This window comes from Micropterus salmoides, unplaced genomic scaffold (assembly GCF_014851395.1).
Source record: "Micropterus salmoides isolate LMB-PRFRI ecotype aquatic unplaced genomic scaffold, ASM1485139v1 Ms_hic_scaffold_3, whole genome shotgun sequence".
NCBI classification, from domain to species: domain Eukaryota; kingdom Metazoa; phylum Chordata; class Actinopteri; order Centrarchiformes; family Centrarchidae; genus Micropterus; species Micropterus salmoides.
This window is the reverse complement of record NW_024042261.1, coordinates 34414776-34536671: the sequence shown is the minus strand read 5'-3', so window position 1 is coordinate 34536671 and position 121896 is coordinate 34414776. Positions and strand designations below refer to the sequence as shown.

The 121896-nt window shown below is 39.4% G+C and overlaps 3 protein-coding genes across 4 annotated transcripts; 1 reads left to right on the top strand and 2 right to left on the bottom strand.

Annotated features, from left to right (window-relative positions):
* Window positions 1-9041: 9041 nt before the first annotated feature.
* gpr4 (G protein-coupled receptor 4) lies at window positions 9042-60018 on the bottom strand. Its single transcript, XM_038693087.1, has 5 exons — window positions 59900-60018; window positions 59381-59556; window positions 16452-17202; window positions 13772-14036; window positions 9042-12671 (listed from the first exon to the last, which is right to left on the bottom strand). Exons 3-5 carry the CDS (start codon window positions 16578-16580, stop codon window positions 11950-11952), a joined length of 1116 nt encoding a protein of 371 aa, XP_038549015.1. The 5' UTR covers window positions 16581-17202; window positions 59381-59556; window positions 59900-60018; the 3' UTR covers window positions 9042-11949.
* Window positions 60019-75817: 15799 nt separating this feature from the next.
* Window positions 75818-103321, bottom strand: eml2 (EMAP like 2). Of its 2 annotated transcripts, XM_038693085.1 has the most exons (22): window positions 103300-103321; window positions 95879-96109; window positions 95016-95133; window positions 94488-94586; window positions 86960-86988; window positions 86110-86239; window positions 85466-85615; window positions 84212-84281; window positions 83884-83994; window positions 83656-83751; window positions 83338-83472; window positions 83077-83176; window positions 82537-82691; window positions 81312-81437; window positions 81041-81172; window positions 80803-80870; window positions 80436-80524; window positions 80197-80294; window positions 79736-79823; window positions 79478-79573; window positions 78608-78738; window positions 75818-77595 (listed from the first exon to the last, which is right to left on the bottom strand). In XM_038693085.1, the coding sequence occupies exons 1-22, from the start codon at window positions 103304-103306 to the stop codon at window positions 77470-77472; spliced, it is 2385 nt and encodes a 794-aa protein (XP_038549013.1). In that variant the 5' UTR covers window positions 103307-103321; the 3' UTR covers window positions 75818-77469. The 2 variants fall into 2 exon arrangements, with proteins under 2 accessions (XP_038549013.1, XP_038549014.1); XM_038693086.1 differs by lacking the exons at window positions 94488-94586; window positions 95016-95133; window positions 95879-96109; window positions 103300-103321 and adding an exon at window positions 92319-92452.
* Window positions 103322-113111: 9790 nt separating this feature from the next.
* On the top strand, window positions 113112-119316 carry rhbdd1 (rhomboid domain containing 1). The gene is made up of 8 exons (XM_038693084.1): window positions 113112-113358; window positions 114468-114632; window positions 115132-115411; window positions 115766-115898; window positions 117056-117144; window positions 117523-117579; window positions 118161-118304; window positions 118454-119316. Exons 2-8 carry the CDS (start codon window positions 114480-114482, stop codon window positions 118558-118560), a joined length of 963 nt encoding a protein of 320 aa, XP_038549012.1. The 5' UTR covers window positions 113112-113358; window positions 114468-114479; the 3' UTR covers window positions 118561-119316.
* Window positions 119317-121896: the final 2580 nt, after the last annotated feature.

Sequence of the window (121896 nt, the reverse complement as noted above, 5' to 3'; positions counted from 1 at the left end):
GCCTTACTATATGCTCTAGTTTTAGCTCTGTTTCTGAACTGCACTCGGGCCAGGAATAAATCTTAATATCCCATGAAAAAAACAGCACAATCATCCTGTATGTCCCAAAGGTGTTTCTGTATTCTTACCTGGTGATAAATCACTCTCTAATAATCAGGTGAGCTGTTCGTAATGACAGCATGGCCTCTGGTTAGCTGCTATATATAGTCCTATAGCAGAGGTGACCAGTGAAGCATAGAGGGCGAGAGACAATATTCCCTCAGAGACAGCGAGTTATGTCCTTCCTCTCCTTTCAAGAACATAAAGGCATGTGGGAACACTCCCTTTTCGCCCTCTTTTTCTTTCACACACATAGTGAAACACATGTACAGGTATATACAAAAATTCAGTGTACAGTATACCTAAACATAGGCTTTAAGTTACACAAATAAATGATTTTTCTTTCTAGCTTTGTTCTTTCCCCCTTTTCTCTCGCACACACCTACATACACACAGTCCTGTCTTGCATAACACAGTGGGAATGTGTCCACCCCCATGAGAAAAGGTTGAAATATAAGCTTCCCTCTAATAATATGTCCTTCATGTCATTCATTAGGAGTCAAAGGACAAAAAAAAGTGAAGAGTGAAGAAGGTGACTTTGTGTTGGCAGCATCCCAGACCTGCTTTCTCTGCTGTTGCAGGAATATGCCGTTTTTGGTCTAAAGTTTGTGATTTGTAGCACTTAGTGCACCTGAACACAGCCTGCATTTCTCAAGCTTTTTGGGATGACTTGCAGACTTCCAGTTAGAATAATACATGAGAGTTTTCTGATCTGCCACCTCAGTGAAATAGGTTTTGCTATGTTTAAATATCTCAGTGTGTTTTGAACTGTCGTGTAACATGTCATCCAACCCATGTAAAGACTCAGATATACTTGCTTTTAGTACTTGCTTTTTTACTTGTTCGCGTATGCAAAATGGCTGTCACGCATATCCTGCATTCCTTTGGAGAATAGTTTCTTCAGAAATTAAAGGTAGCGTAGGTAAATTTGAGAGACCAGCAAGAAACTGCAGGATTTTAAAAGTCTCTAAAAAAGAAACTCACATCCCCTTCCATCAAGGATCCTTCCAAAGCCATACCCCCAAGTGAACACGCGTTGCCAACTCACCGGTCAGCTGGAGCACGAGCAGAGTGTGAAGGCGAGGAGAACAGTGCTGTGGCTCACATCATGTCTGAATCACGGGTAAGAGAACAACTAACTTTATCATTATGACAATAAACAACATTTACATTGTTTTGTACGTTAGCGCTTTTACGGTGACAACATTCTCTCTGATGAGGACCAGAGCCAAGCAGAGACCCGGGACCGGCCCAGGGTTGAGGCCAAGCAGAGGAGGGCGGGCAACCAGGGTCCGAGGAAGTAGAGTCATAGAGTTGTGATACTGAATTGCTGTGTCTGGAAGAAATGTGACCGTTCTTCTGATCCACTAGGAGAATACAGAGGTTTAATCTCAGTAGGGTGTAAGATATAATGTCACTAACAGATATACAAATAATTTCATCCACTGTGTGGATAAATACCTGTACATAGTTATTGTTTTATTCCCAGGAGAGTAGAGAAAACCCAACTACATTTTCCCTGTTGTGTATAATATTTTCATTCTTTTTTAAATAAAAAAATTTAAATGATGAAAGCTTTTTCGTTACACTAGCAGCTTAAACAATCAAGCAACTACATTTGTGTTTTATGTCTCAAATAATGACAACAAAATGTGGTATAACACTTGTTTATAGTTTTTTATTATACTACTAATACTACAACGTATAAACAAATAGATCAATTATAAACATCATCAATATTAAAAATAAGTATATACAGGAAGAAAGACAAGGTGTGTCCAGAGGTATCTTAACTGTTTATGAAGACAGGTCAGACTTTACGTGTAACATTGTATCGCTGCTGTAGAGATTCAGTTAATCACAATCACCACTCTGACACGATTACCACATTTCAAAACCAACCATATTACTTTTTGTTGTACACTTTGCTAACACTTGGGGCAGGGACACAGAACCCCATGTTAACAGGGATCATCAGGTCTCCTGATTCTGTTTCTAGGCATCTCCTCAGCAGTAGACAACTGTCAGATATCACTCTGGAGGTCTGTGATGTACTGATGTGCGATACCACTAAATTCCTATACAATCCATACCAAGTAATACCCAGGCTGGTATTGCCGATACCGATTCCGATACCAATACTTTTTATAGTTCTCTTACACAGTAGTTAGCATTTCCACATATAATGCAATCAAAACAATAAATAAGAACCATTAAGAATCAGAACCATCTGTATTCCTCATACTTTTTTACTATTTTTCACTTAAATGTATTAAGGAAAATACACGAGAGTACTAAAAATGCAACATCTGAACTGTGTCATCAGCTTTTCTCCTGGCTGGTCTGTGGACACAGTGGCTGTAATCCAGGACAGCCAGCATGGTCTAATCAGCGTATCCTGGTGAGAAGTACAGGGTGTTGGAGGACTCAAAATCTGCAGTTGACCTGAGGGCACAGTAGAAATAAAACACATAGTAGTTTTCCCTTATGGTACTATAATTCATGGCTTAGCAGTACCATTTACAGCATTATAGTGTTTTCACATTTGGCCTTCACATTAGCTGTGTGCTAAGTAGTAGTAGTAGCTATATTGGCTAGCGATACATACTTAACGAAAGTAACAAATTAACATCAGAATGAAAAAAGCCAGATTACCTGTCAGTAGAAATAAAGCATGGTGTCACTTTTCAGACCCTTGGGGTCCCTCAGTTGTTGGTGTGGTGTATAACATATGTGCATTTGACTCTAGCAGCTGGACAGAGGGTCAGTATCCTATATAAGCTATGTTTGATGTACAGAGAGACAGAGTGGTCATCGGGCTGGGTCACTCTCCAAGCTGCTGCAGAGCTTGTAATTGATGCTGAACTCCTTGATGTAATAAACTTTTATGATCAAGAACAGTGTCAAGTGGATTTCTTCTCAACACATCATCGCAGCATTATTGTTCAGACACCACATTGGCATTGTTGAAAAGCCATGCCGATATCAGCTCCGATCTAACCTGGCATTGTCTTGTTCATCAGGTCTGAGTGACCGTGTGCGTCCGTAGGCGTGGTTCTGTAACACCATGGCTGGTAGCCATGGTAGCGAGGTTGAGTGACAGTCACTTCTATTCGGTCCGAACGGAAGGAGTGTCTGAGTTTATTGCAGCCCTGTGAGGAGCACATAACTTTTTAATATGTATTTGTGAATAAAGATAGTTTCAACAAATATGGATAAAACTGTTTTAGAAGCAAATTGCCTACCCTGCCTTTAAAGCCACGCATCCACAAGATGCAATTCAGCACGTTAATATGCCACTCCACAGCGACAAGTACGCTTGTCAATATAGCTGGCAAGAGACAGCGACGTGGAAACCTGCAAAAATAAGTGCAAACAGGGCGGAGACTGTTATGTTTGAGCAGAGATGAAAATGCTGGAAAACAGATTTGGGATGGTGCCGAAGGCATGTTTTGTCTGGCAATCATCTGGGTTGGCTAAAGTATTTTATTAATCACCGGCCAGCTGACACCGATTTTCCCAAAAATAATACATTAAGAGTTCTACATGTAGCATCAATTCAACAAAATACAGGCTTTTATCTATCTAATGGTTGCCTAGGCCCTATGTTAACGTCGGCAAGAAACAGTTAATTACATCATTTTGTGTTTAGGAATTAATATATAACTACTAGACTAGAAAATGCTTCAAATATACATGTATCAGATATCAGAATTCACATTGCGTGCCATGATGCTGTGGTTGTAGATGCCAAATGAGGAGGACATCTGTTCCCTGTTCTTCTGCTTCACTGAGCCTGTGTACGTTCTGTGTCCTTCACCAGACCCATCTAAGTCATCTGAGCCCTCTACCTCAACATGCAGAACACCTAGAGTGCAAAGGGAGGGGAAGCGAACCCTGGAGATGGATGCCGTTAACACTGCCTTCCTCCAGAGGCTGACAAATATCAGTGAGGCAAGACGTGCAAGCCAGAACATATACAGTAGCTTTGGGAATTTCATCACCATATTCCTTCAGCCTGATGCCAAGAGACTGATGAAGAAGGTTTGTGTCTCCCTCCACCACTTGCCACCATTCTCCAGGGACATCCCCTTTGTCCACCAAGGTGCTTTATAAAGTACCTTGCCCTTTCTGGCTGGACTTGGTCAGTGCCATAAAGGTAATTGTGCAGAGCCACCCAAGCCTTTGTTATGTCTTCGACTGTCTCAATAGATGGCCTTTCCAAAGACTCCACTGTGCAGCTAAAATGTACAACAAACATTTTCAACAACAACAGCCTTGCTCTGGAGTGGTGATAGTTGTACACCAGCTGTTCAGCAGTGAGATTGCTCTCTGTTAAAGAGATAATGAACAGTGATGCGATTAACTTCTTTCATATTAAACCTAATAAAATGAATAATGGTAATGCTTTAACAGTAGATTCTACCATGATCTTAGCCTCACTAAAATCATAACCTCCTTTAGTGTCGCCATGTTTGTGTTTGTTGTGCAAATTGTCAAAGAAGATATTCCAGTGTCAGCCAGGGATGATTTGGCCCTGATTTGACCACTAGTGGATATATGTTTAATCCTCCAGGTACACTCAAAGTACAGATGCAAGTATGTGAAAAATGCTGTTACGTCGCTGCCAAAGATGAAGGTAGAGGAAGACAGCATACAGAATATGATGATGGTTCGTATAGTGTGGCAGCCTGTTGCATTAGCTCTCGCTCACTGGTGAGCTTTGTCTTTCCTGTTTTAATTCTTATTTAACTTTTTAACTTTGCAAAGTTTTCCACCACTGGCTCACTTTTATCCCGCCGTCTTACGTTTTCCATTGTAGATAGTACCCTCTCAATGTAGCTGGTCGTCATAGCAACTGCTGCGACATAATGTTCAACGAGACACACACCCGTGACCCACACCCACTAGCAGATGATTTAAGTTAAAATGTTACTCAGCATGTAAAGACAGAATAGTGGTCCGAAAATCTTGCTGTGTTTTCCTCTGCCATTGTTGCAGGAGTTTTGTGGGGTCTGAAAAATGTTTAAGCACATTTTCGATCCGCCATCAATTTTTGTATTCGAAATCTACACAGTTGACTTATCATCTCAAAACTTTTAGTGATGAAATAGCGTACAAAAAATAAAAAAATAAAATACATTCTGTGGCTGGCCCCCGTCTGGTGCGCACAATGATGATGCAGTGAATCAGTGGTCTGCTGTGTTTTTACATCATCTTTTTGGTATCACCTCAGCTCGCTCGAACCTTGACAGAGGTGATTTGGGAAAAAAGTACCAGGTAGCAGGTACAGAGACAACTCTTCCCTAATTGGAAAACCAAAAAAGGGAAGAAGAGTCGAACAGGTACCAGTGGAAAAGGGGCATAAGAGTACTTTTTTTCTACATGCACGATTTCTGCCCCCCCCGAGAACACTAAATTCACCGGTCTAGCTCTGCTTGTGCTAGTTTCTTCTCTGTTTACCAGTGTTTGCAGACCATGTGCCCTGCCAAGGTCCCATTGTCTACACTAATAGCCCTCTGCAACACACAATAGAACAACATTCTTTTATATCTCCCTTGTGCTAGCAAGAATTCTGTTTTTTCTTTAAAAATTTAATCCGGTACAATTACGAATTACCAGGGTTGACCCCTAATTCATAGTTTTCACGTGACGTCAGATTCCAAGGAAAACGCTCCCTTGGAGGGCAAAAAATATGTTATTTTCAGCTACCTGCCAACCAAAAAGCAAGTGATACACTGCTACTTTGAGTTGCTGGAAATGCTGGATGGTTGTTGTGCTTTCGGATGCACTAATCGAGGAAAAGACAAGCCTGGGCTGTGTTAGGTGAGGGATTCCCCACAAGGTAAATATAAACATTACCCCAGTCTAGCGACAGCAGGGATCTGGCGGTTTTTAACGGTAGAAATGTGGTAGCAGATGCACAACACTTGCAGTTTGTGTTCACATCTTTGTGAACTGCTATGTTGGTCTGTTGTTTTTCCCTCCAGGTCACCGCGCATGTCACATGACTGAAAACTATAAATAGTTGAAGATTCGATGCTGCGATGGACGGAACCTGATTTGACTGTCAATCTCATACTCAAAGCTTCGCAGCAAAATGAGGATCATGCCATTTTGGCGATATGGGGGTGCTCAAAGTCTGATTTTACATAGAACTACCAGTTTTATCCCAATAAGTTAATATACAGCCTATATACAATATACATTATGTACAATATACATTTCAATATATAATGCTGTAAATAAAAAAATGAGAAAAGAGAAAAAGTTTTAATAAATGTTTTTAAAGTGCGTGAATAAATCCAGAATTGTAACCCTAACCCTCAAGGTAGGGGGCATCAGTGCACATGTGTAGGTGTAGCATGTATGTGTGTGTGAGTGTGTAGAGATAGAAGAGGAACTTGCTGTAGAGACGGAGCCTTAACAACTTGTGCCGAGTTGTCCGCGGACCATTGATAAACCACACAAAGAATATTACATCAAATAGTACTTGAAATAACTGCATGGTGAATGGCATGCGATCAGAGAGAGAGGGGTCAACAATAAGACTCAGTTTTGCTGGAAATGTACAGTGTAAGTTACAGTGACTAATGAATAGAGATTAAAACGGAGCTACCATGCTGCAAGTGGTTCTATTAGCTTACTCAGCCCTGAGGTGCCAAGGGCTAAACCCGGCAAGAAAACCACCTTGGTACTGTATTCGCAATAGTCAAACTAGCCTCTGTCCTGGTCCAGCTGGCGTGTTCACTCGTTGTGTTCACTGGTAGTGATAGCTGGAAGCAGTCTGGTCACAGGGTGGGGGCGTAACGTTAATACACACTCTGGCGAATGTAAACAGCATTAATATCACACGACACTTCCCTTTCTAAATGCAGTCTATGGCCCATCGTGCATATACCTAGGCTGTATATAAAAAAAACAAATGAAGGCAAATAGGACTGCATTTTCTGTTTCATGGAAACTTTATGATTAAAGTAATCATAGGTCTCCATCCCCCACTTTCCACATTCACCCAGTATGTCACATGCTACACCAGAGACAATAAAACATAGGATTTATTCTTTGCCAACACCAAGAAGGCATATGATTCATCTCCTCTCCCTCCCCTGAAAGGTTAGATCACAACCTGGTCCATCTCCTGCCTGTGTACAAACTTGGCCGGCAGGCAGCCATCTGTCCCACGAACAGTAAAGAGATGGTCTGAAAAAAGACTGCTTTGATCACAACTATGTGGGATGTACTCTGTGATGCGCATGGGGAGGACATTGACTGTCTCACATATTGTATAATAGACCACATTAATTTCTGTGTTTAAAATATAGTACCGACCTGTACTTAAGAAAACACAGAGGGAACTGAGAGGAAAGATCAGGGAGGGGGAAAAATGCTTTAAAAAGTAGATGGAGGATCAGTTGCAGCACAACAATATAAGTAAGGTCTGGAGAAAGCCTCAAAGCCATCTCAGGCAACAAGGAACTGAAACCTCAGACTGTGTGGGACACAAAGTGAGTGATCTAAATCTTTTCTTTAACAGATTTGATGGTTTATTTTGCCACTCACCCCATCCAGTCCTCCCTGCTGCAGCTGACACCATTGTCTACACCTGCCCACCCTTGGACCCACTTCAGTTTGCCTATCAACCTGGCATTCGGGTGGACATGGCCATTTTGTACCTCCTCCACAGATCTATCTCCCACCTGGAACAGGCTGGTAGCCCTGTGAGAGTCATGTTCTATGCTCTGAAGTGCTTTCAACACCATCCCACCAATGCTACTGAGGGACTAGTTGGAGAGGTTGGAGGTGGCCCGCCACCTCACTGCAAGGATACTGGACTACCTCAACACCCGACCTCAGTTTGTGAGGACACAGGGCTGTGTGTCAGACATTGTTGTCTGCAGCACAGGGGCCCCACTGGGAACAGTTTTGGCCCCGGTCCTGTTCAGCCTGTACACAGCAGACTTCACGTACAACTCACAAACTCACTCACTGCCACCTACAAAAGTTCTCTGATGACTCTGCAGTCGTTGGCCTCATCACAGATGGGGATGACAGGGAGTACAGAGAACTGATCCAGGATTTTCTGGACTGGTGCCAACGGAACCGCCTCCGGATCAATGCTGGGAAAACCAAGGAGCTGGAGGTGGATTTCTGCAGGAGCAAATACTCTCCTCCTCTAATGGTGAACATCCTGGGTAAGGACATTGACATGGTAACATCTTACAAGTACCTGGGTGATCACCTGAACAATAAATTGGACTGGACTGACAACACAACAGCACTCTACAAAAAGGGCCAGAGCAGCATTTTCTACAGAGTGGTCTGCTAGGGCAGTGGCATTGTGGTGGCAGATTGGAGGAGACTTGACAGGGTCATTAGGAAAACTAGCTCTGTTCCTGGATGCCCCCTTGACACCATGGAGGTGGTGGAAAATTGGAGGATAGTGGCTGATTTATTTTATGATGGAGAACTCATCCCACCCCATGCAGGATGTTCTGAGGTCACTGAGCGGCTCCTTCAGTGACAGGCTGCTGCGTCAAGGAGAGATACCGCAGGTCTTTCCTTCCTGCTGCTGTCAGACTTTACAATCAGTCCTGCTCCCAGTAGACTACATGGACAAAACACACACACACACACACACACACACACACACACACCAAGACTGATAATCTGTGCAATTCTGTAGATACAGCTATTTACTATTTATTCTCTTTACTTTTATTCATTGTTTGTTAATTTTTAGAGTCTGTGTCTTTTATACTTTTTGCACTATGCCCTGCTGCTTCTGTAACATTGGGGACATTGTTGTGGGGTTAATAATGGATTTTTGAATTAAATTGAATTGAAACAGTCCCCCTTCAGTTAATTTCCATTCAAAAAGGCACCGTCATCCATGCTACTTACTTGCAGCCTTTTCAGCTTGCCAAATAAACAAACACAGATGCAAAGTTTTGTATGCATAATTTATTTTTCACTGACAATGTTGATAAACAAATACACATTACGAAGCCTGGTACCTCCTCTCTGGAAATGACAGACAGATGCACAATAAAAGCAATGGTACACAGAGCAGCATTTAGGGCAACACTGACAAGCTGAAAGTGTCCAAAAAAACCTGCCATCATTGCACTGAACAGAGGAATGCTTTCATGCCAAGACAACATAAAACATTGGTGTTGCTGTGATCACTTAGACACTTTCCAAATTTCCAAACTTTCCAAAACTTTCCATTTCTTGTCCAACACTGAATCGTTGCCCAGTGGAACTGCAACATGGACACTCGTTGTCTCATCGTGAAATCATTGTCGGAAAGTTATTTGAGCATTGAGCATAATACTCCACACAAGGGACATATGTATGTCATTGTTATATATCTGAACATACAGCAGAACATTCTCTATGGAAACATACAATTTTCTGAAATGTTATTTCCACTGATTCACAAAAAAAGTTTAAAGGTTTGATTGCACATAAAGCAAACTGAGAGAAAGTTTAAAGATCAAGCTGACAGCTACAAACTTAATTTTAGAAGTTGAAGATGCCTCTGCTCCGACAGTCGTGTCCAGTCTGCATTTTTATGTACAGTATTCAAAGTTCTGTTGTAGAAGCTGCCATTACATTATAGGATCCCAGCTGCTGTGAATGCTAAAAAAGCCATGTTTGGACACTTTGTGTTGGATTTCCTGTAAAAAGCTGGAAGGACAATCAGTGTAACGTCAAATAAGGAAAATATGCAAAGCACAGGACCTTTTCTTCTGTTTTTCCCAGGCCCTGACAGCTCTCACTTGACATAATAACCTCAGAAAGTAATCAACATATGGCAAAACATGGCAGCTAATCCAGCGTTGTTGGATTAAAATGGTCAGTTATATTTACATTATAAAGAACAATTAGTTTCACTATAAAAAATATGACATGCTTGCTTTAAATTTTTAATCATTGATTTTGAAATAAATCATTAAAAACAATCAATGTCACATTGCTGTTTTGAATGCTGCCACGTACATTCATGGCAGCTGGCACATTTTTTATGACCACTGGAGGTTTTATATGGATATGCAGTAAAATATTTCTCAATCTCCTCATCACACTTTTGACATTACAGAGAAATGTTTCTAAATGTGTTTCCTAATTTGACAAACAATGTTAGCAGTGTCACTTACATGAAGAAGGGAAGTAAATATGTTGTTATGGAAAACAAAAAGTTTTCTTTTGATGTGTGTGATGAGAAACAATTTTATGAAAAAGACTATACTGTATATCATTTAGGAAATTCAGGACAGTATTGTTAGATGGCATCTGTCTGAAACAGGAATAAAAATAGTATCATGTCATCTGCGGGCAACCTTTACTAAAGCATGTAGTTAGGTTTCGTGAAGTGTGAGAGATGTTTGGCAACACAGTTTCAATAAAGGTAAAACTGTTTCACGGTTTCATCTGTTTCTGCTCTACATTGCTCTCAACATAATGTAGAATGTATGTAAATTTGACTTTCAAACTGAGCTTAATGCAGTAAAATTCTTTGGTTTAGGATTTTCTCTGCCATCTCAGTGGACGGAGTCCTGATTATTTAGCTGTCTATAGTTAAAGAGAGAGTTCTACTCTAAGCCTTTTTGCTGTCACAGTTTATGAGCTGAGGTACGTCATAAGGCTTTTTTCCTTCAAAAAACAAACAAAACGGTAAACACATTTCCAATAGCCCTGCGATGGACTGGCGACCTGTCCGGGTTGTACCCTGCCTTTCGCCCGATTTAAGCTGGGATTGGCTCCGGCCCCCCACGACCCTGCATGCAGGATAAGCGGTTGACGATGGATGGATGGATGGACACATTTCCAATAAGTTAAAAATGTTTTTTATTACCCTTCTGCTGTTTTTCCATATTTCAGTGTGGTGCATTCGGGTGTCAAACCCCAATTTCCTACAGTCAGTCTGAATGCAAAGGTGTCTTCTTTCAGACCATTAACAATACTCAGTCATGCAGAGTTTAAATAATTCCACTTAAATATTCAAGAAGGTCTTCCTACTGACTGGCAATTGTCCAAATATCTAAGTTGCCCTTATTAGCCACACCAGTGATATGATTGTAGAGATGTCAATCTGTTGGTTCAACACTTGACTGAAATATCTCAGCAGCTAATGGATGGATGGGCATGGATTGGTAGACATTCATGGTCAATTAAGGCTGAATCCTGAGGACTTTGGGGTAGTCCCCCAACCTTTTATATAGCGCCACCAGCAGGTCAAAATGTCCTTATAAGCTAACAACTGAATCCATATCTGCCACAGCTGTACTCTGGGATAAATAATAAGATAGCATATTGACATGCCAACATAAACATGCAGTGCAGCTGTGCAAACGCTGATAAACTACAGCTTTAAGTAATTAAAGTTGAACCAACTCAGCATCAAAGAACTGAGCCTGAAAAGCGGTCAGTCAGAGATGTCCTAAAATGGCCACTGTACAAAGGATAAACCCTTTTGATTGATAACAAGGCCTGTTCTCAGGGGCCACCGTTTACATTTGTTGCTCCACTAGAGGTAAGGATCAAACAATAGCAAAGTTGTCTCTCTTAATTTACCCAACAATTTTGTTTTCCAGCATGCAAGCATTTCAGTCTTACAGGTGCTTCTACTGTGGCTATTCATCGTGGTTATTTCATCAATCTTATCCCCATTCTGGCTTGTTAATTGCTAGTGGAAACTTTTACCCCAAGAATCTACATCTTCATAAATGCATCTGATTTCCACCTGTCAGGCCAGAAGACATCAGACCCTGTCAGTGTTAGGAGTTTCCTCCATCCACTGAGCTGATAAGTTTGGACCTCTTACAGTATGCTTCCAGGTAGAGGTTACTTCCTAACACTGAGTATGGTCATCTGTAGGCACTCCTCCTTCAGAGCCACCAGTTCTGTTTTGTAGCTGCTTGTCTTGCCCACATCAGTGTACACACAAGGTTGCTTCTTTGCTGACAGCGGTGTATCCATAGTCACTGAACCAGCATTGAGTATGTCCGCATGCGATGGTGAGGAAGAGGAGCCCCTGTGGCAAGCTGCAGACAGTAAAGCTGAGAGAGCTCGGCCCACGTCGTGTCTAGCCCCCTCGTTGACAAAACAGTACAAAATGGGGTCGGCAACGCAGTTAAGGCTGGTCAGCGCCAAAGATACATGGTACGCTGCAAACAAGCTCTCCTCTGAGCCGCAGTCACAAGGCTTCCTTAGAAACATGACACTCCGCACCAGGAGGAGGATGTGGTATGGCCCAAAGCAGAGCAAAACGATCAGGATCAGACTCAATGCTAGCCGCTTAATTTTGGCCTTTTCCTGACGCTCTGTTGAGACGTTGCAGCGCACTGCTGCCAGGATCCCTCGGTAGGCGACAAGCATGGCTGTCCATGGAGCGAGGAAGCCCAGAAATGTCCTGTAAAGGTTCATCCCCGCCACCCAGTCCTGCATGGGATACTTCTCAAAGCAGAAGGTGTGGTTGAACCGATCCTGGAAGAGCTCATCGTGGAAGAGAGGAGCAGAATTGGCTACGATCTCAATGGTCCACACCATGATGCTGACCAGGACAGCTGCGGGGAGTTCAGGAGAGGAGAGCATTATTTTGGAATTATAGACAAATAAACACAGCTGACAGAGAGTTCCCAACTTTCTGTTGATTGAATGACACCGTGTGGCCTGAATACCATCTGTTTTGGACAAAAATGTTATCCATGAGGATACAGTACTTTATGAAATGACATATAAACCTCACTACCACCCATTTACAAAGCCAGGGAAACCAGGGTTTGAACCCATGATCTTCTTGCTGTGAGGTGACAGGGCTAACCACTGCACCACCACACCTCCCGAAAATGTTCTTCCAATTTCGGGAAAAAGATATTTCCTGAATTTCCTTTTGTATTTCTAGAAAAGCTAGTCTGGGGCCTTGTTTATGAACTGGGCTTAAGGTAGGTATCATTACGTTTGATTAAAAGTAATGACTTTAGCAGACATCCTCATTTTAATTAGCTATTTATTAAAACTTCTTTTGACATGGAAGTGATCTTATCTCTACACAAACTGAATTTCCTGTTATGTCAGGCAATGTCAGATTTGAAGACGCACATCCTCTCCAAGCTCAGCAGCAGGACGGTTTGGGGAACTAATAATCAAATACAATATCTTTATCCTGCAAAAACAGGATGTGATGCAGTGTGTTGTATATCAGATTTGAAAGTACTCTTGTATTATTGGGAAGTTACTTCCAAAACATTTTTTGAATCAGAAGTGCTAATGACACAATTGCATGTTTTTAACCAAACTTATATGGTGTTTGTTTTTTCTATGGAGCAACCACAAAATGCTGTGAGCAATGATGAATATGATTACATTTAAGTAAACATTCCAGAACAATTTTAGAAATTAGGTGCCTAAATTTAGTTTTTAAAGGCTCATGTTCACCTTCAGATTCTTGAACACAGGTAGGAGGTAATATCCATCGGCAAGAGAAGAGAGATAGAACGTTTCAGTCCTTAGACCTTCATCAGGTATAGGTCTAAGAAGAGTGTGCTGCAGTTCTTTCTTCTCTTCTAATCTAATCTTTAAAAGCACCATCATTTGGTTTAATGTAAATTTGTTTTAGTGCAGATGTGTTATTTCAGAAGGAAAGCCCATCCTTAACCCTACATACCTGTTTTGATTCGTCGGACCTTGGCAAAGCGCAGAGGATATGCCACGGCCAGGTACCTGTCCAGTGATATACAGCAGAGGAAGGCGATGCTGACGTAGATATTAGTGTAGAAGATGAAGCCAAACAGCTTGCAGCTCTCCTGACCATGGATCCAGTCATCATGCTGTAGGAAGTAGTCGATCCACAGGGGAAGAGTGGTGATGTAGAGGAGGTCGGCCACTGACAGGTTGATCAGGTAGATGCCAAGTTCATTTCGTTGGCGTACCTGGAGGGATGAACGCAATGAAGGGAAGAAAAGAGTGGAGAGGAAAGAAAAGATAGGGAAGAAGGGGTGTGAGATGGGTGAGGGATGGAGATTAAAAGTTAAAAGAGAAAATGAATAAAGACAGACAGAAACATTGCAATGATAGAGGGAGTAAGAGTGTCATTGTTTGTTCAACCTCTGTGGTTTTTGTATACATAAAGTCAAACAGCCTGTAAAAAGTCTGTGTTTCCGTTTTAGGCAAACTTGAGATAAAATAAAATGCAAACAATGTGTGTATTACCATCAGCTGCAAATCATTTGGCTTCCTGAATGTCAAAACACGACAAATGCAAAGTCTCTGAAGGACTTATTAGGTCTGAATGTATTATTGTTGTTTTGTGTATGCTCCAAAAAAGAACTGGACTTGATAAAATACTGCAACTCAAGGATGCACAACCACAATAAAGGGTGAGGCAACAACAAGAGAGAGGGGTGGACAAATATTTCAGAGCAGCAGCTCTGCATGTCCACTTTACTGATTCTTTTAATCTTTTGATTTGTCATTACTTGGACTGAAATCCAGCTACAAGGACACAGCTCTGTTTCCCATGCAGTACTGATATTACAATGTTAATATATAGGCAGAACCTCCCCTGGTAAATAAACAGCATGCAAAGTACGTTCAAGTTTTAGATTCAGTGCAGGTGTTGTCATTAATGAAACTGGTGGCTCTCAGCAGAGCAGTTAATGCTGGCAAGCACGGAAGGGGACTAAAATAACCATAACACCTATGAGACAGCGCACCTGTGCTCCTTTGTGTCATGGGATATATCTCGAGTGTGTTATTTGATATTTCCAGGCTCCTTGCCTGAACCCGTAACCGGATCCTGGTTCTTGCAGGACGTCTCAAAGCTCTTATTTGTGCTCCGAGGAGCAAGAAGGATTTCCTGAGGAGCCATGAGCGAGGACACACAACAACAGTCTTCACGGTAGTCTTTAAATGGCTGACAACGCCCCCCATTGGATAGATTGATAGATTATAGATTGATTGGACGCTGCAGCTGTTCGGATTGATCTGATAGGCTACATCACAACATCACTGGAGTTTCATACCGGAGTGAAGACAGATAACAGATTAAACTCGTGTATCGCCCCCAAGTTTTTTGATTGACCATCAAGTTCAACCATCCACAGTAATCTGTGTTAATTGTTGGTCTGAACAACAGAAGAACCACAAACAACTTTCTTCAGTGATTTAAAAGATTTGATGAGTCACATAATTTAAATGTTCCCTAAAACATTTAATAAATAATAAATACTGTTCAAAAGACACCATGATCATATTTTTTCAATAATGACTTCACAACCAGAATATCAACAAATATGGTTGTATAGTAATGAATAAATAACACATTCTTCTAGTAGATGTGATTCCTGTGCAGTTCACGTGACGCTTCCGAGGAAAGGACATCTAATTTCTCTAAAAACATATTTCCTTGTTTGGTCTCTCCTCCCATGGTTTCCTTGGATCTCTCCATGCATCCCCAGTGGGAGAGACTAAGATGCAAGGACTAGTCGAAAGAGAGGGAAACGTGGATCCAATTAAGAGACTTGGGATGTACCCACTTTATGTCTGTGCCAGGGTTCAAACTGAACGTAAAAAGTTGGAGAAGTGGCCTTGATGTTGAGATGGTAGCAAAACTATAATCTAATGTTGAAATGCCTCACTTTTAATGATGTTTGTGGTTGAAAAAATACGAGTTAGAGAACTCTCTTGAATTAAAAGTCAATAAGAATTCTTCCTGCTGCTGCCAAAGCAAACTGACAGTTTGTGGGAAGCACTGGAAATGGTTGACGCTGTATGGGAAAATCTCTCTAGTGCGCTGTTGACTATATGTAGCAAGCAGTGTCAGACATGATACTCGGGAAATAATGCCATGACATTATGGCACTATAGTGTACCATTGCAGCGTGAGGACAGTGGGGTATCTACCTTTCATTCCTTTGAGTACAAATAAACCTCTTTAAGAAAATGTCTTTTTGAATCTTAATAGGTCTACCTGCTTACTGAATTCAAACCTTTTTGCAACCCGTACTGAATCTATTTAGGCTTAGCGTTTTAACAAAAATCTAACATAATCTCAGAAATAAAACTCATTGACTTACTTGAATGCTATTTATCTAAATGCCTATAAAGACTTTTTTGACACTGGGGAGAAGCTTTGTTGAGAGATTCATTAGATTCTAAACACTATAAATCAGGGTCTTTTTACCAACTTGGATCAAACCACAGCCCAACTAGGTTTGAAACCACTTTATTAGAGTAACATGTTACTGGCCAACACAGGTGGCAGGCTGCATATGGTTATCTGTGTATGTGTATGGGGGTGTGTGTGTGTATGTGTGCTTTTGTGTGTGTGTACTAGTGGACCTTACCTGCATGTAGGCAGCCCATAGGGCCATGCAGTTAGTGGGCAGCCCCAGAACAATGACTATGATGTAGAGCGTGGGCTGGAAATACTGGTCCACCTTACTGTCCACATCACAGAACGAGATGTTGCACATTGTCCTGTGTGGAACGCTCTGGTTGTGTGTGGGTATGTGCAGGTGTATGATGTGTGTTCAGCTAATCTCAGCTCTGAGTGTCCCTCTGTAGTTTCACCATATTCCAGCTCCAGCAGTTTGACAGTGACATGCCGACTCTGGCGTCCTGCTCGGCTACCACACGGCTGTCCAACATGGAGCAACAGAAGAAAACAGAACTGTCATTTCCAGGGCATTTCATGATTCCTGCTTAGACTGCTGTCCTTCTCGCCCAGGGGCAAGGGTTTGTCATGATCCTCTCTCAAGTTTCAAAATCAGCCCCCGCTTCTGTCAGCGTGGAGCAAAAGAGGAGAAGAAAGAAAAGAGCGAGGAATACAATGTAGTGAAATGAAAGCTGCCTTATCGAAGCTGTGCCAGACCTCCTGCGCCTGGACAGGGCCTCATCAATCTTTTAGAGATTAGAGGCCTGCCAGGTCCGCTGCGAGAAGGAGAAGGTTGAACATCATTGTGTCCAGGGGGAGGGGGGTGTGTCTCAAGGTCCTGACTCCTCTGGGATGTTCACAATAAAACACAGGAATGACTTTACAGAGCTTCACCACTCTGGAGCGGACAGGCCGTCCATTAACTCTGCAGTCCTGAACATCTGCAAGAGAGAGAGAGAGTTACGTTGCTTTAAAAAAATACAATAAATACAGAACAGTTGTTTTTGTGTTGTTTGTATCACCTACCTAAGATAATAAAACAAATAAAACAGTAATGTAAGGTAAGGTAAAGCGGGCCGATTAAAACAAAAAATGGAACAACAGTATTGTCAATGTCTTGTATTGCTTTTATACACGTCACTGACATTTTGGAATATTTGGAAACTAGAATTTAACACAAAAGTTCTTTAAGTTTGAACAATGTCTGCACAGCATGATTATGTGATGTTAAAACTTTAACTAAGCATGATGCTTTTTGTGCAGTAATTTACATTCCCCAATACTTTCAGGAATGTAAAAACAGAAACAACAATGTCTCTAGACTGCAGAATTCATTTTGCCCGCTTGCCTTGTCAGATGTCAAGCTCTCCATTAAACCGTGTCTTTCAGGCTTATTTCGATTTGTTTGCATATACTTTAAATGCACTACAGTTTTTTGTTACAAGACTCAGACTTGCAGACTTGCAGATTTTAGGCATTTGGTTTTGCCATTTGACATTAGGAGGATGACACTAGTACAGAGACTTTCTACCATCTGGTATAATACAGAACATGCTGACACATCGAACAGGCACAAAAAGACCTTGCATAGAGTGTAAGCCTTCTAGTAAACATGACCTGAATATACATGTAAAATAGAGAGAGCAGAATAGGAGCTCAGTTTCTGTTTCACTCCTCGACTTCTCACGTTCTCCACTCTGAGCTCAGCTTCTGTTTATAGATCTTGGACCTGTTTGATGATGCGTGTGGCTGATATGAGTTAACCTATGCTTCCAATTACTTTACTTAAATATGTTCTTAAGTACTGTGAACTGCCTTCCTCCAGAGTTTATGTATGTTTCAGCTCATTTTCATTTCTGTTAGATCAATAGAAAAGGTTTTTCAGTCTGAAAAGCCAACTGGATGCTGCAGCTTTTACACATTTCCGTAAAATATTTATCACAGAAATGTCCTGCTAGCACCCACCAGAGGCTGTGTTTTTCCTCATCTTAAGCGATACACAATAGTTCATGGAATCAGAATTCCTCTTCTGGGGGTAAAGTTTGGTATAAAATTCAACAAGATCACCAAGAGTTCATACTTTGTGGAACATGAAAATCCACAGCGAATTTCATGGTAATGTGGCCAGTAGATGTCTTGCGTATAGTTTGACCTAAATGTGACACTAATGAAAGGTCATGTTATAACTGAAATTGACAGAGTTTATTGTAATAAGTCCATTACCATTTTGTACCATGTACATCACAAATGTCATGGCAATCTAGCCATATGATTGACTGAGTACAAATCTTAGTGTTTTCACATTCATTTAGTATTTTCCCATTTTCATAAATTCATGTTATATCATTGTTCATGGTTATAATGCTTATTGCCTTTTGAGGCAGTACAGTACTTTTTTTCTTTTCTTATGTTTTATTTTTCTAACACCAGCAGCAGGAAGGACGGTTCCCAAGGTGTCGGGAAGGTGGGTAGTTCGAGAATGGAGTCAGAGGACGACGTGGAGAGCCAAGCTAGAAAGGGAGATGACATGAAAGGATTTGTAAATAAGAAGCGATGCAAGTGAGACGAAAAGGACAGATGAGACATGTTGTGTTGGGTTGATAGCTGTGACACAAACAGACGGTCTTCAGAGATTCACACAAGGTCCAAAAGTTTGTCAGAGAAGAACTTGGAGATGTGCGGTATGCGTCACGATAACAAGAAGTGGGTTTATTATTGAGTGTGTGTCAAAGCAGCAGCAAGATGAACTTCTGAGAATTAAAGAGTATGAAGATCATAGCAGTTTGAATTGCTTCCTACTGTGGTCAGAAATAAAAAAGAAGGGAGTGACAAGTGGTGTACCGCTGTTAGTAGAGGACGAGTCATTTCAGAGTACTGAAGATGTTTGTGAGGCAAGAAAACTGACAATATTCCAACAAACGGAGAAGGAGGAAAGTAATTTGGTGTGTCTGACCTTTGTCGGGGAATTGCCAGAAAAGATCTATTTGGATTATATATGTTACAGGGTAAGGCTGTGTGAGACAGCTCCACTAACATGTTGCTGCAGTATGTGGAGGAGTCAGAAGATGTGGGTGGTGTGGGAAGAACAACTGTGAAAAGGAGGAGCGCATAGAAGAGCAGGAGCAAGTAAAGCATTTACACTGTGCGGGACATCGCCATAAGGGGTCAGCACAATGTCCAAAAAGGAAATCGAACTCAGTAAGATCAGAGTAGAAGAGGGCTTAAAACAATAAAAAAGAAGAAAAAGAACACCAGCTCAGGACTCAGTAACATGTTACTGTTATATTATTACTTTTCCCAGTAACTAGCAGTGCAAGAGATTACTATTTCTAAAACAGTAATAATATTCCAATTACTAATCCAAGTAACGCTGTCTTACTATAAGATAAGATAAGATATACTTTATTGTCCCCGAAGCAATATTTGTTTTGGACTCTTGGTCTGTTCTGCAGCTTTACAAAGACAACACAAAATACAGAAATAAACATCTCTCAACACACATGCTCTCATATACATTAGACAGGTACCTATATAGTAAGCACATTAACTTCTTCCAGTGGCAGTTTTTGATTGAAAAACCCTGTCGGCTGCATTCCCCACAAATGAAGCCCAACCCTTACACAATGGGATATTGCACATTACTAGAATGCAACATCCTTGATGTGAATGTGCAACTGCACAGCAGGTCAGCGGCAGTTCAAGTCTAGCTGGCCTTATGTTGTTCAAGCCAGCTGTTAGCAAAAAAGCTAAAGCAAGAAGTGTAGAAGAGGTGTACTTTCAAAAGCCTTAAGTATTGCCATTATTGTGTCACAGTCTAAAATGCAAAGAACATTGTTGTCTATTGTGAACTTTGTGTGACCAGCAAAAAGCTTTTAACTGCGAACAATTCTACATCTAATTTATTGAAGATCTGCTAAAGCAACACAGCATTTGAAACCTATGGAAAGACACTCTGGCCACTACTGCCAGTGATGCATGCACTCGTCGGGAGAGAGTGGCATTAATGTTTTATGTTTTGTAAAAACACTGACTTGCCTAACGTTACTGCTCTTATGAATGCATGTGCAGAAACAGTAGTTCAAAAGTCTGGATTGACTTGCTTAATTAATTAATTAATTTCAGCCACTGCATCCTCCTTGCTGCTGTTAGGAATATACAATTAGTTCTAAAGTCGGGAGACACTTGATATGTTTTCTATTTTGTTAAATACTGTATATGCATGGCATATACTGTAGTAGGGCATCATCTGGTTTAAGAGGCTTAATTAGGCTTAAGTGGATTCATTTCTAATTTAAGCAGCCAAACAGGATGTAAAAAATTAAGCTGCCAAACAGGATGTCGAAAGTATTGTAGTAACGTAATGACTAACATAACTAGTTACTTTTAATACCAAGTAAGAAGTAAAAAGTCACTTATTACAATTTCTGAGTAATTGTAGTTGTAATGCTGGAACTTACAGTAATTACCTGAGTACCTACGAGTAAGCTAGCCACATTAGCCTTTAGCAATGGTAACAACAATGTCGTATATGAAAGAATGGCACTTGAACACCACACACTAAAATGTTTGCATTATTGAACAAGAGTACTCTTAGAAGAGTAATTGTGAATTTCAATATGTCATCAGCACACAAGTATATTAATTTTTAGTGTCTATTGTGTATTGCTATATTTGTTTATCTTGTAATTAAAAGCTGGAAACCCTTCTGCAGATAATAGTGCTGGCTAGACATGTTAGATTGATGGTCGATGTACATTTTCCATAGTAATACTCCAGCAGCCTACAGATGCTTGTTTTATTTCAGCTCTGCAGATATGCAACAGAAGATTGTACACTGTACATTGTACTCCATTCACAACAGACTTACACATTTTGTTGAAATATTTTTTCTGTCTACAGTGTATACTAGTAAAATATCTTTTACCTTTTAAAAAAATCTAAAAAGTTAAAATTGCCAAGCGTCCTCAGTTTCAAGGGTTAGTCGCTTCCATACATAAGGTGACAGAAATCATTAAAAGCAGGCGGAGGGGCTGACGATCTACAGTGCTGAGTGACTGTAGCTGCTCTGTCTTTAATATTGCTTTGATTTACCCATTTCCTTTTTACTAAATGTAATTGTTTCACAGTAAGTTGACAGTGTGAAGGTGTGTTCCCTGTGTCACAGATGACATTTTCTAAAATTAGGAAGTCATATTTAGACATTTTACAAAATAAATAGCCCAGTTTTTGAAATATTGACTTTATAGCCTTTCTACTTTCTTTCCATCATTTCTTTCCATCACTCTCCCTGTGCAGTCTTTCATGTATTAAAGAGCTTACTTGCCAAAATGTTCTGGATTTCTGTGGGGAAAAAAATGTGAAAATGGTTTGTATTACATAAAGTACAGTTCTCTCAAGGATGTACTCTAACTGAAGGTTTGAGGTCACAGTTCACAGCTGGAAAGCAGTTCAAGAGGTTTATTAGTAATTAAGAATTAGGAATGTGTGTGCATGTACAATGGAGGCCTATATCAACGTGTTCTGTGCTGTCCGGTTCAACACAGTCGTGTCTGATCTGTTGCCAGAGGAGATTAGGTCAAGGCAGCCATGCAGACGTCATGCTGGCTGTCAGCGCACACACATATTTTCTCTCTAACATACCATACACACAGCTATGTTTTATATACACACATAAAACCTTTACAGGACACAATTCCATACACACACATGCTCTCCATACATCTCTCTCCGCCCTTCACTCACAATGGACTTTTCTTCCTGCTACACTGCCTCCATTGTGCAGACTTTTGGCCCCCTTGGTGTTAATGCAGGTAACCCAACCCTAAAACTCAGACTAAAACTCCCAGAGCAATGTAGAACAATAACTAACATAATTTGAGATATGACACGCAAGCCAAGATAAAGATTTTCTTTAATACGTCAGAGCAGCGTCACAAATGTACGGTAAAGTCAAAGTCATTCAGTTTGTTGTTTGATAAAGTTGAGTTGAAGTAATGTGACTCATTACAAGTCATATCAAGAGTGAGTGTAAATTATCACCATATAATAATGTACTGTAAACTGATTAAAATAATATAAAAACATGCCTCAGATTAACAAAATGTTTTGTTATGTTGTTATTTTATTTTCGTGACTATGCTGTCAATTTTGGATTATTTCTAGTTTCTTATTTAATATTTCCTCAATCCTCGACCCTTGCATTAACGGGAAGTTGTTCTGGGCCGCCATTATACAGGCCATCCCAAAGCTCTCATTTGTGCTTCAAGGATTGAGGAGCGAGGAGGGATCTCTGAGGAACCATGAGCGAGGATACACCAGAGCAGCGTTTCATCAAACATCACAACATTGCAGGAGTTTCATAACTGAGTGAACTGACAGATAATAGATTAAACTCAAGTGTATCACTCCCAAATTTTACAATTGGTTTGCTTTCTGATTCACCATTAAGTTAAAAAAATCTGTGCTCATTGTAGGTCTGAACAACAAAAGTACCACAAACAACTTAGAAATATTTTTTCACAATCTGTTATTTCCCCCATTCTCTTTTTTTTTATCATGGACAAAAATCAGGTCAGAGAGTGGTTTTACATAATTTATCGTTATTTCCATGCAGTCACACGTGAGGCTGATAATTCCTGACCATAATCTTATTCTGGGTTATTCACTGATAAATTCACAATTTGAATATCAATATATACAGATGCAAATAATGAATAAATAATATAAAGGCATTCTGCCAGTAGAAATGTGCCTCTGACCTGGACACTCTTCACAGTATAAATACACAATGCAAGTTGTTATTCATGTGCAGTGTGTTAAACAGGTAACAGACACAGAGAGAAAACTTGCTGCTCTGGCAGTGAAAACTTTCTACCTTTTATTAGTATTAGTACAGTGCAGTGTGTACAGACACAACCGACAGCTCCAGCTGTGCAGCTGTGATCAGTTTCACGTGACGCTCCAGAGGAAAGGACGTCTTATTTCTCTAAAAACATATTTTTCATGTATAATTGTGTGTGTAGGCGTGGTCTCTGCTCCTGGCTCAGCTCCTCCTGCATACTTGTCTGCTATCAGCTCATCACCTCAGCAGCACATCAGCCATGCTCAACTCCCACTTGTCACCAGATCATTGCTTCAACTCAGTGGATCATCACGCATCTCATTGCATGCCTGCCTCCCTGCTTGTTGCCTGCCTGCCTTGGCTTCCTGCCTGCCTGCTAATCAATGCTTTGTAGGCTACTGCTGCTGCCTTGCCATTCTCCATTCCTGCTCTACCATAACCAGCCATCCTGTCTCCTCAGCCCATCTCCAACTACCGTAATTATTCAATAAATCTGTTAAACTTCACCTGCTTCTAAGTCTGTTTTCTGCACTTTGGTCCCCTGTTGAACTAACTGCACCAGAAGGAGATTTATGCTGTGACAACTACTTTTCTAAAACATTTAAAATGGTGATTTCAGAATAAGCATCTCTGCTATTGAAACACCTCAATAACTGAAAGGTTTCAACATTTGACAAAACATTTTAAAGTATCTGTAAATTCCTTTCACTGCCAGTTCTCTTGGTAATTCTCACTTGGATGTCTAATTGATAGACTTTATTTTAAAACATTGGACAGAGTTGAGAGAACTGTAGGTGTTTTTGTTTTGTTTGTTTAGTTATTTTCAGTTTTGTGGGGTTAGCAAATACATTTGGTAACACAACCTTTGGACATTTGAGGGTGGAAGGGTCAACGTCTAAAAAGTTATGCAATACAGTATATCCAAGTTTTAATATGTATGAGCTGATAGGTTACCGGCTTTGTTATTTGGTATAATGTTCCCATTTTTGCTGTTGAGGGTTAACAGTTAATCCCAACTAGGGTGTAATTTTCATCGTTGTGGCCATCATTTCTATCAGTTACAATAATATTTCTGTCACCAAAGTAATCACAAAGATCTGGAAACTAGTCAGTGAGAAAACAAAGAGCACTAGTGCAACATCAACAAACGTATGTGTGCATACCTGAAACTGAATTAATTATTCCTCTTTGAGAAGGAAATCTGTGTGTAAACAATTACACTAAGTCTAAGTAGGAAGTCTGTGTAAACTGTGATGGATATTTTAGGTCAGAATCAACAGTTTAATTTTCTCTTCCAGGTTATAGGTTATCTAGCCTGGGTGTTTGTTTAAAACCATTTGGTTGCTTGTGTTCCTTCTTCTAGTCCGACTTATTTTCAGTCATGACGCCACATTTCAAGATCTCAGTTGTTAACTTGTGGATCATAATGTTCCCTTTACCAAGAAAAACAACAAGGAAAATAAGGAACTTTTATTTATGTTTTGGTTACAGAGGTTAAAGTTAAAATTAGGTAAAGGTTGGGGGCAAAATGTCAATGAGAGTTTCCCAAAAGTACAGATGCAGCAACATGTGTGTGTGGGCAGTAACTGTGTGGCTGTTGGCCAAACATTCTTGTTGCCTGTCAACAGGAATGTTTGGCAAACAGTGGAAGCAATGGGACACTATCAAACATGTCAACACACTTACAACTTGGTGACGTCTAGGACACACGCACACATGTCTCAAATCTCAAAACTGCTGAAACTTGATCAATACCTAAACAATGATACTCTTCGGTGGACACGGGCAGATTTATGTTTAAATGTTTAGGACACGCACAGCCGACACTGGTGACACAGGGGAGTTCGAAGGACTGTTTCACTCATTAAAAGGCAGCACATCTGTTTTCCCATTAAAAGTGCTGTCATTATTAATGACCCTGAAGAGTTCAGTTCAGGGTGTCTTTGATATTTGAAAGCTGGTGGCCAAACGGCTGACGTTGTTTTTTTAGCCTTGTGACCAAGTCGTCATTAACAGCGTCTGTGACATCTGAGGGTCGACCCCCGAGGGTGTCATCACACTCACGTTGCATTTTCTTTGGAACAAACTGCAACTTTCTGAGCAGAAGACTCACCACAGTTTGCGGTGTTCTCATCTGAAAAACTAAACAAATGAAAGAAGTAAACAATAAAGAGTGCTGACTGAGTGCTTTTTACTCCCTGCATCACCTTGAGAGTACGCACCTGTACAACTCCACTATTTCTCCAGTTGGTGATATGTAATTGTCCACAAACAATGAGATAATGGTTTTGAGTGCTCTGCTAATAGACCTGAGATTAATGTACTTTAATCCAGTGAGCACCTAATAAAACTGTTCTGGGGACTCATTCAACATTCATTCGTAGTTATTTAGTTCATCAGATTTCAAGAAAATTCACTTAACTGAATTAAATGAACCACCACTGACCCAGACACCGACTAGTAAAACTTATACTGTACACCAGAGACCCAGGTGCAGCTACATGCCCACCTATGCTAGGATGCAGATTTCTGTCCATCATCACGACAACCAAGCTTCCCTCTTCCACTTGTACAGTACACAGAAATGTGTGAAATGTTTTGGTAAAATAACTTGTGTCTTTCTGAATTAAAGTTAAAGCCGAAGGTTAAATTAAGTTGAAGGTCTAGAGTCAAAACTGTCAGACCCAAGAGGCACTGCGCAGATATGAAGGAGACTTGTTTCTTATCCTTTGAATCTTATTTGTTTAACTTTTCGATTGAAAATGTAATTTAAATTCTCAATTTAAGTATTTCCATTTAACCTTTGTAATACCAATCCAAGACAAATTGAAGTATTGACCATTTTTAATGATTCATGCAACCCTTTGGACTCAGAGTGACTCAAATGATGATGTGGCACTAAATATGTGGAAGAAAGTCATCTCATCACAATGTACTGTTCAGACCTCAGTGACAACATGTAACTGTGACAAGATAATGCTGACCCTGAGCCAGATACAGAATACAGATACTGTATTTATCATATCCACCAACATCATGTACATAAGATCACCTGCACAAAAATATTTATTCTAGCATCTCTTTGCACTATGCCTCACTACATTATTGTCTTGCAGTTTTGTTGTCTACAAATGTTTTGTTTATGGTGTATATGTGTACTGTCTCCTTTTTTTGCTGAGCTCTTTTTGTTTATGCTTGTTCTGTGTATGTACCATCAGAGCAATGTAAGACCGAAGTTAAATTCCTCGTATGTGTACACATATCTGGCCATTAAAACTAAGACGTCTTTACTCATTTGAGTGTTCATGTACTCTGATGTATGTGAGTCGCTGTGAGTCTGCGTGCAGATGGTTGAATAATCCTACAGAGAGAGTATTTGCTTCAAGATGTTCCCACCGAAGCTTTTCCATTTTAAAATTTCAGGTTTTTGTATTTCACTTACTTTCAAATTGCCATTTCATTTCCAAGATTTATTTTGTGCAATAAATTCTTCCACCCGCAGAAAACAGTACTGGTGTATTTTTATATATAAAGCCATGCTAGGTAAACTTCCAGCTTACCTCTGTACCCTTCTCTGTCTCAATTCTGCTAGTTACCAGCTACGCTCCTCCAAGTGGTTGCTTTTTAATGTACCCAGGGTTTTGACAGATCTGGGGAAAACTGCATTTTCATACTATGCACCCTGCGCATAGAATAATTTGCAAAAAGATCTTAAACTAGAAACGTGTATATCAGTTGATAAATTTAAGAGCATCATAAAGAATGTGGTGAAGGAGACATGCGATTGTTTTTCTTGAAAGGCCATTGTGTTTGAATAGATGTGTTTTTTGTGTTGTTTTTTTGTTTGTTTCTGTGAATTTTGTCATGATTGTACGAAGCATTTTAATATGTTTTGTTTATGTATGGCTGCTACCTTGGCCAGGTCTGTCTTGTAAAAGAGATTTTTTAACTCATTGACACTTCCTGGTAAAATAAAATAAAATGTAGATGTCAATTTTCACCCATTGTCATAGCGCCACCTGCTGGCAACAGGAAAGTGACCTTTAACAAAGCAGCCCCCGCCGCACATTTCACATAAACCCAACAGGAAATCAGCCATTTTGAATATTATGGTAATTTTTGGATGATTTACACACTCCGTACTTTAACGAACTCCTCCTAGGCATTTAGTCCGACTGATTTCAGATTTGTGCTGTGCTGTTTAAACCAATTGACGATTAAACGTTGGACAAACGGTTATAACCAGTCGACCAGTTAAACCCATTGTGAGTTTTTGTGGAACGGCGTGCCGGTGGCGTGGCGTCGAAAATTGATGATTCGCCATGAAACAGAGAGTTGTAATAACTTTACTGTACATGCTCACATCTGCACTAAATTTTATATGTATAATAAGAGTCCGCCCTGAATACATTCACATGCCAACATTCACTCAAAGCCATAGCGCCACCTGCTGGCAACAGGAAGTGACCTTTAATGATGCAGCTCCCCTGGCACGTTTCACCTACATATACGAAATGTCTGTGGTACTGTGGTATGTTCAGACGTACCAAAAAGCCTCTAGGAGCGATGGCCTAACCCCAACAGGAAGTCAGACATTTTGACTTGTATGGTAATTTTTGGATGATTTACAGGCTTCGTACCTTAATGAACTCCTTGAGAATTAGTCTGACCGACTTCAAATTTTCACTGGCTGAGCCAAAGCTGCTTGCAGCTTTAATTATTCATGTTCCTTTTTATTTGTATTTCTGTTTAAAATGATCATCCACTCAACAAAGTTAGGTACCTTGAATGTTAATATGTCAGGGTTCAAGGTTACTTGTATTGCCTCCTTAAAGAGAAAACTGTATTGGATTAAACAAATATATATAATTCCACACATTTCAGTATGGTCTGGATGTCACACATGATATTTACATATCAGTAGTGGGCTTGAAAATGCAAATCTAAATGGGAAAAATCTGCGGTTTAATTTGTTTGGCATATAAAAATAATGAAATATGTTTCACACAGTTAAATTCATATTATGTTTTTGATCTTGTCTATTAAAATAATTCAGTGCTGTGGTGTATATACCCAGCTGGACCTGGTGCTTTCCTCCCAGGAATATATTCAAACTGTTTGTCTGTGATTGCAGTACTCCTAAGAGGGCAGTAAAAACATCGTCTGTAATTGAAAATGTCAGTTAAGTGGTCGTTGTTAAAGATCAGAGAGGAGGGTGATTTCAGCAACTCCTCTGAGGACTCAGATTGGTATACCTCTGGTCACAAGACTGCGTCCCCTGGGATCAGGCTGCTGCATTTTCAAAAAAGAACAAAATCTACTGCAGGAATATTTAAGGAGGAATTTGAATGTCTGCGGGGAAATGAAGATTATTAGGAGAAAGTTTTAAACAGACCCCAAGATGAGGGCAGCTCCCAAAGCATCATATTTTAGCCAGAAACCTTTAGTCTGACAGTCAGAATTATTGTTACACAATGATGGCTGTGTTGACTAAAACTGCCAAAGCGATATCCAAGTACAGGTCTCACACATGATACAAACACAATGTAGTTTTGTAGCGAGAGTGTTCTGTTCAGTCAAAAATGTGGAATTCCAGGCTGGGAGCTGCAGTTTGCCATATTCATCTGGCTGGGAGTTACTAATTATTACTTTTTATGTAGTCCTGGGTCCATATTTCACTTCTTGGTCAGAACTTGCATACAGAGTAGAAACATTTTTCCATTTATTTGGCATATTAAGTGGCGTACACTGACATTGACGGTAAATACAGTCCAGCCTTTCACCCACATCTATCATAGGCTCAGTCAATGACATCATTGAAGGGAAAAAGTGCAGATTTGTATATTTTTTAACTAAACATAAATCACTTAAAGCTATAGGTGAAATATCAAAAGATCTTAAACCTTTAGGAGCAAGTGGTAAATGTTGTCTGTGTCTTGTAATTCAGTTAAATGTTAAATAGTATGTTTTTTACATGAGCAACCTGTGTTGGAGGAATGGTTGAAGAAATGCTTGAGAGCCATTTACCAATAAAGTTGTTCTTAATACTAGTGAGTTCTTTAATGGTAGAAGTCTTGTCATGTGGGCAGTACTAAATACAGGTACATTATGGTACCCTTTTGTGCAGGTACATTTTTGTACTCTTACCATTTGTACCATCAAGTAAAACAAATGTTCCCTGGCCAAAATGTGACTATATGCAAATGATTAAAACTGGATTTTCATGTTATCAAGGCTGAATTTAACAGTGTTCCTGAAAGCAGTGGCACATAGGCTTGCCTGCTCCAGACCAGACTAACAGCCAGGCTTGTGCCTTTTCTTTTCAGTCAGCAGTCACTCTGATCAGAAGTCACTCTGATGTTTTTTTTATAGTTATTCCATGTATGTATTTTGCCTTATTTGTGTTAGCCTGCATTAAAATACCACATGTAGCCTACATAATGGCAACATCTATAGGCTACCTGTGCTATTTATTTAATCTATTTCTTAGTAAAGTCACTGAGCAAAGCCAGTATTTGCCACTCCATTAGAAATATATAACTGGCATTCAGAGGCCACAGAATAGTGCGCTACATAAGGTGTTGATGGCGCATAGACGAGATGCTCGCCTTTGGTGTGGGAGACCTGGGTTTGATTCCCACTGTGAGACATTATATCCTTGAGCAAGACACTTAACCCCTAGTTGCTCCAGAGGCATGTGACCTCTGAGCAAGTTGCTTTGGATAAAGGCGTCAGCTAAATGAATAAATTTAAATGTACATAACTAAATTGCTGGTAACATGAATTACAAAAACAATTTCTTTTTGTGTCCTCAGGTGAATTCTCTGGCATTTCTAGAGTGACCTTGGAAATGGACAATGCTGCAATATTTCCTGCTACTATCAGTGCCAGACTGGTCAGAGACCAATATGTTGTTAATTATTTCAGTGGATTTATTGCTTTTTGGTGTGATCTTTAAAAACAATGGATCATGTGATACTCTTCCATTTGTATGTATGTATTTTATTTGGCATTGGTAGCACACAGGTGGTGGTTATCAGGTTTCAGAAAAGATAACAATGAATAATATATTGCTTAACCGTCATGCTTACGGTGTTTATTGAAATGATGACTTCTCTTCTTAGTTTCTGTATTTCCAAGTCCAATTTTTTTTCCATAGGTCCAAGTTGTGAATTCGGCAAAACATCTATCAGTTAGCTCAGCAGCAACTGTGCATGGTGTGGATGTCCTTCAGTTAATACTCCCTATGTTGACTTGCCAGACTGGCTCTCAGGCTATACAGCATCAGGGTCCTGTTACAGATATGATAATGTGCAGTAATATTATTAGGCTACTCAAGCATTTAGTCTTTTTTCTCGCTGTTTTATTACAGTGGCCGTGTTTCATTGTTTACAGATTTAATTCACAAATGAATTAGGACTACATTTTTGTATTAAGTTATTTATTTTGTTTAGGAAAAGGGACTGAAAAAAGATTTATTAATCATATTTTTGGAGAAAAAAAATTGATCATCATTGTTTTAATTGTAAATTTGTGAAGTGATCCACTGTTTGTCAAGTGTTTGTCACGTTCTGAATATAAAGAAAAGTTTTACCACACAAATAACAATCTGGTTTCTTCAATTTTCACTAAGGAGCAAAAATATGCCTTTAAACTTGAAAGAAATAATGATTTGACATTTATCGTGATAATTATTATTATATGAAATTTTTTTATCTTGATAACATTTTTGGCCTAATCGCCCAACCCTATGATCACCCTCATGGTCTCTTGAAGTAAGCTGTGGACGTGCATATATCCAAATGACTTACACCTGTCCTCAACTAGTCGCACCTCCTCAACCTGGCTTGGCCAACGTGACAAGTCAAGCCTTGCTTTTTCTGTTATCCTGGATTTATGAATTCTGCTTTTGTGAAACAGCCCCCTGATCCCTCGCTGACTTCCCACACGTGTACACTATAACATAAATGGTGCATCTTTCAATAATGTGTTCTTCTGGACAACAATTTATTCCCCTACACTTGTATTTTTGAGTGTGCACTAACGTACATTTGAACATACAGGGTTTAACTGTCATCAGGTTCTGGCAGTTTTGTAATTGAATAGAGCAGTTTGACTCAGAGAAGAAAACTGATATCGTGTAGAAGTTGCAGAACAGCTAGAATGGCACAGCGATGATATTAAATTAGTTTCTGAGAGGATAACGTGTTGTTCTGTTCATCATGGTACAGATACGTTCACAGAAACAGGGACAGTTTGGCTTATGAAGGAAGGGGGTGGATGTAGATGTTTGCTTTAGCAGCCAGACACTGACAGCTACAGAAAGATGCAGCCACCTCCACAGTTCTCACTGAAGGCATGGAGGGTTTGAAGGGTAGGTTTTCTTTCATGTTTTTTCTTTTTTTATCATGCCTCAAGCTGAATAATCATTTCCACAACAGCCACATGTACTGCATACGTAGAATGAAACATATTGGATAAATTAGTGTTAGTGGGCCGATAAGTATTTTTACCAATATAGTTCAGCCTTTGAATAGGATCAGTTGTCTTATTCCATTTTTGTGGATAAAGCACATGAGCATCAGAAGTAACATGCTGTCTGCACTGGAGGCTTTTCAACCACAAATAACATACAAAGACAAAACAGCTTCACATTTAATCATGTTCTACTTTTGCTTTACACATGTAATTGTAGCCTCTTTTTAGATGATAAAGAGGTTTTTAAATGTCCTACATGTAACTAACACATAACTTCATTGATTTTGTATTGGGATGTATGAATGTACAACGCGCTTGGGTGCTGTTGTGTAGCTTTCGCTACACAGACATCGCTTGTGTCCCTGTAGAGTTTGTCCTTTCCATATCTAATGTGATATTTGCATATCTTACCAACTGTGACAATGTGGCCAATGAAATTTGAGCAGTCTGTCACCAGTAACTATTGTTGCTCAGTTTTACCTGCTGCTATTTTTACCGCAGTACTTAACCTCAATTAAATAAAGAATGACTGTTGAAGTTTCAGCTTACATCTAGATTTGCTTACACTCTTCCTATGCTCTCTCTAGCTCTCTCTCTTTTCCTTAACAAAAATGTTGTTTACACAATTGCATCAGTCAGTATTCATGCCATTTTCCCCTTGTTTGGTACAGCTGCAGTCAAGTTTGGTCCTAAATTTCCATCACAGTCAGAATTTCTTTGGCTGTTAAGAGCCCTAAATCAGCTGTTTGTGGACCACCATTGCGGATGAATGACCTAAGATTTCACCACTATTGTCACAATGAAGTTTCGCTTGGGACTGCACAAACTGTCCAAAGTGTATAGGGACCATGACTCATCATCCAGTGTGCCCACTATTCCTGTTTCAAGAATAAAATTGGGAAATTGTATATTTCTTCTTAAGAAACATCTTACATTGAGTCTTTGAAAAAACTAAAAGCAAGTCAGAAAACTACAAAACCAGTGCAGAAGAGAAAAAAAACTCTGTTAGAAAGCAGCTTTGCCAGGAGAGATCCCTGCCGTCCCCTGTGCATTATCATGGAAACAAGGCCCAGATATTCCATAGTAAACAAGTTCTCCATCAGGTAGATCTGTTCTTAAAACCCAGTGGTTGAATATTTAACCATTACTTCCACACAGTCAGTTGTGACCTCCCAGACATCCCTGATGGCGCCAGACTTGTTTGCATTGAGATCTGTGTAACAAATGCAAAGCAGAAAACCAGCAGAACACGGCTAGTGGAGTTAATGGGAAATATTTGGATGGTTATATAGTACAGGTTTTAACCAACCACTTCAGTAATGGTATGTTTAAAATGCAGCTCCTCTCTCATACTGTTATACAGCACTGAAAAAGTCTAAATTTGATATGCAAATGGATGATACGCCCTCAGTAGCCAGTTTATCAGGTCCACCAAGCTTACCCTATGCTTTCTAACACAACAGTCCAGCAGTAAAATTTTATTTTATTCTTAATGTCCATATCCTTATTTTGGAGGCTGCAGTTTGTGGTGCAGTGGAATTGTATTGTGTTACACTGAGAGGTGTTTATAATATTTTGTCCACCTCATTTATATAATTGAGGACTTTGCACTTGTTCCTCCTTTCACCAAAACAGCAAAGATGTGTTGGTTAGTTTCATGAAATTAGAGAGGTTATGATGTAAAACAGCCATGACTGCCAACAACGTCAGAGGCGGCAGTTGGCCCACGTCTCCGGCGCTCATGGATCCAACTTTAAGACAGGCATCCCAGGGGACCCTGACTGACAAACAGGAGGGAGGATGGCTTAGTGTCAGCTACCATAAGTGTGGTGGGAAAGCCCCGGCATCATCCTGTCAAACCCCGCAAAAATAAACACAGCGAGGAGGGAGGGAGAATGTGCAGACACGGTGACTTGGTCACTTTGAACTAAGCATTTGCCCTGTGTGCGTTTATGTGCACTCTTGTACTTGTATATCTTTGTGAGGACTAATTTGAAACCTTAAGACCTTCAGAGAGAGGACCTATTTGGAAAGTGAGGATATTTTGTCCAGTTGGGGCTGTTGGAGGGTTAAGTCTCTGTTTTAGGATTAAAGGATTAGTTTGACATTTTGGAAAATACACTAATTTGCTTACTTGCCAAGATTAGAAAATTAATACCAATCTTAAAGTATGGCCATTTTAGGAAGGAATCTCTTCACAGCAAGTATGGAGCATAGGAATCATTACTACCATTAAAAACCATCTATTAAGACCTGCAGTTTTAAGACAAAGGCAGTATGGAGAACTGTATGAAATATGACTACTAAACTGGAGAAGTATGAATTTAAAAAGAATTTAAACTAAACTGAATAAATGATGAAAAGTGAATGCGGGTTGCAGGAAATGGTGATAAGAGGGAGGAGAGAAGAACTGACAAGTGAAGGATAGGAAAAAAGCAGACAAACGGGAAGCCATTGCTTAAAAAAGAGAATGTCTGTCTTCATTAATCAGGGCAATGTCAATATGAAGAAATGTAAATAGAGGATGAGGACCTGAAAAAGCAGGGGAGAGAAAAGGATGAGTGATGATAGAAAAATTTGAATTGGTTGGATTACACCTCAGTAGGCGAAACTGTTTATTTATGCACAGCAGCCTCCAGATGGCTGATGCTGGTTGTTTGTATTTTATTTTCCTTTTGCTTTACCTCCAGTTCTTACTGTAATTCCCCTGAGAACTGTTAATGCAAAAAGGAAAGAGACGCACCAGTTAACACCCACAGCTGAGCTCCCTTCTCCTTACGATAATACTATCCATATGTTGAACTGTATTTTTTGTCACATAGTATGAAAGAAAGTGTGCTGAAAAGGTCACATGGGCTGCAAGAGTTTGCTGAAAAAAAGATAACAATTTCTCACTCGAACACATCATCAGCGCCAAACTGCACCGTCTGGCCCCTCTGCACAAACAAGATTTCATGCACAGTTCCCAAAGCCATCAGCAGTGGGTTTATGTGGCTGCTAGTTGTTTTTTGTCAGTTGCTCTGGAAGCTCACTTGAGTCCTGAAAAAAGAGATACTCCTGTGATAGTCACAGCGTTAGCCCATTTGGTTTGCTAGCATAAACACAACATCTGTGGCAAGCTCAGACATATATGCTGTCACATGGAAGCAGGCCAGAGGCTGTAACACCATCACTCATGTTATACAGAGACAAAAAAGACTGGATGCGGCAGAACTGCAGCTACAGAGGGTCACTGACGATGCCACCAGCTACAGTCTTAAACCAGCTGCAAAACATTTCACATATCTGATTTAGACATATCAGGCTTCTAATGAAATTACCATTGTGTCAGTTATGTTATAGGAAAGTTACAGCTGTACAGAGAACTGTACGGGCACAAGATATAGTAAAATACAATATGATGCTACTGCTGCCACTACTAACACTGGTCCAAGCAAAGCTTTAAACACTGCCTTCATTAATGCTCTATAACACTGTAATATGAACAATATGAACTTCTTTTTTACTTCACAGAATATGAAAAACACAAAAGACTCTTGCTGCAGTTGTGTCACAATGATCCACCTGTCCCTGGTCCTGGAAACTTCATATATAGCCTTAATTCTGACTTTGAACATTTTTACTTTTAGAAAACCAAAGAGTAAATTGATTTCTAATTGTTATTATATTAAAATAATATAACAGCTGCAAACCTTTCCCACAGCAGATATTGTGACAGATATTGCCATAGCAGGAAAAGTAACTATTAACAATGATGCCTCTGCTCCAAGTGGTGTACAAGGTGTATGAGATGTGTCGCAGTTTTCCTCTCAGTCCATTCTAGCAGCCAAACACTCTCTTCTCCAGATCTCTGCATTACTCTCCCTATCTGTCCCTGTCTCCACCCACTGCCTTCTTCTGTAGAAGACTCCCCAGACATGTCATCCTCAAGCTGTCCACCAGATGACCTTGAATTTTCCCTCCTTCCCCCATCGCCTCACTGCCCCATCCTTCTACACAACTGTTCCCACTTCTCTCATCAGCCCTGCGGTTACCTGTGCTACTCCACCTACCCACTCACCATATCTACCAGTTATGGTAGATATGGTGAGTGGCCATAGTGGCCTGAGTCAGCCTGCCTGTCAGCTTTTGAACCAGTTCTAAAACCTTCCAGTCTTACCTGCCTGTAAGCTCATTCATGTACAATAAATTATTGAAAGTCACCAGTCTGCCTCTTCTGTCTAATCCCCCGTTCACTCGTGAAGAGAACGTTTCTGTAAGCCATACAGTATCAGTAACAGTGCATAAACAGCACCAAGGCCCTGGGACAGACACACCTAAATGCTATTTCACTTGTGATAAAGTCACTCATTAGTGTTTTTCAGACATTTCACGTGTGAAAAAAAATCCCAAATTAAACGCGAGTGGTTTCTGGACAACAAAACAAATTTCTCCTGTGCTGTTTTTTTTTTTTTTTTTTTTACACATTGTTACACATTTTTAACACTTCATATGTGAGGAGGGTCTGTAGCAATCATGATAATAGCACTATTAATAAATAATCAGTTGTATTTCTGAAGCATCTTCTTGATTTACCTAAATCTGAGAGGCCTGAAATATATAAAAGTAAACAACAATAAACAAAAGTGTAATGCCATTGTATATAACATTTTCTCTCATTAAACATCAGGGTGCTACGTTAGCTTTACCGTCCGAGGATGATAGGAATCTTTTCCTTAGTTTAGAGGTATTCTATTATGAACCAAGATCTTGTTAGTGCTAGATTAAAAGTCAAAGGGGTCATGAAAGTCACGAGGATTCATCATTTGGGGACCAGATGGGCAAATTCTCAAATTCTTTTATTTCTCCTCCATCCTAGTGTGACTTTTGAATCCATCAGGTTTGTTGATCATAATGTTGCACTACTTTACACACACACACACACACACTATTAAACTATTGAAATTACTGTTTTCAGCTGTAAACTTGCCAACAGGTGGAACTTTTTGAATATGGCCCTAATGACCATAAGTGTAAGATGTGATCTATTGATACCTTTCGATAAGACGTTAAACCCAGGTCCTGACGCACTGTGGTCATTAAAGATCCCATGGCACTTACACACAGAGTAGGGGGTTCCCCAGTGTCCTGGCAAAATTCCCGACTTGGCTTTCTCCATCTGGCCATCTAATCATCCCCCAGAGTAACTGGCTCTATGTTTTCCTCCCTCTCCACCTCAAGTTTATGTGTGGTCAGCATTCTGACACAAATGTCTGCTGTGCATCATTCAGGTGGGTGCTACACATTAGTGGTGGTTGAGCGTAGTTTCCCCCATTCACTCTGCGGTCTGAGTGTCTAAGAAAAAGCGCTATGTAAATGTAATCCATTATAATTATTATTATTACATGTTGGAAATCATGTAAGTTTTAGAAGTTTGTGAATGTTCTGCATGGTGCTAGTGTACCATGTGCAGAACTGCTCCAATTTCATTTATATTTTGTTTCAGTATGAAAGTGGTAGTGAGAATTTATGAATCTAAAATTGAAGTCACAAGTTTGAGAACCCCGGCTGTAATTCTTCCAAAAGTTCCAAACTGTGAGCTTCAATTTATTTCACAGTTTGCTAACCATGCTGATGATATAATTTGCTACAGTTTCCCTGATCTGTCCAGTCCCTTGTTTAAATTGTTACTCTTTTGTGCTGAAAGACAGTTTTCACCAGCAGTGTGGCTGCTGCCCAGGGTCACAGTTATTACAACGATCCATCAAGGGCCCTATCCTTTTACAGGTGAGTCACAACAGACAGTGACTTCAGATTAGATTACAGTGAAGATGATTGGGTCTATCTGGACCAAACAACCAGACTGTATTATTAGAAAGGCTCAGTCTCCAGCGAGGTAATCAGTTTTTGTAATATCTTTGGAGTGAAATGCGCTACTATGGCATCTGACTACAATGTCCCTGCAGAGTGTGAGTCAGCACAGTGCAGCAGTCGTATGTCCTCAGCTGAGACCAGAACACGTCTGTCATACAGTCTCACTTGTGTCATATTTGTAAAGCTCAGCAGGAAATTGTTGCGCACAGTGTGTCATGTTGATCCGCACTGGTCCCAGCAAGGTGATGGGAACATGTCACAGGCTCCGGTTAAAATATGGTCCTATGTTACATTTTGGCTCTTTCTCCCAATCTTTCATGTTTGTCCTATGCACTTTGATGAGACCTATTTGTTGTCTGTGCTATTAAGCAATCCATGCCCCTTTAATGTGGATGCCGTGTGTACACACGTTGGACCAAATTACCCACTAAGGGAATGAGTGTTGTGTGTATTCCACCAAATGGGAGAGCCACTAGAGCAGCTAGTCATATTACAGACAGACTATACCAGCATCTACGTAATACACCTGTTGGACCTATGGTGACCCTGGGTGATATAAATATGGATGCCTACAAAGACAGCGCTAAGCCTCCTGTTGGTTGCTGTGATCACAATGTCATCCAGCTGCTCCTCACCTGTTTATGTCCAGTAAAACAGTAATTAGGTCTGTTAATGTGTGGTCTAGCAACCATACAAAGGAGCTGTGAGGATGCTTTCTCTGCACAGACTGGGACATTTTTTCCAGATATTGACATGGTCACAGAATCAGTTACTACTATATCTCTTTCTGTGGTAACTTAATCATCAGAAAACTGGTAAGAGATATCTAAATAATAAACCCTGCATCACAACACTGTGGTTTAAAGCTTGTTTCCCACTTATCGGAAGATCTGCGGTTCTTGGTTGGGCAAGATACAAAACCCCGAATTGCCCCCAATGGCTGTTCCATCAGTGTATGAATGTGTGTGAATGGATAAATGCAATGTATAGTAAAAAACACTTTGAGTGGTTGCGAAGACTAGAAAGGCGCTATACAAATACAGAGTGTGTTAATAGAAAGAAAATAGACACTACAGAACCGAAGGCTGGATAAAAGGACCGGAATCAGCTATTGAGAGCTGCATGGAAACACCACAAGGAACAGGCAGGACAAAGACACTGTATGATTTAATTTATAGAAATGACCGACATGGATTCCAAGAGGAAATCCATGTTTGCCCAAAATTAAACTGCAAAGGCACATTAAATGAAATATTTTAATATTAAGTCTGGTTCAGATGGCAGGGACAATTATGGGAACGCCCTTACCCCGCAAGACATTTTTGAGCAGTCTACTAAGTCTACTCCAGGGCAGCAGGATTTTTTCCGACAGCTCTCATGTATTGAAATCTGAGTATGTGCTAATAAATTCTGGAAGGGGGTACAGGGTCACCTTGTGTAAACACAACTATTAGTCTCAGGAAACTGCAGGTTTTTCACACTTTATCAGAGTCAGAAAGTGATACATGCCTTAGGACAGACCTTTTTTTAATGTATTTGGTGCAGTGTGACGTTATGTCAAACAGCAATATTAGTCTATCTTGCCTCAAATTTTGATTATCTATGGGATGAAAAATACTGGGATCAAATAATATAATGATGGTTTCCAGGAATTGAGCAAAACTAAGCAAGAAAACTAAGAGGGGTGAGAGGCTGCCTTTTCCCAAGTTTTGTCTGAGGGGAGGCCCACAATCTCAGACTTTGAAAACCCCTGCCATAGAAGATTTCCAAAAGAGCCTTGTGGACTAAATTGCTTGGTTATTTAATTTCAGGCTAGAGTTTGCATGTGTGTCCTTTTTTAAAGTGTTTAATTGTGATGTTTGCAGCAATTTCCTTAATCTGAATCACTTTTTTCTTTTGTGTCATATAAGAAAAAAGTGATTCAGATCGAGAGGCGATCTATGTCAAATTCGACAGATGCTTGATGCCAAACTTGTAGAGGAACTAATGACAACCGTACACATAAGCACTCGTTGATAATAATCTGTGATGAAAACAAAAGAAACACTTTTAGTGTGTCAGTTTTTCCACAACAGGTCACCAATGAGAAAGTGGCTGACAGCGTGTAAGCAAACATGTAACACAACACAATATCAGAGAAAATAATGATCAGGACAGGATGTGTTGCTATTATGGCACTGTCCAAACACAGTATCTGTCACCACAATACATGTTAGACAAGATGACGCCGCTGCTGAGAGCAGCAGAGAACAGCTAGAGAGAGTGAACGAATGATAACCGCTTCCAGCCTATCATCAGCTGCTGAGCTGTGTCATGAGACTGAAGCCAGAGGATCCACGCTGTCATCATGTGGCTGTCTCACCTGTGTGTGTGTTTGTGTGTGAGGAAAGGACAGTGATTTCTGTCTATTCATTAATTAAACAAACCATTACATTACATTTATTCATCTAGCTGACGCTTTTATCCAAAGCGACTTACAATTGCTATACATGTCAGAGGCCGCACGCCTCTGAAGCAACTAGGGGTTAAGTGTCTCAGGGACACAATGGTGGATGGGTCACAGTGGGGGGGTCTCTCACACCAAAGGCATAGTCTTACCCATTGCGCCACTGCCACACCTGCCACTGTAGGATAACAGCCAAAAATTGTAAAATCTGATAAAATTACCATACCATTGGAATTACCTGGATTTCTGCATAAATTGGTCATAAAAGGTGGTCTGCTCTTCATATAACTCACAACAATAGACAAACACAGTCTGCTTAAACTTATATCAGACAAACAATTAAATGTTTCTATGTTTTTATTGAACACACCTTTCACAGTGGAGGGTGGGGAAAGTATGTGAACCCCTAGGCTTATGACTACTCCAAAAGCTAATTGGAGTCAGGAGTTAGATAACCTGGAGTCCAATCAATGAGATGAGATTGGAGTTGTTGGTTAGAGCTGCCCTGCCCTATATAAAACTAATAAATTTTGCTATTCTCATGAAGCATTGCCTGATGTGAATGAAAAATAGCTCTCAGAAGACCTAATATAGTTCAAAATATAGATATAAATAAGAGAAACAAAGTCCAGTATATTTATCTCTTCCTGAATATTAACAGCATTGAATAGCTGAGACATAAAACAATAATTTTGTCAGAGATGTCGTTGAGATGAGACATTCTCCTGAACCAAAAGTCATTCACAGACTGTCCAGCATATGTAATATTCATATAATAATATTTTAAATATTGTAAACACCTTCATGTAACAACATCTCACTGCCAGAGTTTTCACAGTATTAACACATGGAAAATATGTCACTCTCTATCCCTTCCTTTTTTTGTGACTTTCACAAGCTTCTTCAGCAGCTCCCTCTGGCAGGGGTCAGGTTATATTTCCCCATGTGCCTGCTCCCTCTGTGTCTGTGTCTAAGGTGATTTCTGCATTCTTCATCCTTGTGTTTGCAGGCTTCTCAAAACTCCCATGCACATACATCCTTTTATCCCATCATCCCCACCTTGCTCTACCCTTTGCATACAGCAATACAGCTTCTGCTCCTCCTAGTAGCTGCTCCTAGTACACAGTAGCCTAGTACAAGAGCCCGCTCCAGCTTTCTTCCTTATTTCTTCCTGGTCTTGTTGTTGGATATTAGTTTTATGCAGAAATCGAGGTTTGACGATTTGCTATCGCAATTCATTAGTAATTCATTCACTCGTCTCTCGTTCAAAATTCAGACACTTGGCCCAAGAATCGTATTTTCATTCCATATCCGTCTCACCGTTTTCAGCCATATCATTCAACCAGCTCCACAGCTGACAAACCTCTCTAAGGTTTCCCAACAAACCACCACGACAGCCTCATCCCAAGCATTCTCTCAGCATACCTAACAAGCTGGAATCGCTTCAAGGCATCACGTCACCTTTCAGCTGTCATTCCCCTCTTAGGACCTTATGTCATTATGAAGCGATGAGGATAAACCAAGACAACACTGTGACAGAAAGATCTGTTGTGAGGTTGAACATTTGAGAAAAACAACATTTAGAATTGTCTTAATATAAAGCAGATTTTAGAGACAGGATAGAAAGTAAATGGAGAGATGCCAGTGAAAACAAGCACAGATTAGCTCTAGGACATTTAAGCAAAGACTTTCCTCCAACATTGCTCATTCCGAAGCTGTCTGACTTGAACGTACAGAGGCGACAGAAAAAAAGAAGAGAAACTGGAGAAAAAGAACAGAACTGATATCAGGCAGCAGCTGTGCTTCCACACACACACACACACACACACACACACGTTTGTTTCTCTGTCTCCGTGGGGACATCTCATTGACTTTTCATTTCCTAGCTCCTTACCCTAACCATCACAACTACATGTCTAACCATCCATCCATCCATCCATCGTCAACCGCTTATCCTGCGTACAGGGTCGCGTGGGGGCTGGAGCCTATCCCAGCTGACATTGGGCGCAAGGCGGGGTACACCCTGGACAGGTCACCAGTCCATCGCAGGGCTGTCTTTAACCAATTGTAGCAAATTAATGCAAAGCAGCTGACTTTGAATTTTCAGACTATTCAACCATCACAATAAGGAAGACTGAAAAAACAACTTCAGTTTCTCACTTAACTTTCTTTCTAGAGCATAGGCATCGCTAGACCCTTTTTACTGGGGCACGTGCCCCGTATCCATATGCTGTGTCCCCGTAAAGGCTTGTGCAGACTACACGACTTTTGTCTTCCGTCGTTGAGTAGTTTACACATAAGGACTGGTGGCCGCCGATCAACCGCTGATTTACTCCCGATCACAGCCAAGCTCACCAAGCGGCAAATCAGGCTAAAAATCGTGTAGTGTCAACTAGGCTTAAGAGTATCGAGACCCCTTGCCATCGTTTTGGACGTGTAGGGCTTCGAGTTAGCAACAATTGGCAACATCTGCAACGTCCGGTTAAACTTTCAAAATAAAACTACTGGTTAATGAGAAAAGGCATGTTGTTACGATATGAAACATCGCAAAAAAACTAGTCAGTGTTGAAAGCGAGTGTTTACAACATTGATGAGAGGACAAAGAGGGACTATCCTCCTGGGCACAAGAAGAGAAAATAACTGACTTTTGGGAACAGCAGTCAGGTAAACTTGTATTCTGTTCTCTGAAAGTCTGATGTGAGCAGGTTCATGTGTTGCCTAGCCGCAGTGAGTCAGCCTCTGTCCTGCTAACCAAGCTAGGTCTGTTTTTGTCTTGGTTGCTTGCCAGACTGTGACTGAACAATATTAGAGTGAAATACAACTATTTATTAACTTTTGATAAACGGGCAACAATCTTTGTAAACTGCAGCATACGTCCCGTGTGAACATGCGCTCAAACACGCATGCACAAAATGAAACTTGCGCAGCCGGCTGAGCAGTGCTACAATCTGCAGCCAAACATTATTGTAATCCAGCAGCAACATTAGTGGGACCAGTCCACACAGCACACAGATAGGTAGGTAGGTAGGTTTATGTAGATGTAGATGTGATGGCACTCCACATAGGCACACATCATTTTAAAACAAGACAGTGATTATCTGTCTCTCAGTGAAGGTTTAGTTACAACTCTGGAATAATGCACGGTGGAAAGCATTGGATTCACATTGACTATTAAAATGTTGATTAGTGGGGCAGACTGGGCAATATGGATGCACATCTTTCAGTAAATAATAAACATCACTTATTCAGTCAAGTCATTGTATAAATTAGGGCTGTACAATAAAACAATAGCCTAACAATAATTATCACAGTACAATTTTCCATTTTTCATGATTTGACATTTAACCTTTTTGCCGTACCACACAGCCCTTGTTTAAATAGTATTTTAGTTAACCTGGGGAGCCAGTTTGTATGTGCCTGATGTAGCTGTATTGATTTTTTTTATTTAAAGGGGCTATGCTTAAATTTGTCAGTAGAGTAGATGATGGATCATAAGCCAGTACGAGCACAGACCCAGTCCAGACATCTTTAGCCGGTCACACAGCCCCCGGTGAAATACAGGCAGCCTCAGCCAGTACCAGCACAGCCAGAGATGCACAGTCAGCAGCAGTCTTAACAGACTTTATGACGGTTTTTCTATAAGAGGTTTCCATACAGGTTTATAACAGAGACAAAGGTCGTAGTTAGAGCAATGCAGCGTCAGGTGTGACTGTGCAGCAGTGGCAAATTGTTTACATGGCTCACAGGTAACATAGCATTCATAAAATAGGTAGGCCTATGTGTGCTTATGCTACGGTAAAATCCCTTTCTGACATGACCAATAAAAATGGGCTAAGCAAAGGAAGCTGGTAAGGCACATACTAACACATTTCATACACTTCAATCAAAAATAAATCAAAGATTTACATGAAGGATGTGGGGGCCTGTGCCCCAGTAGAGCTTTATGTCCCTGTTCTAAAGCTAACTTTAGTATTTCTGCTTGAATTTCCCAAACCTTTCTATGGCTTTTCAGATTAAGCCTGCCTTTGTTCAGAATCTAAATATGTTCTTCCTTCCTGCTTTGTCACATGAATCACTGAGGAATATTTCAGGAATTCAAAGAGCCGTGCCAGACTGGGTAACTTACTGCAGACTTCATATCACTCTCAATTGCATAGTACACACTAGCCCCGTAGCCCCTCTTCCATGTGTCTCAATTCCTGTTTCTAAATCAGGCTCCAGGAAGCTAAACTCAATCAACCAGCTTGTTTTACATCCATAGCCCCTCTGCTGATCAGTACCCTGTTTACAATAACAGAGAGCCATTAAATTAAACAAAGAGAGCCTGATAAGTAATAGGATTTTCATACAAGGTGTACCGGACATAATAACAGCAGCTTTGATCCTTTGAACACATACACTTTTACAATGCAAATACAGAATTGTAACACTTAAAAGTACTAACATAACAAACACATGCATCATCATGAATAAGAGGTAATCTGATGCAAATGTTGGTGGATCACAAATGCAAAACTGTTTTAGTGTGTCCGGAGGATTTTTCCAAGGAGGAAATCATTTTCATATACAAACACACATAGACACTGTCAGCCTGACCTGTAACCATAGCAACATTACAATAAGTTAGAGACTTACAGGAGTTGGAGACAAAAGGTCTCAATGTTTCTCAAGAAATGTGTTAGTCACATTAAAATTACTGTTAAGTGCATCTAGGATCAGTAGAGATTGATGCTTTGCTGCATTAAAACACACATGTTGCGCAGACATTTCCTTTCCACCACAACACCATTACATAGCCCTACATGGTGCATGATTCCCACCAATCAGATTCTGTCCTGCCTGCATGACATTTCAAAATCTACCCACGTGATTCTGTTGTTAGTAATGCAGAGTTGGTTAGTTAGCTAGTTAGTTGTTAGACAATTTGATGCTGTTTGGTTTGCTCAGAATCCCCAGAGCCATTTTTTTAGCTAGCAAGCTAAGCTAGCTATTTGTTATACAAAATTTAGCTTTTTTATTTTGTCTTTAAAAATGCAGCCACCTCTTTATTTTCAATACCTTTCAGGTTGGAAGGGATCCAGTGCTGCCTTGTATATTTATTCCAAAAAACATTGGTGCAGGCAATGACATTGCTTTTGGTGGAAGATGTCTGCACACTGCACAGACATGTCAACATGTCTGTGCAGTGTGGGACACTCTGGGGATTCTAACCAAATTATACTTTTTTCACACTGACATCCACTGAAAAATATGTTGTAGAAGAAAAGAAGTGAGTCGAAGAAAACATAAAAACTGAACAGGAAAGACATGTGTAGGCCTTGTCCAGGGCCTGAGGAAAAGAGACGGAGGGAAAGTCGAAGGCTGCACATAGTTATTCCTAGCTGTTCATTTCATGCTCGGGTGGTCGTGCAGCCGTCCATGTTTCAAAGCCCTTGTAGGCTCAACCTGACTCCCTGCAGGGAAAATTAATGACTTCAATAAAAGTGCCACATTTTCCTGTGACGTTTCCCGCATCGAGCTTTATTGGACGAAGGTTAATTTGGCTCTGATCAAATCACCAGAGCTTGTTACTGTACGTCTGGAAAGAAATGAATGAGGCACTTTGTGTGTTTATGTGTGTGTGTGTGTGCAGATGACTAACTTCTTTCCTTTCTGCTGCAGCCAATAAATAGGACATGATGTATGATACTTGTCTTTTTAGCTGAGCACCTGTGTTGTTGTAGTCTACCTGAAAGGGTGGTGTATGAAAGTTTTGCTGTTGTTTTTTCCAGAAGTTCATTTTTGTCCACTTGATCAGATTTTTTGTGTCAGCATTTGGGACTTCTAGTCCCTTTTTTGCCTGACCTATAAAGTAAAGCATTTGCCTTGCATATGCAAACTCAGTTTGTACCACTAAGCTTTGTTTGAACTTCTTTCCCACTGCTGAAACAAGAGGATTGTGTTGTTTTACCTCAGTTTCCCCAAACAGTCCATCTTCAACCACTAAATTCCGACCACGTGTTTTAATTTTTGATTCAGTGGTTTATCCAGTTGGGTAGGAATTTTCTTCTTTGTAATTTTCTTATCAAAACAGCTGATCAGTGATCAGTTGGTAGGACAAGCGGTACTTGGTTTCATCTGTGGATATTTCCAAAATTCAACTAATAAAATACCATCAGAGTGTCATCAAAGGTCATTTCTGTCGATTATTTAAATCACTGGAATGTTTCATGTTTGACTTTACCCCAAATTAGTTCCTGATGGTCTGATGGAAGCTAAGAAATATCTCTATCACAGATCTAAATATTTCTTGGGACTTTTTGCATCCCAAAAAACATCTTAATTGTTTTGATCATATTCACATTCCTTATCACTTACTACACCTTTTTGCAGAATAAAATCATCCCTTTGTTTGCTGTCCTACTTGTGCAGTAAGTGTCTGAAACATTTATACCATGTGTGTGGGACACAGCAGTTTGTACGCTGAGTCCTCAGCTGCTCGCTGCAACTGCGACAAATGATATTCCAGTGGAGGTTTGGATGTGGAGGTGTCAGCAGTTTTAATGACGGGTTGCAGAAAACCTCCACTCATTTCTGAGGCACTGCCTGCCAGACTAATCCCACCGGAGCTCTATGTTTGTGTGTGCATGTGAGTGTGTGTCAGAGGCACAGAGTGGGAGTATGCATATAATTGTCTGAATTTATGTCGAGTCGAGTGTATATGTGGGGTGTAGATGGGTGAGTGTGTGTGAGACTATGTGCACTGACAGATAGGCATTAACTATAGTATACCAGCTGCCCAACAATATGCACACACACAACCCACATATACATACAGACAATTAAACAGCAGAGACCAAACCTTATCTACTAAAATACTAATCTCATAAATAACACAAGACACAAAACGTAACATACTTATTTTAACCCAAACCCTGATATTTTCGTGAACATAATGAAGTAGTTCTGGTACCTAAATCTAATCAAACTGCGACCATTTCACAAGGTTAACTGAACATTACCACACTTTTCTGTTACCAGGATGGTGAAGGGCTGATGCGTCTGTCGCTGGGACAACCTATTCTGTTGTTTAGGTGTGAGGATGTGCAAGGTTAGAGTTTGGGGTTGGTAAAGTTTTTATGTCAGTGAGCATCCTTATTAGTTTACAAGTACAAACAATGTGTGTGTGTGTAGGGGTGTGTGCATGAGTTTGCCAGCACCGGTCTGCTGCCAGGATGTAGCTGCTTCCTGTGCCACTTCCTGTTTTGTCTCTTCTCATCTGATTGGTTGGCTCTATTCTGGTTAGTTGTGTCGAGTGACATGAGGGCACAGAGGGTACAAGTCTTAGAAAATCTTTTTGCTCTTTGATCTCCAGCTGAAGTGGGTTAGAAATATCTGACATAAATTAAACAATCCACTGGCCCTACTTACTTGTAGACAAAAATATCTAAAATTAAATATATAGTTATATACTACACTATACTACGGTATATACTGGAAAATGTGCATACGTATGTATGGATAAACTGAACATATAACATTTGCAAATAACCAAACAAGTTATTTTATTGATAAAAATAATTGATGGCAACTAAATATCATAAAATTTCATTTGACACTTTGTTCACAAACAAGTTTGTTTATCTTCAAACATTTAAAATATATCTAATTCAGAAATAAATGTGGAAAATCTAGTATTATCAGCAAAAAAACCCCAACAGAAACACATATACAGTGACCAAATCATTAATGCTGATTAGAAGCTTAGCAACTTATCATCATCAGCATCATCATCGTGCATCGTATCAGAAAGAGTGTTTGTTTATTAGTTTAAGAATGGCTTTTATCTGTTTTTCCAAATGAACTCATATTATGAAGGCTGCAAATGGCTATGTGTATTGTTAGAGGGGTCATTCGTAGTGTTACCATCTTAGAGATAGAGACCAAATTAATGATTAACTCCATTATTAAATTAGTAAATCTCTTAACAATGAATTTAATTAATTTTATGAAAGAATTGTAGAAAGTGTCCTATTTTATGCTGTTGCTTGTTGGGGGAGTGGCTTAAGTTCAGAGGATAGGATTAAGATCAATAAACTGATCAGGAAGGCAGGATCTATTATTGGCTTTACCCCTGACCCACTAGAAGTGATCATGGATCAAAGAATGGGTAGGAAGCTAAAGAGTAAGAGTGTTATGCAAAATGAGGATCATCAAATGTACAATGTTTTAGCGAGCTGCTTGAAGTGGGCCGGTACTCACCGGCACGCAGTACTGGCACTTCTACATTTCACTCTTTGTCGTAATAGGACTTTTTCTTGGGTACCGGCACATCTCACAAGCTGCCGATCCTCTTTTCTGCTTTTCTGCCCTCACCATCAGGTACTCTGGGCATTATGTGACGCTCAGATGTTCCTGTTACCGCCTGCCTGATAATCTCGGTCAGAGAGGGAGAAGCAGCCATGTGCATAGAGTTGCGCATCAGTGTCACTTTTCGTGAACCGACTAATCACAGCCTGGATGAAACAACAAGATTGACAGCAAACTTTTGAAATGTTATAATCATTGTTCTATGTGAATGGTTCTGATTAATGACAAGATGGTATTTAGCATTAACAAATTAGAGACTAACCACCATGTAGCACGTTTTTCTTGTACAATAATTGAATGAATGAAAACAAAACCCACAAAAATGAAACTGCTCTTTTGTACTAGCCGATACACACCGCAACATGTGCAGCCTTGTTTGTCCACTGTGCCCATGAAAATAACAACAGTTATGGTTTCCTTAAGCAGAAAAGAAAGTCATTTTACTTTTCTAATAGGGATCGACCGATATGTTTTTTTCCCGATCCCTATTATTAGTAACCAATTAGACCGATGACCGATATGTGGAACTGATATACATTTTCTTTAAAATTGAGCAACAAAAGTAAAGTTTAAAGCAGCAAAGTATCAACATAAAAGCTATATCTCACTGGAAACAAATGGAACATCTAAAGTAAATTATGTTCATGACATGAAAATACTGAGTGAAGTTTAGATTGAAGATAGCAGTCAGTCATTCCTCCCCCCCCCCCCCCCCCCCCCCCCACCCCACCCTCTGCTGCTGCTGGTAGAGAGAAGCTGGTTTCTCTCAACAAGCAGCTGAGTTTACAAGGATTTGCTCTATTTTAAGGTACGTAGCATCTCAGCTAAACAGGCCACAGACAGAGAGATTTGAGATAGCTTGTTTATGACAAACTAGCTAATAGCCAAGCTAGCCCATGTGCTTGTGTAAAACCAAAACACAGCTGCGGTGGATGAGACAGAGCAGATTAAAGTATCGCTTTGTAAACGTTCCTGCTTGTTGTACTGATGCAGTAACAGCCTTTTACTAGTACTGGTGGTTTTTGCTGCACTTACTTACAGTAACGGCCGTAGTTATGGTCAACTTGTGTAATCTACACTGATCTCCGCTCACTTCGCTCAGCGTGTGTGCATGTGGAGCTCTGCAGTGTGATGGCTCGCTCGTTCTGTTGGCTACTTTAGCACATACTGTAAGTGTTGATAGCAAGTGTTGATAGGCTTTTACTCGTGTTTTACTACTTGTACCCAATCAGCTAGTACTGTGGATGGGACATTATACTCACCCCTCTGAGGGCTCGAGCAGACAGAGAGAGGCGGCTGCATCAGAGCCAAAAGTAGCACATTTTTTTATATCGGCTATCTGTTTTTAAAATGACCGATGCAGATTATTGGAAAAATGCTGAATATTGGCGCTGATAATCGGCCAGACAGGGTATTGGTCGACCCCTATTTTCTAATGACCACTGCACCACTCAAATGTTCAGGCAAGTTAAATATTTGGTTATTTGTGATGCTATGTATTTATACAATTTAAAGAGGCTGTTGCATTTTTGTCCAGATATGGTACAATTATAATGCTGTAGTCCAGTCAAAGTTGAAGTTCTTTTCAAGGTTTCCAAGTTTTAATTTCCAACTTCCAACCTCAATGTCCTGGGGGCCTGTAATATGATGCAGAATTGGTTAGCGAGGTAACTTAACGTTTAACCCTGGGTTTTCAGTCAGTTTGGTTCATTACATTTACTCATTTAGCTCATGCTTTTATCCAAACGCCTGCAACAAGTGTCTTGCTCAGGGACACATTGTTGGATGTGTCGCAGTGGGAATCATACTCAGGTGTCCCATCGCCAGCCTGCTCCGGAGCACGTTATTTTGGAGATATGAGATCAACGTTATAAAAATACCGCCTAGTGACCAATCAATTCTATTGGAAAATGGTATTGTTACACATGCGTGAATAGTCTTTGACTCTTGGGCTCCGTCAGCACAGGAAACAGAATTGATTAGTTCACGACTCTCAACTCTGGGTCTCTGTGGAGCAGGAATGAACTATTCGTTGACCACTCACATGGGTCCTCCTCAGAGTGTTTCGTTCATTCGGCAGGCTGAGATACTGCCAGCGCCGGAGAATGAGAGGTAAGTCAGTTGTCAGGTAACAGTCACAGGACTGACATTATATATCTATTTTGTTAATTACGTGACGTTTAATAAAGCATACCGTTATTACAGTACAGTGATGTTGTGCTATAGTTTTAACACAGCCGTACGGTAACTTTAATCCTGCTAGTGTTTGCCCTGGCAGGTTTCTACCGGGAGCCAAATCACGTCTGAGGTAGGGCTGGGCAATAAAACAGTAATGATAATTATCTCAATATAATTTTCCTCAATAACAATATAATGAATGTTCAATATATTGTCAATAAATATTTGCCTTAATTAATTTGAATCACAAACACATTAGCACTTAATATTTCTATAAAAATATTTATTTTGTTGAAAAAAAAAGATTAACTAATCATATTTGTTGAAAAAGATAATAGTTTTGAATGTTCTACCTCAGACTGGTGAAGTGATCCACTGTTTGGCATTAAGTGTTTGTCATAATCTGACCATAAAGATAAGTTTAACATAATTAACCATCTGGTTTCTTCAATGTTCACTCTGGAGCAAAAATTATTTGACATATATCGTGATAATTATCGATATCGAATGATGTGATATGTTTTTATCGTGATAACATTTTTGGCCATATCGTCCACTCTGAGGTCGTCTCCTCTCCAAAACAAACGGACCCTGTCATTAAAACATTAAAACACAGCCACATAGCAAAGTTACCGTTAGCACTGTGGTGTGTTTACAGCTCACAGCTGATCCGGGTCCGCCTGAGAACGCGACATAAATGATTGGTTAGATAGCAAATTCACTTTAAATCAGACTAAAAAGAGCATGACAGTTACTTCACTTATCCCTTTAACTTATCTCAGACCACATCAGGGGGTGAGAAGAAATAGAGAGAAGATATTTGTGTTTGCATGTGATTGTGTGGGTGACAGACATGGAGGGGAGGAGGAGAGTAGGTCTGTACATTCCCTTTTTTGACTTGATTTTGGCTAAAATAAACAAGAGTCTTTTTTTTTTATCTTGACAAGACATATTTTCTCGGGGGTGGAAAGTTCTTGTCTTGTTAGTCTCCATATTGATATCTTTGACTTTTAGGGAAGGGAGAAGTCAGTTTACAGATCCGGAGGAGCCTCTGAACTATTCAAAACTCCCCCAGTGGAATTCCACAGGGTTGTAAACGATGCTGCACTGTGTTTGTGAATGTGGAGGGACATTCACACCCCTCTTCTCACTACAACATTATTCATCCATATGTCTGATCGATATATCTGACACATACACACATATACAGCCTTTTAACTTTGATGTATCTGCTTTCTTCTTTCTGCTGCAGCAATTCCATTTTTCCTGTGGGGTCATTATAGTTTAATCTAATAATCGTCAATATTCCATTACTGAAACAGTCAATAGCAGCAGACCTGATGAGAGACTGCGGGGAGAGAGAGTAAGATGGGAGAGAGACACAAAGATACTGATGGAAAGAGAGGGACATTTTCTCTCCTTCAACTGACACTTTTAATATCATGTCATCATCAGACTTTTAAATTCAGATTTCATGCAGATACATCCATCCTGACTGTATCTATTGTAGTAGTTAAATAGTAGCTGTATTTGTTTGCATGTCACCATGTGGTTTTAAGAGCAAGAGTTCAATTTTTAATGCCCACTAAGCTCATGCTGTAGTAAAGCCTTTACGACCCAAAGCTTTATGCCTGTATACTAAGAAGAAACACAATCAAGTCAAGTGAATTTTGTTTATATAGCCAACTGTCACAAATCACAATCACAATTGCAAAGATAGAAAAATAACTATTTTCCAGCAGATACACACAATTAGACAGTACCACCACAGCTAGTTCTTGTACAGACAGACAACAGCACTGCGTGAAAAATACTCAGCCCCCTCATTACAGTAATTTCAATGGGGCGTTGAAGCAGGGGGGCCCAGCAAAACGGCTTAAACTGGCTAAACTTCTGCTGAAAGTGGTTTTGCTCTTGGATTCAAAGCAGCATCAGGAGAGATGATTGATAGAGAATATAGAAAATAAGCGAGAGAAAAAGAATGAAAATAGACCGTGAAAGTCCAAAGTCATGATTTTAGAGAGAGATTAAACAAAAAGTATACTGTTAAGTATAGTTAGCATCACCATTGGACTAGCTTCACATCGTGTGTGAGAGAGAGAGAGAGAGAGAGAGATAATAGAGAGACATAACGGAGGGAGCAATAAGAAGAAATGTATTGATCAAGGGAAAGTAAAGACAGGGGGGGTGAAAGACAGTGGAAGTGGAAAAAGATAGGATAATGTTAGAGATGGAAAAGGGGGAGAGCCAAATGGGCAGGGAGAAAGGGTTGGTAATTTTAGATCCAGAGAGAGAGAGAGAGAGAGTAAGAGAGAGAGAGAGAGAGAGAGAGAATAGATTCAAAAAGAATTGGTGGAAACAAGATAATGTGAGAGGGGAAAATGTGACACAACAGAGAAGAAAAGAGAAATAATAAAAAGAGTGGAAAAAGTCTTTGATCTTGAGAAAAACAAATTGAGAGCTGGGAAAAAAAGATAAAGTGGATCGAGAGATTGAGGTCTAATGGGAAAGAAAGAAGGAAGACAAACAGAGAGAGTAGGTGTGGTTATCGACCATCTCAAACTGCTCTAATGCTGGCCACAGGTGCTACTGTCTCTACACTGGAGACATCTGTGAGTGTGTGTGTGTGTGTGTGTGTGTGTGTGTGTCTAACAGGGCTAACAGTGTTTACAGTCAGACAGCAGTGACCTCATCACACCCTGGTTACATTTAGACGTGGCGTCAGATGTCAGCAGTTATAGAAACACACATACAGAGAGACACACACTAACACACACTTCTGATCTCTGTATCCCCCTGTCACTTTCTTTTTTTCCTCTCTTTTGTTTAAATCTGCCTCTCGGTCTGCAGGCCATCAGCCGTATCATTTTATCAACACACAGAGATGTGCTCTATTGCGTTACATTCAGAGACTCACACAGCAATGTTCTAGGAAGGCCTTCAAAGTGTGTTGATTCGAGGATCTCTTTTTTCCATTCGAAGAAATGCACCAACAAACCATGATCTACTTCACACTGTGTGGCAACAAGTCTGGTAGCCATTTGATTTAGAGAAAGTCCACACAAAGAGGGGATTCAGACCAAAAACAGCCTTGTGTTAAAACATGGGATAGTGTTGTTTAAGATCCTCGTGAGAAAATGAAATACAACCTGTTTTGTTACAAGGTAAGCTGTGTTCATGTTACAAAGTAATCTACACAACCAGGAATCCAAGGAAGGTTAATGGAAGGTAATTGGACGGTTTTCAGTTTCATCGGCAAAGACCATCACAATGACTGTGGTGGTGAAATTTACAAGCATGCTGAGCTGCAGAGTGTTTCACTATATGTGCACAGGGGCACAGACAGTAACCAATTATTGTCACAAACACACAAACATACACACGAATGACAAACATGTTATCGCCGTACATTTTATAAGCACTGACCAGGTAAAGCAACAGTGAACACACCTGTTTCATTTCATTCGGCACCACAGAGGTCTCCATCATTTTGATAGGCTACGTCATTAAAAACAAGTCTCCTCCACACACGGCTCAACTGATGTCATAAAAAAAGGGTGACTTTATAATACATATTGCGACAGGTGTAGGTGTGCACGCATGTGTCTGAAGGGAAAAGCAAGGTGAGCAGATCAAAGTAGTTGAGGTGTAGAATTAAAATGGTGACATGACCTACTAGAGTCATGTATTCTTTCAAATATTTTCAAATTAAATATGCTTACAGCCTGCCACATTTACACTGTCACTCTGTGGGAAACACTGAGCTGTGTTCCTGCAATTCATTTTCAGTTGGATTTTAGCTGTACAAAAAAGCTCTGTCCAGTAACTTTGTTTATAGTGAGAGTGAGAGATCAGCCTGGGGCAGTTTTGAAGAAAATGTGAAAGTTAATTAATAGTTAATGTTTTATTATGAACATACAACTGAACGAATCCCAGGAAGAATAGCCACCAGCTTAGCTGGTGCTAATGGGGCGGAAAAAAGTTACAAAAATGTGCATGCTGTCAATTTCAGTTCTTAGAAAGAAAGAAAATCAGATTTGGCCAAAATAAGAATATCAGACTACAAATACTAGATATTGGAATCAACCAAGAAAATTGCAATCGGTGCATCTCAATTGAATTTCATTCATTTCTGAAATGGTGAAAGTGTCTCACAGAGACATACACAGCTAGATACTCACCTACAATGATTCTAGTTTTGGACTTAAAATCTGATAATTTAAAGATGCTAATTAAATACTTAACTGTGATGCATTAGAAGCAGTTAATTATTTTCTCATCAGTTCATGAGTGATAGATCAGCAAAATGTCAGGCCAGGTAACCATTTAAACCTCTTTCAAGAATAGGATAGAATAAATGGTAAGAGTAGAATGAGGACAGTGAGGCGAAAACACAGTTAAGTTAATAGTTAACTGGTATTTCTGATGTACTGAGGAAACAAATAATTATCTTATCACCATGACAAGAAACAAAGCAGGAGTTGGCAGGAGGCATTGTTGCAGATGCAAATGAGCTCTCAACTCTGGAAAACAAAGGCAGACTCGCCCACAATAAACCACACCGGCACAAAAACTCTACTCAGAGACCTCCAATTAAACGTGTAGCTACACCACTGGACTGTTCTGTATGTGTGTGTGTGTGTGTGTGGGTGGATGGGTGTGTGTGTGTGACTCAAACCATTGTCACCTTTACTCGCTTATGAGTCACCCCTCTAATTAAGAGACCAGAATCGTGACACTGCTCAACATCTCCAGAACAATTATCCAATTAGGCGAGCCGTGAGCATGCAGGCTGACGGTTCTCATTCTGGACTGAACAGAAACAATCTATTCGCTCATCTGTCACCCAAATGCGCGTGTGTTTAGTTTTAGGGAAATTGACCTGTCGGTCAACTTGCCAAGCGTTGATAACTTCCCTGGTAGATCAGTTACTCCAGCAATGGTGTATGCTGGCTGCATACGTAGTCTATTGTGTTGCTTTCATGTTGACTACTTCATAAGCCACTAATATAATTCACTTTGTTTTTCTGCCACTTAGTGGTCAAAATGTGTTTAATGCAGCTTTAGATTTACTTGGCTAAAGGCAATGGACAGCAACGTGTAAATGTGTCAGGATGGTTTTCACCTGAGACATCAGGCTACAAATGTGAAGATACTAAACTTTTTCACATAGTTGTTTGTTGTGGTAGACCGTAATGCTAATCACTCTTGCCCGCCAGAGCATCTTTGTTGTATAAAAACAGTTTAAACTTGTACCGCATGGGAAAAAAAGACAGCAATCAGAGCTACTGTATTCATAACAACCTGTGCAGCAGGAAATTAACACCTTCCTCATGTGTAGTACAGCAGCTACGTCAGAAAACATGTTAGTGTGGACGTAACCTAACACTGTAGCCATTCTAGCCCTTAATCGCAATGATTACTTAACCACAGAGGCTCTTAAGTGCTGCTTATCAGAACTCCTCTGGAGAGAAATTACATGATCGCTGCCCTCTCTTTCACATTCACCCTCCTCTGAAGCTCTTTTCTTATCTTGCTGTCCTTCAACCTTCTACCAACCATCCTTCTCCATCCTGTCTCCTACTGCCCTGCTCTCCTCTCATCCTCTTCCCCTTCTCCTCCACTCACCAACTTTTTACTTACTTTCTCTTTTTTCATCCATCCTTTCAGTCTCTTGTCTTTTCTTCTTTTTCCAGTTGTTCTTTTCGCTTCTCTTCCTAATCCAATTTCTCTCCATTTCCTTTCCTAATCCAATTCTTTCTAATCCATCTGTTAGATTGCGAGATATTTCACAGGATAACTGAGAAATTTGACCTGCTGGTGGTGCTAGATGAAATGTAACGTGATCACCAAAGTCATTAGGATTCATCCTATGAGCGCCATATATGTGTGCCAATATTAGTGGCACTCCATTCAATGGTTACTGAGATATTTAAGTCCGGACCAAAGTGGTGCACTGATCAGCACTGCCATCCCTAGAGCCAGGTGGCTAAAAAAATAAACTACTTTAAAATCTACTATTAATTATTTAAAAACTATGTTTGTTTGGTCCATCCTCAAATTTGTGCACTTTTCAACCAAATATACCATACATTATTTGACATCCCATTCTGTTCCAATATACAGTTAGCACTGCATATTGTTCAGGGACTGATGATACAGTGTGCTGTGCTGTGCTTCTCCTTAACGTCATGCAAGGGTGAACATATTCTTTTAAAGGTCACACCACTGTCACACTTCAAGTAAGAAGGAGGAAGATCTATCTGAGTTGGGGGGTTGCGGTGGATGAGGCGGTGGTGGTGGTGTGTGTGTGTGTGATTGGTCGGGAGTGGTAAAAGGAACCGGTATGTAAGTATAGCTGGAGCTCTTAGCTAACCACAGTCATCCTCCTGCCTTCAAGGTCAGTGCTAAAACAGTACAGATTACCTTTCCGAAGAGGTCAGAAATAGTTCAGTACAAAGGATGGAGGAGGTTACGGGGTGAGGAAAAGGAGAGGATGGTTTACGTATGTTATTATAAACGTTGCAATGACATACAGAATATAAAACAGTCAGTATTGCATGTAAATTCTGCATGTATTAATGTTTGTTCTTTGCAGCCAATGAAGCAAGATAATTGCTGAAAATTATAATCACATGAGAGAAATAAAAATAAGGGAATTAAAAAGGAAGGGGAAAAGGAAAAAGAAGACAAGCTGACTCGCTCAATCTTCCCATAGAGTTAAAGAGAGCAAGAATGGGAAGAGAAAGGAGGGAAAGAGAAGAAAGCGTACAGACATACCCAAGAGAAGAAGAGGATATTCTAGTGATTTTAATGTTACAAACGTTGGAGTTGAAAGCAAGAATTCTGTAGAAGGAACAGAGGATTCATTGTGCCGACTATTTACTAAAAAGACCATTAAGGTCTGTTGAAACATTTCCCTGCAGCTCAATAAAGCACAATGCTTTCCCAGAGATCAGGGTCTCTCTGTCTCTCTCACTGCTTGAGGTGGCTCATCTGCTCAGCAGTCAACATAACATATGTACTCATTTGAGTAATACATGCGTCACAACAATAGTTCTTCATGGCTTTTTTTACTCACTAAATCTGTCTAATCATTATAAAAGCTGAATGTTGTTCCTAAGCCTTCTCAACATTTATCTCAGAAAAAATAAGTGGCTGCCATTCATTCTTGTACAGCGCAAAAATCCATAGGGTGAGATAACCCATCACAGTGTCATGCACAGACTTGGAATGTTGCACATATTTGTTGTTGATTGTTGATCTTTGTTGTTGTATAGTTATATTTACACAATATTCTCTTGCGTTACTTCTGCATGGCACAGACCCAGAATAATGCACATGTATATATCTGCAACGTTGTTCTTCCATTCCATATTTATATATTTCTACATTTATTCATGTCGACTGTATGTTTGTCTACGTGTAGCACCTTATCACCACAGCAAATTCCTCGTATGTGTAAAACACTACTTGGCAATAAAGCTCCTTCTGATTCTGATTCTGATTCAGTAAGCATGAATCCATAATTTGATTTGGTCAAACTCGATTTTTCCTCCTTAAAGTTGTGTGGTATCATCTCTACGCTGCATTTCGCTTCCTTCTGTTTCCTGACATACGTATGAAGAAATGGAAAACTCTTGCCAGGAAATAATACTTCAAAGTCATGTCACTGTATAAATTTTGCTCTCACACCCATATCTTTTCATGGGTGTGAGAGCAAGTATCTGTGCCAGCCCAAAGAGAAGTGAATTTACAACTGTGACGACTGAACGCGAACCTACAGTACAATGTGCTCAGATTAACACTTTATCAACTTGCGTATCTGCAGCCCCCTTAGTGTTTTGGTTGTCTTCTGTTTCTGACAGAAAAACACATAACCACAGCACTCTTCAGCAGGAGAATTAGGAGCTGGACCTTTATTTGACCATTCCACAAGCAAGTGATCGCAGCACAACTGTGAGCCATATCTGTTTATATTAGGGATATCATACTGACAGGCAGAGAGAGGCTGAAGTTTGAAATCTAAACATTCCTAATGTTGGTCTACGCACTGCTTTTCAAAATCATGAAATCGCAAAATGTCAACTAGATGTTGGAGGTATAGTCTTCTTTAAATTTCACAAATAGTCAACATAGAGCCCTTTCAGCTTAATTCAGCATATAATAAACTATGTTCTAAAGGGTTCTTCATAGCAGCAAAACTGGTTTTGCACCACCACTCATCTAAAAGAACAATTTTCTGCTCCCTGCACACAGTGCTATACTTGGAGGGGTTCAGTGACACAAGCGGCTCATTTAGTTGTTGAGTCTCATAATTTATTAATTGTCAGCAGTCAAAACCTCCAGAGCTTTGGCAGGGACACAAGTGCCATTTACTAATGCAATTTGACTTGGTTTTGCAACAAATCAATGGGAGAAAAACACTGCAAGCTGTGTGAAGAACAGATGTCAGATGTAGAATACAAGGTGAGGTCAAAGTCAGGGGAAAGAGCAGCTTATGTACAGCAAGTTTCTTTTTTTATTCCCTTTTACAGTTTATTATGTATAGTGAGAATATTTTATTAAGTTACTATATTTAGTATTTAATCAAGATCATAAACACTGAAGCAATATGTGACTGAATGTTATGGGATGTGAATACTCTGACATACAGACCAACTGGTATTACTAGAATTTAAATTAAAATTTAAAGCTGATATTATCAATATAATTCACTGTAATTAATTTTTTTGTTTGAAAAAATAGCTAATTCACATATGCACATAAATATGTTATAGGCTATGTGACTAATTAGTTTAAAAATAGCCTACATGTTGTGTAGGCCTAAAGCATGATCCAACGCACAGTGCTGAATTATAGCTTTCTGTAGCAGGTGACGGTTTCATTTATGCTTCTTCCTCTCTGAGTAAAGATAAGAGTAAAGAGAAGAGAGTAAAGACACAGATGAGTGAAGACACAGCGCTGTACTCACATTCAGGTTCCCGGATTCTTGCTGTCACCTCTCAAAACTAGCGCGTATTCATCCAGAGAAAAGTCAACTTATTTTATTCAACCTCTGCGAAAAACGTCCAGTAGCAGCAGTGATGGGCAGAGTAAACAGCCTCCAGAGCGCAAAACGCTGTGAACAGAGCGATAACAGCCGGCAGACTGAGACACACACACACACACACACACACACACACACACACACGTATACACACGTTCAGAGTGAGAGAGAGAGGGAGGGGGAGGGGGAGGGCGTCATCGTGCCATGCAGAATGCCGACACTCTCCTTCTGGAGTGATACATTAACATAAAGTAAAATCAATGTGTTGGAGTTATTTCATATCTATGCGGATATAGGATGTTTATGCAATACCAAAGACAAATACAATAAAAAAAAACATGTCTAATTAGGCTATTTATTAATTATTGTGTGCGAACATTCAGCTACTTTTTTGTGAATAGCAAACAAGATGGATCAGAATCCCAATAAAAATCTAATAATTACCTGGCTTCCTGAAAAGGCAACATCTGTGTCTCTTTTTTGGTGGGGTAATTATTAGTGTATGGGCTGTGTGTGTCTAACCCTCATCTCAGGGCGTCATATAGGTGCCTGGGTACCCCTTCAGCGTTGTTTATGTAAATGTTTCTCTGCTTTCAAGGTAGCAAGAATAAATATGCAACGTCCGGTTAGACTTTCAAAATAAAACTAGTGTTTAACATTGTGAAACATCACAATTTGATTAGGCACCAAAACTACTTGGTTAGGCTTAGGCACAAAAACTACTTGGTTAGGCAACAAAAATATTTGGTTGCTGCTGCTTCTGAAGACAACAGAGAACGCTGAGGTCTTGGTTGGAAAACCAAAACAAGTGCTTAAATTCTTTAAAATACTCTGCAAACCTTAGGAATTATTTGAGGATATGTCATAGTCATTCGGTGGTAGTCATTGTTAATAAAAAAAAGTGCAGCTTTAAGGTTGGGCTAGGAGTTAGGATTACTAAATCAGCACAGTCAGTACATTGAGTGTATGTGTTTGATGGTGTGTGTGTGTGTGTGTGTGTGCGTGTGTGTGTGTGTGTAATATCTAAACAGCAGTCAAGTAAAAGCCAAGCTTGCTGGTGTAAAACATCTCCCAGCAATGAACTCATTATGTCAAATTAAAACATAATCCAGCTCATTTACTCTGTGTTTATATGGAAATTGAGCAGCACAAAGTCACTGAGTGATTTTAACATACTGCAGAGAATCTGGCTCTGAAGCCTTTATTTTTTATTTTTATTTATTTATGTGGCTAAGCCTACACTTTTTCCCATAAATGTTTCAAGATGCTCCCAAACCTTTCTACTTTCTATAAAATGCTTCAAAACTAAAATTAAATCTTTAAAATGTCATAGTGGGAAGGAACTTTAGGTGTTGTCTAAAATGACACAGGTTTCCCCAGGTCATTTCAGGGTCAATTGTTGAGCTAACAAAAGCCAAAGGTGACAGTCACTGACTCTCCAAAACAGTAGGTCAGACTTTGTCTTTCCTCTCTGCCTGTTTGGTCGACTGACTGACGCAGCTGTCTTGATAAGGATGCACTACTACCCATTTGTCAGGTAACCCAAGGTCGAGATTATCTTTACTTTGTTTCCTTACAGACAGGCTGGCTACTGGCTATATGTAGAAAGTTTTGCATGTGGCTTGAATGACACACAAGACAAGACTTTAGGTGAACTTGGGTAAGTCGAGTGTCTTGATTTGGACCAAAATCCAATAGCATCTTCACAGATGTATAGAGGGGTGAACAATAACCTCACTTGGATAATCTCTGTAGGTCTAGGATGGATAAATATCCCCAAACAGGAATTATCCTTCACTTGCAATACTTGCAATATGCCACAATGCACAATGAAGCCAACAAATTAACAAACAAAATAACAACAAGAACATTTTGGTGAAGTTTACTTTAAATCATCCTAGCATTAAGGTAAATCATTTCTAATGTTCAATATTGAAACATGTACAGTCATACAAATAAGTAAAATTTGTGCTGAGAGATCAGCCCCCACATACAGTGTGCTTTTTTTTATATTTATAGTTTTGGTACTATTATCGCAAGTATGTGGTAAACTTTCACAACTCTTAGTACAAAACTCGAAGCAGATCATAAAAAGGGTATATTTTCAAATATGGAATCACATGTTCAATTGACTAAGTACAACACACAAAATTACACAGCAACTTTTTCACCACACCTAATCAGTGTGTCATCAAAGAAATACCTTTCATATGAAGTAATTGTCTTTTACAATGCAATGCTCCCAATACTTTTGATATGCTTATCTTCTGATTTGCATAAATACATTTGACCAACACTTAATCCAACTGATCTTAATGGTAAATCACTGAACCGTGTGGTAAATCTATAGATTTGAAATTGGTTTGTCAGCAATATAAAATGTGTGTTCGTATGAACATCTGAATTACATGTAACCAAATACTAATTATTGCTGATTGATTTCATCTCGTAAGTGGTCACCCAATAAAAGATGGCGTATAAACACTGGCAATTTTTTCAAGAATGGATCAGGATAGACAGCAAGGAAGAGGAAGAGCTGTTGGACTATGGGTCCATCAGAGAGGTGGGCATGAGCAATAACAGAGAGGTCAGAGAGGTGGTCAGAGCCTGTCGAATGGTTGGTCGTCAGAGACATGGAGGCAGAACTATTGTCTCTAATGAAGCTATCATCGTTGATCATGTGGTGAACCGAGGCCTTACTATGGCAGAGGCTGCCAGGTTAGTTGAGCCAAATCTAAATAGATCAACTGTCAAGTGAATCATTCACACTTTTCAGCAAGGAAACCAGTAAGTCTGGAGGATGTATACTATGCTTTACCTTTAGATTTACAGTGCTGTAAATTGTAATGCATGTATATTCATCTTCAAATTCAAATTCATTCACCATGTTACAGTATTCTTACAGTATGATCTATCGACAGTATATTCTTCTCTATGCTAAGAACTGACAGAAAACCCCACAGTTGTGGCTGTGACTGACCAGCAGGAGCTGGCAGTGGTGGAAATGATGCAGGCCAGGAATGATATACCGCTATCAGAAATAAAGCAGGCAGTTGAGGAGAACAATAACACCTTTGCCAGTGTGGCATCCATCAGCCTACCAACAGTAGCCCGGCTTATGAAGAGGCAGCAGCTATCAATGAAACAAATATACCTAATGGCTTTTGAGAGAAACAATGACCAGATGAAACAGTTAAGGGCTGAATATTTTCAGGTACAGCAATATACTGTATTACTGTTACTATTTGATGCATCACCTACTTATGTATGTTAAAACTACACTGTAAAAAGAACTAACTGAAACATATTTTTTAGAGGGTGATGCTGATGCTGATGTGAACCATAATTTGTGAATGTCAACCATTATTGGTTTACAGTGCAGAATGATTCACCCCACATTAATGGCCAACATTGTGTTTTAACAGCACTAGTGACTGTCACAGTCACAGTGAGTATTTATAGAGGTAATAATAATGCAAAATACAAACAAACACAAAATTAAGGCTCCCTCCCCCCTCAGGACTCTGTCATAGGGCTTTATCACACATAACATTTTTACATGTTACAGTAGGAAAAATACAGTAAAAGTAAATGGTAAATCAATGAAGGCAGAATTCTGTTTAGCTTCTTCAGTTTCAGGTCCTGGTTTTATTTATGCTGGCTCACTGTCGTGACTTACTGGGTACGGGACACTTGAGTAGAACAACGCCGTTGTTAATGTTGTTAGTAATGTCTGTGCTTTTCCAACTACAACAAGTCAAAATGTCTGCTGTGACACATGTCTTTACTGTCCACTGGTCAGACCTGTTCAGTTTTCCAGTCCATTACTCAGTCTCCTGCAAAGCTTTTAGTTGACTTAGTTCAGTCATTAGCTCCCCACTATAAACAGAAGACTGTTCATCCTCCTTGTTTGCCAGATCATTAATGATGCAACATAACCATTGTGTTCCTGCTGTTTCCGCCTGTTTCCAGTTTAGACCAGTATGCAACCATGTCATCCTTTCTGGGTAACTGCCTCAAATAAACACTTATTCCTACTCTCCATGTGTGCCTGCATTAACAGCAGCTTGCCAGCATCTCTGAGCTGTGACAGATCATATGAAATGGCCTCTCATTGGACTGAAAAACATTTTGGGATGTTGCTTTTTGACAATCCTGCAGACGTTTTGATTACATACATGATCCATTACAATGCATGACAATAGGGGATGAAATAACTTCTCTAAACGTATCTTCCATTACCCTTACTTAAATCTCTCAGCATCGCTACTAAACTTTGACAATAAGCCAACACTTATTCATTTACAACTGCTTTACTTAGAAATTAATCTATAAAACAAAAGAAAAATGAGGAAACAGACAGCTGGGTTAGCAGTAGGACACTAATAGATTTTGTTGGCAAAAATGACTTTTTTAATTAAAATGTCAAGAACTTAATTTTCCACAATGTGAACATGTGTCATTTAATACAACACAAGAATAGTAAAGTAAACTTTTTAAAACCCCGAACCTTTCCCATGATAGATATTTGTAATGAAAACGTCGGCCTTACAATGTTAGTCGAGTGATTCGATACACATACTGTCTCAACAGCTGCACCCACGTGTTCTCGTGCTGTACAAAAGCTTTTCATGTTGAATATTTTGGTTTCTAGTCGATCTAATGTGTGTGCCATTATGATAGATACTGTGCTAACTTCAGCATGTGTCTGTCCAAATGTAGCCACACCCATCACCCTGAACTAACTCTGTTGAGACAGGTGTCCTGAACACAGAGTGGATCCAGGCTGATGTGAAACACAGGCAGAATCGGCACCATGCAGAGATGAAAGACAAAGCTTTCATCTTCATTGCTGGGCCTCACATGGCAACCAGGTAGACACCGCAAGATGTTTAGGTATCTTAATCTCCCATTTCAACCTATTTTATGTATAGTATGTATCGTACTGTCAGTCGTTCATTCAGTCCACAATTAAGTAAGCCTGACTTTTCATCTAGTGAAAATTATTCAGTGAAATATATCAACATCTACACAATGGATTGTAATAGGTCATCTGCAGGCTACTTTCTGTTTACTGGTAATAGCAAATGCTAGCATGCTAAATTAGGATGGTAAATATGGTAAACATTTAATTTACTTTGCGTCAGCATGTTACCACTTGTATGACTGTAGACTCTGCACAGGGTGACCATACGTTCTATTTTTGTTTTGTTTTGTTTGTGGAAGGTAAAAAATGAGTCCAAACGGGATTTCTAAATTGCCCAAAATGTCCAAGATTCTGCTTTTGCTTTCTACAGTCTGCATTTATTGTGTTCATTTTCGCATTGCTTTGACCAGTACCGGCACTATTACATTAAACTTTTTAGCAGGACTTTTTCTTGCGTACTGGCACTTCTCACAAGCTGCCGGTAGGTTACACTTGTCTGCCCTTGTCTGTGCTTTTTTTTATCCAAGCGTGTGCATAAACTTGCTCACGAGAACAACATACCATAATGAAACTGCTGAAACTGGCATTAGTGCTAGTGGTAAGCTATATTATTATTATTATTAATTAAAACTAATACACTAATATTGGCCCTAATCAAATCATAACCCATACACATTGTCTCATTGCCACCAATTACCAGCCCCAACCTTTGACCCACTGCGGGTGTCTGTCTGCCTCCTGCCCACTCTGTCTCTTTTTTGAAAACCAAAATATGGTCACCCTAGTTTAAATCAGCAACATAGCCGTAAGTGTATCTCCATGACACTGAGTGAAGCTGTATGGGTGCAAACAGTTTACTGGAGAAGGAAAGGCTACATTGCTGTATTTTTGCATTTAGGTTGTTAAGGTTCACAATGTTTAAAGTTCAAGGAGGTCTAAACTCCTGGAAGTCAAACTGCTGATTTGACCAAGATATTACATCATGTTGAAAAACATGTGTTTTGCATAATTCCTCTGAATAATTGAAGGCACCTGTACTTTTGCTGTTTCTTTTTTACATGTGAAGCACAACTACAATTCAAAGTTTAAAGATTGCAATTGTGATCTGCACTTGCATCAATTTCTACAGCTGTACAGATGTTTACATAGCAGTTACATTGGAGGACAAGTGTTCTGTTACTCTAATGTGCCTTTGTAACAGCAGTTGATGGAAACCTACTGTAGGCCTACATAAAATGATTCTCATGTGGGTTTTTTCCGCTCTGCAAGACTTCCAGCAGACAAACCGCTGTTATTGAGCAACACCCCATCCATCAACACGTTGCTCAACAGGCCATCGGCCACAACTCAGACACCCTGGTGGTACAGAGAACAGACTATTAGAGACAATCTGCATTCTTGACCTTCTCCCTGAGCTTTTTCTCCACTCCCTCTTTCTGACTTTTTATTCCGTTCTCTCATCTTCCTCCATTTTTCTGTTTTCTTCTTTCATCTTTCTCAGTCCTTTTCACACAGTCCTGTTCATGGCCTATTACTCATTTGTAAACCTTACACACACACAAAACAGTCACACATGATTTGAAAGTCTTGTTCATGAAGTGATGCTGCTTCGCCCGAATAATGCTCAACAAAAAACCTCTGTTAGAAAATCTGTTTTTAGCTTTTGGGGCTGCCTCATCTCTCATGTTTCTACAGAAATATTGTGAAGTTCTGTTTTCACTTCTCTTATTTCACATGATGTGAAAGTAGTCCAGTGGTGATGCTTTAAAAAAACCTCACTATACTTATATTAGTGTATAACAGTATACTTTTCTTGAACTCAAAGTTTCATTTAATCATTATTTCTCTCTCTCTCTCTCTCTCTCTCTCTGTGGATATTGTTATAAAACTGTGTCTGGAATATTAATTGATGTTTGCATTATACCAAACACAACATCTTGGCAGATGCTGTGGTGTAAACTTAACTGCAACACGTGCACAGATGATAAACTGTGTGATGATATGGTTAAGTATGTGACCTGCTAATACACCTCCCACAAAGCAGGATAAAAGATTTGGTACTTGCAATTTCATGAGAAATATTGTTTTACAACAACTGAATTAATGACAAATTCAGTTACATATATTTTCAATTATCATTTCATTTCATTTACTCATTTAGCTGATGCTTTTATCCAATGCGACTTACAATTGCTATACATGTCAGAGGTCGCACGCCTCTGGAGCAACCAGGGGTTAAGTGTCTTGCTCATATTTTCCCTGATTCCTTATGCAGTGATTAATAAACTTTTTTTTTTCTTAACCAAAACACAAATGGAAAAATGCTTAATCATGTCAATTAAAATTTATTTTAAAACTTAAAATTTTGATGGAATCCAGGATCAAATCATTTTTATTTGTAATTTTGTCTCCGACTATAAGCTGCAGTCAGCTGACTTTGCTGCAGAAGGCCAATCCCTATGAAATCAACAACCCAAAAACAAATTTAAAAAAAAATGTGTATCACTTCTCTTGTAATTCATTCAGCAATGTCTGTGCAATTTACCTACATGAAATAACAAATCGACCAACTTCATTGTCATTGTCAGTCTCAGAAGCCCTGTCCTCTGCGCCAAACACAGTGGAAAAGTTGTTTTTTTAAAATAACAACACCCAAGTATTGTTAGTACAAAAGGGAAGTGTATATCAGAAGCATTTTGTTTTGTTTATACAAAATCTGAATCCTCATTGTACACTGAAAGAAAAGCTGGTGTTTGTACACAGCCGCTTTATCTGTTTTAAGGACTAAACTTGATAAAAAGATAGTTGCAACTCCTGAAGGTGGAGTTGCAACTATTTTGATTGCTGCAACTCCACCTCACGGCTGGAGGAATGTGAGCATTAATATGACTAAAGAGAGTGGATTTATTTATTATTTATATTATTAGGCTAACATATTCTTCATAACCGAGACAGATTTCAGTAAGATAAAATGTATCATAATCTGATAGTAAATCTTCAGATGACAGAGATCTGTTGTCAGAATCCACTTTTATTTATTCCTTTAAGCAGTGTAGTTGGGATGTTTTTATAGCTGTTTCTAAGGATCCTGAGTCTGAAGATAAATCAGAACCTGTTGAGGGTAATTTCTCAAACACCTGGTAATTTTCCTAGTTGATCAAAATTTCGTTCTTCGTTTTTTTGTTCACGGCAAGCTGCAGAGCTCTCTAAACAAAAGCCAAGTTAATCAGTTGGGGCAACACTTAAGCGCTTGTAGTTGTGTGTGTGCGCATAGTATGTACTAGTGACATTAGTCCTCTAAAAGTGAAACCTTAGTAGAAAACATTTCGAGTATGTGTCAGTCCCAGAATAATAAAGTGTTTGTGTGTGTGTGTGTGTGTGTGTGTGTGTGTGTGTGTGACGCCGCAGGGTTGTAGATTTTGTGGTTGAGACCCCAGACTGTCAAAATATTCCATCCTGTGTTATTTGATTAAGTGTGTCTGAGAACATCTCAGACAAATTTCTGTTCTCACGACTCGTTTCCCATCAGAAAAATCGCAAATCTGCTGCTTATGTCACTTTTTTATCCCTAAGATGAAATAACAAAAAGCATTTTTTTAGTGCTGGGCAACCATTAAAATTTTTAATCGCGATTAATCGCATGATTTTGTGCGATAGTTATGCACTTTTTACCAGCAGTATTCCCTTTACACAGCATACACAGCAATAAAATATTTCTTGTAAATCTCAACTTAAACATTACTGTAATCAAATCAAATCAAACCAAAGCCATTTGCCACTGCCAGGGCATTACCTTTTAAAGCTTGTTAAAAGAAGTTACCATCAGATTCCAGAGCCACGATCATAACATCATAACAGGCACCTTCTGTGCAACAGGTTAACATATATGAATCTGTTTTCTTTTTCTTTTTTCAGAACATGTATTAGCAGAAACATTTTTCTTTTATCGGGGAGCAGGATAAAGAGTCTATGTTCAGTAACAAGTGTCTCTGTCAGAGTGAGGTGAAGTGCTCGCCTCACACGCCCGCCCGCTGCTGAAGTTGAATTGTCTTGAACTTTTTGTACGTGACGCAGAGCACAAATCATTGGAAGAGAGACTGATCCTCGTTGTTTGTGAGTTTCCAGAATCTATTACTGTTTACTAAATAGGACATCAACAAGAGGGAATTCGCATGGCAGACCATCCCCACAAAACTAGATGAAGGCCTATCTGGTAAAGTTATGTAGCCTATAATTTTAACTCAAGTTAAATAGGCTACAGCTGTGTAGTGCACAGAAGACGTTGCCATGGTTATTATCCATAGAGCGCTTGTCTCCCTTTCTGATCACTGGAGCAAAGACCACCCCGCGGGGCCAAACGACTACTACACTACTAACAACATTCATAAGACCGACATCTTCCCCAATACTAATCAGCATACAGTGTGTAGCTATCTTTGCTATGGCATTTGATCGATTGTCTTGCTTTTGTTCATCTACTTCTTCCATACGCTGCATCCAGTGTAGTCTGCCAAAGCCTCTCTTCGGGTGGGTGACTTGCAGGCTGATCAACATCCCACCCCTCTGTGACCCATGGTTTGAGTGTATGTGTGTTCAAAGCCAGTGAGCAATAGACTTTCAAAATAATAATAATAAAAACTGCGTTAACGTGCGATAAAATAATTGTTGGCTTTAATTAATTAATGCATTAATGCGATAATAATGTGTTAACGTGCCCTGCCCTACTTTTTTGTTCTTAAATATTACTAAGCAAGACATTTGCTTGGATCTTTTGATCTTTGATCTTTGACTTCTGCTGCTTTGTCTCCCCATCAGTCTGCTCCCCTCCACTAAGCTGATTTACACCAAATATTACTCTCTTAGTCTCAACAGAGAGAATCTTACTGTATGACTCTATTAATCTCTTTTAATATGTAGCGTACTCCATTTTCCTGTTGTCTCAGTGAAGAAAATGCCAACCAAAGCAGACTGCTCTCTTTGAATGAAAAGTAATAAATTAAAGCCCACATCTTCACTGATCTGCATTAAATCACTGTTATGCTGAAATGTTCCCTTCTTCAGCATTTGACAGAAAAGACAGATTATCTAGAGCTAAATTGCAACCATATCACCATCTACAGTACTGTACTGTCAAAATACAAAATAGCCTCCAGTCTGCAGCCCTTAGTCTGAGATAAAGACAACTGATTCACTTTTTCTGAGCCATCTTCTGGGAAGAAGAAATTGTCCATATCATAAATTCTGATAAGCTCTTTCTAAAGAAAAGCTACTCAAACAATGATATAATGTGTACCTAGTATTATATCTGATTGTCTGAGACAGCATCATAGCTGGATGCAAGCCTAGAAATAGTTCTAGATGATGTGTTTATGTCCAGTACTGTAGCTGTTGGTATCTAAGGGGAATGTGGATAAACATTTGTTTGCAATAAATCTCCCATAGATTATAATTTGTATAAAAACTGAGGAAACTGTGAAATGTGCTGCTGCTACGTAAACTGCTTTTGTGCTCTAAGAAACAAAGGATGTTGTCGAGATGAGGTGAAACTTTAAAACCAACAAACCAAACCAAAGTGACTTTAAGCAAGACATAGAAGCAAAACCTGCTTTTTCTCTGATGAACTAATCCTGCTCACTGAGGAAATACAAGCTGGACTTGGTGTCAGCAGCTGATTTGTAAATGGTGCTATTCTGGTTCCATTATAACTGACTTCAGCGCTTGGTGGGTGTTTATGCTTTGATAGCTGCTGTTTCCTATTTTGATGCAGACAAGGGAAATGCTGGTGGAAGCTCTCACTTTCAACTTTTCTAAAACCCCATTTGTTTAAAGACCCTTAAGCCTTCCTGCGTGAGTCACAGAGCAAAGCCTGATAGAAGTGAAGATGAGGGATTTGTAATGTATAACAGGATGTCATCAGCGTAAAGACAAATTTTATGGTGGTGTGACTTTGATTGGATGTCTGCAATGTCTGTGAGGATATATTCAGTTGTCTTGTTCAGTATGTTGCTTAGTACATATTTGGTTTTTGGGAGTTCGTTAGGCACTTGAGAGGCCAGAAGGTCCAATCTCTTCATCTCTTTTTGGAGGTTGTGTTCTTCTGCAATTTTGTTTTTCTTTTTGTATGAACACTTTAGTCTTTGCAGTTTCCAATGGCGTGTACATGCTGCTATTCCAAGAGTGTTAATGGTTTTGATAAAGGATGCCCATTCTTATTGGTAATGAGATCTTGAAGCACCATCTTGGGGGAGGATGTAGTTGGAGTTCTGCTGAGAAAGTGATGACAACGATCAATATGTAATTCTATTACTATGTGAAAATCATCACCTAGTATATGCGAGTCAGGAATATTAGTGAGTGCTGAGAATAAAGAGAAGAGTAGAGTTAGGGTAGTAGATATTTGCTAAAGTTAAAATTTGTGATAATGATACTGTTTAACGAGCCTTGGGATCAGTCATAGTTAAATAATAGGTAAGATAAATGTTCTTACAGGTATAAAATGGAGATGCATTGCTTTTTTGGAACTATATGTGGAGTGGTACACCTTGCCAATCCATCTGGCTGTAATTATCAGAGATTCTGCTTCTGTAAGATGAGTTTACTGTAGAAAGCGGATGTCAGATCTTAGTTTATTTTTATGGTTTTGCAAAAGAGCTAATTCCTCTTATGTTCTATGGTGTTATTTTTACTGGTAATACCATGGGATTGTTACTGTAACAAGTGGTATTGAATTACACGATGTACAGTGAGGATGCAAGCAGGTTATGGTTGGTTATGGTATGGAGTGTGAAAACATATGGCAAAAACAAAATAAGCATGTAACACAAACAGAAACATACAAACAGGGGTACAGAACATTGTTGTAATTGGGGATTGATGGTAGAAATGAAAGGTCATGTGAAGGCTCAACTGTTTATAGGAGGACTGGAGTGGAATTGTAATATTGAGGCAGTTGATCCGTTGCTATAACATCTTTGGATTTGTTTACATAAGCATTAAGCAAAACAGATAAGGCGGAAGATGACTCTAATGGGGTAATGGATAGATACTGGGCAATAAAAGTAAAAGTTCTAAATAAAGAGGCAAGTCAAGATGAGGTCAGAGTGAAGTAGAGTAATAGAGAGAAACAGCAGGAATAAAAAAAGGAGAAAAAGTAAGTAATAAAAACAAGTAATAATTATAATACCAATATACACACGTATACATAAATACACTGATTTGCAGGCTATATACATACATATCTACACATACTCTATATATACACACATACATACATAATGTACATATATACATGCTTGGATTGTTTTCTTAACTTCTTCCCTCAGGAGCTACACATTTAGCTATTACACCATTAGGATTAGAGTCATTAGACAGTTCTGTTTTCAGCAGCTCTTTCATAGTCGTTGTCCCGACAGGGTAATAGTCACTGTAGCCAGTTGGTGATATTTGGGTCCTTGAATAATTTATTGTCGATGGACATTTGATCGATTGTTGTGGTAGATGGGAAAAATAACTCGTTGCGTTGCTACATAATCAGAGGTGGGAACTGTTCGTTTATCTTAAACGGTTTACTTTTGAGCCTTCCCAGAGTTATTTAATGATGACTAGCTCATGATTAAATTATTATTGATTGACATTATAACATACCGGACCCCTGGTCCGGTATGTTATAATCCCCCCCACCAAAAAAACTACTAACATCTACAGACAGAACAATATCAGTCCCCTATAAATAGTCCAAAACCCAACGAATAGAGTATAAAGTCCTTCATAGAACCCACATCCCCACTTACAACTCTATGTCATGGGCTTCAGCCAAAGTAACACATGTTCACATTATTTCCATGCCCTCAGTCCTTTCAGCCCAGTTTATCTGGTCCTCTCTTGTCTGTTTGATCCTATCTTGTCTCTCTTGTTTGTCTTGTCTGTCTAATGCCTTTACTCTTTATGTGGAAATGTGCATTTATAAAGAATGACAAATGTGTATAATGTAATGCTTTTTTATTAAAAAAAAAAAAAAAAGATAGACATAGTGCTACAAAGAACTGATCAGCATTGCTGACCAATGTGTTAACTGTTTTGTAACTCCCTACAAATAAATGTGTTGCATCAGTTTGGGCCAAGCGCTTCATTGAGGACTTGTAACACTGACAATGATTACAGAAGAGGATCATACTCAATAACAAGGACTCTCATTAATTTATTGATTCAATAAAGTTGGAAAATAAGATGATAACCAAAAAAAGAGCAGAGTTTGTAGGAGCTACCGGCCGCAGTATCTGCGTGCAGAGCTGTTGCCATAGTCAGACATCATTCAATGATGTTTCAGCAACGCCAGACTAGATATAAATAAATGTCAAGGAGCACAAAGTGATTTGGCAGATAATATCACTTTGAAGTTATGTAGACTGCATGTGCATCACAAATACTGTTCTACAGAGACCAATGAACTCATCCGTTGTATCTGTGGAGGTTTGTTCATTTACAGCTACAAACAAAAATGTTGAAGGGGCTTTGAAAGATGCATACAAATTAGTTGAATAAATTATGTACATTCACTTTATTATACAATCAAGCGATTCTGGGGGTTTTAGATGATATCTGCAAAACTACAAACTTAATCTAACAAACCGGAACAAGCACAGATAAAAAACAGCCAATTTAATCTTGACCTCTGGTAAAAGATAGTGTATTGGCCTGATTAGTCAACACAGAACCTAATGAGTAAACATACTGTTAATGCTTTTCAGGTAGGGTAATTGTAGTGTGGAGAAGAGTGCAAAGTGGAGGAGTAGAGTCAGCTCCTGACCCAATAATTCCAAGTACTCCCTGCACTGTGCATGCCCTTTAGGAGAGATATAAGATAAACTACAATTACCTTCTAAATGGCAACACACTAGTACTATAGTTATCTTCTATTTTTGAAAAGGGTTAGTGTTGTCCTGGGAAGCCCTAGTGCAGCCTCATCACCCCCCTTGTGTGTCACACATGCCCTAAAGGTTGGTGTTTATTGTGTTAAAGTTTATGGCATGGTATGTCTCGCACTCTTCCTTTACACTGTATGGGATTTTCAACTTGTGGTTGAGATTTGTTTTACAACAAATCTTTACCAAGAGCAAATTCTCTTCATCTGTTTGTGTGCGACTGCTGTAAAAATTTGCCTTTGTCGGTAAACCCCAATATGGAGTAGCCTTAATGGGTACTTTTTATTGTTTGGTAAATGGTCTGTACTTGTATACCGCCTCTTGTAATCTTTCCAACCACTCACAGCGCTACACATTCACCTATTCACACAATGAATGGCAGAGGCTAAGGTGCCAACTGCCATTAGAAACGGATCAGGAACAATTTGGGGTTTAGTATCTTGCAGGGATACTTCAACATGCAAACTGGGGAAGCTGGGGATTGAACCACCGGCCTTCTAATAAGTGGATGACTGCTCTAACCGCTGAGCCACAGCTGCCCTTTGGCCGGTCAGTTTGTTTAATTCATATCATATTTATTTACAGTCTGCGATTTATAAATACTGTAACTGGTTGCGCACAACACTATTTTTTTCTAGTAGAGCAGTTGATATTACGTAACTCATAAAAATGAAAAAAGGTCAAAAACTGGGCATCTAAAGTTAACCTTTTAAATCTGTTTAGGCTATACTATGTCAAATGATCAGTCTTCCTACAAACCTCCTGACCATCTTTGAGATTCATGTTTTGGTATATTATGAGGAGCTCCAGGGTCTATAGCCCTTCATCCTAAACTGAGGTGTTGGCAAACAGTAGGCCATCGTGACCACAATACCAACGTGACCCTAACCTCGCTCACTGCCTGCTGTTCATTGAATAAACACTGGAATCTTCCTCCTTGGCTTTGATCTCGGGTCTCCTCACCTCCTCTTCCCTTCAAAAACAAAACACACATTTGGACAGCTTTGCTATACATGATCAGTCTTACACCTTTATCTACAATAAACAAGTGTTGTAACTGACTTTTGTAAATTTCTGTAAACTGACATATTTCTGTTTCACTCAGTGACTTCCCAGAATGCCTTTCAGTTATATGTGTGGTGTAGAGACAGGCTGCTGTAAGAGAAGAGATTGATATCTCTGCCTCTCTAGAAGATCAGAGATTACAGTATGTGTCTGTAATTATCCCCCATGGTTTATATTCATATGATTTCTTTGTAGTCTCATTTCAGAGTAATTATTTGAAGTGGGTCAAGATCAGTACAATCTTCAAAAAATGTAGCCGCAAGCGGCAAAGATCGGGGTCCAGGCAATATTTGACATTTGCAGTGTAAAACACCAGATTCAGATGATTTAAGAGATCAAAATGACAAAAGAATTTGGACTCTAAGCCAAGCTGTTTTTGAGATAATTACAGAAACGCAAACTTTATTATTACAGCATCGCCTTGAGGTCAATGAGTGTCATTATGTGTGCCTGAGTAGCGGGTGGAATTTTCAACTCACCTGCCAATATTTCTCTTTCCAAGTTTTATGGAGAGAAAAAAAAGACATTTTCACAGGATCCACAATGTTCTGTTTATGTAAAATTCGGAAAAAAAAACGCATCATTCTGCACGTTTTGGGTGTATGGTCAAATATTTAGGTGACGTTTGAAACAACACCAAGAAAGAAAATGTTTAGACTGTACAAATTACTGCAAGAATACGAATATCACTGTGGACTCACTGTTTGACTGATCTGAAAACCCCTCGAAACACCTGGTCTATCATCTAGAGAATGTCGGTGTCACGTTTGGTAGCATTTGAAAGAGGACTTGAGATATAGATGTTGATTGATCTAGCACATTCTGAAAAATATTGTGATTGACTTCTGAATTGACCTCAATTGGACTGAGGCAAACATTTTTCACATATCAGTGGATGTGCTGAAAAAACTTCAGCTTTCTGTGATGTGCCACATCTGTATAAAATATTTCAACCTCCGTTGAACAGATAAAGGCTGTATTAAAAAAAAAATGTCTCTTTCAAAATATAGGTGAACTGTTTTTAGCTATTTATTTATAGAGACAGAAAGGAGGTGTCGCACCTGGGATCTTCACACCAGCCTCCTGCTGCAGGTCCCCCAGCAAACTGAAAGCTATTGATTACTGTGCACAATCCACATTACCCTGAGTGGACTGGGAATTTGAACCGGCAACCACATGTTGGCTCAATAGACCACAGAATTTTCACCTCAGCATCCTTCCCCCCAATTCATCATAAATTTACCACCAAAATATTCCTATTAATCATTTGACCACTTTTAAGAATTGGGCACAACAAGTTTCAATAACATATATACACATACAACACAAATCAGGATTATTACCATTTATTGTTTTTAAACTACCAGGATTGTCTTGAGATCAGGGTTCACGGGATCTGTTTTTCCCCCCCTTGTACCTGCCAACTTAAAGGAAGAAAAAGAGTCTCCATTTAGGAGTATTTGGGTAAAAACTTTATTAGCAAAACAGAAGGCAAAGCACAGCTCAAGCTCACTTCCACAGCACAGCAAGCCTATATTACCCTTCTGTCAATCGAGATAAGTGCCACAGGAACAATAATAATATCCATCATTGTTAGTTAAATATTTAAATAACACAGACTCGGATATACTGTATAATACATATATTTACTCTATAGACCTTAGCCACATTAACAGCATCTACAGGAGGGCAGCTTCAATCATGCTCATTCTCTTGCATTGTAGCGCCATCTAGTGCCTTCTCAGCACAGTTACAGCAGTAATACAATCAAACACAGTAACCCGGGGGTAGAGGCAAAATGAGAGGCTCTGGACAAAATAGCCACTTTGTACCGTTTACAGCAATCTGCAATTTGGAAATCAGGCCTTGGGATGTAAAAAGTGTAAGTTAACAAGGCAATGGGGTTATAGTAATATTAAAAGGGGGAACAACACTCATTTTAGGAATTCTAAAACAATCTTCCCTTGTCACAGTACATATCAGTTACTTTTTCCAAACATGCATCAGTCTTCCTTAAAGCTACAGGACATATTCACTGACTTTAGAATATCGCATCTTGACATGGTTATATTTTGTTTTACTACATCCTGCACAAGTTTGAAGGTGTATCTCTTTAATTTCTGGCTTTAGCAGAGAGCGGTCCATGAATCCAATATGCTCACTTTGGGTGCAGAAGTTACATGCACAGCCATGTGATTTTGCATGTGTTTAACCTTCGTTATTTCAAATCATGTATATTGCATAACAGGTCACCATTTAGCAAACCAAGCTGCTGTTTTCATAGATATTCAAGTATATTTTTTCTTCATTTTCAAGAACACATTTGTTTCCATGCATTCAGTATGATATGAAATTCTATTAGAAAATGTTTTATTTTGGTCACCACTTAAAGTGAACATCGATTCCGCATTATTTTCTGTCAATCTTACATTCTTGTTGGGTGGTGACACTGTTCTAGTGCAGTCCAATTTACAAAGTCTGTACTGCATTAACCCATTCACACGAAGCAAGCGTCAAGAGTCAGATTTTCATACTTCATGGAAAATTAAAGGAAACCAATAGGTGGTGGGGGTAGTAGGAAAAAATACCATACCAATATTAAACCCCAACATATAATAACTAAAACCCTTACCTAACCCTAAGTGTGAATGCATTCAAACATGGTCAACAAAGCTGATTTGTAATTATGGAGCCAAAACCTGCAAATACATGTGTCCCTTAAAATAGGTGGCATTCTCATTAAAGGGGGTCAAGATAAATACATTTTAGGCACAGTTAGTACTAACGCTAAAATAACAGGTTTAGTGTGTTCATTGATTTTTTGGGAACAGTTAGGATTCACTTCCTGCATGGTAATAAGTATTTTTTCTACATTCTATTACAAACAGCAGGACACTTAATATTCCATTTATTACAGCGATACTCATCCGGTGTGACATCTGTGGGTAGGTCAAGTCATGTGTGGTTTATTTTTTTATTTTCCAGTAGGCACAGAGGAGATACTGCCCCCTGGTGGCAGGAAGATAAAACAGTGAGGACAGGTCCAAGTGGATGCTGGTCCCTGCCTTTGGGAGATTAGAGATTTAGATGGATAGCATTGCCTAGGCCACCACCCACTGCAGGATGCTGGTGTCTTTCCCACCAGTGGAGAACAGGTGAGTGTTGTCATGCAGGAAGGCAACGTTGGTCACGTGACTGCTGTGACCACCATACTGGTGGCTGGGAGCCTGTAAATGTGAACAAGGCAAAAGGTCAGCAGGACCAGCAGTAATTCGTGGCATATAATGATAAACAGACACACACAAAACCCTTCAGATTTATCATATAAGAGAAAACTGTGGGCAACACAGTGATAAGGGGGCTTCAACTAACAATTATTTTCATTGTTGATTATTTTCTCAATTAATGGATTAGTTGTTTGGTCTATAAAATGTTGATCATTGTTTCCCAAAGCCTAAAGATGACGTCCCCAAATGTCTTGTTTTGTCCACGACCCAAAGATATTCAGTTTACTGTTATAGAGGAGTAAAGAGACCAGAACATATTCACATTTAAGAAGCTGGAATCAAATATTTTTTCCCTTTAAAAAAATAAAATTATTACTCAAACCGATAATCAAATTTCTTAGCGATTAAATTTAATAGTTGACAACTAATTGACTAATCGTTGGTGCTCTAGATAATACATTTGACAGAAAAAAAAAAAAAAACAGAAGGTCAGTTTCTGCATTACTATCAGTTTTACATGGAGCACAGCTGTAACTCGCTTGGTTTTAGTCAAAAATTAAAAAAAAGAGAGATACAATTCTACCTTGTAACTATTTACAGCTTTTGAGTTTCTGTGCTAATGGCAGCCAGCTTGTCTGAACGGACAATTAAGTTTACAGCTCCAGTTTAAACGGCTTTGGCTGAAAACCTGAACTTGTAAAAAAATAAATAAACACCTGGTAGAAATTGTGCACATTATAGGTCTATGGCTGACTACTTTGTTTCTGAGCTTTCAGTGAGTCTTAGTGTTCATTAACATGTAATCACAATGTTGGCAGGGAAGAACAGTGTTGCTGCTCAGCTGTGGTGTGAAAGGGCTATGCAGAATAGAGCAAATTTCAAGACAGTGGATGAATAAACTATGAATAGTTGCATGTCATAAATATGTCAAAATAAAAACAGTGTTTATACAAAACACACAGACACCGATGCTGATGTGCTAACAGTGTGTAACTAAGTGAACGTGACTGACCCTTGGCTGAGAGCAGGGGAAGGAGAACAAGCACACTTTGCCAAAGTCATCAGCAGAGGCCAGCAGGGATCCGTCATGTGACCTGCACACGGCGTTGATGTCTGTGCCGTCTGCCCCATCTGGCCAAATTCCTGAGTGACAGACCCAGAAAGAGAGCGAGAGTCAAAAACAGTCAAACATTAGAAATCACTTTGTTTTCTTTCATTTCATGTTTTTCCATGTTTCAGGCTGCAGCAAAATGCACAACGCTGTGCAGTGGTTTGATCAAAAGGTCCATGTGGAACATGGATTTTATTTTGATGTGCTACCTCTGCGTCATCTGCTTAACTCTTCTAGTGGCATCTCTTACCATTGCTATGCCGATGACATGCAGCTTTACTTCTCGGTTAAACCTAATAACCTTACCACCCTACATGACAGCCTAGCTTCTGTTACAAACTGGATGTCACAAAATTATCTCAAAATGGACCAAACTGAGGTCACTGTGATTGGCCCTGATTTTTGTACAAAAAGGAGGTCAGTCTTTATATTGGCCCCCTTACTAACAACAAGCCTCAACGAATCTTGGTATTCTTTTTGACCAACATTTGAACTTTAAACCTCATATCACTAAGCTCATTCAGTCTGGGTTCTTTCAGTTTCAAACCTATATCAGTCAAAAACATGGAATATCGTACATACCCTAATTTTTCTTGTTTAAGCTACTGTAACTCCGACTTTCCTTGCATTACTCAGTCGTCTCTAGCCCGCCTTTAATTGGTGCAAAATGCAAAAGCTAGATGTTACTAGTCATCTGTCCCACATCACCTCAGATCTAGATGATCAAATCACAGATGGATAAAAAAGGTGTCATTAGTTTTATTGACCTACCAAAGGTGTTGAAGCCCAGAGTGCAGGTGTAAGTAGCCCACTCCAGGTTGCGCACTGTGTCCATGTTGGTCACATGTTTACCACTGGATGCCTCCCCTGAAGAAAACAAAATAAAGTTCATCATGCTCTGATGCATGGAACAAGTGAAAATGTCACTTTAACATTTTGTTGTTTTTGTTTTGTTTATATCTTTAAAACAAGAGTGGCTTAAGGGCAAGCTACAAGCTTATGTGAACAGAGACAAGAGGGAGGACCTACAGAAGAGGATCTCGTAGTCTCCTGAGTTAGTGACGAGGTACTGGCTGTCTTTCGACCAGTCCAGATGGGTGATGAAGCTGGAGTGGCCCTGGGGGGGGAAGGGAGGAGTTTATGTTGCTTGAATAAAGATCACACAAGGAATGAGGGTTTCATTTGAAACACTCCATTTAGGGGGAAATGGGATTTCTCAGTCAGTGTGTTTTACTTTTGTTAAAACTGAATTTGGAAGGAGGTCTGATTTCTTGTTATTAATCTAATTCTGGAGGGAAAGGGTTATGCAAGTACTTCAAGTAAAAGTGCCACTTACATTTCACAAACTATAACAAAGTTATTTATCCAATAGTGTAAAAGTGGCTAAAAAAACTGCTATTTTTTTCTTCATTTTAACTATTTTTAAAGCTTTCAGACTACTGAGATGCAAGTTGTGAAAAAGGGTTGTTATTTTAGGAATGTGTACTTACAGTGCATTTCCCCACACGGCTGTACTTTCTGCCATTCTCCGTCACAGCATAGATGTAAACAAAGTTGTCATGGGAAGCAACGGCCAGGAAGTTACCGTCTAAAGGCACAAGAAGCCCAGAGTTAATACAGTACTGAAACATGACAGTTTCTGAGCTGTGTCGCCCCAGCTGCTGTTCACTGTGTCTTGTGTGTGTTTTTATGCATCAGGTTGTGTGACATAAAAAGGGTGATGCTCTACCTGGTGAGTACTTGATGTCAGAAATGATCTCATTGCCATCTGTGTGCATAGAAACAAGATCCCGGGTGTCAGTGTCCAGCACCACCCACCTGCAACACACACAAAAACACGTCAGAAATTCGAGACAAATGCCCATTCTGTATTTTGACCTCAAAAGGAAACCTCTTACCTTATATAATTTTAATGTTAAGTTGACCAAAAAGGAACAAACCACCAAATAAATATAAACTCTAAATGCAGTAATACCGTCTATAGCTTTACGTGGGTTGCTGCTTTAAGAAATACATTAGCTGTCATGTTGCATAATAGTTTGCCGGTTGTGATTGTTATGTTTGCGTTTAGTTTCAGAATTGTAACTGAGGCCGACCTTCCAGTCATGGTCCCCACAGCCAGAACAGCACCACTGGGATGGAAACCAGCAGACCTCGCTGGATCCTGAGGCACAGGAGGAAGCAGAGAAGAGGATGAATTCATTTGTTTAAATAATGACTCTTAATATTGATGAATTGTCTAATCCTCTAATTCTTTGTTCTACTCTAGTACTGTCAGGTCAGTACTCTACAGCCCAATGTTATGATCCTGATATGATGTAATGGTAAAAGAACCTCAATGGTTTTGCTCCAGAGGGGCTGATGAGAGTTGCTGTCCCAGAGGTGAACCTGTTTATCCTGGGCGCAGGTGACAAACTGCTCCATTGAGGGATGGACGTCCAGACCCCACAACTCATCTGTGTGACCCTGTAACACATTATGTTTTTTGTAATACACCCGAGACCGCCGAGTGTCAAGTTCAAATGTGTGCGAGCACCTTTCACTGTAAACAAATGATACTGTGTCCTCTTCTGAAAACAGAAATATGCAAATTGTTTGTGTGTACCTGTACAATAGGAGTTAATGTATCAGGGAAGGCGGCTCTGATGATGGCGTTCTTGGTGGTTCCTACAAAGAGCTCTCCAGGTTTCCCTTCAGCCAAAGCCCGAACAGGACCAAACGCTTCACCCACCTGGATACACGCACACAGCACAGACCGAAAAAAAGCTCACATGTTCCTGTTAAAAGCATCTCACACAATTTACAGAACAAGGTAAAGCTCAAAGACAATGTCCCCTTAAAAGGCCCAAACTATTGTTTTACTATAATCAACTGTAGCCATATTTATAATGGACTTGGACTATAATGAAAAATAGTGTTGTAGTTAAGACCAAGACCAGTTCCCCACATTACATGACACATTTCAGTACTTCTCAAATTGATCTGAAAGATCCACACCCACATTCAAACACTAAGAGCTGAAATCAACGTAAGAATCTTTATTCAACACTTTTTCATGTTTACCATCGTGGGGAGGGGGGGGACAGGCGTTAACGGTAACTCATTTTTAATTAGGGTTATTGGTTGCATTCGAAGCAACACCTTTTACATCCAATCAAAGTTAGGATGTTAAAAACTAAATCAAACAATGCAAAAGCAGTTTATTGATATTCCCAAAGTTATGGGTTTGACCGGTACAAATGCGGTCGAGTCCGAGACCATCAAAAAGTGGTCTTAAGACCGGTCTCGAGTACTACAACACTGATGAAAAACAAAACATTTGGTTTGTGTATTAATTCATCATAATAGAAAACTGTAGGCCTCACTGTATTCTACTAGACTCGCAACTTGATGCTTTCTTACAAGGTACACAGCAATAATGCCTTCATTTCTGTTTGAAAGGTCAAATGTAATGGATAGGTTTTAATGCAACTGTAAGTCTGTTAATAATAAATCACATTTACAATCTCTACAACACCACCTCAATCTTTCAAATATTCTTTTGTGTTATAAATATTTATTTTAATTCTATCCTCCTGGGATTCATGGAACATGGGGTAGCTCCAGGTGGTCCCAATGGAAAAATGATCATTTAAACCCACTGATTGTTAACTCGTAGACATCAGTACACTGAGAGAAGACACAGGATTAAAAACACATTTATGGGTCTCGCTCTAAATACTTAAAATGAGCAGTTGTGGCACAGAAATGTCAACAGGAAACTGATTTGCTCCTCAGGATTATTCTGTCACTGCGTCTTTAATGGACTCATCACCCTTTGGTGCCCTCACCTCCATCTCTGCCTTCTTTTTGTAGCTGTGGTCCCACAGCACCACCTTGCGGTCCTTCCCTCCTCCAGACACCATGGTGCCGTCCTTCAGGACACAAAGAGAAAAAATCCCTCCCTCGTGGGCCCCTGACACCTGCTGGCTGATGCGCGTACCACCTGCCAATCAGAACGCAGAAGAAATCAGAAAATAGTACACCCCGTCTCTGATGGAAGCTTTTATATTTTCAGGCTTTTCTTTAAGTGGGAAAAACAAGTGGAAAAGCTGTACATTCACATCACCTCGTGATGAGCCCACGGAACATTTCAGTTTGAAAGTTGTGATGGAATTAATAACATCTTCTCGCTACATCTTACTTGTGATCCATCACTGGCAAATTGGTTTGATTTTCCTGTATCTTAACAGGTTGCTCTTCAAATATCTAATCACGTTCTTACGTGAACAGAAATGCTGCAATAATGTTTTGATACCTCAGTGAGCATCTCTAAATATTTTACTACTAAAACTATAGTTTGTAATCATTGTGATCCACTTAGATTCTACCTTTGGCCCAGACGTAGATGTTTCCACTGGAGTCTCCTGTGATGGCATCCCCATTCTCAGCAAACGCCACACACAACACATACTTTGGCTTCTCGTGTTTCTAGAGAGAAGAGAGATTTTTGAAAGGCTGTTGTAGTAGACTGCATTTGTTTTAGCTAGCTGAATAAAAAACAAAAAACAGTTTTCACTACAGCTGTAATTACTAATGTTAACTTGAGGTAGGAGGGTATTATGATACATTCATGGAACAGTTGTTCCTACCTCGAACAGGCCCTGTCTCTTGCTGAGAGTGTTGCCCTCAATAGTCCAGAAGTTGATATGAGATTTTCCACAGGTAACAATCAGGTTGGCATCCATGGGATGAAACACAGCAGCCAGTACAGAGTCATTGGAGCACTGCAGAGACAGGAGGAAGATGCAAACATGTTCCTCTAACAGATTAACTTAGTGTTCTGAGAAGAATTATGTTGTCTTTTGTCCATGATGGTAATCCATACAGTTTGTTTAGTTTAGAACCAGGAGATAGTATTAATAATGATACAGCTGTATAAATGTAATCAGGGTCAAGGGTGAGGGTACCTTGACATCAGCCAGTTGCTTCTCCTTCTGCCAGTTCCAGACTGACAGGATGTGATCGTTGGCATCATCCACAGCGCAGAGGAAGGTGCCGCCATTCTGAGAGAAAAACAAAAAAAGACAGTTACATGTATTAACTAGTACTATTTTGTAAATCAGCAGTTAGTACCTGACTGAACTTTGCACAGCGGCAAACCCTCAGTAAACTCTACAGGATGTGAACCTGCTTACCGACTTGGAGAAAGCCAAACAGTTGACTGCTCTGTCGAACACTCCCATCCCGATCACATGGAGCGTGTTGAGGCTCACAGAGTCCCAAACACGAACATGAGGAGCCAGCATCTTAACCGGTGACAGAGAGGAGACAACACTGTTAGACAAACTCATCTGATATGTAGAAACTTAAAACATACATACACCTTTAAAACTTTTTGTTCCATGCAAGTTCATTAAACTTACTCCTCGTGCTCAAATCACATCCTACACAAAAAGTTTTTAAATAGGAATTTTACATCATATGCAATGAACAGTGAAACTCTGTAGGAGGGTGCAGGTGTACCTTTCCATCTTTAGAGTTCCCAGCCACTTGGCCGGTTGCTATGGTAACCATGTCAGGATGCACACTCAGGCTAAGAAGAGAAAGTATAGATTACTACTTTTACACTGCTCATTACTACAAATACACTGCTTCTGTTTTTTTTTGTTTTTTTTTTAAAATGGAACAATGTATAAGAGTCCAGAGGAATAAAAAGTAAATGCCTTACTCTGAAAGTGGAAACACTACAAAGCGTCACAACTAGAGAAATGTTCAGGATTTGCCATCACTTGCGGCTGTTTCCATGACTGTCATAACTTTCTTTTTGGCCTCTGACTTTCATAAACAAGGAAGTTCAAGGAAGTGTCAAACATGTCCATTACTGACACTAAACACCATAAAATGCTAGCATTTTAAAAACATACACTTACAAATTCTGTGATTTAATTTGGAAACTGACCATATTTATTTTATTATAATTGTACTGTCTTTATCACAACAACGTTGTGTTTCTAAAATAAAACTACGTAAAAACTGTAGTAGTTAACACAGGAGCCTCCTCATAGTAAGACAAGGAGGAGAACTCAATATGACGCCGTGGGAGAGGAGAATGCGAGTGTTTCCCTGTAAAAAAATAAATATAAAAAAAATAATTGTTCCCATCATGCCTCAAGGGAGTTTACTTTGTTTACATCCCAGTGGCTCCAGTCACAGAGCTCATTCAGATGTCAGCTAGTAATTAAGTAAACCAACAATCCCATCAATGATAAACACAGTCAGCTGCATGAAGCTACATGGAAACAAAAATGATGAGAGAAACAGAATCTGAGTGGTCTGAAACATTTGGCTCTCTAGGAGTTTGAGGAAGCTTCTTATAAATTGGCCAAACGTGAAAACTTTTAGTTTTAGGTTTGTACGAAATAATTTCAGTACATGGAAGAATTGCATGAATCATTTGACATTTGTTTAAAAGTTGTATCAAACGAGATCAAGTCACTCCTCTGTTTAAATAAATGTTTCCATATCCGGCTGTCAGGTCTACTCTGGGTGCTTCCTGTGCATTATTCTACATGTGTACTGCACACAGTACTTGAGTAGTTAATCTTTCACCACTGTCTTTGATCAAATGCGATAAGTTTACATGCACACAAAAACCAGGGTAAATGGGAGAATCCAGGTTACACAATCTGACAAGTTACTCTACTCTGACCTTAAATATCATACAATACTATTAATATAATACTTGGAAGACAGCTCTAATCAGCCTCCTTTTCTCACCATTTGACATCATCGTTGTGGCCCAGGTAGTGTCTCTGCTGCTGCTCCTCGGTGTTGTACAGCACCACCACAGAGGCATTGAAGTAGACGATCTCACCTGTGGGCAGCAGGTAGAGGTTGGAGCGGCAGTCACGTCCGCGGTAGCCATACCTGGTCCACACTCAAGTTATGGAACAAGATGAATGAAGATGGACAGGACCAGCGAGAGAATATTTGATATACTTATTTTAGACATTTGATGCCCTTTACCAAGGTGACTCATAAGGACTGATGCTTATGTCGCTTTAACAATGTTTAGAATGAGAAACCAAGATTACTACTCAGAATATAAAGGTTACAAGATGTATGAGGGAGAAATTAAAGCTTATGACCTAAAGTTGATTTTACATTCATTGTCAAATTTTATTTAATTAATGGATTACTACAATTATTAAAGTGTCTATCCATCTTTTTTCCCCCCGGGGTTTTCAACATGTAAATCACCCTGAATGTAAAAATAAATTATGTGCATCATTCATCATCAAGTCACCTCATGTAGTATCTTTACCTAACATCTCCCTCAGTTTGAAATCCTCTGATCAAAGCAGATCATCATTCATTAATTTCTCCATTTCTCAGTTTCCCTCTCCCAGTCTGAAGGATACACCCACTGCAGCTTGAGCTTGCGGTCAGGTAGCGCCACCTTCTGGTCAAGGCTGTAGCTCCCCCTCTGCTGATCTGGAACATGCATGGTGACAGGACGACCTCGGAGGAACATCCTTACGTAGCCGTCCTCTAGAGGGAAAGAAAATTATGGTTGGAAGGTTTTTAAAAAAAAACAAAAAACAACCAAATTCTCAACAAATGGCAAGAATTCTGGCTTCTTGAAGTGTAAAATCCTACATATTCTAAAGTAAAGAATATGCTCAAATCCTACCAATACATACTGACTACAGTCAAAGGTATCCTGTGTAATTGTGAACTTCATTCACTAGGTTTCCTTTAAATTCTGACATTTGCTATTGTGTCCTGGAAAATTGCTGTCTCCAGTAAAACCAGAGGTAATAGAAAACAGAGGGAAACATTTGGTCTTCGTTAGTTGCAATGATCAGAAGCCATTTACAGACAGAACATGGCTCTGCAAAGCCAATCCTTCAGTATCCTTTAATCAATATGGATGCTTTAGAAAATAAAAACTAGCCTCAGATGTTTATGGTTCCTCATGTCATCATTTTGAACACTTTAAGCAATAACAATCATGTCTTTACTACTAATTTAGTAGCTTCATAAGTTACTGCTTCCTGGGCTCTTGAGTAATTATAATGGATGTTCAATATTTCCATATTTAATCCTTCAAGAGTACTTCAAGGACTTCTAAATGCTAATTGAGTTTCTCACATCAGAGGTTGCTCATCCTCTTTACAACCAATTAGAATGTGACAGTAATGGAAGGATAAGACATCAATGCAGCCTTAAAAGTAGACACTAAGATTTATACAGGGTAAAACTCTTTACCTGCATTGAGGGTGCATTCTTTGGATTTGCTGAAACAGAAAAAAAAATAAGAATCAATGAAATGTCTTCTGTGAATATTGTTATGCAGCATAAGGTGATTCAGGGTCTGTCTATCATCTTAAATGGAAAAAACCAGCACCAGCAACACATCAAACAGTACACAAACGCCCAAGACTTTGTTCCATAACATCAGGCTCTCTTATAAAAGATTTATTTCTTGCTCTACAGGCTGCAACCCTGACCGCTCAGTTTCACATTAACTGGACAACAGGGATCTCTGTGGAAGGGGAGCAGAACACAGAGTCAGCAAAAAACACACAGCCCATGCATCATATGATCAAGACTTGGAAGAAGGCTCTTATCCTCCTGCAATTCTTGTTTGAGATGATGGACTAGCTGCTTGGAAACTGTTTTCATGTACGCATTACATATTAACTGGAATGTTCAGCATACACCAAAATAAAGTAAAAAGTAAAGTAGAAGACCTTTATTGTGTCTGTTGATACTGTGCCAACATATTGCATATTCCTTAATATATTTCCTCCTCATGGCAAAAAAAGTCCCAGGTGTGGTCTGTTGTGTGTACTGTCCAGTGTGGGATGGGTACCTAAAGGCAACATGATTCAAGACACAGCTCTGTTAACCTTTGATGAATAGAGAAACTGAATAAAAGCGCCAAGTCTTTCATGTGAACCTGTACACAGGTTGGTAAAGAGAACAGGTGCTCTTGATCGAGTCAGCAGACACAAAGCAAACAGAAAAGTCCTATTATCTGTGTACGAATGTGACACCATCAGTTAAACACACAATGAATGTAGTGCTCAGCCACACAATGTGACAGGGAGGATCAGAGGATAGAGTAGAGAGAAGTGAGATGGAGAATCAAGCATGTTACCAAAGGTCACATAGAAAAGCAAAATGGTATTTATATGAAAAAGTTGGATAACTGTTAATTTAAAGTGACAACCAGTGAGTCCGCTACTTTTCCAAAACTCCATAAAAAAAAAACCTGTCAATCAAAACCTGTAGCTGCCTCATCTATTTACAGCAGCTGTAGCTGTTCCTGAATCAGCTGTCTGTCAACCAATCAAAACTGCCCACTGAGCATTTCACAGCATGCTGACCACAACTTAACCTGTCAGGATGCTGTCAACCAATCAGATCATTAGGGATGCTGAACTGCCGCCTCAGCTGACAGGTGAATATCCCTGTGGCAACAGCAGTAAAAGTAAGGCTTGATAAGGGAATTTGAGGGCTTGTCTCGTCCTGCTCAGCAACAGGAGAGTCCGGAAAGATATGTTTGACTTTCCTGAGTGTCTGGAAGCAGACACAGGAAGGGTGAAGAGAAAACTCAGCACTTTGAGTACAACGGCAGTGACTTGGAAATTTGTCTTAGGTGCACAGGTTCTAAATTCAGAAACAATTAGGAATGTAAAAGTATGCACTGACAACATAGACCAAATTTACAAGACGCAAAAATAGCATTTATTTACAAATTATGTAGTACAAAAGTGACTTGAAGAAAGTGGCAAAAACATGTTTTACGGTCAGTGCAATATCAAACTGTAAAAAGGTGAAATAACAATTATATATAGACAGGTGACAAAGAGAGAAACTAGAATAAATGAATGGCCAAACATAAGAAAACCAAATGCCATATATGAAATAATAAACTATGGATACTATGCATGGTAAAATGACAAAGAATAGATGCTACTTCAGGCAGTAAACTGAAACTTATAGGCACCCTGGGCTACGAGCACTGTTTCTTTTATTGTGCATGCGCACAAGAATGCACAATAATAAAAAAATAAAAATAAAAAAAAGGACTCAACAGGACAACTTCAAGCACCGGGATGAACCACGTGTCTGCTTTTCCTGACATTTGTTTAACAGGGAGTTACCTGAGAAAAGCCTCACAGCACTGAGACATCTCAGTGTCTCTCTGAGCTTGTCAGGTCATGTCAAGTGAATTCCCCCCCCCCATAAAGTCGGTTTGCCACAATATGTTTTACAATAATTATTATTAAATGAAAAGACCAGAGCTTGGATGTATGTTTGAACATAAAGCATCTGAAGAAGATGAAAAGACAGACTGCAGAGTAAACAGGCGACTGATCTAAGGACCTGACTTGTGTTGTCTTTCTAGGCAGCTGGAGGTTGACCAGGCAGGGTGTCGGCTCTTGAAAATAACCACATAAAGGCCTGTTTGTCTCTTCAAGTGTGCGTTTGTTTGTGAGTGAGTGTGTGTATGCGTTGTCTGCCAGAAAGATGAGGTGTGGCCCAGTTCTAGCCAATGAGAGAACAAGATTGATTCAGAGTCAGTAATTTGTGCACAGCATGCTGGGTAACTGGCAGCCGGACAGGGCAAATAACTGTGGATGTAAAACCCATGCGGCTGCAGTCCCGGTCACCAGGTTTCCAGGGAGGGAATGCACAAACAGAGCATTCATTAACGTGCAGCACTGAGTGAATTGTTTTTGCCTGCCTGCACTTTGAAAACACAGTTGGTTCTTCTTAGAACCAGAGGGGACTAATGAGTGGCAAAGACCCTTTAGGATTCCTGAGAAATCCAGCATTATGTCATTGTTTTGTGGAAGTGCTAAGATCCAAGAAGTCTTTGTAGAGATTTTAGAGTTTTTTTTAAACTTTTCTCAGTGTAGTCTGAAGAGGCCCAGACATTAGCTTGAGCTCTGCTCATGGACAGTGACATAGCTATGCAGGCGATTAGAACAGCCTTCAACCAATATAGTAATTTATGTGCTCTCCTTCTCTAAAATATAAGAGAACAAAGTACCCATCTTTCTATCTATCAGACATAAATGTGAACGCTTCCTGCAGCTCAGCTTTGTAAAAGCATAGCAGGTGTCAGATTTGACCAAAACAAATTCTTCTGAATAAATCTGGGGGGTAAGAAACAGGTCAGACAATTACTAAATGTTGATTAAGTTAGGTTTCCAATTTTTAAAATTGAGGCGTTGAATTGGTGCTCAGTTTAAAATCCAAAATCCAGGGCAGCTTGCTGTCCTAATCTAAACCACTCACTGATCTGTCTGTTTTGCAGCTGCTGGGCTGGAAGCGACAGGAGTGTTTTATTGAAAAGGAGACTGCAAGATTTAGGATCTTTTTCAGTTATGACTTTTTGACTGTCCGTGTGCCTGACCACAGTCTTTATAATCTTTGTAATCTTGTGTTAGCTGGTTTGTTTATCATACTTTGAAGGTTGTAAATTTGATTAAACATGGTCATTTTAGTGCCCAATGTGCATCATATTGACAACTGAAAACATATTTGTATTAATGCTAGCTGGTCTGCAATGTTATAATGCATAAATACAATCAAATATTGTGCAACTAGTGTGCTGCACAATTTTATTTATCAAGCCCTCAGCTGACTTATGAAATACAGTGACGAGGAATCGCTAGTAACCATATCCTGTAATTTTTATAAGTAAAGGGAATGTGCTTAATCCAGCTGTGAGAAACTGCAGCAATGGATGCGGGGATAAACTGGATGTTGTAGTCTGAGTGATGGGTCGTAGCCGCCTGAACTGTGGGAGCAGTGGTAATGGTCAAGTTTGCGTCCATTTCCTGGTCCATTATGACTGAAGTACTGCAGTGGTTCAGTTAATGGACACAAATGCATCTCATGAGCTTCAGCTTTCTGTACCATGAAACAGAGTGAACGCGATATAAATCTTTTCCTTATTACTTGTGTTTGCATTAATCCAGGCCTGAATGGCAAAACTGAAATTTGTACGATGACCTTAGATTTAAATAAAATAAATAAATTTAAAAAAAAAAACCACACATTACCCTTTACTTAAAATTACATGAAAAAGAAAGGCAGAATTAGTGACTACTGTTAACTGGTTTATTGCGGCAAAACCTGGTTTTAGTGGTTGAAAATGCTTCTCTGCAATCAGCTACACGGTCAATATGTTGCATGTTAAGCAGGACGTTCAATCAATGTTATCACAAGCTGAGAAGAATCAGTAATCAGTCTCACATCCTCCCGTCTGTGATCGCAACACTGCAGGGCATTTCAAATTTTTGGGGATATTCTACAGGTTTCAGAAACTTGTTAATTAATTAAAATCCCTTTGAATGACATTTAAATTAATGTTAGGTGCAACTCACCACGCAAGGCAGTGTGTGCAAACAAAATTAAAGAAGGTGATGTGAAGCAGTTTGCTCCACATAAGCATATGCATTATTCTCATTTATTTTTTGGTGAACTTCATTCTGTAATATAAAAAGCATAAGCTCTGTCCCATCTGCTGCCAGAATCAATCAGATTTAACAGATCAGTTAACTGGCAGAACTGCTGAGCACACTGTGACTAGTCTGTCACTTCATATTCACTCATTTGTGTGTGAGGGTTTCAAAACCCAGACAGAAATGTAACTTGTTTGTTTCAACCATCATTAGAAGCCCGGAGATAAAAGAACAACTAATGACACTGCAAAATGTGCATAAATTAGTTCAATATGGGACATAATCAAACCTCTTCTTAGGTAAGAGATCCACTTCACATCTATAAAACCACTTAACAAATTACAGTTTCCATTAGTCAGATTAAAGCTTTTTGAGCTCATGAACAATGTGAATCATCTGAAAGCTTTTAAAATGAACAGCAAGTTTCATATAATACAACTCACTTGTTCCTTCCTATTACACTATTAAAACTATAACTAACTCCAAAAATGACAGAATTATATATTTTTTTGTTTTCATCAGACACGCCTTCTGCCATTTGATCCATGGTCCGCTAACAAAACCGGCTCTTGTTTGTATTGTATTTATGTTACTTAGCTGCAGCCCCTCCCCAAAGCCACCCACAGCCCTGCGGATGGGAAACCTAGTGCATCAAACGGTTTGCGTGACAAGAGTTTCATAGAACACCACAACTTCCCCAGGCTGTCGTGCAACGGGACCCAAGAAAACTGACTGAAAATAACCAAAAACATAAGGTAGTGTTTGTGTAACCTGAATGCATTCCACAAACTAAACTGCATTTCATTGTGCAACCTATAATTTATTCAAATATTAATCAAACAACAAATGAGGGACTAGCTGGGTGTGACACAAAAATACTTTTACATTTTTTCCCCCCTGAAAGTCATGTAGACTTTAAAAGCACTATACATATTTTAAAAATAACTGTTACCATCTAGCAGTCCAAAGACTAAAGCTCCAAGCTTTCATTCACAACATAACTTAAAGACATTTACTTTATTTTTGTGGTATAAATCCATAAAAGCATAAAATCTTCTCTTCCAAAAAGTAAATCTTCTGTGCTCACAGTCTCCCGCTCTCTCTGTTAATAACGGACTGTCCATTGTAAAGCAACTAGTTACCTGGTAGATCTCTTCATGGCTGCAAGGTTTCCGTAGAGGAACAGTCAACAGTGGTGAGCAGACAAAGTGGTTCCTGCCTTGTCCAACAGCAACACAGGACTTCCTCCTTCACTCAGCAAACCTTTAGCTCAGCCTGAAGGCCCCATTATCCAATCAGAACGCATTTCCTGACCGTGCGGACCCATCCCCTCTGCCCGGTAACCACACCCCTTTAACCAAGAACTGTTTGAAATCTGATCCGTCAGCAGAAAGACAGGGAAAACAGAGAGAGGGGAGAGGAAAGGACAGTATAGGAGAGGGGATGAGAGAAAAGGAAAAGAAAAAGAGAGGAAATGAAAGAAAAGGAAAAAAGGGAAGAAGAAAACTATGGAGAGGAGAGGAAATGGAAGGAAACTAGAGAAGAGGTGGGAAGAGGAGCGCAAACGAGTGGACAGGAAAAGGAAAAGAGAAGCAGAAAGGAAGGAAGGAAGGAAGTTTTACTGTTCAAGAGAGAGAAAGAGCCCACATGAGAAGCAGCACAAACAGGAGTAGAGGGGATGAAAAATGAAGAAAAGAAAGACATGGTGTAATGACAGGCAGACTGATGAAAAGAAAAACAAGAACAATGAAAAAAGTGTGTATAACCAATGATAAAGTTCCTCAGTTTGTTTACTGATGCCACATGGTCCGTGTGTTGTGCGACACGTGGATACTTCAGTGTCTATCAGGCTCAGATCTGTGGCATTGCAAAGACCAACAGCATGTTAACTGCAAGACGTAATTCATAGTGACATTCCAGATTCAGGCGAACAGGAAATGCTGACTGTGGAAGTGTAACAGTGACAGATGATGATGGGACACATCAGACGACACCAATGACGATGAGGTTGTGCAGAATCTGTGTCTCTCTCTCTATCCTCTTAAAAACACAGTCTGAATAATTGAAGCCTCTAACACATCCTGAGTGTTCTTTAAACTTCAGAAATGCTAAACCATCACTTCTCAGAGTCCCAGCAGCTCCCACACTGAGGGCTGTACATGTGAAATTCCTTCATCAAAATCAGATGCAGATGTTTATTAGACTGGGTTGCACAACCAGTTGGTCCTTTTTCAATTGCCATACAGCACAATCTCTCTTTTTATTCAATATTAAGGTATTAAGTATACTTAAGTATAAGGATATACAAAAATCTTTTTGTAAAAGGCAAGTCAGCTGGTTGCCTTGGGAATGCTTGACTTTCACAGTGATAAAGCGCACAGTGAAAGGTTTAAAGACACTGCACCTACTGTCATGATACCTAAAGAAAAGTGTAATCTAGCAATTTCTTTCAATTTTCTGCCAATCATGAAGGCATACTTATCAATTTAATAAAGAGACAGTAAATACTGTGCATTTATTTAAGTTCAAGTAACAGAGCAGCTTTTGAAACAACAAAAAAGTACTTGTATACTTGTTTTGACCAGATTGCTGCAGCTCATTTGTTTAGTTAACATCACAACTTTATGGGCTGGTTCCATATCAAACAAACTACAGTTTGACTACAGTAAGAATTCACAATTGTAAATGCCTTTTCTTAATACCAGTATCTTAATTACTTCATCCATCCATTTTCAATACCTACTTATCAGGGTCATGTGGGGATGGAGACTATACCAGCATGCATTGTAACACACCCTGGACAGCGTGCTAGTGTATTAAACATATTCAATAATATGATATCTGAAATATGGATATTTAAACTCTAATATCTAAAATTACTTTTAAGTTAGTCTTGCTCTAACCGAACACTCACTATCTTTCTTTCTGCCAAGCACAAAATGTGTTCAGACTGACTGTGATCAGACTGTGTGACAGTCTAGAAGAGAGAGTAGAAAGGTAAGACAGCTCATGACAACAATCCCGAGTAACCCACTGAACTCCTCCACTCCTCCCTGACGACCCAGGATACACAAACATGTTCTCTGAGCTTGTTAGAGACAAAAAGAGGACTTAGTTTTTTGAGAGTTTTCAAGGCAACATAGGATATAGTATCAGCGTTTTCTCTGTTACATCTACCTTTGTCTAAAATTTGACTGATGGTGTTTTTTCTAGAATCACAGAGTAGTAAGACATGTCCCAGATATAAGGACATGTTCACAAATTTAGAAACACAGTGTTTAATTTACACCATCTCTGGACAAGGCCGTTACCTTTTGCCTCCAGAGGAGCTGGAGGAGGTGGTTCGACTCCGACTCTCTGCTCCCAGCTCTCTCCTCACCAGGGTGAGACGCTCTGTGGACATACTCTTCCTGAAGACAAGGAGAGGAGAGGAGAGGAGATAAAAGAGGAGAGGACGCTTAAGAGAAATCGGTATGTTCTGACATTGGATACGCAGCATTGTTTTAATGTTGCCGGCTAAAACCAGGCCTGGGTCATGCTGCTCATCTGCTGCAAATCATGTAAAATTAAAATGACTCAAATCAGTCATCAGATTTCAGCTCTTTGTGAAGACAAGGCTAAACAGACATACAAAATTAAAATAAATATAAACATGTGCAAATAAATAAATACACTGATACTTTTCAGCTTCAGTTTCTTTTTGTAGGATTCACAAAATTGTGTCACCACCATTACTAGTTTGGCTCTTTGCATCTCCCTTCTGAAATTAAGTGTAAATGTTAGAATAATAAAAAATCTAAATCTAATCTAAAAATCTTTTTCTTTAGCATTGTTTATACCTCTTAATGGACTGTAGCACCTCCTTCTTTGGAGAGGAAGGGGAAGAGAAGAGGCGTTTCTGTTGAACGTAGCCGTTACTCAGAGGTCTGGAGGGGAGAGCCTGCAGGAGCTGACGCACTGATAGATAAAACATCATCATTAGCTTCAGCAAAAGAGGAATTGATAGATGTTAACAATTTCATAAAAACATAAAATAAATAAAAGGTATAGCCCAGTGTCAAAACAAAATCTGAGACTATCACTTTGTACTGTATGTGAGTTAATGTTGTCCCCATACTATGTGACAGCAGGTGCAGTAATAACTTGTTGTGTTATAGATCCATGTCACTGAGGACAAATCCTCAAGATTTTGTGTCTTTGACATTGAAGGTCTGAGTCTGACGCTGCAGATGTAGTGGTTGACCTGTCCTCAGTTTTGTATGAAAGGCCACCTACAACTTTCAGAGCATAGTTTTGGTGAGCCATTTCCACTGGTGACAATGGGGAATAAAATGACAGCATAATCTCATAAGGTGCAGTGTTGACAGAAGAGCAGCTGTAGCAATACAGTTATTTATTCCCCATTTTGACAAAGCAACAATAACAACAATAACGTTGTTAACATTCAACAACAGCTCCTATGACGGTTTGACAGCAGGGCAGTGACTAACGCTCATGGGACATGTTGTCAGTGAATGCTTGCTCAAATGTTCCTCTCAATCACAGTGGTACACAAGCATTTATCTTAGAATATGAACGTAAAAACAGCAAGAACGTGTTTCAGCTTAACAGAAATACAGAAATAAAAAAAATGATGACTGATGAGAAAACTAACTAACTAAGAAAGGGTGCAGGCCTTTAGCTCTCTTTTTACCTTACTTACCCTTGGTTGCTGGTGCAGAAGCTGTGGTGGCCAGAGATCTCCTGCCAGCAGCATGGACACCTCCTGGTTGCATCCCTAGACTCTGCTCTTCGCAGTAGCCCAGACGACGCAGGGCGTCAGCCAGAGCGGCTTTCAGCAGTTGGATCTCATCCTCCTGCAGCTGCAGCTTCTGCTCCAAGTGGGAAACCCTGTCCTCCATGTCCATGTTACTGCTGGCTGACACCGTGTCATCTGAACAGGAAGAGAGATGGTTTTAGTTTAGATTTAGGTTACTGGGACTTAAAGCTCACACCGCAGTTCACACAAGGTCAGAATGGCCAGCTCACATGAAGAGTGGAAACTACTACTATTTTTAACTTCATTATTAATAAAAACACACTGTGTTGACTACTACAACTTAGCATCAGTGTATAACCCAATACAGCACAGACAGGGAATTCAGAAAGGTCTTAGGTTAAACCTAATTACATCCTGTAGGAGTCAAGTGCAGTACAACACAGATTAAAGTAAGCAAGTTAGTACTTCATTCAAAACCATAATCACATGCAGCTTTGAACACTATCAGTAGAAAAAGACACAGTTCAGCCCACAATGTTTGACAAATAAGCAACTTGGAGAGAAGGGATTATGAAGCTGTGGCTGTGCATCAGAGGGAGTGTAAGAGACTCATTTATTTAGAAATAAACACTAACAGCTGCTTAAGGTGAGTGTTATGGATATCTGCTACTGCTGCTTTGTGGGTCAATGGTTTTGAGTTTCTCAGGGGGCATACAGGAAACTTGACTGGTTTTAATAATTTAGACTCTGTATGTGAGTGTGAGTCAGAGAAGGAAAACAACACCAGATACTAGGTTGTGTAGTTGTTTTTTGGACAGCCTGAGAGAGAAGAAAAAAAGAAAGACAAATGGAGACAGTTGCCTACAGGGAGAAAAAGCTTTGTCCTCTTCATTAAATTGTCACACATTAAGATCTAAAAGGTTCCTAGTGCTTAACTAAGGATACGGCCACTTGCAAAACTTTCCGAAAGAGTCAACGATCACTGTACTCATCAGCTGCTGTTGACTGACCCTCACACCCGCTATTCATTGAACTCTTTCCAGCCTAATCGCCCACCACCCTCCACGATGACATCACCAGAGACCAGCTAGATTATCGAAGGCAAACTGCCCAGTGAGGATTATTAATCTGTGGCCCACATTAACAGATTACAACCTGATAGAGTCAAAAACAAGTTTCTGATTGGATAGAACATCTTGACTCATGTGTCCTAAATTCTTTTATTTAAGTCCTAAACCCTGTGCCTTCTCTGTCATGAAGCTAGCTCTGAAACAACCATACCTCCATGATCAGAAATAATGATAATTTAAAAAAATAAATAAATAAACCTTACATACTAATACAATACAATTAAAAAAACAAAACAAAAAAAAAAAAACAGACTTCACCTTACATACTAATACAAGGTATCTTCTGCTTATGCCCTGAAAATCAATATTGACAGCATGCAATCATTTAGGCTTGAATATCTAAAACCATATACTTTGTAAGTACAGGCTGCTTTCTTCTGATAAGTCTCCATTTTTACAAAAAATGGGATTCCTATCCATTTTCTGTTTTAAATTTCCTCACACCTGCTGGCTTTATATTCTCAAGGGAATTTAAAATGGAAGCAGTAAACATCAACTACACAAAGAATATACCTTAAATTATGTGTTACTTTCTTTACACATCCATTTGTTCAGTTTGCTAATTAATTCTTTATTCAAAAGCCTGCTGTATCTCAGCGGTATCTGCTGCCAAGATGATGTGGGTCAATATTGTTCATAAAAACCACCAAATTTAAAGCACCAAATCCTGTAATAAAATAACTACAGTATCATTAACTGCTAAACATATCAGTATCAGCATTCAACACCTGTTTTTTGTTGAAGACTTCAAAAAAGATAAAACATGTTAGTTCTATCACTGAATGAGACAAAAGGCTAAAACAAACGTAACGCACTAAAATATATTCTATATCTACCATGAACTTCCTCATCCTCATTATTTTTAATGCAAATGTCACACTCATGTGTACACCATTCACTACAGCAGGAGCCAATACAATGCTCCCAAAACGCATGAGTTCAGTGCTGTTAGCTGAGCCGGGCGACACTGTATCACATCTTTTAGTCAAATGGGGCAGGAAGAGGCCATAAGGAAAAAGCTTCAGATTTACATACAGAAATCAATCTTATGGGAGATTTGCATAGCAGAAGTGCCCGATGGCCCAGCAGCATAATGTCAGATTATACCACAAGCCTTTGTCATTGTTTCTCTTCTTAAATAACATCTCTAAAAACATTCAGCTAATTCATCTGATGTAGTAAGATAAGACTGGACTATCCAAATGACATTTGCCTTTAGTAGAATATAAAAAATCAGCCACTTGTCAAACAATAATAATAATTAATATAATTGTTGGTATGGCTCTGTTCTGGGATCTCCCTGCCCATCGACAGGCCTACGTGGAAAGCCATGTGCCCTTACCAAAAGTCAAGTTGGGATAATAACTGAACTGAAAAAGATGAGGAGGAGAGAGCACCTCCCCACCCCTCCATGTGCCTACGTGGAAAAGCCAAAAGGTAGGGAGAGTGCCTCCCTGTATAAACTTCAGGAAACAATAAACTGGACGATAAGTCCAAAATTAAAAAAAAAATAATAATAATTATTCAAGGGAGAATATTTTTTGTAACACAGCCTACAAAATAAAACCCATCCCTACTTCCTTCACCCCTCCCAAACAAATAATAAAAAAGAAATTTAAAAAAGAAAATAAAAACAATTGCCTCTCCTGGCTCCCTTACAGTCAAGATGGCCACGAAGATAACAAAAAACGTGATTTATTTATCTCGTAACATGCTTAAACAGGTGGTATTATGCTCATTTTCAGGTTCAAAATCCTATTTAGAGGTTGTACTACAACAGGTTTACATGGTTTAATTTTCAAAAGACACTTTTTTTTTTTTTCCCCCTCATACTGCACATTTCTGCAGCTCCTCTTTTCACCCTGTGTTGAAGGCTTCGTTTCAGCTGTGGAGTGATACATCTTGTCTCTAAATGATCTTTGTTGGGAGTTGCACATGTGCAGTTCCTAGTTAAGGACTAGTAGCCAATCAGAAGCAGAGAAGGGTGGGTCAGCCAAAAGACGGTAAACAGCTTCGGTTCAGCTGTAGGCTACATGGACTGGAGCAAGAGTTTCAGAGTGGTGAGTTATTAATCTGTAACAAAAGTATTTTTCATCCATAAAGTTTTAACTGAGCTCTGTCTCTACATCACAGTAACAACTTTATGTCCACTGCATGCCTGGAGGGTAGCTAGTGTTTGGAAGGGAGAGGAGCTGTGCTGCGGCTAAGTGCTTTTCCACCGGTGTTTTTAAGGGCGTGTCGGAGTAGCCGCTTGGCGAGCGTTATATTTACATTTATTCATTTAGCTTTTATCGCTTTTATCCAAAGCAACTTACAATTGCTATACATGTCAGAGGTCGCACGCCTCTGGAGCAACTAGGGGTTAAGTGTCTTGCTTAGGGACACAATGGTGGATGTCTCACAGTGGGAATCGAACCGATCACCAATCTTATCTATGCGCCATCACCACCCCGCACATGAGGCACATTTAGCTTTCATCCCTGTGTTGTCACAAGGATGAAAGGGAAGCAGCTGGACTACAAACGAGCTGTTTTCAGGCAGTTCAGAGCAGTGTTTTCTGTGGGAGATGGGAACTCCCTTTGGGCTGGACTTTGGGCTTTTTCACTTTGCAAACCTGTTACACAAAAAGATATATAACTCAATAAAGGAGAGGGAAAAAGCCAAAAAGCATAATACCACCTCTTTAACTTTAGTGGAGCATAACATTTTGGATATGGAATAAATCTGCAGATGCTCTGGTTCCGATTGCTGGTAATACCCTTTACTGTTGTAACACATCGTAAAATAGCGAATACTGCTGAAAAAATTTAAGTCTAAGCTTTACAATAGGCTCAGCCAATGCATTTAAAAAAAAAAAAAATGTAAATCACCATACCTCGAGTGGTCCTTACACTCATCATCATTAGAGTCTAAGGTCTGTGTCAGTCAATGATCCATTTGAAAATTAAAACTCAGATAAATGGAAATTGGCTTTTCATAATTCATTTACATTAAATATTATTCGCATGGATGATTTGTATGGTAAAATGATGAAAAAAGGTGAAATTCCACAAATAAAATATTCCAGCAAATCTCTTTTTATTGTCCTATGTTAGCTACTCACATAGATAATACCGAGAAACCATCATAGTCAGTCATAGTAATTCAAGAGCAATCCAACTCTCATTTGTGTTTTTTGACATTACTTTTTGTAGAAAAATCTCTCTTTCTTATAATGGAATACTGGTGAAATTGAAAAAACAAGCACAGCTTTGGGCCTGCAAATAATTAAAACAAACTGAATCACTGCGCAAAAGAGACAGAAACAAGAATCATAGGTTATAATTGAGGTAGGAGAGGACAGATTGCAGGTGGGAGGAGAAAGGAACAGAAAAAGGACTCAGAGTGAGAGAAAGATATGGGAGTAGAGAGAAGAATGATTAATGTTTAACTAGATATGGCAATAATTTTTTATCTAAACTGCTGTGTTAGATACACCGAACTGAACAGAGAAACGGAAAGAAAAAACGAGTGAGGAGGAAACAGGGTGATAGCTACAGAGATCAAATCTGATCTAGAAGAGACAGTTTTAAAGACTAGTTCCTGCAGTGTGTTTATACACTTATTAAAAAGAATGTACATACTGTATAGTGAGAGGGTTACCTCTATTATTATGCGTTTTAAGTTGCATTGTGAGGTAATCTGTGCATAAAGTACAATAATTCTCACTAAATATTCAGATGCTACACTACAAAATGGCCCTATTAGTTCACTTCACAGAACAATTATGGACTAAAAGTCTATAGCGACCATAGACTTTGATCATACACAAATAAAAAAACAATGGGGAGACATCTTCAACAGTTTGCCCCAAGGGTGGCGCCAGAGAAAAGGTGATAGTCAAGAGTTTATCCTGTGTGCCATGCGAAGACATGAGCTTGTCAGTCTGAGATGTCAGCCGGAGGCTGCGCTACAAAAGCGTTTAATGTGATGGAACGCAGCGATCAATCAGTGACAAGTGATATGAATAGCAAATAAAAATGTACAGAGAAGTGTTAAATGATACCAGAAGATGAAACCAACGGAAAGCCAAGCTTGTGGTGATGAACCTGCAACAGTGAAGAACATGCCTGACACCTCAGCTGGCATGCTCTTCTCTTTCTTTGTGTGTTGCTTGCGTGTTTGGCTGCAAGCAGAACCATACAAATCGTAATTTTTTTGCTGCGATATGGTTACAAAAAGTATCGATTGAAGCACTGGTTTGACTGGAGACGTTTCGATTCTACTCAATACTGGGCTGTTGCGGTCGATACCATCCGCTGATATTCTACATTTTAACATGTTTAACTCGGTTGTATGTAATGTTTATTCATTGCTTGATAAGTTACATGTATATACTGTATGTCTTTGGTGCAATGCTGCTGACACTGAGCTGAGCCTTTAACCATGCTGTACTGAAAATAAATCCACCTGTTCTGGTCATGTGGTCATTAAAGTGAAGTAAAGTGATTGGATGAACCGCACTTTTGAGATCTCCCCAAAATGGCTCAATGATATTAAGGTCAGGAGACCCTGATGGCCTCTCCAGAACCTTCACCTTTTTCTGCAGTAACCACTGTAGGGTATACTTGGCCTTGTGTTTTGGGTCATTATCATGCTGGAAAGTCCAAATGCGTCCCATGTGCAGCTTCCGTGCAGGAGAATGCAAATTGTCTGCCAGTATTTTCTGATAACATGCTGCATTCATCTTGCCATCAATTTTCACAAGATTCCCTGTGCCTTTAGAGCTCACACGCCCCCAAAACATCAGTGAGCCACCACCATGCTTCACAGTGGGGATGGTATTCTGTTCACTATAGGCCTTTTTGACCCCTCTCCAAACATAGCGCTTATGGTTGTGACCATAAAGCTCTACTCTGTCACTCGTCACTCCAAATTAAAGTGTGCCAGAAGCTGTGAGGCGTGTCCAGGTGTTTTCGGGCATATTGTAACCGGGCTTTTTTGTGGCTTTGGCGCAGTAAAGGCTTCTTTCTAGGGAACTCATCCATGCACCTCATTTTTGTTCAAGTATTATCGAATTGTTCTCCTTTCAACAACCACACCATCTTTTTCCAGAGCAGCCTGTTTATCTCCTCACGTTACCTGTGGTTTTTTCCTTTGTATCCTGAACAATTCTTCTCACAGTTTTGGTTGAAAGCTTTCTCGGTCTACCTGACCTTGGCTTTGTATCGAGAGATCCTCGAATTTTCCACTTCTTAATAAGTGACTGAACAGTACTGACTGGTATTTGCAAGGTTTTGGATAACTTTTTATATCCTTTTCCATCTTTATAAAGTTCCAATACCTTGTTACGCAGGTTTTTCAACAGTCAGTGCATCCATGTGAGTGATAACAAACTCAGTGACTATTAATAAACAGACACTAATTGCAATTTACAAAGCCACAGGTGTGGGAAATTAACCTTTAATTGCCATTTTTAACCTGTGTGTGTCTGTAACAACAAAATAACTGTCTTTGAATCAAAGACAGTTATTTTGCATGATGAGTCATATTTTCAAAATCAATGCCACTATTTCTAAATTTCTGCCAGAGTATGCAAACTTATGAGCACAACTGTAACTAGTAAACATGTTAAATGTTATATGCTGAAGAGCGAAGGGTGCATACCAAGAGAGGAGATAAAAGAGAAGAGCAAACAAAGACGGATCAGCAGGGTTCACCTTCATCCCCTCCACTGTCAGGACACCTGTTTAAAAACACTGCAGAGGCTGCTACTTTTCAATTTGCCCTTGAATTATCACACTCACACACACACACACACTCACACACATTCAGTGACAGACAGACACACACCATAACAAAGGTTACACCTCAGTGGGATTCCATTACTCTCCCTATAAATCAGAGGCCGCATCTATTTGATATTCAGCAGACGAGATCACACATTTTACATTACAAGCTCAGACCAGGAAGGAGGAAGAAGCAAATGAGGAGTTGGTAGTAAGGTAGTAAAAAAAAAGAGAATGAGAGGAGAGTGACGGAAAGAAATGGACGATTAAATGCAGAGGCGGGTGGGCTGTGTGTGTGTGTGTGCGCGTGTGTGTGTGTGTGTGTGTGTGTGTGTGTGATGCTGCCAGAGACGGACACTGGCAGAGAGAGACAACTGGATACGCAGGGCTGTAAGAAATATTGAAGGCTGCTGAAATATTCATGGTGCATTGAAGTGATGATGAAGGTGGAGCTCGTCTCGCCTACCTGCCATCGTGCCACGCTGAGCGCCTGCTCACTCCTCCTGTCAATCAACCAGTGTGTCAGTCCACAGAGCAAAAACTCAGGCTGGCCACTTGCGTTCACTCTAACTCCCCTAGAGGCTTTCTGGACTCTACTCCCTCCCCTCCCCGTCTGTGATCACTCTCTCTTTTTACACACAAACTCTAATCTCCCATCCTCTCCTGCTGAACCACTCCCTCCTCCACCTCCACTTCCTCCTGTCTCCCTTCTTCCTGGAACACTCCCTCTTCCTCCTATCATTCCCGCCCCCTTTTTTCCCCCTCCTCCTCCTTCCTCTTCTTCTACTCCTATACTTCTTTCCCTCCTCCTCCTCCTCCTGTCTCGTTAGCTATAAGCGGAGAGGCCAGAGGCAGAAGGGGTGGAGCATGGCTCAGGGCCACACACACTGCGCCAGCATCAGCATCTGTACAGCCAGGCACCACCAGGAAGAGATGCTGCAGAGCTAGTCTCTAGGATCAATGACACACACACACACACACGCGCGCGCACACACACACACAAAAGGTGACACAGCACTCCTGACCCACATGCCCTTACTATACATTTGCATACAAGTAAAATTCAAAATGAATAAAATGGCCGACTGTAATGATATTCTTGTACAGTCAAATTTACATCTTCAGTAGGAACCAATCCATTCACAGTTCCACAGACTGGGTACTGAGAGACAGGCTAACACAATGTTGTTTTTGTATTTTCATGGCATTTGTTGACAATTAGAAAAATATATAAAGAACACTGTCCTTATCCTTTACCTTGAACTGAAGAACCAAAAAGAATACCTTATTAAACCCAATGAGAAACTGCATGTTTATGGAGTACAACAAATTCTACAGATTATAAAATTCTACAATCCTTTATCCTTTAAAATCCTCTTTAAAAACCTGTTGGATAAACTACAAACAGGACAAAGATGCAAGATTTTCACTAAACACTACAGCACAATCTGCTAAAGAAGTTTTTTTCTCCATCTACAGCAAATCACAGGTCTGTGCAGCAGTACAATACGCTGTGAATGACAGCTCTTGTTGCTGCAACACTGCATACACTTCCTCAGCCGTCAGTCATCTACAGCTGAAAGAACATACCGTAGTTTGCACAGCTATCATGCACCCAGAATGCATCTATGGTACCCTTTACACTGTAAACTCGATGGCATTATGCACTGTGCTAATGTGGGTATTTTCAGGGTATGCAGAGAATACCGCTGCTGCACTGTATGTTTAAATACACCACTCTTACACATCTGAAACACTAAATGGGGGTTTAAAAGGAAAAGAGTCAAGACAAATTCCTTCCCCATTGCCCAAATTAAATTCGGGATGTGAGTAGTGTATTGCCCACTCACGCCCTGCTAGTGACAAAATTGAATCCGAGAGTGAAATATGAAACTGCACAGAGAAAGCTGGAAGCACCAACAAAAAGCTGGTCAAACCTCCTGCAGACACCGAAGACAACAGGTCTGACAACAGTGCAGTTTCCTGTGGTTTAATGATGTGTGGGTACTGACTGTTGCCTCTTACTGCCATTTGGGGCTGCTGCTGTGTAATTCTGCATCATGTAGATTCATGGGGCAATGATATACTTTAGAGGCAGGCTACCTGTTTAGAAAGGAGCAACAAAATGAAGTAAAAAAACAAGTTGAACAAATCCTTCAGCTTTGTTTTTAAAGTAAACTAAAGAAGCTAAACTGACTCATTATGTTGTAGGGCTGCAACTAATGATTATTTTCATTATTGACTAATCTGCCGACTATATTCACGATTAATGGAATAACCGTATAAAATGTCAAGAAATCATGAAAAATGCTCATCACAATTTTCCAGAGCCCAAAATGACGTCTTTAAATTGCTGCGTTTGTCCAGCTAACAGTCCAAAACCCAACAACTCTTCATTTACTATCATAAATGACAAAGAATAGCAGCAATTCATTACATTTAAGAAGATTAAACCAGCAATTTTCTACATTTTTGCTTAAAAAAGAAAAAAAAATTGCAGAAACAATTCATCGATTATCAAAATAGAGATTGACTCATCGATTAATCTTAGCAGCTCTATTATATTGCCCTACATGACTACCCTGCCCCTGAGTATAATACAATTTTAAAAACTATAAAAAGGTGAATGCAAACTGTATTTGGCTGAAGATGTGACCAGATGACCCAGAAGAGCAGATCTGAACACAATACACATTGCTGGTTCACGTGAGAGGACAGATGGCAGAGGAAGAAATTGAGACACGTCGAAAAGAAAAGGAAAGACAGGAGGCAGACAGACAGACAGACACAACTAACAGAAAGGAAGAAAGAAGTTGGTTGATGCTCACTTGGCAGATGCTGCACTGCTGAGATCAACAGTACAACCAGACTCGACGTGGCCACAAAGACGGTCAAACACGGTCTACTCTGCTATAAAGTCTTATTATTCTCCAGTCTGCTCTGTTCGGTCTACCAGCGTCATCACCTTTCCTTCCTGATTTCTGTGTTATTCTCAGGTTTGGTTCACACAGGCCTATTTTCAGCATCAATTTCAGCACCTATCATGGTAAATGTGATCTGTATCACAATTCAGGCTTTAATATGTGCCGTCATGGTTTTTAGGCGTACAAATGATTTCCACTGTCTTCCAACTCTTTCGGCACTAAGAGCAACTTGTTTTTCCTATAAGTCACAACCCAAAAGGCCTGTGCTGGGAAACCTGCAGAGTCTTGAGCCTTGATGGCACACAGCGACAGTAAGGGAGGTGGTCATATTGAACAGGGAGAGTTCATGCTGAAGTGCCCTTCATAAACTGCTAAATCCCTCCAGAGAGTTTGACTTCTGACCTCTGAGCGAAGAAAGGCCAGCAAAAAGACAATTTTTCCTTTCCTTCTGGGCATCAATACAACATGTGAAAATGTCAGCGAACACATACAGGCCTGTTTTCCTATTATTGTGAGGACCTTCCTGAGGCATTTATACTCTGACACTTACTTTAACTTAATTTTAGGCCTAAATTAACCCTTAACCAAAGCTCTAAACCTTAACTCAACCCAGTCATTGTTTCTGAGGATTTTCCCGTATCTTTCTTTCCCTATGAGAACATTTGCACTCAGAAATACAGCAACACACACCTCATTAATCCACCTGTGTGTCCGAGGAATCAGACAGACTGTACAGGAATCGGCCTCTCTTTCCTACTCCCTATCTGCAAGTTTAATTTAAAGCAGCTGAATATTTCTACCAAGTAGTAAAAAAATACCAATGTATTTTGCTGATTGATTTAAACATACTGGAGACTGGCAGACAAAACTGCATCCTACACTGGACAAAACACTAAAAAAAAAAACAACAACACAGGTTTAAGCAGCTGATCCCTCTCTGCAGGACCAGCTGTCACTCAACGAGCTCTTCTGGTAAATTGCAGTTGACATTAATCACTTTATATTTTCATCTTGCATTATCCAATCACCTGTGCTAAGCTCTTGTGAAGCTCAGTGGGCAGAACCTGTGTCTTACAGTTAAACTGAAATCTTTATGACTTGGAGAGCTGCAGGAGGCTTTGGACCAAGACACTCACCAAATGAAGGTACATGTTACATCTTGGATAACAAACATCACAGCTCTGATCAGACTGCCACGACCCCTCGCTGACTCTGCACCTGCCGCTCAATATGGCTGACTGTGAAGTTTAGTAGACCACAGGGGACGGTATGTCCAATCCACGGACAGTACTGTCTGATACCAAAACCATTTACATGCATTTAACTGATCTCTAGGTGATATTTAAGTCTCTAAATAAATCTACTCTGACTGTGATAACAGAAAAATGGCCTCTACTTTGTTTGAAGCAGCTGGAGAAACAATGACTCCCTTGTTCAGGTGACAGTGACATGTTTTAAGTATCAACTACAATCCTCCATTTATCACAATAAATAAGATCGGGCCTGGCAGCAGCGTATTTGCATTATATTTGTAAAGCAGGATGTGACAGATAAAGAGACAGTAGGCTATTGAATTTGCCAATGTTACCATCAGAGATCATCATATATTCAAATCCAGAAAATGGATCATGTCCAAATGTCAAAGCTGGCAGTAGTGTTGTGATCACAACAGGGTTCTCATGAATGATGACAAACATCATCCTTCCAGCTTTAGTCTTACAGGTGATTGTGTTTTCCAGACAGTGTTTTGTAGCTGTTGACTGAGAGGAACAAAATTCATATCACAGGTAAATAACACTGATGATACGTGACGTCTAAGAATAAAAAAGCAGATATATTTTCGCTGTCTAACCCTTAACTATAACCAAAAACACTAGAATAAGGCAGGAAAACCACCTAAAAGTGCCTGGCCTAAATGTTAGCCGCACTGTAGTACAACTCATTTCTACAATAACTTAAAGTAAAAGGAACAACAAAAAAAAGGACTGAATAAAATCTATAATTGAATAGTGAAATTGTTTTGTTCTTCTGCACCTTAGAAAATATATCCACCACCTATCCATGCAAACAGCAGAAGTCTAATTCAACACACATTTCAGATATATTCATCTGTTTTAAAATATTACTACAAATAAATAAATGGCTTAAAAATGGCAATATTGTGTTAATATTTTTATATTCTTTCTAAAAGGAAACAAAGCCCAGAAGTCGTGAAAATAAACCACAAAATGAAGGTAGAGAAAAATAAAATAAGCTACCATGGCAAGAATATCTGAGATGATAATAGCTTACTGAACTGTGCAGTTAATGACAATCATATATAATGCAATCCAATCAGCTAATTTGCGCTTTCACAACACATTTTCAGGATTTCAGGAGGATAAGCAGCTGAATGAAATGTTAGAGTCTTTCCAAATAAATAAATGTCATTATCAAAACATTTTTGGGGGGCCAATTGTGCATATTTCGAAACACATTTTAATGCACCTTCCAGAGTCATTTCACAATCTCAATATTTGCTGTCGGATGAGGTGGACTGAGAAGCGGCTCACCGTTGTTGCAGTACTGTAGCAGCAGGTTGGTGCTGTCATACAGGCTCCCACACGAAGATATCCTCTCCGACATCCTCCCCTCTTTTCTTATTCCTTCTTTCCTTCCAGCTCTTTCTCCGCTCCGCTTGGTCCTTTGTCCTCCTTTCACCCCTCTCCGTCTTTTCTTCACGCCGTCACCCCTTCCTGTCTCCCCACCATTCATAAACAGTCAAACACAAACACCTTTACCTGCCCCAGCCCCCCCTCTCCACTCTCTCCCGCTCTTGCTTCACTGCCAGCATCAAGCTCCACACCACGTGCCAAACTACACTTCCTGTTTTTACTTTCAAAATAAAGTCACGTCGAAGGGCACCATGAAGCATAGCTCTACCGGTCAGTTCAGTTCAATGTGCTTTATTGTTTCAGTTAAACAATGTTGCCAAAGCCGTTTGCAGCAAAACCAAAAAGTTTACATCTCAATATGACATAAGACGAATTAATGCTATCAAGGCCATTCAATTTAGCAGTTATAATTTCCAAAAACAAAAATAACAACTACAGATACACCTAAACTACAAACAGGAATTGTACTTGACAGCGAGGTTTGCCTTGTGTCCTTCTCATAGAGTTATTCTTAATTTATTTTTATTTCAAGTTATTTGAAATCAGGTATGTTATTAATAGAAGGAATTTTTCAAAATATTACTATTATATGCTTCTCTTTTTATCACATTTCTAGAGAAAATGTGTCTATGTCTCACATGCCATAAAATGCTCACATACAGGCTACTCTGTATTCTGTAACCAGGACTTTTTATATCTCCCCTTTTCAATTGTGTGGGTCAGTGAGTCTGTACTTGGTAAGAAGTTGCCTCTGCTTGATATCTCTGCAGTAGAAAGATATTCAGACATTTGATAATCTCTGTTTAGGACCAGATAACAATCTAGTTTGTGTTGTTTGTTTTTTTGCCTCTTCCTCCCAATGTTCCAAATAAGCATTTTTTTGCTTTAAGTGACAAAATTAAAGTGATAATTAATTTCCACTTTCAAAATTAAGTCCTGTCGACGGGCACCATGACATATATGCCACGCCGCTACAGATAGAGCTGCATTATTTACTGAAACAACGATAGTAATTATTTCATGTATTTAATAGTAATTGCCAATCATGTGTTTTTATTTTGAAAAAGGACCCATCCGTTTCCGGTAATAATCTATTTGTGACTCGCTGATTTGACGAAATATTCTCGCGTGTATCTCTCTTCCGCTGTTACTATAGAAACAGCCTCTCCACCAGCTCCGGCTCACGGTCATTGGAGGCGTGAGAGGAGCAGAGAGGAACAATAACTGTACAAAACACATGTTTTCTGTGAATAAATCCGGAACTGCTGGAGTCAGTTGACTGAAGCTCAAGTTTCTGAAAAGAGAAAAGTGATCCCGGTGTCGGTGTTGTGTGTTCCTAAATAATTCATTGGGAGAGTGGTACACATGGCGAACGTGTTCGTAATTGATACCAAAGACTATTATTCAAAGAGGTCTGACCCAACAGGCTTCAGTCAAATCAAGACAGTAACGTATTCATTTGAGACCCTGAATGGTTTATAGTCAAACAAATGGCATGTGATAAAAGTAAAAGTCAGTCCTATGACGTAAATGATTTCATGACTCTTTCAGTTGACTGGGTGTAAATCTTAAAATACTTTTTTTTTAAATGTCATATTTAGGCTACACTATAATGTGTCATTCATTTCGATTGTACTTTTTTGCCACAAGATTTATTTTGAAACTTTTAACAGGAAGTACAACTATTGTGTTATTATAATTAACTTTGACATGATGTAGTTCCTCATTGTGACCACTGCAGAGCAGATAATCATCCACCCATCCATCGTCAACCGCTCATCCTGCGTACAGGGTCGCGGGAGGGCAGATAGCATTCAATTCATTTCAATTCAGCTTTATTTGCATGAATGTAAAACAACAATATTTTTAAAGCAACAAATAAATTACAAAAGAACAACAACAACAATAATAATAATAATATAAAAATAAATAAATAAAACAGTAAGCATGTGTGTTATCCTGTACGCAGGATAAGCGGTTGGCAATGGATGGATGGATGGATGGATGGCATGTGTGTTGTCATTCAATTCATATGGTTCATTAAATAAATAAAATAAATAACAGTAAAAGTGTGTGTGTGTTAAAAAAATAAAACAAAAAAAAACAGTAAACATTCAGTTCAGTTCAGTACAGTGTGCTTTATTGGCATGACTGTTTCATGTTGCCAAAGCAGTTTGCAACAAAAATCTAAAAAGTTTACATTTGAATTGGAGGACATAACAAGATTAACAATCAAGACCATTACATTTAGCAGTTATAAATTAGAAAAAACAAAAATAACAAATACATTTAAAATACATTAATTCTATTTGGAAACCTGGTGAAAACATGTTGACAGTCTCATTTCCAGACCGGTACCCTGAATTTGCATTGTAGTGGGAAGCCAAGCTTTCTGGAGCTTGCTGCTAACATTAAGCTATATATTCATTCAGTATCTGAGTTTACAAACAAAAAAGCTGTTAAATCATAAGCTCTGTAAGCTTTACAAGATTTTTTTTCTTTTGCCTTTTTTTAGATTATATTTTCTTTTTGAAAACCCCTCGACCTCGCTAGCTTATTTGTGATTTATCTGTAGACTCAATTGATGTACACAAGGTGTTTACCTGCTGTATATCCTGATTTTGAATAAAGATTTAGTATAAAAAACAAGACGACAAAGAAAAGATCTCCAAACTGGAAAACCGATATTGAAACTCTTTATTGATATTGTGTTTTTATTTTTGTAATGTTAAAATTTCTAAGGATTGCACTGATAACAGCACTGTTATCGTCAGTTCCAACTATGTTGTAAAAACAGATACAACACCACACTAATAACGAATAAAACAAACATTTCCAATACAAAATTTCAATGTAAACCAAAAAAAAAAAAAAATTCTCTTTCTGTTTATCATTTTGTAACATTAGCATATTACATGTTGGGGTTTAAAATAATAACTTAATGTGATAAGATACGTTGAAGAATTGTTAAAAACCTGTTATTTATTAGACTTCGTGGTGGTGAGGGTCCAAAGCTTGGAGTGATTGTTTAAACACATCAGCTAAAGCACAGGTATGTGTAAGATGGTTTTAAACAAGATTTTAGCCTTTTTTTAATATGAATGTAACAGGAACATTTGAAAATATAGATCCCAGTCACCTGCATGCCTTCAACGGCGGGAGGGAATGTGTTTCTAAGTCAAGCAAGGTATGATAATTGTTACATTTGCTTATGTTTCGTGAAATGTTTCTTTTAAAGTGTTTTTGTATCTTACTGTGTTTTTGTTTGTCTTGTTTCAAATAGAAGTTATTAGGAGAGCCAACCACTGTTTTTTCCCACTGGTTAGTTTTATTTTGCTCACACTAGATCCTTGAATGGGCCATATTTTGCGTTTCTGGCTGTGTTAAAGGGGGAAACTGAAAGACAGAGTAACCATTTTGCATGGGTGTTTTGTGTAATTAGTGTGCAGCATGCAGAGAGTGTTTTTCCATAGTATTTGGTTTAATTGGTTTGAGCGTGTGGGTTATTTCCTTATTTGTCTATCAGTTTGGTTATAATTTGTCGGTGCTCGATTCTACATCAGTTTCCCTGGTAATGCAGTCTAGTCCTGAATTGTGTTTCTTCTTTTGTTTTGATGTAACAAATAAAATTTACATTCCTATACTGTAGCCTCTGGTCCAGTTTGTTCTGGCACTTGTGTATGAAGTAGCGTTTGGTTTACATTAATAAAATAATATTGGAGGAAAAATCATAAAGTAGAGACAGGCGTTTATGTTTGGAAATGGTGACAAAGGTTTTAGCCGGTAAACAGACCAGGGACGTGCACAGGGGGGTTGCTCTGGTTGCCCGGGCAACTGCCCGTTTGCCTTTCCTGACTCAAGTTGCCCTTCCGACTCGCCCTTCCGAGAAAATAAAATAAAAAAATAATCGCGATCGCAAAGCCTCATTCACTTCCATTCGGGCACCGAAAGTGAAAGTCAGTAGGGGAAGGGCAAACTCTGTTTAAGTGGCTGCACTGCTGCAGCGCTGCCTGCACGTCAGTCGATTCTGTTCCCTACCGGAATTCCTGTTTCCTTCCTTTATGCAATCATACTACAACAAATCATGCGTAGTTTTGCCCAGTTACCATACGTGATACGTACCAACAGAAGTGAATACGAGCTAGAAGCGCAACTGAATGTACGGGAAGCCAAAAGGTTAAAAAAGGATTGTATTTTTTCCGAAATCGAAGCGTTTTTTTATTTAATATTTTATTAGAAGCGAGTTTTCCCCATCTGTCAATTCAATCTAGATTATTTATTTTCAAATAAAAAAAAAAAAGGAAAAAAATAATAATAATAATGATTAAAAAAACAATAAACAATAATATAAGGAACTCTTTTTTCATGACTCGAGTCATGTTTTTCTGTTTTGTTATTAATAGTAGTTTAGGTTATTGAGTGCTGTATTTAAGTGTTTTTACTTTTTGTATATTTTTTAATAAAAAAATGTTTTTTTCTCAGTCCTTCATGTAGCCCATGTTTTTTTTTTTGTTTGTTTTTTTGGGGGGGGGGGGGGGTGCCTTTTTTCAGGTCAGAGCAACTGCCCTTCAAAATTCCTGTGCACGTCCCTGAAACAGACGTTATTTAACGGTTATTTAACGGCTCTGGAGCGAAGATGATAACAACCTCAAAGAAATAGATCTGTACTGCGCTTGCGCAGTCTACGTAGATTTATTATTGTCACGTGACAGCTGACTCAAACGCCACTAACTGTTGCCTCGTATTCACTAGTACCTGCTAGAAAATGATGAAATATCGAGAAATACACTTTGCTGACGTGTGACTGAGATGGATATAAGCAACATTTCAATCAGTCTACTCGACGTACTAACACTCAACTAACACTAACGTTAGCATTAGCATTAGCCGAGGCACCACAGCAGCAGGAAGTGGTCTGAAGCTTCCCGACAACCGACTGAACTGATAGTAAGTTTTGTTTAAGTCACCGATGCTCTGGATACATTTAACTGGGGGGATAGTTGTTATTATCAAAATTTGGTGAAACGCCAAAAACATAAACTTTGTTGTTATGCTGTTGACTGTCGATAGCTACTTTTGCTCAGTGAAAACTCTTGTTCTACTAGAATCTAGATAGGCCTTCCTAATGTTTCTTATCTACAGAAAAGGCCTGTAGCTGCTCCTTTAAATTAAATCACCAGGAGCAAACATCCAAATATATACAGGGTGAGCTCACACACATTTTCTTTTAATCTTACGTTAAACCATTAGGCAGAACCTTTTATATACAGTCTATGGGCAGAACACAAAACATCTGAGAGTTCATGTGGGCTGTTGCTAATTCTTTATTACTATTGTTTGTTTACTACTATTTATGGGCACGCATGTTCTCTAAGTCAGTGGTTCTCATAGTGGGGTCCGGAGATCCCCTGTGGTCCTTGAATGGGTTTCAGCAAAAACGTGAATCATTTATTTTCACTATATATCCATCCATAAGTAACACAATGGCAGGATATATGACTATTTTGGTCATGGGTTTCATTCACTTTCTGTAATAAAACATCTAAAAGGTAAAATCCTATCAGATGAATGTCTGTGGTCTAATTTGTGTTAGTTTAGGGGTCTTTTATGTGAAAAGGTTTGAGAACCACGGCTCTATTGAATCTGACTCATGCAGCCACACTTTATTCATGTAACATTGGCTTTTTTTTATACAATAGACATTAAAGATGCTTTGCAGGAGGAAGAAAACAGAAGAGTGAATTAAACTGAGGGGACAATATATAAAAATAAAAAGAGTAAACCACATAGTATAGTAAAAACTCTACAGATAACAAGTAGGTTTTAAGATGATTTTAAAGATTGGCCCTGATTTGTCTGAGTTTGTAGAGTGGAGGAGCAAAAACGGCAAAAGCACAACCACCTTTAGTTTTCAGCCTTGATCTTGGAGCACCCAGAAATCTCTTTTTTGAAAAAAGTGAGGCCGGTGATCAGAGGACATATTAACTTCTTCCAAGTGTAAATTTCCTGGTAAAGCAGAAAATACTGAAAATAATCTCACAGTTGTCTCTTTCCAGGCTATTTTCAGTATGCGGAACCGACAGAGGGGATCACACCTGGGCCTGCTGCTCCTGGGTTCCCAGCTGTTCCAGCTCGGTCTGGACAACATCCCCCCAGTCACCCTGGCTGTCCTGGGACTCAATGTGTACCTTTACCTGTTTCCAGCAGCCCCACTGTTGCAGGTAATGCACTACTACAACACTTATAATAGAAACAGAGTTTATTATTTAGACAATTCTACAAACATATAGAAAATGGTCACAATGTATTTGTTTATTTTTGTTGCATTTTAACAAATTAGAGAAATGAAAGTGAGAAAGAGAAAAAGTCCTACAGACTACCCTCCAAACTCTTAAGTGTAGCGATTACCCATCTATTGTTTAGATTCTCAACGTAAAAAAACAATTTTGATAATCACATGATGGTTAAAGTCATTTAATAATCAAAAATTTTGATTTGTTGCTTCAACCTTAGCTAATGTGACAATGTGCTACTTTTCTTTACTTTAATTTATCATAGTAAATTGTAGCTGATGCTAGAAAATAAAATCATACGTGTTTTACTCACTGCTCCAGTCAGCACTTGGACCATCTTGGAGTTACACATGCACCCTTTCCTTGTACTATATTAAGTTGATATTATTAGTACTAATGTGAAAAGTACTTTGTATACAATCCTTAGGCCTGTGTGAGTGTCCAGCAGGCATACTGGTTTAAAGACTGGCGCCGCCTTCTGCTGTCCCCGCTACACCATGTGGATGACTGGCATCTCTACTTCAACATGGTGTCCTTCCTTTGGAAAGGTATCAGGCTGGAGCGACGGCTGGGCGGAGCCTGGTTCGTCTACCTGCTTTCAGTCTTCTCTCTGCTCACCGGATTGGTCTATCTGGTGTTGGAGGCAGTGTTAACAGAGCTCACCCAGGACCAATCCTACAGCATGGCCTGTGCTGTTGGCTTCTCAGGTAAAGACAAATCTACGAAACTCCCAAAGTATTAACATATAGTATTATTGATTTCAAAAATTGCTTTTTTTTGTAACCCTAACCCATTGTTCTGTTTTCTCTAATCCTTGTTGCACCCCGTCATCTTCGATACATTCATGTGCTTATTAATATTTGTTTGGGTTTTTTGTGATCCACTTTGTGTTGCTTTTTCTTCAGGGAAGGTAGCAAAGTGATATTACATTGCAGTGTATCAACCCATATAGCATATCTCCTCACAACACACGGCCTACCGTAATTTTTTAAACTATAGTCCCACCTTGATGACATTCCCTATTCCCCTTTTTATTTATCTTAATATGACTGTGTTTCTAGGTGTCTTGTTTGCTCTGAAGGTGCTCAGTAATCATTACCACCCTGGGGATGTGACCTATGTGATGGGTTTCCCTGTGTCTAACCGCTATGCTAGCTGGGCGGAACTCGTACTGATCCACATGACATCGCCTGGGTGAGTTATCAGAAATTACTTTTGCTACGGATTTTTTAGAGATACAGAGTACAACAGGCTTTGAGGTAACTGCTGTGGGTTAAAATCAAGGGCCTTCTCAGCTATCATAATTGCAACTCTTACCTGACACAACAGGGGCACCAACACAACGTTTCCGTTTAAATAAACATTTTGCTACGTTTTGTTGGGGCTGAGGTTTTGCTAGCCAGACATACTGTAAAGATACCAGTGTGAACACTCTTGATGCACGTAGCATCAATGGGATTTTTTCAATGGGATAACCCATGGTTAAAGGACCAGTTCACACCATTTTAAGTTGATCTTTAGATATTTGTTGTAGTATGACAAGCCTGTTGTATACACCACTACAGTCGTCACTCTCCACAACTTGTGCAAAAACTGTTCATCTCCCCAAACATTTAATCAAGTGAAGCAGAAATGGGCCAGCAAAGCTGATTTCAACCTTTTGAATAAAGACCAGCTTAAGCCCTGATAGCATTAGATTTTATAGATCAGAGGTTGGGTCTGCAGCTGAATTTGAAAAACATCAAGAAGATGTTTTTCACCTTCTTTAGGAAACAGCACATGAAAAAGGACTACAGTAATCCACGAGCCGCCAATCAAAGTACTGAAGTACTTAGTACATTGAACAGAATCTGTTCAGTGACTGAAAAGATGGAGAGCGTTTCTACATTTTCATTTATTCAGTATTTGATTGCCAGTCTGTAACTATCCAGAATGTGAGGAATCTACATAATGTTTTCAGTACATGTTTCAAGACAATGGCTGTCCCTTCAACGTCTCTGCTCACCTCCATATAATCAACACAAACTTCAGAAGGGCAGTAAAAATCTGCCGTGACCCTTCACACAATGGTTTCCCTCTGGCCCACATCTGATATTGCGATAGGTGCAGAACAAACAAGTGCAGACGGCATTTGTTTTTCGATTTCTGGGCCCGTCTCTGAACTTCTGGAACTTTGGATATACTTGCCCATATCCCTCCACTGACTGATGAGCCTGGCACTTAGCACACGGTTAGACACAGTGCATAAAGTTGTCCTGTTAAACATGCTACCTGATTTTTTATGAATTAAAGCATCCACCAGATGGCAGAGTTTCATTAGTTTGGAGTTAATCTGTGGTCTGCTTCTTCAGGACCTCTTTTGTTGGCCACCTGGCAGGTATCCTGGTGGGTCTGCTCTACACTGTTGGACCACTGAAGTCCATCATGAAGAAGTGTGCAGGTCTGACTTTATTTGTGTGTATTTTGAGGTATTTGTTTATGGTTGTATATGTGTTGACTGAGGTGTGAGTGGTGGTTTGTCTATGTGGGGCACTGCGATGGACTGGTGACCTGTCCAGGGTGTACCCCGCCTTTCGCCCGATGTCACCCCCCCTGTACGCAGGATAAGTGGTTGACGATGGATGGATGGATATGTTGACTGTGTTTCTGTGACTTTAGGCTTTTGTAACCTGTTAAAAGGCCACTTTATGATTTCAAAAAGTTGGAAGATACAGGTTTCCCTGGTAAAAAATCATTTCCATATCTATATATAAATCTAAATGTACATTACATAGTATTTTTGTACTATTAATAGTCTGTTTGTATGTATTTTCACCAGGGTTTGTGACATCAAACGGATATAACTCCCAGCCCAGTACCTACTATGGCTCTTCAGGTACTAGAGTATTTAATTAAAGTCAATGTGTTTCCAGAATTTAATAAGTTGTTTAAATGCAACACAGGACTGACGTATGGTACATGTGTTTGATCACTGTGTGTTAATAAAATGATGATGGCAGAGGAATTTATTGTCTGTGATCATTGTATGATTGTTCTTATTGTCAACAAATCCCATGAAAAGACCAAAATCATCTAACATCTAACTGATCCTGCATTGTTTGATTTGTGTATCCAAACAGTGATAGATCTTCTTCCTCTGTGGAAACCCATTGTTTTCCAAAACGCACTCCTTCATTACTGTGAACACACACACATTGTAGTGTGTGAGATACACCCAAAAACTAGCCTACGCAGTTAATTTAAAACGTGTGAATTCTTTTATAAAAAAACAAACAAACAAAAAAAAACAATGGACAAGGAAATCTGGACCTATTGAAAGCCTATGACATTGTTTGTTTTAGGTCTTTTCACAGGATTAGTTGCCAATAAAGGGGATATAGAATATACTATCTTTAACTTTGTAACATTTTTTTCTTTAAATTTAAATACTTATAAATATCATGTGCGTGTCTTCAGGCTACAGTGGCACTCGTGGAGGATACACAGGATACTCTCAGTATGCACCATATTCCACAGCAAATCCTACAGCATCTCATGCAGGTGGGCTGACGGAGGAAGAGCAAATACAGGCAACCATCAGAAACAGCCTGAATGACAGAGGTAAGGGAGGAGAGGCATAGTATTGATGAATGGGCAGTAGTCAGAGTGACCCTGAATTTGAAATGTTTTGAAAACCACTCTAGATATAGAGGTATCTAGATAAGATACTAAATAGGTACTAAAATCGAAAGTGTATTTAATTTTTTAAGGACAAACCAACCAGAGAGAAGCTCCTCCTCCTTATGGTTTCCACCTCTCTGAGGAGGCGACCGCTGAGGAAATCAGGCAGAGGAGACTGATGAGGTTCGACAGTTGAACTGCCGGACAGCGGAAGGGAAGAAGAAGGTTTAGGTTACAACACAACAGAGGAATTTCTTCCGGAAGCTTGGTCCAAACTCTGCTGCAACAGGCTGAGGAAGAACATCCTGAATGAGGTCCACCCACACAGTCTGACACATTTAAAAGCTCTGTTACTGTGTGGTGCTTTGTGCCAACGTGCCTCAAGTGTTACCAAACAGTGAATGTAAGCTATGCAAAGCTACTTTAATGCTACTTAGACATTGAAGTATTCGGATTTGCAGCTGCAAATTGAGGATTTGAGAGGAAAGCGAACAAGGATTTATAATATTTTTTAGACGATGTTTTTGTTGTTATGCTACTTAAAGTTGTGAAATGGGTGACAAACAACAAATAAAATGCCTTTTAAGATGTTTAAAACCAAAGTTTAAATTTGAGAAACATGAATTACATTTGTGAAAACAGACGAAAGGACGAGTTTGCATGTTCTCCCCGTGTCTGCTTGGGTTCTCTCCGGGTGCTCTAGCTTCCTCCTACTGTCCAAAGACGTGCAAGCTAGGTGATGGACTGGCGACCTGTCCAGGGTGTACCCCGCCTCTGCCCTGTGCCAGCTGGGATTGGCTTCCGCGAAGTTGTACATGGGATAAGCGGTTGACGATGGATGGATGGACAAAAGTGCATCCAACCACGTTAGACTAGATGTAGATATTATAAAAATCTGTAAAATCAGCATTTTATTGTTCTTATAAACAGAATAAATGTGTTTAGAAACTAACCTAAAAGTGTGTTGGGAGTTGTTACTGCTATTACTAAACTTCAGAGGACAATATAGCAGAAATTAAGCTGGAATTTAAATTTTGAATAGGGATTTTCAGTTAAATTCTCTTTTTTCTGAGATGTCAAATGTGAACTGGCCAGTCAAAGTTTATCCAGCCAATAGACATCAGCAATACCAGACTGATGCTTTTGACCTTGAGGAAAGCTGTGGCTCTCTCCATGCTGTGCATGATGTCCTGACTGTCCTTTTTTATTACTAAAACACGATACTGTATGGAGCCAAATAGTCATAACCATAAGCCTACTAGCATAGCTGGTTTCATAAAGGCTCAGTTGGCTCATGTAATGGTTCATCTGTAATTAAATGTTCTTTTGAGCACAAAAAGTACTGCTCATGTGATTGTTTTTTAGTTGGTACAATCCATGCTCACCAGTGGTAAACAAATTCTCCAGCAAACACATGGCTGAAATTCATTATGTAATGTTAATGACATTGACCACCAAACATGTAATGAGTAGTATTACTTTTCCCATGGAGTAATACTTATCATCATACATACATCATCTTTAGAGAAAGCATTAACAAGAACCTTAGCACCATACTACTCTGAACTTTCTAAAAAGTCACCACATGAGAGAGAAACTGGCTGTAAGCAAAGTTACAAAAGCAACGCTGAAGAAGTACATCACTGCCTCTGATTCCTCTAAAGCCCTGAGGCATTATGGGAAGTAGGGCAGCTTAAATGAAAACCCTACAAACCCAATGAGCCATCACCTCACATGGGTCTCAAACAATGCTATAATAGATATGATGTAACTTCCCAGTTCCTAGGAAGGAGTGACGAGGTTGTGCGTTAATTATCCAGACTCAGTGTGTTTTGACAGTTTGCATAGTTCGATTTTGCATACTGCCATGGGGCACGTGGGAGCTCATTGAAAAATGACTCGGGGACTACATGCACACCACAGCAGTGACAGTAAAGCTATATCTCAGTTCATCATCTCACCTCACACTACGTCTGTAAACAAGCATTAGAGACAAAACTGTGAGAAACGCTCGTCTCCTGGTTCACGCATAGAGGTAATATTATGTACTGTATATACGTGGGAATTTTGTGTTATGGATGAAGACTGGAATTGGTGTGGGTGTGTGCATGTGTGTGTATTTTGTAAATATATATATATATACATATTTATAAATAATCAAGAGGTGATGTGGTGTTTCATCTGACTATAAATATACGTTTGAGTAAATTTACTTTACATTAAGAAGACCATCTGTATGGAAACTGTCCACATATCATGAAACAAGTGGGAAAAAGACAGAAGTCTACCAATTTTCTTTCATTTTGTCTTTTTATTTTAGATACTTTTTTACTCTCACTCAAGTTGTTTTATTGATGATGACTTATTTCTACTTAAGTATATGTAACAGTACTTTTACTGGAGCACAGTTTTTGGCTAAGATACCCACCTCTGCCTGAAAGGAAAAAAAAACTTTAGGCTACAGCATGTAAAAAGTAAAAATGCAATGTATACATGATTTTTATAGTTAATGAGCTAAAGCTTGCAAACACACTGGTGCAGTTCTGTATCTATAGCCTTTTGTGAACTCTTGAACAATTACTGGTAATAATTACCAGTTGTTACAGAAATATGCCACCATGGCAGAAAAATAAATGCCTGTAAGCCTGGAATAAATCCTTTTCCTGTGTAAAAGAGTATAAAAGGTCGTTTTATAGACAACTATAAAGACGGCCACAATTTGTCAGGGAAGAGTTGTTAAGGACACAGTATTTGATAAGAATGTTACCCTTTCAACATGGTGACCTTGAAACCACTGGTAATGTTATTGAGAGCTATGACTGTATGTTGCTCTAGGGGGATTCGCTGGAACACCTCATCCACACAGACACTCCGATTAGAGAGCGAGGCCGGACACAGTAGGACTGTTAACTCTGCTTTACTGATGAAGCACAACTCCAAATGAAATACAGCTCTGTGTTCCTGGTTTGCTGTTTACAGTTTGATTCATTAGAATTTATCTCTATTATCTGTTCTGTCTGAGACTTCACATTGGACTGATTGACTCTCTTTCTGTACTGGTATCTGCAATAAACAAAACATAATATACATGAGAATACTAGTTTAAAGAGCACGTTAGCTGGAACTTAGCTTTAGCTTATTACCAAATCAGCCAGCACGTTAAACATCACATAAACACTGCTACGTTAGTAACGTTATGTTACATTAGCGGCGAAAATCACCGTTTCATTTGCATATCAACGGAACTAATTAGCAATCATTAGCAGATCGTTGCCACCCACCTTCATCACAAACGCAGACAGGTATTGACGTAAAATAAACAAGAATGCCGTGAACGGCTGAATATTATAAGGACCCCCTTAGCTGCCTAACGAGGTGCCTGATGCAAAACACTAAATTCAGCACTGAACAAATCCTGCACCACAAACAGTAATAATAGGGAATTTACAACAGCCGCCCCCAGAATAGCCTAGCTATTATGTAAAGACTACTAAATTCCCGAAGGTGCTGCTGGAGTCCCTGAACTGGTTCC

Excerpts from the sequence above, each read along its gene's own strand:
- gpr4 (XM_038693087.1), bottom strand. The coding sequence starts at position 16,580 with ATGTGCAACATCTCGTTCTGTGATGTGGACAGTAAGGTGGACCAGTAT. Across the intron at positions 14,037-16,451 it reads TATGGGCTGCCTACATGCAG|GTACGCCAACGAAATGAACT; the intron begins GTAAGGTCCACT and ends TCATCCCTCCAG. Across the intron at positions 12,672-13,771 it reads GGTCCGACGAATCAAAACAG|CTGTCCTGGTCAGCATCATG; the intron begins GTATGTAGGGTT and ends AACTCCCCGCAG.
- eml2 (XM_038693085.1), bottom strand. Across the intron at positions 86,989-94,487 it reads AGCTCCTCTGGAGGCAAAAG|CAAATCCAAAGAATGCACCC; the intron begins GTAACGGCCTTG and ends TTTCTGTTTCAG. Across the intron at positions 83,473-83,655 it reads AGCAACTGGCTGATGTCAAG|TGCTCCAATGACTCTGTACT; the intron begins GTACCCTCACCC and ends CTGTCTCTGCAG.
- rhbdd1 (XM_038693084.1), top strand. The coding sequence starts at position 114,480 with ATGCGGAACCGACAGAGGGGATCACACCTGGGCCTGCTGCTCCTGGGT. Across the intron at positions 114,633-115,131 it reads CAGCAGCCCCACTGTTGCAG|GCCTGTGTGAGTGTCCAGCA; the intron begins GTAATGCACTAC and ends TACAATCCTTAG. Across the intron at positions 117,580-118,160 it reads TACCTACTATGGCTCTTCAG|GCTACAGTGGCACTCGTGGA; the intron begins GTACTAGAGTAT and ends GCGTGTCTTCAG.